At 43.3% G+C, this 138,810-nt stretch overlaps 12 protein-coding genes and 3 non-coding genes across 39 annotated transcripts; 3 read left to right on the top strand and 12 right to left on the bottom strand.

The window, feature by feature from the left end:
* Positions 1 to 196: 196 nt before the first annotated feature.
* adpgk (ADP-dependent glucokinase) lies at positions 197 to 6,097 on the top strand. Of its 4 annotated transcripts, none has more exons than XM_028958391.1 (8): positions 197 to 651; positions 1,244 to 1,461; positions 1,550 to 1,775; positions 2,306 to 2,368; positions 2,525 to 2,645; positions 2,823 to 3,019; positions 3,161 to 3,259; positions 3,558 to 6,097. In XM_028958391.1, exons 2-8 carry the CDS (start codon positions 1,256 to 1,258, stop codon positions 4,116 to 4,118), a joined length of 1,473 nt encoding a protein of 490 aa, XP_028814224.1. In that variant the 5' UTR covers positions 197 to 651; positions 1,244 to 1,255; the 3' UTR covers positions 4,119 to 6,097. The 4 variants fall into 4 exon arrangements, with proteins under 4 accessions (XP_028814224.1, XP_028814223.1, XP_028814225.1 ...); XM_028958390.1 differs by having other exon boundaries at positions 198 to 1,061; XM_028958392.1 differs by having other exon boundaries at positions 199 to 1,061; positions 3,561 to 6,097.
* Positions 6,098 to 6,208: 111 nt separating this feature from the next.
* bbs4 (Bardet-Biedl syndrome 4) lies at positions 6,209 to 15,302 on the bottom strand. Its single transcript, XM_028958389.1, has 16 exons — positions 15,222 to 15,302; positions 14,691 to 14,742; positions 12,776 to 12,855; positions 11,953 to 12,016; positions 11,639 to 11,750; positions 11,178 to 11,250; positions 11,039 to 11,092; positions 9,551 to 9,678; positions 8,378 to 8,432; positions 8,220 to 8,288; positions 7,978 to 8,130; positions 7,732 to 7,903; positions 7,550 to 7,619; positions 7,319 to 7,460; positions 7,026 to 7,236; positions 6,209 to 6,786 (listed from the first exon to the last, which is right to left on the bottom strand). The coding sequence occupies exons 1-16, from the start codon at positions 15,243 to 15,245 to the stop codon at positions 6,653 to 6,655; spliced, it is 1,593 nt and encodes a 530-aa protein (XP_028814222.1). The 5' UTR covers positions 15,246 to 15,302; the 3' UTR covers positions 6,209 to 6,652.
* An 874-nt stretch (positions 15,303 to 16,176) lies between these two features.
* Positions 16,177 to 18,680, bottom strand: LOC114766997 (40S ribosomal protein S17). Its single transcript, XM_028958417.1, has 5 exons — positions 18,577 to 18,680; positions 17,804 to 17,955; positions 17,491 to 17,596; positions 17,017 to 17,082; positions 16,177 to 16,438 (listed from the first exon to the last, which is right to left on the bottom strand). Exons 1-5 carry the CDS (start codon positions 18,577 to 18,579, stop codon positions 16,361 to 16,363), a joined length of 405 nt encoding a protein of 134 aa, XP_028814250.1. The 5' UTR covers positions 18,580 to 18,680; the 3' UTR covers positions 16,177 to 16,360.
* On the bottom strand, positions 16,774 to 16,900 carry LOC114767536 (small nucleolar RNA SNORA71). Its single transcript, XR_003742959.1, has one exon. It is a non-coding gene; the product is annotated as a small nucleolar RNA SNORA71 (small nucleolar RNA).
* LOC114767537 (small nucleolar RNA SNORA71) lies at positions 17,158 to 17,282 on the bottom strand. Its single transcript, XR_003742960.1, has one exon. It is a non-coding gene; the product is annotated as a small nucleolar RNA SNORA71 (small nucleolar RNA).
* A 5,370-nt stretch (positions 18,681 to 24,050) lies between the features above and the next one.
* On the bottom strand, positions 24,051 to 41,165 carry csnk1g1 (casein kinase 1, gamma 1). Of its 4 annotated transcripts, XM_028958511.1 has the most exons (13): positions 40,886 to 41,165; positions 39,972 to 40,012; positions 39,555 to 39,624; positions 30,637 to 30,788; positions 30,323 to 30,557; positions 30,091 to 30,176; positions 29,919 to 30,003; positions 29,679 to 29,827; positions 29,412 to 29,519; positions 26,361 to 26,471; positions 25,806 to 25,912; positions 25,008 to 25,031; positions 24,051 to 24,243 (listed from the first exon to the last, which is right to left on the bottom strand). In XM_028958511.1, exons 1-13 carry the CDS (start codon positions 41,064 to 41,066, stop codon positions 24,189 to 24,191), a joined length of 1,404 nt encoding a protein of 467 aa, XP_028814344.1. In that variant the 5' UTR covers positions 41,067 to 41,165; the 3' UTR covers positions 24,051 to 24,188. The 4 variants fall into 4 exon arrangements, 3 of the variants coding, with proteins under 3 accessions (XP_028814344.1, XP_028814345.1, XP_028814343.1); XM_028958512.1 differs by lacking the exon at positions 25,008 to 25,031; XR_003742885.1 differs by having other exon boundaries at positions 24,134 to 24,243; positions 25,008 to 25,912.
* On the bottom strand, positions 39,768 to 39,875 carry LOC114767551 (small nucleolar RNA SNORA47). Its single transcript, XR_003742972.1, has one exon. It is a non-coding gene; the product is annotated as a small nucleolar RNA SNORA47 (small nucleolar RNA).
* A 5,907-nt stretch (positions 41,166 to 47,072) lies between the features above and the next one.
* Positions 47,073 to 48,592, bottom strand: pclaf (PCNA clamp associated factor). Its single transcript, XM_028958952.1, has 4 exons — positions 48,237 to 48,592; positions 47,618 to 47,701; positions 47,364 to 47,535; positions 47,073 to 47,253 (listed from the first exon to the last, which is right to left on the bottom strand). Exons 1-4 carry the CDS (start codon positions 48,280 to 48,282, stop codon positions 47,217 to 47,219), a joined length of 339 nt encoding a protein of 112 aa, XP_028814785.1. The 5' UTR covers positions 48,283 to 48,592; the 3' UTR covers positions 47,073 to 47,216.
* Positions 48,593 to 50,175: 1,583 nt separating this feature from the next.
* Positions 50,176 to 52,176, top strand: ppib (peptidylprolyl isomerase B (cyclophilin B)). The gene is made up of 5 exons (XM_028957912.1): positions 50,176 to 50,406; positions 50,708 to 50,821; positions 50,922 to 51,015; positions 51,160 to 51,344; positions 51,535 to 52,176. Exons 1-5 carry the CDS (start codon positions 50,272 to 50,274, stop codon positions 51,655 to 51,657), a joined length of 651 nt encoding a protein of 216 aa, XP_028813745.1. The 5' UTR covers positions 50,176 to 50,271; the 3' UTR covers positions 51,658 to 52,176.
* A 253-nt stretch (positions 52,177 to 52,429) lies between these two features.
* snx22 (sorting nexin 22) lies at positions 52,430 to 57,591 on the bottom strand. Its single transcript, XM_028958517.1, has 7 exons — positions 57,379 to 57,591; positions 53,700 to 53,783; positions 53,412 to 53,516; positions 53,241 to 53,335; positions 53,136 to 53,153; positions 52,945 to 53,012; positions 52,430 to 52,812 (listed from the first exon to the last, which is right to left on the bottom strand). Exons 1-7 carry the CDS (start codon positions 57,460 to 57,462, stop codon positions 52,640 to 52,642), a joined length of 627 nt encoding a protein of 208 aa, XP_028814350.1. The 5' UTR covers positions 57,463 to 57,591; the 3' UTR covers positions 52,430 to 52,639.
* Positions 57,592 to 58,777: 1,186 nt separating this feature from the next.
* On the bottom strand, positions 58,778 to 68,456 carry snx1a (sorting nexin 1a). 2 transcript variants are annotated; one of them, XM_028957635.1, is made up of 15 exons: positions 68,297 to 68,456; positions 66,409 to 67,138; positions 65,602 to 65,738; positions 65,430 to 65,496; positions 64,498 to 64,541; positions 64,254 to 64,395; positions 64,031 to 64,109; positions 62,744 to 62,819; positions 62,356 to 62,469; positions 62,102 to 62,195; positions 61,487 to 61,692; positions 60,859 to 61,002; positions 60,473 to 60,553; positions 60,323 to 60,394; positions 58,778 to 60,238 (listed from the first exon to the last, which is right to left on the bottom strand). In XM_028957635.1, exons 1-15 carry the CDS (start codon positions 68,417 to 68,419, stop codon positions 60,188 to 60,190), a joined length of 2,160 nt encoding a protein of 719 aa, XP_028813468.1. In that variant the 5' UTR covers positions 68,420 to 68,456; the 3' UTR covers positions 58,778 to 60,187. The 2 variants fall into 2 exon arrangements, with proteins under 2 accessions (XP_028813468.1, XP_028813470.1); XM_028957637.1 differs by lacking the exon at positions 68,297 to 68,456 and adding an exon at positions 67,799 to 68,098.
* sv2 (synaptic vesicle glycoprotein 2) lies at positions 67,798 to 74,482 on the top strand. The gene is made up of 13 exons (XM_028957638.1): positions 67,798 to 69,346; positions 69,524 to 69,598; positions 69,739 to 69,900; positions 69,993 to 70,155; positions 70,240 to 70,361; positions 71,199 to 71,362; positions 71,443 to 71,523; positions 71,830 to 71,925; positions 72,339 to 72,427; positions 72,517 to 72,641; positions 72,728 to 72,823; positions 73,567 to 73,726; positions 74,181 to 74,482. Exons 1-13 carry the CDS (start codon positions 69,244 to 69,246, stop codon positions 74,362 to 74,364), a joined length of 1,620 nt encoding a protein of 539 aa, XP_028813471.1. The 5' UTR covers positions 67,798 to 69,243; the 3' UTR covers positions 74,365 to 74,482.
* Positions 74,483 to 75,331: 849 nt separating this feature from the next.
* Positions 75,332 to 80,955, bottom strand: cpeb1a (cytoplasmic polyadenylation element binding protein 1a). Its single transcript, XM_028957639.1, has 11 exons — positions 80,519 to 80,955; positions 80,242 to 80,433; positions 79,376 to 79,602; positions 77,865 to 78,117; positions 77,675 to 77,788; positions 77,494 to 77,583; positions 76,862 to 76,998; positions 76,560 to 76,758; positions 76,275 to 76,369; positions 75,990 to 76,070; positions 75,332 to 75,897 (listed from the first exon to the last, which is right to left on the bottom strand). The coding sequence occupies exons 1-11, from the start codon at positions 80,553 to 80,555 to the stop codon at positions 75,784 to 75,786; spliced, it is 1,539 nt and encodes a 512-aa protein (XP_028813472.1). The 5' UTR covers positions 80,556 to 80,955; the 3' UTR covers positions 75,332 to 75,783.
* Positions 80,956 to 82,098: 1,143 nt separating this feature from the next.
* Positions 82,099 to 113,765, bottom strand: ap3b2 (adaptor related protein complex 3 subunit beta 2). Of its 16 annotated transcripts, none has more exons than XM_028958150.1 (29): positions 113,552 to 113,765; positions 100,785 to 100,860; positions 99,262 to 99,336; positions 99,037 to 99,132; positions 98,039 to 98,199; positions 97,893 to 97,959; positions 97,317 to 97,499; positions 96,431 to 96,607; positions 96,235 to 96,332; positions 95,599 to 95,653; positions 95,020 to 95,091; positions 94,872 to 94,934; positions 94,654 to 94,786; positions 94,449 to 94,558; positions 93,665 to 93,841; positions 93,005 to 93,191; positions 92,804 to 92,922; positions 91,916 to 91,975; positions 89,514 to 89,628; positions 89,152 to 89,344; positions 88,686 to 88,860; positions 88,508 to 88,595; positions 88,306 to 88,415; positions 87,750 to 87,978; positions 87,525 to 87,609; positions 85,888 to 85,985; positions 85,239 to 85,262; positions 84,295 to 84,433; positions 82,099 to 84,104 (listed from the first exon to the last, which is right to left on the bottom strand). In XM_028958150.1, the coding sequence occupies exons 1-29, from the start codon at positions 113,662 to 113,664 to the stop codon at positions 83,918 to 83,920; spliced, it is 3,465 nt and encodes a 1,154-aa protein (XP_028813983.1). In that variant the 5' UTR covers positions 113,665 to 113,765; the 3' UTR covers positions 82,099 to 83,917. The 16 variants fall into 16 exon arrangements, with proteins under 16 accessions (XP_028813983.1, XP_028813975.1, XP_028813974.1 ...); XM_028958142.1 differs by lacking the exons at positions 91,916 to 91,975; positions 113,552 to 113,765 and adding exons at positions 90,430 to 90,468; positions 106,398 to 106,908 and having other exon boundaries at positions 92,792 to 92,922; XM_028958141.1 differs by lacking the exon at positions 113,552 to 113,765 and adding an exon at positions 106,398 to 106,908.
* A 4,623-nt stretch (positions 113,766 to 118,388) lies between these two features.
* On the bottom strand, positions 118,389 to 124,308 carry rbpms2a (RNA binding protein, mRNA processing factor 2a). Of its 3 annotated transcripts, none has more exons than XM_028958166.1 (8): positions 123,822 to 124,308; positions 121,864 to 121,941; positions 121,693 to 121,731; positions 121,473 to 121,535; positions 120,882 to 121,032; positions 120,118 to 120,266; positions 118,502 to 118,575; positions 118,389 to 118,408 (listed from the first exon to the last, which is right to left on the bottom strand). In XM_028958166.1, exons 1-7 carry the CDS (start codon positions 123,873 to 123,875, stop codon positions 118,510 to 118,512), a joined length of 600 nt encoding a protein of 199 aa, XP_028813999.1. In that variant the 5' UTR covers positions 123,876 to 124,308; the 3' UTR covers positions 118,389 to 118,408; positions 118,502 to 118,509. The 3 variants fall into 3 exon arrangements, with proteins under 3 accessions (XP_028813999.1, XP_028814000.1, XP_028813997.1); XM_028958167.1 differs by lacking the exon at positions 123,822 to 124,308 and adding an exon at positions 122,792 to 122,848; XM_028958164.1 differs by lacking the exon at positions 123,822 to 124,308 and adding an exon at positions 122,054 to 122,785.
* Between the last annotated feature and the right edge of the window lie 14,502 nt (positions 124,309 to 138,810).

Raw genomic sequence — 138,810 nt, 5'->3', positions numbered from 1 at the left:
ATGCAGTTAGTTCCATAGCAACACACATTTTAACAGAGTGTTAACGTTTAATACGAACTGGGTCAAACAGTAGCCAGAAGAAAACGGGTTGTGAAGCTCTAAAACCATCAGCCGCGGGTAGATGGTCCCACCCCAACATCCGCACAACTTGCAGCCCCAGCAGTTACTGCTGTCTGTCTGTTTGCCTGCCCTCCTGTCTGCCTGCCTGTCTGTCTGTCTGTCTGTTTGCCTGACCGCCCACCTGTCTGTCTGACTCCCTTCCCGCCCGCCTGTCTGCCTGCCTATCCGCCTACTCACCCGCCTGTCTGTCTGCCTGCCTACCAGCCTGTCTGCTTGCCGGGCACTCCGCCTGTCTGTCTGCCCATCGGCCTACCCACCCGCCTGTCTATCTGACCGCCTGTCTGCTTGCCTGACTGACCGCCTGTCTGTCTGCCCATCCACCTACTCACCTGCCTGTCTGTCTGTCTGTCTGTCTGCTTGCCTGCCTACCAGCCTGTCTGCATGCCTGACCGCCTGTCTTTCTGCCCATCAGCCTACCCACCCGCCTGTCTGCATGTCTGCCTAATTGCCCTCCTGTACCAACCTGCCTGTCTGTGATCTAGACGTGGCGGGAGCAGCAGGCAGGGCGGCCGCAGCGCATTCCAGCTTCCGGTTTGTGTTTCTTCTGCTGTTGACGCAGAAACAGGATTTAGCTGCTGACTGTGGGGTGCGGGAACTCGCTAGCTTGCATGCTAACCCGTGTAGACTCGGGACTGGCGAAGTGTCGCTCCTCCGGGACACTGTCACTCATTTCAAACCTGATTTTTCAGAGAGTTCCGTCGCGCCCGTCCGCTGCCAGGCCCAGGTTGGATTCAGCAGGGCGGCTTTAGAGGAAGTTTGCCGGCTTGTGTTAGCCGGGTTAGCCCGCTAGCTTCCGTGAGAACGCTGGAGAACTCGGCTCCGTCGTGAAGTCCGGCATGAATTCGCTGCTTTTCCAGGCTTATTAAAAACCGGCGGGTTGGGAGAGGCGGCCATTCATTCGACTCTGTCGTTTCACGAACTGTAAAATCCTGCAGGTTGGGGTAAGTGCGCTTCCCCTGTTCTTCTGACGTGTCCTAAACGAGCTCACTGAACGACACCGATTTCTAGACTAAAGTTTCGCCAGAGCGACTCGGGATTGGAGGGTTGTTAACCTGCAGTATCTCGGTCCAGTAATGTGGAAACGCCCTTCCCGGTCCCCCTGTAACGCCGCGCTTCTCCACAGCCACCCCGGGACATGTGGAGGAAGGCCGGATGCGTGGCTCTCCTGGCCCTGGCCGTGGGGTACTTCTACCACGCCGACCCGGGGCTGCCGCAGCGGCTGCTGCGGTACGTGTCCCCCCAGGACAGCCCCAGCACCCCCAGTCTGGAGCGGGCCGTCTCCGGCGCCTGGGAGACCCTCATCACCGCCCCTGCCCGCCGGTGGAACAGAGTCGCCGTAGGGTGCGTTATTCCAGACGCAGGCCAGGGCAGCCACTCGGTGGTATTATTGTATAATTATTGTGTTGTTGTTGTTGTTGCCACACCCCAGGGTGAATGCCTGTGTGGATGTGGTGGTGTCAGGGGTGGGGCTGCTTCAGGCGCTTGCTGCTGACCCCGGGGCTGGCCAGAACCACGAGGTGTTGCACAGTAAAGAAGACCTGAAGGAGACTTTCATCCATTTTATGGAGAGGGGCGCGGCCGCCGAGCGGTTCTTCTCGGACGGGGACGTGTTCCAGAGGATCGCGCGGGCCGCAGCCGAGTATCCGGGCGCCCAGGTACACCGAGGAGGAGCCTCCAGCTCGTAATGCATTGGAGGCCGGTGTTCATGCACATTGTGCATTCTGGGTTCCGAATGATTTTATTAGCAAAGATTAATGAAATTATTTCTGTATGTGACACTTTTTATACTTGAAAAATGTCGAAACCATAAAAGAATACTCTAGGCAGGTAAAGTGTGGACATCACTGAATTGACTGTGTGTGTGTGTGTGTGTGTGTGTGTGTCCGTGTCCATATTCAGTTTGGCGGAGAAACAGAGCCGTCTCGCCTGAAGATGATGAAGCAGTTTTAATTTTAAATAAAGACAGGACCCTGAGGGTTGAGTTTCTGTGTCAAATTTAATTCTACGCCATCCAAAGTAATTAATCAGTGCCGTTCCGAGACACGTCCCAGTAAGATGCGTGTTGGATCAGGCACAGAATACTATTGCTGGTTTGATTTGGCAAAAAGCTGTATAATCAAAAACTGTTTATCATTAGTCAGGGAAATTAGTTTATAAATGCTATTAAATACGTTTTCTTTTATAGCTCTATGTTGGAGGCAATGCGGCTCTGATTGGTCAGAAACTAGCTACTTACCCTCAGCTGGTGGTGAGTTGACTTCTTTTTCTTTAAATGTCGCTGAATGCTTCTGGTGCTTTGTGTAGATATGGAACTGAAGATGTGACCATGTGACCATTACCTGTTAAATGTTAGAACCACGCTGATTTCTGCAGGTTTGGTGTAACGTGTAGATGTTTGTCTCAGGTTCTCCTGTGTGGTCCTGTAGGACCCAAGCTCCATGAGTTGCTGGATGATCAGATTGTAGTTCCTCCTGAGTCCCTCCAGGAAACCGACGAGTTTCACCTTATTCTTGAGTATAAAGCAGGTATGTTGTGTAGTTGTGGCTGTTTACTTTCTTCATATTTTTAATAGGATCTGGTCACCCAGGTGCACTACTGTTGCATTTTCATAGTTGTGCAGTGTAAATCTTACATGCTATATTTTTGCATTCTGCTTTTGCTTATATTAACTGAGGATAATTGTTTTTTTGCTGAATTTGTAGGGGAGCGATGGGGAGCAACACAGGCACCTCAGGCCAACCGTTTCATTTTCTCTCATGATGTGTCAAATGGGGGGATGAGAACATTGGAGATGTTCATAGCCAGTCTTGAAGAGTTCCAGCCAGATCTTGTTGTCCTATCAGGCCTTCACATGATGGAGGGAATGGGGAAGCAGATGTGGGAGGAGAGACTTAAAGAGGTTATTCTTTTCTTCAACTAAATGCTTCTGCTGCTGTTTCTTTCAGCTGCTCTGTTACCCTGTGTTCTAGAAACATGTTAGTGGCATGTTACGAGACATGCCCCCTCCCCTTATCTTTCCCCCTATTTAAATTTTTTTTAGGCAGTGGTGGCCATCTCTGATGTCCGTAATGAGGTTCCAATCCACCTGGAGCTGGCCAGCATGACCGACAAAGAGTACATGAGCAGCATCATGCAGGAGGTAAATGTATAGGTTTAACAGATGCCTGTATATGTGTAGGTACCAAGGCCACAGTGCTTAGGGATTAACTGTCGTTTGCAGGGCTGTAGCCTGACCGCTACATATTTCACAGTCCTTACTGGTGGTTAGAAATTAGTTCTACAACTGCCTTTGCTGTGTGTCTTGTCTAGAAGTGGGGGTGTGCAACGTGACTCTCAAATGGAATCTGGAATTATTCTAATAATGGTTGGTTGGTTGCAGAAAGTTCTTGTATGTGAAGATGTCCATTTTGTGACCTACAGCTGGTGTGCTCTGTTAGCAGGTCATCCCCATTGTGAACTCCATCGGGCTGAACGAACAAGAGCTGCTGTTCCTCTCCCAGGCCGGATCTGGCCCACACGCGGAGCTGGAGACATGGAATGGCGTGCCAGATGTCGGCCGCGTCACTGATATCCTGTTATGGGTGCTGGAGCAGCACGGTCGCACCGAACCCTCGTCCGAGGCTGACCTCTCACGCATCCACTTCCACACTCTAGCCTACCACATCCTGGCGACCGTGGAGGGTTACTGGGGCAACCAGGCTGCGGCGGTGGCTGCGGGTGCTCGGGTGGCCAGCAGCCAGGCGTGCGGTCTTCAGGCCGTCGACGTCAGCAAGGTGGGGCTCAAGGCTCCCCTGCAGTTTTTCAGCTCCTTCTCTGAACCCAGAGAGCGTTTGACTCTCAATCCCAACCAGCCGGTCACTGTCTGGCACAGGGGTAACGTGACCTTTCTCTTGACGCCGGTCTTAGTTTGCAAACAGCCGTTGCGGACAGTAGGGCTGGGAGATGCCATCTCAGCAGAGGGACTCCTGTATTCAGAGATCATGCCTCAGCAGCCTTAATAAATTCTCACTCTCTACTCTCCCTCTAGATGTGCAGTTAAAGGCACACTTTTCTTTCTTATGATACTGTTGCCGAGTATCGTTCTTATAGTCGTCCATTCGGTGGCTGTCCTGTATTGCACTGGGCACAAATTTTAAGCCATGTTTTTGTCAACATTTCAAAAAATTGTGCCATTTTTAACCTGACATCTGTAAAAAGATGATCTCCTCCACCTTGTATATAATAGTAATAACCTAAAAAAGGGTTTGGAGGAGCACTTGTACTACACAAAGGGGAATTATAAGCTGCTATATGGTGACTAGGTGGTTTAGTTTTTTTTTTTTCTCTCATCATATTTCAATAGTTTAATTTATCATGAAATGAAACATCACATTAACAAATCATTGGCACTGGAAAGTTACCTCATCCTGTTTTAATTGGGAGCCTGACTAATAAAAGGCTGTGTGGGAGAACAGACTTATCTTGTGGCTGAAAAATATGGGATGCACTGCCAACTTCTTTATTACTCCATATCGTTCTTTATAGAAAGATAAGTGTTCTAACTGAAGTCTTAAGAACAGAATACAGAAACAGAATTTTTAAAGAACTATGGAACACTTTTGTTTTAATTCATGTTCTGGTGTTACTGTATTTGCCATTAAATACACACCATATAGACCAGCTGGAAATTCATTTAAATCTAGACAGTCGATTCTTTGGTTAGCAGATAATGGTGAGATCTTTGTTGACGTGATATGAAATTGTTGGTTTTGTGCTGAAATCTCTGACTGGATATCTAGATATCTACTGTCCATGTGCCCCCTTCTTTCTTTTTTTGCATTCTTTCTGTTGGGGTTAAAGATTCTGAGATTCTTTCAGCTACATTTTTTGAAGAACTGCTCAGTGAGCAGCTTTCTATGTTCTGGTGGCTTTTTAGTGTGTTGTAAAAGGTAATCCAGTTGTTTTTTTTTTGTTTGTTTTTTTTTAAGTTTTTATTTGTTTAGCTTTAAAATAAATAATCATAATTTATAATACATCTGTAGTTAGACATTAAATAATGCAGTAGGATGTCTTAGATCTTGAGGTCTTAATGAATTGGCTCAATCAACCATTTATTATTGTCCTGATTTGAGGTAAATATTTTAAGGGGTGTGTACACATTTAAAGATTATAAATGGACTATAACACTATAAGTGTTGCTTTCTGATGTTTTTTGTTTGAGCCACTTAATAATCTTATAAAAACGTTCCAAAGAGACTCTCTCAAGTAGACTCTCAGTAGATCAGTTCACGCCCTGCCTTAATGGTCTGTAGTTGATGGTTATTATATGGAGCTTATGAACAAAGAGATAAACAAGTGTCATGCATGAGTAAATTTATTTCTGAGTAATGTTGTCCAGATGGATGCGGTGCTTCTTTATTCATACTCCAACTACATTTTAAATATGACCAGAACAGATTAAATAACTACTTTTATTTCACAATTTTATTTTTTTCATTCTTACCTTTAGGGTGCAGTTTAGAATCTAAATAGATATTATTATGGTGATGAACATGGATATTTTAGTTTGAGTAGAAATGTTCAGTGACTATAGCAGTTTTGATGGCAAAATGTCTTTTTTGAAATCACTTGAGTTTCTGTTGGCTCAGATGCAGTTTATTTTTTTGTTGCTGCTATTGCAAGACTATGGCAGGAGGAGATTATGCTGGACACTCCATGTTAGTTTAATTTCATCTTATTCTGTAGAGAATTGCTGATAATCAAAAGTAGCCCACATTGGTTTTGCTTTAGATTAAGGAACTGGAAAAGTAATACACTTTATTATGAGCTGGTTGCTTCTATGGCGAAACATAAATTACTGTTATGTTTTAATTGTTGAAGAGTAAGTTACTTTATGCAAAGTCTTAACAAGTAACTGGATAGTTTGTGTTATAAATATTCATGAATAAATGGAAAGTTGCTTTCAGAGGGGGTCTAATAAAATTATTTTTCTTTTTTACTGGGTTGAGTCATTTGTCTCATATGAAAAATGCTCATTAAGAATAATGGAAGCCTTTTTATTGTGAAATATGTGCAACAAAGCAGGGGAAAAATATGAAAACCACCCAGGCAAAAGCATATATGTAAATTTTATTATGTACAATAGATATATTGTATGTATAAATGTTGAGAATCTATCATGACCAAAACAATATACTGTACAAAAGCCATGTAAGCGATCACTACTTATCATGACATTCTGAAAGTTAGTCTCTATGGCTGCCTGTAAGATGCTGTTACATTCTGTACGTTTAAGGAATGTTTATAAAGGGACACATAAGGGAAGTGAACAGGTCCTAATAAAATCACTTACAAAAAATACCATGTAAAAAGCTTCAATAAACATTCAATTCCAGCTCAGCACCAGCACGTCACAATGCAGTCACAGTGGTTTGACGTTACTACATGAACAAGTGATGTTCTCTGTGCAACTGATTCATAACGTTCGCGGAAGCAACTGTTGAAGCTAGACGAAGACTGATGGCCACAGAGCTCTCATGTAAGGATGCCGCAACTACTCAGTCAGCGCTTTGGTCTTGGATTTCTTCTTCTCTTTGGGAGGTGGGGACTCAGACTGCTCAGCAGACTCCTCGTCCCCTGGGGGTTCTGACGGGGGTGAGGGAGCGTTGTCAACGTTAGGCTCCGGCTCTAGGAGTAAAGAGGACGGCCTCGTCATTGCTGCTGAGGCTGATGATGAAGACGCTGCAGTGCAGTCTTCCCATTTAAATCACAATGCGTCACTATAGCTGAATCACACAATGCCCCAAACTCACTGCAGACATCTAAAAATTCACACTGTGAATAATGCATGATAGTGCTGCAAACACATCCTACACGGTAATCTCATAGCAGACCCAACACACACAAACCCATCCATACGAACACACCTGCAGCAAGCTGGATGCTCTTGCTGTAGCCGGCTGCTGAGGACATGGCTTGGCCAAGCGCCTGATTGGTGCCCAGGGGCTGCTGAGAGGAAGCCATCTTGGCGGCAGCGCCTGACCGTTGACTGGACTTTGCATCTTTGGCTGGCTTGGCCCACATCAGGTTCTCTCCAGCCTGAAGGGCGGCACCCAGCTTCTGTGCCATTTCAATCAGCTAAATGACAGAAACAGATATATGATCTTTCTGTATTTACTAGAACAGTATGGAACATATTCATTTAGCGGCAACTGTGTACCTCAGGGTCAAACTCAGTACTGCAGCTCTCCGTGAGGCTATGGACCTTCCTCTCCATCTCCTGGTACTGCAGCAGGGCCATTTTTTTGTCCCCTTGGTTATACAACAGCACTGCATAGTTGAGGTTAACTAGGGGGTTGGACCTGTAAGGGGCGTCAGTAGGAAGATCAACCATAAGTCATGCGGTCACTTCATTTTCTTTCAACCTGTTGTCTGTTGGTTGAGAACATACTCATCCAGCTGGGCAGCTTGTTCGTAGGACCTGAGAGCATTCTCCACGTCATCGAGGTTCGTCAGAGCAACTATTTGAACAAAAGACGAATGCAGCGATCGGAAAAGACGAACCAACTGGACCACCGCAGAAACCCTGTTAGAGGTTTTTGGGGAGACATTTGGAGCTTCAGAGAACCTTACCAGCTAGCAGCATGTAGAGCTCGCCCATCTTGGGCTGCAAGTTGATGGCGGCACTGAGGAAGTGGAACGCGGAGGCGTACTGCTGCATGGTCAGGTGCACCAAGCCCAGGTTGTAGAGGATCTTCCAGTCGAACGGGGACAGGTAGTTTGCCCTCTTCAGACAGCTGATGGCCTGTGTAACAATGTGGAAGACGTGATGACCACCAATGATCCGAAGTCAGGCAGGCGTGACAAGAAGAGACTCACCGCCACATACTTCTTCTTCCCGAAGAAGCACATGCCAATGTTGTTCCAGAGCGGCGGACTCTCTGGCACCGCATAAGCTGCCACGCGGTATTTATTCATGGCCACGTCGTAATCGCCATGCGTCTGCATCATACTGCCAGCTGCCAGGATGGCCTACACACACATACACACACAGCTCAAGGCATCAGAGTATCTAAAAGGATTCTTACGTATTTCATTCAAATAAAGAACATTTCCACCACCTTAAAGTTGTTGGGGTCGTAGGTCAGGGCGTTACCAAGGTGTTCAAAAGCTCTCTGGTATTTTCCATGCTTAGGAGCAACAGAGAGGCACAAGTTTAGCATAAAACTTCTCAAGTTTGTTAAGATACAAGAATACAAAGAGGGGCGGGAAGGCCCACCTGCATATAAAGCAGTCCAAGAGTGGTGAGAAGATCCGTATTCTCAGGTGACCACCTGAACAGAAGATGGGATGGAGCAGTCAAATCCCTTTCAAACAGCGTTCCAGTAGTTCCTAATTTCTCAGCACTGACTCAGGAGCCAATTCAGCCCCCCTTGGCGCTTTGTTACTTATTCATGGTGACTCGGGGGAGGAACGCTCTCGTCCTATGAAAACGAGTGGAAATGTGCAAACCACAGCGGCACCTGCTGCAGGTTCCCACCAGCAACCCTCATTAAAGCGAGTCCCCACTGTTCACCCCTGTTTTATTCATTCACTCGCTCCGCATGGGGCTCGGCAGTAATGAACCTCCCTGCAAAACTTCACAGCTTTAAGGTATTTGCTCACTCGTCCTGGATGTTTGTGCAAGGGCGGAAACTAAAAGTCCTTCCATGTCATCGCTGAGTCAGTCAACTTTTTGCGAAAACTTCCAGAAATTGAACAAACACTGATGACTGTTGAAGAGCGCAACTGCGAGCCGAAGGGAAGGGAATGTGTGTTTCTGCAGGGAAAGAGCGAGTGCCAGAGTCTCAGGAGACAAAGTTAAACTGGTCACAGTTAGACTGTAAATGTGATTAATTATCACAGACACAATGTTTTCATCCCAGCAGGCCATGCTGGCTTCAGGCTATAATCTGAGATCTGGCAGAAATACCCACCCACCACCAACTCACAGCGTGTGACCCTACAAAGTTACGCACTTTCTTTACTTTTGCCGGGATGTCTCAGCCACAGTTCAGGCTAATGATGAATTAGACATCACAAAATAATTTTAATTGATTTATGCATATTTCATATTTCAAAACTCTCATCTAATGACACTAATAAGATATTTTGTGGTATTTTACATTTTTGTCAGTTAATGATTCATGCCATAACCCAGTTGTCAGTGTCATGTAATTGTCTTATTTACCACATGCTACTATGTCACCACTATAATGTAAATGTGAACTTTAAACCAGACACTAGAAATTGGACCTTATGTGGCTATATATGATCAGGTTCCAATCGGATGTGCACTCTGAACAAAATATCGGGCCTAATGGTTTATAGCAGCATCAGAGTCAAAACTGATGAGTATACAATGACCTATGCGACCTAGGAGACCCACAAGGAGAAATGCATTCAGACTCACTCTACAGCACTCTTATACACTTCAATGGCCTTTTCAGTGTTTCCCTCCAGCATGTAGATTTTTCCCAGCATCATGAAGGTCAGGTCATGCCTGTTCAGCTGTAGGGCCAGGTTTAACTGTTCTTCTGCCTGAAGGCACAAATTTATCAATTATACAGTGCATCCAGAAAATATTCACAGCGCATCACATTTTCCACATTTACACACTTATTCCAAAATTGATCAAATTTTTCAGTTTTTTAATTTTGTAATTCTGAACAACACCCCATTATGACAACGTGAAAACAGTGTACTTGAGGCTTTGGCAAATTTATCAAAAAAAAAAAAAAAAAAACTTTGAAAGCACATGTACATGTACATAAGTATTCACAGCCTTTGGCATGAATCTCAAAATTGAGCTCAGGTGCCTCCTGTTTCCCCTGATCATCCTGTCTATATAAGGTCCAAAGTGGACAGTTCAGGTCAAGAGCACAAAAAAAAAAAAAAAAAAGCATGAAGTCAAAGGAATTGTCTGTAGGCACAATTCTGCAGAAGGTTACAGAAAAAGTTCTGCTGCTTTGAAGGTCCTAATGAGCACAGTGGCCTCAGTCATCCTTAAGTGGAGAAACTCAAAACCACAATGACTCTTCCTAGAGCTGGCCGGTCACCTAAACTGAGCAATCAGGGCAGAAGGGGTTTAGTCAGGGAGGAGACCCATCAATCAGTCCTGTATGGTAGATTGAACTCTTCAATGTGAATGCCAGGTGTTACGTTTGGAGGAAACCAGGCACCGCTCATCACCAGGCCAAAACCAGCCCTACAGTGAAGCATGATGGTGGCAGCATCATGCTGTGGGGATGTTTTTCAGCTGCAGGAACTGGGAGACTAGTCAGGATAGAGGGAAAAATGACTGCAAATGTACAGAGGCATCCTGGATGAAAACCTGCTTCAGAGCGCTCCTGAACTCAGACTGGGGCGACTGTTTGTCTTTCAGCAGGACAACGGCCCCAGACACACAGCCAAGATATCAAAGGAGCAGCTTCAAGACAACTCTGTGAATGTCCTTGAGTTGCCCTGTGAATGTCCTTGAGAGTCCAGACTTGAATACGATTGAACATCTCTGGAGAGATCTTAAAATGTCTGTGCACCGACGATTCCCATCCAACCTGATGGAGCTTGAGAAGTGCTGCAAAGAGGAATAGGTGAACCAAACGTGTAGAATCATATTCGAAAAAGACTTGAGGCTGAACTTGCTGCAAAAGGTGCATCAACAAAATGTTGAGCAAAGGCTGCGAATCCTTATGTACATGTGATTTCTGTTTTTTACTTTTAATAAATTAACCTCAAGTAAAAACATGCACTTAATCAATTTTAGAATAAAGCTGTAACATAAAACCACACAACTCCGAACATAATGTGGAAAATGGGATGTGCTGTGAATACTTTCCGAATGCACTGTATGGTTTGAGCATGTATTTTTTAAGTGATTAATTGTTGTTGCTATACGCACACTTTTGAAATCTTTTGTGTAAATGTAACACACGCCAAGATTATGGTTGATTTCCTGCAAACAGAGGAGAATCGTATTAATAAACCCACATAATGCAAGCCAGTAGAATGTTTTTTAAAAAGCAGGAAAGATGTCTTACCCAGTCTTTCTGATTGAGTCTGCCTGCTTCATTGTAAACCTCAATAGCTGCCTTGTGCTTCCCCAGGAGGAAACTTAAGAAAAACATGTAAAGCATAAATTATACACGCCATTTTTGGGCACAAAAGCTGAGAAAGTCTATTAGCATATTCATCGATTGATCTATTATTAATGTGACATTTGAGGAAGAAATGGAACAAATTCAATATACTGCGTAAAAAAAAAAAATACATGTTTTAATGTGTGTCTACACTCATCGTATCCAATTAATGCTCCACATTCAGACAGACTACTACACATTAAAGCCTCAAAACCACAGTGAAGCCTGGCAGGAGGTAAAAACATGCCACCAAATAAAGCACTCGGTCCTCCATCAAAACATACAGCCAAAGCCAATCTGATCTACAGCAGGCTGCCGCTACACTGATCAAAACCCCCAGTGCTCCCCGTGGTTGGGCTCACAGGGATCTGGCCACTTGTTTTAGGTTGTCGGAGCTGGTGGGATTGAGGATGGCACAGCTCTGAAACAGCTCCAGGGACTGCTGGATCTTTCCCTCCAGACGCAGAATTAAAGCTGCAGCAGGGGGATAAAAGAGCATTGCTGCTGTTAGCGTGTGTGTGTGTGTGTGTGTGTGTGTGTGTGTGTGTGTGTGTCAGAGGCGGGCATGTTGTTCATTTGATTGAGCCTCATGTGATGAAGGCAGAAAAAGTAGCTAATGAATTTCTTTAAATTCCAAAACAGACAAAAGTCACCGTGCCGAAATAAAACGACTGACCTTGGACATAAATTGCATATTCACACATGCCCTGTGTCTCCTGCAGCTGCTCTTTAATGATTGCCTGTGGAAGAGAAACATAAAAAAGGCATTTAAATAGCATAAAATATTCCACTTTTAACCTTGTCATATCTGAAAAAGAAAGAAACCCTTTCATAAACGGCTTGAGTTGTGTTGCTTTCAATAACAAAGATTCAATTACTGAATGATCCAATTAAACCATTACATTGCTTAATTAAACACGTGTTTTCATCCAGACACCCTGAACATAGAGTCAATATGCAACATAGGGGTAGGTCTCTTGCTCAGGGTTGCAGCAGTAGTTACGAGGCTTCAAACGTGTCTCTGTGGTTCAGCACTGTGTGGCACTGGTTGTTAGTGCAGCACTACACCAGATCTTGTATTCTTGCTCCAGCCCCCCCCCCCCCCCCCCCCCCCCCCACACACACACACAAAGAGTTGAATATGAAAGTAAAAGGATCCGACAAAGCCAATATCAAAAGTCAGGGTCTTATAGAAATATATTTACTGTGACAATGGAGATGAACATAAAAAAATCATGTACTTTTCACCCTGCATTTAATCTCTGCCCCTCTCTTAATTTCCTGCGATGGTATTATCATTCTGTTCTCCTTGACCATGATGCTGTGACCATACTGAGAGCATTGAGCCTTAAAGGTGTAGAGTTGAAATCGTAGTCTGCTATGCTCAAACTGATGTTCCTTTAATTATCAAGAAAACGAATACAAAGAAAATCTTAAAAAGATATGCCTAAAAAAACCATCCAAACATGAACACAAGCTTAATAATATCTCACATCTACCTTGCAGGTTTCATAGTCTTTGCGAATGTAGTGTAGATGGATCAACCAGTTTCTCCTCTCCAGTATGGGTAATTCTGGTGCTACAAAACAAGAAAAATCAGGCATAAACATTCCAGACACAGTTTTCATTAAAACTGTAGAAAGTGCATTAGATAATATATTTGCACAAATTATCATTGACTTATAATAATATGATGTGTAATAATAATAGTGCTTATATGATACTTATATAATACACTTTTTTTCATTGGGAAAAAATACAGAGGTTTGAAGCATTTAAAACAAACTCTAGACTGAATCAGATTTTCTTGTCTTGTCAGTCCCTTTTCATCTCAAAAGGATTGTGCAATAGTTGCTGTCAGAGTTGCAACCACAGAGTCTCCCTGATGGCCCTCACCAGAGAAGACTTTTTTTTATTTTACACATTCTTCAGACTGAGTCAACAGTTTGCTATGGTATTCATACCATCAAACATTCTCCTCAGTGTCATGTATGCCACCAAAACCCCTGAAAATGAACCTTTACATTATCTAGAATTTATTTAAGAGTTGCAAGTTGAAGACGAAGATGCTAAATTGGCCCTGTGTAAAGCTTGTGTACAGGTATTGGGTATCAATGGCATATACATAGTGTCACAAAATATTGGTTATTAGAAATGTTTTATTATTATTTAGTTTGGGCATTGATATAATAAAATCCAAATGCTCAACCACCCTATCCATTCCGTTTCCCTTCCATTTCATCACTAGTTTAAAAAGGTAGCAGCTAGAGACCACACATTTACAACGGTGTTTTCTTACGACATTTAGTACTGATACGCCTCCACAGTAAATAAGCCCTGGCTGACAGTCTATTTGATTGAAGACGTAGAATTACACAAGTTACATAAGTACAGTTATTGACTCTGCACGGGCAGAGAAGAACTGCATACATTTTGCAAACTAGTGCATATCCTTCTCTGGTGTCATCTGTTTAATATTCAGACAAGACACCTACAGAGAAATCAAACAGCTGCTTTGGGTTTTATTGTCTTTTTTTAAAACAGTGAAATCAGAATAAAATCACTGCTCAGAATGGGTGAAAGGTGCAAGATATATAATTTCATTGTTTGAGAATGCTCCTGTATTTCCACAAATCCCAGAGCAGCAACCACATGGAACTATTTGCAATGTGCAAAATACTCGAACACAGTCACAATCCAATAAATAAATGTATGGAGGATAACTATAATCTCATTTTAACTATATTAGGCAGAGTATATAATACTAGTCAGTGATAATGATGTTTTATTATGCAGTTACCTTACATAACCTTTAGAGGACGCTAGCATAAGAATCGAGGTGAGAATAGACAAAAGAGCATTAAAAACTTGGCAGTCTCATAATACAAGCAACCTACAAATGACATTATCAGGCAGAAATGTAAAGCTTTCCTATTCTGCTAGTCAAAAACTGCAGAAAACCCTGCTGAGATCCAGCCCCAAAAATGTCACGGCAGGGGGCCCGACTGAGGGGCTGAACAAAGGACGCATCCAGAGCTGATGGGCGAGACCGTCTCCCTCGCACGCCTGCCTTCAAAATCTGATTTCAAGCTGTTCTATTTCTGGACAGACTTCTACTCACTGTAATCCCCTCACCGGCAAACAGGGCAAGGCAAACGCACACCACGTGTTCGAGCGACACCCATAGGACAAAAAGTTCCACACAGGGCCTACTGATCCCTGGATGCATAAAATGTCCACCGTACAAACTTTAGGCCTTTTCAGATCATCTTATTTGACATTTGGTATTTCTGAGATTGTGTAGAAAAAGGAAGAAAAGAGGCGCTGCATTGTATTAGACAGTGATGTGCAGTGCAGGATTCCCAGATTATTTTCATTTGGCCTCATCAGGCAGGGGGATTAGGATTGGCGTACCTTTTCTCGGACGGGGTTTTTTCGTTTCCGAAGCAGGTGGAAGTTGGGGCTCCTGGAATATAAGAAACATACGAAGCACTGCGGTTACGGAATGTCAGCAGACATGATCAGAACTCAGTTCACAGTAATTTGTAGCTGTAATTCTGCAGATGAGATTTAATTTTTTGGCAAGGAGATGGAATAAATATTTTAATTCCATATGTTTAAATGTAATTTATCTAAATATTTATTTGATTGATTAATTTCAGAGTACATAAATTACCACGATGCTACGGAAGAAGAGATTATTAGCACATTTATTATCATAAAAAATGGACTATGGGTCATATGTTAACGTAATATATGCACTTTATAAAAATCTGTCATATCCAAATACAAAGTATTTCTTGATCTCCACAGAACAGCAGTATTTTGAACGCGTTGCGTAATGGGAGCGTGAAGCGCGTCTCTACGCTCCGCGTGTAAGTTCCGTGGTCCGTGGAACGTTGAGGTAAATGGCGCGCAGAGTAAAAAAGGCGTTTAAAGGCTCACCGTGTCAAGATTATCATCAGCCATGTTCCCAACAGGAGACCTGAGGAACGGAGCCCGACTTCCGGCACTGCCGTCACGATGGCAACGGAGACGCTTCAACCGGAAGTGATTGCCCCATCAGGCGTTTCTAATGTTTACATAATGTAATGCACGCATACATTTACATTTACATTTACGACATTTATCAGACGCCCTTATCCAGAGCGACTTACAATCAGTATTTACAAGACAGTCCCCCTGGAGCAACTTAGGGTTAAGTGTCTTGCTCAGGGACACAATGGTAGTAAGTGGGATTTGAGCCTGGGTCTTCTGGTTTATAGGCGAGTGTGTTACCCACTAGGCTACTACCACGCATAACGGTAAAGCGGTAACCAGGTCGGGAGATCGAATTGAGCGAGTATAAGACATTATATTAGTAATACTTTAATTTATTTCGCCAAAATTTTGCTTTACACACAAAACAACGATGAAAAGAACCATTTAATTATTTATTTTGCACATAACAGTCCTGTGTTGTTACACCATGGTCCTGGAAGAAAGTGGCCTACTTTTATTACATATCAAATAATCAGAAAACTTTTTTGCTTTTTACACAAATGTATGACACCTTATAAATAAACTAGGTTTGCATATGGACGTGGCTGTAACACAGACAATGCCCCTTAGACCATCAAGGTTCATAAATATAAGACTAAAGCTCTACAAATTGTAGCCTCAAGTATACCTGAAAAGCCAAAAAGGTCATCATAGCGGTGGGTCTGTATGGAGAATAGTTCCTGCCTCTGAACAAACACAAAAAACTATGCCGAAGGAGCCTGGGAGGTGTGTAAATGCTTTAAAACCAAATCTGTGAAGGCCATATTTAGTCAGAAACATGCTCAAGTATTACAATCTGTGTGCCTAGTACTGAATACAGCTATTTAATAGGAATCCAAATGTAAATATATCAAAAGACTTTTAAAGAAGAAAGACTATTTATTGAGTAAAGTAAGACATGCTAACATCCAATTCTGCACATGACCCGTGATGAGAAAAAAAATTGTTTATTTCGAACAACCGAAGGGTAGATGATTCAAGCACCAGTTCTCCATAGTATATTTTTGTATTTTTTTTTTTATTAAGAGATATATTACAAACATTTAGACACCCCTTGGCGTCTTGAAGTTCATCCCAACAGTGGGCTGGGTGACCTGCAGGTTGGACAGACTTCCGAAATCCTGGAAAATACAAAAAAATGCAGTAAATTTAAACGTTCATGCATACACGATGCTCCCTTAAAAACTTCACACTCACGTAGCAGCAAGGAAACACGTGTTACATGAAAGACCAAGTTCACCATGAGTAACATGATTTTTTTTTTTTTTTTGTGTTAATTACACAGCAAATACAAGGCTGGACGATATCTGGCTACCAAAGTTACAGTTACTAAAAAACCACAGATTTGCTTTAAAATACAGTTCAGAAAATAAGTAAAACCAAAAAATATATACACTTTCACAGAAGGACATGAACATGGCTAAGCAAAGAAAACCCAGCATCACACGTCACATTCTGTCTGAAAGATCCAGGGTCTGGCTGAAAACGAGTATCCAGCAGACACGGGAAAGACTTTCAGTTTAGTCTTCCTGATTTATCAATGACCAGGCAACCACCATGCCACAATCACTTTCGATACAGGGTCTTCCCACGGCCACACACCAGAAGACATCGGCGTTCGGCCACAGATGCACACACATTATCTAGGACAACGTAGTGGAGCTATGGTTGCACAGACTCTTCCGCAGAGGAAACTTACCAGCAGCTTAAGCATCTCCTTCGTATCAGGATCGACCTCAATGATCTCCTGGTCCAGCGCAGAAACCTGGTTTAAAAAGAGACTCGTATGAGGAACCCCAACATGACCACTCACAGCAAATCTACTATAAGAACATATTTGTGTCTGAAAATTACAGGGTTTAACGTGGAACTGAAGGTCCAGCAAACACGGGATTTTCATTTATAATCTACCTGCTTTATCAATGACCAGGCAACATTGATGCCATAATCACTTTCGATACAGGAGATACCTTCAAACGCAACAGCACGACAGGCCAGAGACCCACAAATCTGGGGCAGATCTATACCCTCGGAACACATTTATTCACTAAATGTCAAACCAAGCCATTATGGGGGCATGGTTACGTTCCGACAGAAGAAATGCTCCTTAAAAATGGCCGCGACAGCAGCAAAGACAGAATATTCATACGGGAGCGGCGTGCATTCAACAGACCTCGGGCACGTAGTTGTCCCTCCGCTCACGCTCCTCCTCCTGCAGCTTGATGGAGATGCCACGGACTGGTCCCCTCTGGATGCGCTTCATCAGGTGGGTCACATACCTGGGGACGGAGGCGGAAGATGTAAAAAGCAGGGGACACCTGCTCATACCTTTACATTTACAGCATTTATCAGACACCCTTATCCAGGGCGTAGTTACAGGGACAGTCCCCCACCGGAGCAACTCGGGGTTACGCGTCTTGGGACACGATGGTACTAAGTGGGGTTTGAACCTGGCTCTTCTGGTTCACTAGGCTACCACCACTCACCCCGCGATCTTGTTGCGCAGCTTCTTGCTGGGAATGATGGCGATCTCCTCGCAGACCCTCTTGTTGGTGTGGAAGTCGTTGCCCAGGCGGGTGTAGTACTTCTCGATGATGACCCTGGCGGCCTTCTTCACCGTTTTAGTCCTGACTCGACCCTGGCGAAACAAACGAGACGATGACACGGGGAATATTAAAATATTATAAAAAAAAAAAAAAAAAAGAGGGGGTTCCGCGTGTCCGAAAGATAGAGGGGTTCTAGAGGGAGAAGGTGCCCGACTTTCAGCTTCGCTTTCCCTGCGTTGTCGGCGATGCGGACAGGAACAGACCGGGGAGGAAATAAGCGTGGACGCCGCGGACGCTTCGCGTTAGCGGGCAGGTTAGCCTCGCCGCTACCGGACCGAAAAGAACCCGAACGGCGCGACACTTTCCCTCAGAACCGCACACGCCGCAGCTAAAGCGGCGGCAGCGGATCTCGCGGAACGCCGGACGGCCGAATAATAATTCCATTATCGGACGAGGTCTCCGGGAAAACGGCCAGGTTGAAGAAGCGTCTCCGGCGGTTTTTATCAGAACGCAGCGGCTGCGCGAAGCTAACCGGCTAACGCCGCGTCCAGCCGCCAGTAGTTCGAGCCCAGGCGCCATCGGGCCCCAATACCGCCGCAGAGCGGCCGGGAAAGGCCCGTTCTGTGGCACGCCGGGCCCGGCCTGGAGCATTTCAACCGCGGGACGGCGGGATTGCGGCGGATGTCGGACGTGCCGCTGCTCTCAGCACCCACCATGTTGGATCAGGATGGCAGAAAAGAAAGGGCCGAGGGGAGGAGGGCGGAAGTTTAAGGCGCCCGGTGACGAGGCGAGCCGAGGGAGGGTGTCGCCCCCTGCTGGCGGAGAAGTATTAGCGCCCCCCCGCCCCAGACGCGGGCTGGGAGATCATTTCGATCTTTTTCGATTTCGTATATCAAGTATATTGTGAAGAGTTTGCTGACACGCTTGGCTGCAGAATGGATAAATGATGTTGGTTTATTATTTAAAAAAAAGCAGGCGTGGGGCAGAACCTTTTTTTTTGTTAAATCGGCCTAGTGAAGAGGGTGGGCTGGATGGATGGATATCCAGTGGAATGCAACATCATCCCAAAGAATTAATGTCTTAAAATTAAAAAAGGGGTGATTATTTTATCCTCATAACCCTGTTCTTTGCCCGAACGTCACGAAATTTCAAAGTCAATTTAAAGGCCTGGCAGCGGCTGACAGAAACGACCAGCCCCTAGTCCACGGAGGCGGCCCCGTAATAGGAAGGTTGCCGGTTCGAATCTCGATCCGCCAAGGTGCCACCGAGGCCCCCCACATGCTGCTCCCCAGGTGCCTGTCATGGGTGCCCACTGCTCACCAAGGGTGGTGGTTAAAAGCAGGTGACACATTTCGTTGTGTCACCGTGTGCTGTGCTGCAGCGTTTCACAATCACTTCACTTTCAAATAAACGACCATTTGCAATAAAGGTTAAGAGATTTTATTTGACATAAAAAAGGGGTGCAACCTTGGGTTCCCTTCGTGTGAGAAAGGGAATAAAAAGTGAAATGTATGTAAGGTCACATGTGACATTTCACACAGCTGTACAGTAGGCATTCAGGACAGAAAAGAGTTTTTGGACCCTTCCTCTCCATAACTTGTGGGAAGAAAAGAGGGATTATCGGGAAAAATAAAGACGGGTTCTTCACAATTGGAGCCCTTAACCAGGTTAAAGCGTTCAAATACATTTTAGAAGTAACATTCATGTTTCAACACAATAATATTGATAATACAGTTGAAGACTTAAAATCTTACTTTTAAACCTTAGAACCAATAACAGAACAAGTGGAGAGTGGTTTTTATTGTTTTTTTTCCCCTAGCACTGTACAGGTCGACTTTCCACAACTTTGAGGAACTTGGGGGGGAAGAAAAGATCAAATATGGCCATGTTCAGATTCTGTAAATCAGTAAAACAAGACATTCAAAACCATCACGTATTTTACACAATTTACAAATGGAAATATCATTGTAATATTGCAGTCGTCTCTTTTTTTTTTTGTTTTTGTCCTTTTAACTCTACTTAAGAAACTTTACAGTATAAGCGACTAACAACCCGGTGATTGAAGCATGGCTTTACACGTTCACCAGATGTCTGGACTTCCTGGGACCTTCCCAAGGTGACGCTGATGCACAACTACAGAAGGCAAGAGGAGCCGGGGGTACAGATACCTGCAAACACTTTCTACTCCAAGCAAGACAGCGTTGCCCTTTAAACACCACGGTTTCTACACCAGCAGCCAATTGAATATGGCCGATAGCTGTGGTACAAGTGCAACTGGCAAAATCATATGGCCATATACAGATGTACAGCTTGTACAAACAGATCATTAGGAGCATCACACGTAGGTGGAAGGTCGCACCTTTGAAATGAAAGAGGACCAGCGCCAAATGAAACATGGATTATAAATAGCAATGCCTACCGTGAAGCAGTAAAGCAGAAATCAGAACGTGGAAGAACACGGGCAGAGGGGCGGTGAGTTTATGATATCAGTTGACAGGAGTAATATTCATGTATTGGAATTCATTTGCTATATGGAATGTCAAAACTTAAACAAACAGTGCATTAAAAGTTTGTAGAGATTGGCAACGTATCATAAAATGGTTTATTCAAGCATTCAGCAATCAAAGTCAACACATCACAAAACCAGTCTATGATGGCACAAACTTCATTGAGACCATGGGGCCATAATCAGGCTGGTTCTGATATTGGGGTGGGGGGTTGAGGCTGACAAAAAGGCAAGGTCAGTAAGCTGGCACCGGGATCGGCGATGGGAAACGGAATGAAGGCTGCTTTCTGAGGTAAACGTCTTTACAGGGCTGAATGTTCTGTAGTAGCTGGTAGAAATCTATAGCCTGAGCGAGGGCTAACAAAGCCATGAGCAGAAAGGAGAAGACACTTCAGGTCCAGAAGACTTCCCATTTCTCTGGACAGTCATGTTACTGGAACCAGAATCTCAGCAAACAAGTAAAAGGCTTTATATTAAAAAAAAAAAAAAAAAAAAAGCCAATAGTCTTAAACAAATGACGGCCGATGGGGGGAAGATCTGCTAAAATAAGCAATGCAACCCAAGGCAGTTAAAACATATCCCAATAGACTCCAATTTCCAACATTACACAAAAAAAGAAAAATTGCTTAAATATAGGAAAATGACAAATTTTACAGTCCAAAATACAGTGAAAAGAGGGAGAGGGGGAGAGAAAAAAAAAAAGAAAAAAAAAAAAGTACAGTAAGTTCACACCCTTTATTCCACTACTGAAAATCAGAAGAGCTTGTTCATTCTTTCAACACACATTTTACTTACGCACACACACACCCCCCCAGTTAGTTTGGTATAAGAAACCAGTAAATAAACAGAAAAACACATCAACTTCCGTGTTTTTTCTCCTCTCTATTCAAGTAAACTTTAAATAAATCATGCTGCAAAGTGACTGACTCAAGTAAAAAAAGTAAAAAAAAAAGAAAAAACATGCAGCAGTTAAGCACAGAAATCACAGTCATATTTAGCCATTTTCACTGCTCGCATCAACGGTCAGATGGAAAGAGGGAGAAAATAAGCTTACAGTATATTTGCCAGAATCAGGCTCAAGGATAACCACCCCACCAGGAGGCAGATTAGTGTTAAATTTGATGGGCATTTAAAAATAAAAACAACACACATTTAGGAAATGAAAATAATAACAATAATAAAAAAGATCATTAATGACATTCCAACGATTACATTTCCATTTTGGCGTCTCAAAAAAAAACAATATCTGATTAAAACATTACAATTTCACACAATTAATATTTATTTACAACGGGAAAAAAACAAACAAAAAAAAAACACTAGTTTTGCTTTGAACAAGCGAGTACTGGCAGGGCAGTGTTAAGAACATCATTCATATCAGCAATTCAACAGCAAATCAACTGCTTAGTCTGCTTTAAGGAACACTAAGAGTAACGCCACCTTCAATATCAGAGACCGAGGAAAACACGACAAACTTCCCTTTTTTTCCCCATTTCAAAACGCTCTCGACCTCCGCTAACATTCTCATGTGAAATTGAAAAAAATTCATACGGAAGGCGTGGAGAAAGACCGCCACACCCTAACGTGATCCTGCCAGACGTCGACGGGACCCATTCTTCCTGTGCACACGTGGAGTTGTAACAGAAGCGTGATGAAATGTGATGAGAGGAGTGACTCGCGTCTCATTTCTCCAGAGCAGTGGGACTCGGCCGGGGAGGGGGGGGGGGGGCGTCCATCTGCATCAGCTGTGTCTCAGCGACGTGTAGACACCATGTCTTATTGGCTGGTGTGTCATTGCAGCACAGAAAGGCCTACTCTCATAGGCTCCTCTGAAAGGTGGTCTGATTAAGGCATTAAACAGTAAGGCCGGCAGGGGGAGAACTGTTGCCTAGTAACGTGCATGTGGGGGTTTTTTCCCTGCTATTCCCGTCTCCACAGGCCATACTGTACATTCTCACTCACACATGCACAGCACTCACTGGTGACATCGGGACAATCATTCTGTGTATTATTTCTTTTTTTTTTTAATGCAATGTGTATACGAACACGTCTACGTTTAATAAAAAAAATGTCACTGTGGTTTCTTTGGAAAAATTGCACTCAGTGATAGAGACTGAAACTCAAACATGTATTCAGTAGTACTGGACAGGGCTGTCACTCCATGAACTCATCAGAAGAAGCTGTGGGGGTACCGACCATGCAAACTAATCTGACACTCTTAATATATAGCTCCAAGTAATATGGCTTTCAGTTACCGTAACATTCTACATGCCACAAATAGCTTAGGATAAATAGTTGTATATGATCTCGTTTTTTTCAGGACAGGAACAAGCACTCTAGTAGTTCTCTACAGAATGATGGTGGACGACATTCTCGTTTATATAACATGACAATGGACAATGCTCCACTTCCCCATTCTTAAAATCCTAACTACGCTCGAGTATTGGTGGCGGCATGATTGTCAGGATGCGTCGCGAGCCAAAGGAAAGCGGTGAGATTTTCATCATTACCTACGAGTGCCGACACAAATGCATACCAACGCCCACTGGCCGACCCATTCCACGAGGGAGGCACCAACAGACCACAAGCGGCTCATCACCCCTCTGATGATGATGGCGGCTGTCGGCACTTCACCCCATTACGACCCTCCATCGGGCTGGAAGGTGAGTGTAACCGGAGGGCAGTTAACCTCACAGAGCAGCAGTCCAATACGCATCTTAACAGTGTCCGAAAACCAGCTGTCCTCCGCACAGCACACAGACAGCTGTGGGACAGCTGAGGAGACACTAAGGCCATACAAAGAGACAGAGCAAGAACGAGGGAGGGCGAGAGAGACAGAGTTGGCGCAAGAGACTGTTCAGCCTTCTTAGAACAAGCTAAAGTTAAGCAGTTATATCGATAATTACTTTACATACCCAACTCAGGAGTAAATGCTGTATCTCAACAATCAGAAGACAGGGATGGACAACAGCTGGAACGTGTTCACTGCCTTTAGATACAGATAAACCAACATAGTCCAAATATCGAGAGAGAGAGAGAGAGAGAGAGAGAGAGAGAGAATGCCTGTAACTTGTTAAGAGCTGGTGAGAGGATGGCAGTGCTGGAACACCCTTCCCAAACACAACAGCAGACCATCCTGCATCACTGACACCACTAAAGAAGTAGCCAAAGCACCTGTTTTGGAGGAGGGGGGCGGAACATGGGTGTGATGGAAAGGACAACTGTGGAAAAACCGAGCACTGCACTAGAGCGCGCTAGCAGAGTTCAGGTTCACCCTCTTCCGCGCCAGATGAAGGTGCAGCAGTGCTGCTCCGTGGCCTGCAGTGCAGTTCCGGCAGGGTGGGGGCAAATAGGAGGCGCCTCTCAGACAGATGTAGGGGAGAGAAACACGACAAGGAGCCAAAACAGGTGTAGCAGAGAGCAAACCGGAGCAGTCCAATAAAGAGCCGGTCAGCAAATTATCTCCATTTGTGGTTGAAACAAAGGAAGGAACTGGAAAAGCAGCCATTTGACTGAGTGGAGAGTTAGATGGGCCATACCCGCCTCAGATCCACTATGTCCTAAGCGTTGGGGTTCAAGGGTCAAGCTTGAGTTTTATTGGAAGTGACAAAAAAAAAAAAAAAAAAATAAGGAATGTTATGGAGAGAAAAAAAAAAAAAAAAAAGACAGAACACAGGCAGGCTCCATAAGAGTGCGGTGCTGTAGGTCCTTCAAAGGTGACTCAGAAGGTCATCTCGCCCAAGTGCTTCCCCTTGACTGGTCTTCACAGAAGCAGCTGACTGAGACAGTGGGAACAGGACGGGAGAGGGGCGCGAGACCTCACTTGTGTCGTGGAGTGTTCTTCTTCCGTTTTCGCTTGAAGAAGCAACAACACCTGTGAACAGAGGAAAAGGGGCAGAGAGAGAGAGAGATCAGATTTAAATGTCTCCGACACCCACGTTCACAGTGAGGAACACCACATGCTGCATTCACACTGCTGCTCTCCCTCACAAAGCACTAAACACACTAGCATCGTTATTCACTAGCGTTCGCCACAGAGGATACACGCTCGGGGTTACGGTGTTCCAGCGTAGGCCACAACATCCAGAACAGTTAAAATAAGGTGCATGTGTGACAAAATGACAACGTCTGAGGGGGGAAGGGTGGGAGGGTGGATGGGTGGTGATGGAGGAGAGAACAGATCCAGACTTCAGGCTGGAAAAGCCCTGCTCTACGGAGCGTTAGCTCTGTAATAAAAATATCCCTTGGTCTTATCTCTCAGGAATCTGAAAACATGGCTCTGCTGCGCTGGCACAACATTAAAATCCTCAAACTGCTGTCTGGGAATGATAAAGCAGAAAATGAAAATCCATTTTTTATTTTTATTTTTTGTCCCTCCACAGGTGAATTGCATAATCAAACGCATTATGATATAACATAATATCCCATCTGTTCCAAAGAGGGTCATGTGTTAAAAGCACTGGACTGCGGCTGCTTTTTAACAAACAACTTTGGAGGACAGAGAGTGATTCCCAGAAACAACTGGGGGGTGGGGGAGACGAACAAATAAATGAATAAATCTTCGAAAGAGTGGGAGGGAAATGTCTGGTCTGTTCCACTCGCTTGTTTGGATGGATGAGTATGGAGAGAGAGACTCACCACAGGTTGAGCATTTTCACGCAGCTACAGAGAGTGTGAAGAGAAAAGATACAGAGATTAATACTGCAGACAGACACAAGGGGACAGGACAGTCCTCAGGCCAGACAGAAAACACATAACACGGTACAGGAGGAGAGGGGGAGAAGAAGAAAAAGAAAAAGAAAGATGGAGGGTAGGAGAGGAATCAATAGAGTAATGGGTTGACATCAGAGAAGAAGAAAGGAAGTCTCCCAAGCACTGACCTGCATCAGCGGCACAACCTACCAGCCATTAATTAAGACAGCCGTTCATTTGATCATAAATAAACACAATTCATAATCTATTTATTTGGCTTAATTATCTGCAATGCTGCATTTAAATTTCATGGTTTCACAGGATGAATTCAACAGTTCACAGTCCCGTCTCCATCTGACATTTCCATCTGCACGTCCAGAGCGGTCAGATTGGCTCTGCATCTCTCATGTTGGGATGTGGCCCTTGGATTTGACTGGCTGACCACCTCTCCCAGAGGCCTCTCAGGCTTTACATGCACACATTTTCACCAGACAATAACTGCTCCAGGACCCAGTGAAAACGCAGCTCACAATTATGTAGGAAAAGAAGGGGGTAGGGGAAGACTAAAGGTGACTATGGATAAAATTGGGAGACTGGTCAAGATAGTCTAAAATAAAAATAATAAAAAACAACATGACAGGAGAGAGTTATGATGCAGACTAAGCATCATAATAGTGTTGTAATAGTAAAATAAGAGAGAGAGACAGACAGAAACAAGGAGACCACAAACTGATTAATACATACTTGGCTTCATCCACCACTTCCACCTCCGCCTGTGCTGTGATTGGTGCGCTGGAGTGGGCTGCCTGTGGGTCGTCGGCATTCAGCTCTCCATTGGTCGAGCTCACCACCTGAGGAAGAGGGCGGGCCGGCCGTTAGCGCGAGTTTATGAGAGATCAGGGAACATGTCTGCCCAGGGCCTCGCAGCCATTAGCCTCTCCGTCTAATTCGAACTGGAGCTATGGCAGCACGGCGTGTTCAGCGCCACGTCCTACGGCCTGTGAATCAGACATGAGTCAGCCTGGGAGCTTGTTGAGTTTTTGTGTGGCCTCCCGCAGTTAGACCACTGATGCACTGATTAAAGCCGTAGCTTAGTTCATGACACGCTACAGGACGGCAGGATTCTCCGCCAAGGCCACTCCAGCGTGTTTCAGCCAATGTTTCTAGAAAGCTGTACTAAACTGAGCAGACATGACAGGCGTTCTTTTTGACAAGTGAATGGCGGCAGCGTGGTTGTCTGGAGAAGGCGAGGGGGGTAGCAGGGTGCCAGCGCGAGGGCAGCGGGGCGGGCTGCTGTACCTGCACAGAGCCCCCATGCCTGTCGGCCGCCAGGTGGGAGCTCAGGTACGAAGAGTTGGTCTGTCGGTGGGGCTGAACATCCCATGCTCCTCTGCGGTCGGAGGCTGCAGTCTGGCGGCGGGCGAAGAAGCGAGGCATCAGTGGGCGGCGAGAGAGTGAGGAAGAGTAAGAGAGGGAAGAGGAGCGATGACAGAAGAAGGGGGAAGGACAGTGCCAGGGGCCATGCAACGCACAGCGGAGAACAGGAATAAAGCAGAGGACAGGCGAGGCAGAGCGGAGGAGTGTTAGTGGATGAGAGACCAGAGTAAGTGGGCAGTTACAGTGCAGCACAAACACAGACACACAAACACAGGAAGAGAGCAAAAATTAACCAAAATGAGCTAAAAAGGCAAAGGCTGGCTGCAAGTGAGAGCGGCATTTTCCGGCCATCCTCTCACACACTCAAAACACTGACAAACACTGAGTTTTATTGACTGGATTGAAATAGTTATCGAATTACACTTTTTTTTTTTTTTTTTTCTCCAGAAATAAAGAAAGATACGTTCTTTGCCATTTCACCATTTTTAAAGAAATAAACTAGGAAGCTTTCAAATGATATGGCTCTTGCATGTGTGCGGTTTCATGAATATTGCGAATTCATGAACGTCATAATTAGGCAGGTCATGATTAATCAAACCGATCACAGCCAAAGCAGTGTAGCGTCAACTAAACATTTCTTATTGTATATTCTATACTGCTGTATCGCTTAACTGAAGGGGTAAGAAATTTGGCCATTTTGGATATTAGATGCTACAGGTGCGGATCTTCACTGGCCAAGGAACAATAATAATAATAAAAAAAAAAACATTATTTGATTAAAACAGGCTTTTAAACTAATTTAAAATGCAAGAGTTCAATTCTTGGCCGATTAACTGGACTCCATTGACAGTCATTTTTATTTTTAAATTCATTATTTAACACACACACACTTTTGTGTATTGGTTAGCAACCACTTGTCGGCTTCCTTGTCCCAAAATGTTTCTATGAAGAACATCACACTTTGTTCAATAGACAGGCAACGCATTAAACCTGTGGCTGTTGTCAGAAACCTTGGCCTGCCATCTGAACAATAGCATTCATTTGACCCTGGCGTCAATCTGCATTTTCCTATCTTTTATTCCACAATTATTACTTTTATCGCAAACATTCATTTGTGCAAACAAATTGTGCAACTTTGTGCCAAGATAGATATGTGGCCTTTGGAGACATTTTTTGTTCTCTAAACCCATTTTTTGCAAATGCTGTTATCAACAAGGGCTTTAATTTGGGTTATGGTTTGGTCTGTGTCTTCATGGAGATCCTGTCAGACCATGCAGATTAGCACAGATTAAATATTTTGCGGTCTACCACTTTACCCCCATAATGCCTGACAGAAAATTATGCTTAAAATGGTTTGCACATATTCTGACTTGTAAAGGCTATGGTCTTAAACATTTGATTAACAGTTTCAATAAATTGTCGACTATTTTTTTTTGTCTATTGCTCCTGTTCCACCAGCACAAGATGCAAATACGTGAAATTCACCCCTGGTCTTAAATCTTGCCATTATTTAAAATATTGTTACACTGAGCAATATACAATCTTTGCGTTTAGGTTAAGGTCATCCAAAACCGTAAAGAAAATGCCGGCTGACAAAACCACAGGCTTTGTCAAGCCACAAAACGGTTCTATAAGAAAAAGAGCCACTCCCTGCATCTTCACTCTACTACATCATTTGTTTTATAGCTTCCTTCAGCCTGGCCCGCAGTCTCTTCAGACAGCAGACATTTCTTTCCCAGAGAGACCGTACAGGCAGCCAGGGGGGGAAGGGCCAACACTTTCTCAGGGCCCTCATTCTTTACTGTCATTTTATCAGACGGCCGCCATCTAGCACGCAGTGCATCTTGGGGCAGCAGTGTCCATCTAGCACATAGTGAATCAGATGATTATAGAGCTGCAGCAGGAGATTGGGGTCTTAGCCTGTAAGATGTTTAAATGGACTTTGAGGGATTTTTTTTGGATGAGCCCCTGTCCTTTTGCTCTTGAAACAAATGATACATGCTCAGGCACCTATGTTTGCAGGGCTGGGTAATATTTTAAAATAGTATATATATATAAACTATATATTATGATATAACAAATACAAGTGAACACATTTTGAATAATAATTTTAGGTAAACATCTTACTTTTACTGCAGCAACATTACATGAATTTGTTCTGAGCAACGTCATTTCGAAAAATCTTTAACCAGATATTTCCTGGCCATATCACCCAGCCCGACAGATATGGACGGGATGCACAGGTCTTAATGAGTTAATCCTGCAGACCTCCTTTCCTCCTCTATTTTTTCTTTCTGAGAGAACCAGTGGAGTGGGAGTCCAGGTGGGGAACGCGCTGATTAAAGATTAGTCTGGTCGTGCTCAACACACGGGCAGCCACACGACAATCAAGTAGCACCACTCCAACTCAGCCAATCACAGGCATGAGACGGCAGAGTGGAGCTGCCAGCAGAGACGACTGGACTTCTTCCAAGGGAGAAACACATTTGTTTCCCTGTGGCCCTCCATCAACAAATGCTAAACAGACACTGGCCAGCATGGAAGACACGACCTTCCCCCTCGAAGGGAGATGGAAATCTGGCGAAGAACACAAATCTAAAAAAGGATCAGCATAGCCAATATCAACAAAACATAATGAGAAACAAATGAATAAATAAGTGAAAAAATAAATATTGCCAATGACTTTCAAAAGAGATTTTGTGCTTTCTTCTTATTATTAAACAAACAAACAAGTAAATAGATGCAACCGTGTAGCTCCTTCTGGAGGTGGTGCAGGGCCAGGGCTGTGTGGGTGCTCCCACAACAGAGTTGCTCTTTACTGAGTCACTGCAGCTTAAGGTCCTTTACTTCCACCACATCTGAACACTCACTCCATCTCAGATAAGCTACTCTCAAGCAGTATGATACAACCAGTCCACAGGGGTTGGGAAAAAGAATGTGTCTCAGCTGCCATGACCCCCTGGTGGACCTTACCTGATTCCTAAGTGGCTGGTGTTGTGAGGGTCGCTCCCTGTTCGCATGGCTTTCTCTTGTGATGGCCGACGCACCGGAATCCACATGGACAGACCCGACTGGTGTCGGCTACATGGGTAACAGAAACAAAAACCTGACTCAACAAAAACCACACCTGCTCATCCTTGGAATCAGCATGTATTAAATATTGTTAGAATTAGAGCCGCCCTCAGCACCAGAGTGCTCTGGGTTCAGATCACAAGCCAGAAAAAGAGGCAGGGAACTCACAATCTGTCTGCCAACCCAGTCATAGGTGTAGTCAAAGGTATATCCTTTACGCTCAAAGAGTTCAGTAAAGAGCGTGCGCAGATACTCATAGTCTGGCTTCTCAAAGAAGTCCAGCCGCCGAACGTAGCGTAGGTAAGTGGCCATTTCTTCTGCAGAGACAAAAGAAAACATGCCGAGCTCCATTTCATCATTTCAGGAATTCCACAAGGACGTAAGACGCGCAAAGCCCCATCAACTTACCTGGAAAGTTCTCACAGAGCACCTCTATGGGAGTGTTGCGTTTCGTATCTCCGATCTTCTGGTATCGCTCTTTCAAAGTGTCCGCCTGTGGCATGGGAAGAGAGGGTCAGATTTTTCCCTCCTTGTATTCAGCTGCTGAATCATATGGCTGCATCACAGTGGTCTCACAAACCTTGAGCCCTTGCCATGGTAGACTGCCCCGGAGAAAATACATGAACATGTGGCCTAAGGCTTCAAGGTCGTCACGCCGACTTTGTTCTAGAAAGCAGAGGACAGGGACGACACATAAGGAACTGCGATACCATCCGCCCATCACAGGAGCAGACAGTTAATGGCACTTCAGTCTGTTTGGTGCCACGTCGGGCTACTATTCCCTGATCAAAGGGACACCACTGCCACTGTACCTTTGCCAAGGTGAGTGTTGATTGACATGTATCGTGCTGTTCCCGTGAGGCTCTTGTGTTCTCGGTATGGAATGTGTTTTTTGGTTTCAGGGTCAATGTACTCTTTAGCCAGGCCAAAGTCTATGATGTGGATTATGTGCTCCTTCTTGTTCCCTTGACGACCAATCAGAAAGTTTTCTGGCTTCACGTCTCTGTAGATGAGGTTTTTGGAGTGGACGTACTCCATCCGAGTGATCTGGAGCAGACAATGACTTTAAAAAAAGGCCTTTAAAAAAAAAAAAAAAAAAAAGCTACAAATATGTGTGCGCGCTTACCAGCTGAATAGCAATCATTAAGACAGTCTTAAGAGAGAAGGTCCGGTCACACAGGTCGAACAGGTCCTCCAGACTGGGGCCCAGCAGCTCAAGGACCATGGCATTATATTTACCACATGGGCCAAAGTAGTATACCTGTGGAAGGCCCTCTGCTGTAAAGTAGAAAACAAGAGAGTGGGGGATTGTGAACAGAAATTAAAGGATTTAGGAAATAGGATTAAAAAATGAAATTAGGATTAAGTCGCATAAATCATTAGCAAATAATTAAACATGATAAAAATAAGTCAGAGGGAAATGAAATAGGCCACGTAGTTCTTGTCCCAGTGTGGTGCAGGAGTCTCCAGGTCACAGCAAATAAATAAAAGATTATGGTTTTGTTTCTACCACAGCGATAAAGGCCTAATCAGTGTCTAAATAAAACATCTTAAAAGGGTTCATTTTTACAAGTCAAGAACAAGCACTCAACCACCATATACATGCAGTCCCTTTTGCAGATATGAAGTAGATGATCAATATGATTTATAGTGACTCAATTACCGTAGGAGTATAAGACACAGAGTGACCTTGAGGCCATGATTTTTAAAAATGAAAGACATTTTGTTTCGTTTTTCTCCTGCACAGTGATGCACTGTGTGCGTGTTTTATGCAAATACTGTTCTTGCCCTCGTGTTTTCGCCCTTATGGAAACAACACGTGCTTTTAATGAAAGTCAACTTGCAGCTCCTGCTCAGTCAGTTGGCTTGATCATACATCTCACTTCTGCATGACCTGCTAGACCTGAGCTGCCTGGGACTCATATGTTCAGGTATTATGGACTGAACCAGCAATCAGCCATCAGTTACCCACAAATCTCTGCAGAAGCAATAAAAACCACACGTGAACTTTAATATGGGCCAATTTCAACCTGGCAAATTAACAAGTGAAATAGTCCAACGAACATGAGGGACAGATTTTAGTGCTTAGGGATAAACCATGATGAGTTCCTACAAGTTATGGCCTTACCGGCCAAACCAAGTGAGCCACAAAAATGATGAAGTTCACACACTGATATAGCTGTGGCCTGCATAGGATGACTAAATGATTTGCAGTGAAACAGTTTCAGGACTTGCTGAAGAAGAGGAACACTGAATGAAAGCAGATGAGCGGGCAGTGCAAGGCCCCATGGGAAACGCACTACACACATTCCTCCCATGAACCCAAAACAGCCCAGACGTCTTGGCAGGGCCACCAAAAAGTCACTGGGCATGACGGACTGAAAACTCTGGAATGATTCAATCTGCGGGATTACAACCTGAACTGCGCACTGAAGCCTGACATCCTGGAACTATGCTCCTGCAACAAGATTTACACAAGAGGGAGCGAGAGCCGGTGAGACAGAGACGGTGATGATGGTTGTGCTGTGATCAGCAGTGCTGCAGCTTACATTATGGGTGAGGATCTGGGGTGAGCTCACAGCAGGGATCTAATGTGTCATGTGCTGATTCAACACAAAGTGCCGCAAATATTGTCCATTTTTGAAAAACGTAAAAATAGGACAACAGGACACGTCACAGTCATTCACTATTAACAATAGATATTCGGTTGGAGTTAAAGTAGCCTTTAAACCAAAATGTCACAACGAGCGAATCAGAATAAAATATCCAATAAAATTACATTTATCATCATTAGGATTTATTGCACTTAATTCTATTTTTGTCATTGTGTTATTTTATTCTCTCTCACAAACAGCAGTAGGAATAAGCCTCCATGAGTCACAGCATGCTGAGAAATAAATCTCAAGCTGTAAGATCGAGGCTGGCTGAATCCTCAAGAGAAGCTGGGTGGGCGGGGCCGCACTCGTGCGAGGTAGAGTGATGCCACATCGCCCGCCACCTGTTCCACCATCTCCACTGCGCTGCCGAGGTCTGCTTCAATCCGAGCAGAGACAAACTGCGAAGACGCGGAAACATCAGCACGGCTTCACACATCCCCGAGTGTGGATGTACACACACACAGCCCACAGAGTGTGTGAGTGGCGGGGTGAAAGTGTCACACTGCCATGTGTATTAAATATGGCACTGCCTGCCATGGATAAGGTTTACACGTCTTGTGTGAATTTGCAGTGTTTTAATTAAACAGACTGTTTGTACTGGATTGCTCATTAAGTGAATTAAGTCTGCTTTACGTCATTTAAAAAAAATGATACGAATAAATTTTAAAATGACGATTTTACACTCAGAGTGAAACTTGCAGTTGGAGGTTTTGATTGAAAGTAGTTTAAAATGTGCAGGAGTTTTGGGAGGGGGCGGTGATGCTACCCTCAGGAGAGGGTGCGAGATGATAATGGACTAACGCCTACTGCTGCATGAAAAGAGAGCCATGATAAAGTGTTGAATCAGAGCATTAAACTACACATACCACTTTAAATAAGACACACAAACACAACATGGCAAGATACATCACACAGCATGACCTAGCACACACACACACTACATAAAACAATAGACTACAGGCTTTTGCCCTTCAATCACAGTCAAGTATTGATAAGGAATATACTTGGACATGCCAATATTGGCTTTTTTTTTTTTTAGGTAATATTCTAGCAATTTGAGATGGTGAATATCTGGTTTGCATGAGCACCTCCTCATGCACCAAACAGTCCTGAAGAGGCGGTCAGGTATCCAGGTACTTTTGCCAGCAACTACGGAGCAGTGGTGGCCTAGCGGGGCAGTGGTGGCCTAGCGGTTAAGGAAGGGTGGTAGTAGCCTAGTGGGTAACACACTCGTCTATGAACCAGGAGACCCAGATTCAAATCCCACTTACTACCATTGTGTCCCTGAACAAGACATTTAACCCTAAGTTGCTTCAGGGGGACTGTCCCCTATAACTACTGATTGTAAGTCGCTCTGGATAAGGGCATCTGATAAATGCTGTAAATATAAATTAAGCGGCCCCGTAATCAGAAGGTTGCTGGTTCAAATCCCGATCCTCCAAGGTACCACTGAGCAAAACACTGTCCCCACACACTGCTCCCCGGGCGCCTGTCATGGCTGCCCATTGCTCACTCAGGGTGATTGGTTAAATGCAGAGGGCACACATCACTTCAAACGCAAGCAGAGTTGTGGCGGACAATGAGGTATGCAATAACCTACACACTTGTGCAACCTACAGACAACTGTACATTTTCATCTTTTCATTTTTACAAACATAACTGTTGCTATGAAAAAAATGCTTGGAATTAAATAAGGCCACTCACAAGTCAAATCTTAATACAATCAAGGACCAGTATGCAGTTTGTACCCACAATAAAAGTTGCAGTGGAGCTCTGAGGAACATTCCAGTTCCACCTCCTTTAAAAGGGAATCTCCCAGCAAAGCTGGTGCTGTGGTGGAGGAATCACATGCACGCTGAGAATGAGGTAATAAATATCAGATAATATTACACCCAGGCAAAAATGGAGGGAGGGAGGGAAAGAAAGAGAGATCAGACCAGAGAGGATGGCCAACCCCCTCCCTCCAGCATTTACAAATAAACCTTTTAAATGTCTGGCCTGGGAAAAAAAAAAAGACAGAGGGACAGAAAGAGATGCTGGCTTTAGCAGTCCACACATAAAGCCACAGCAGAGCGTGTTTTTAGAAAGCGGACGCTGATGTCTTATGATATCTGAGCACTGCTGACAAGTGTGGCATACTACACGCCCAGACTTCAGGCATTGAGCACACTGCCATTGCTTTTCAAAGTTATTATTTTGCAAGCATTTTATAAAAAGCAAGAATCAAATCGGAGTCACACAATGGAGCAGCAGCAAACTGTTAATCCAGTTCAGGTTTTTTAACAACTGAAATGTTGCTTTAAAGAAGTGCGAGTTGAAATTATGCAGCATCATGCTCACTTCTCCATGCCGTCCCTGGTCATTGGGCACAATGCAGGGACTCCAAGCACTAACAAACCTCCTGCACGGGCAGGTTAGGGTCACTAATAGTGGTAGTCTCCACTCGCCTATGAACCAGAAGACCCAGGTTCGGACCCCACTTACTACCATTGTGTCCTTGAGCAAGACACTTAACCCTAAGTTGCTCCAGGGGTGGGGGACTGTCCCTGTAACTACTGATTGTAAGTCGTCTGGTAAATGCGGCAAATGTAAATGTAATTTCCCCTAGCTGAATGCTTTTCAAGGTGTGGGGGAAATAGTCTCACTCTGTGGAAATTCACAGCAACTTTGCACATACAAAGCTGGCACGACAACCTCCATTGCATGTTTACCTGTTGCTTTTTTTCCATAGGGGCTCGCACACAAGAACTGGTGTCAGTCACATTTTTTACATGGCCAAATTTCCTCTAAAATGTCAAAATATGTTGCCCACTGCATCTTTGAAAAAAAATTCTGGCGAATTATTGAACACCATGCTACATTTTCACTAACTGTACACAACACGTCATTATCCCTCCAAACGCCCGTCAACAGCACAGGACACCCTCGAGCATGTGGCATGTTGCATTCAGATGTGCTGCTTCAACTCATGAACATGGGTCTGACTTTGAAGAAAATCTATCACCACCATGATCTGCTGACTTGGGCCGCCCCCCCAGGGGCACACTAGGGTTAACAAAGTACAAATAACCCTGAAAACCTCCTACACTGAAACAACAGGAGAAGAGATTTGGGGTCTGAACAAACACGGCGTGGAGGCACGCAGCATATCTGTTCAGAGCCAAGCGCTTGTATCAAATCAGATGCTTGTAAACGCTCCTCCAAAAGCCTTTCGGGGGAGAGCCGGTGCCAAACTGAGATCAACCACAGCGTAGAAGCGAGGCCAGTCAGCCGATTTGCTTGTGACACCTTGACACAGACAGCATGGAGACTGCCCGCCTCCCCACGCCTTGGGGTGGCAAAGGACAAGAGAGAGCCTTCGCCTCATTGAGGAGTGTGTGTGTGTGTGTGTGTGTGTGTGTGTGTGTGTGTGTGTGTGTATGTGTGAGTGAGAGAGAGTGGAGGAGTGAGCGAGAGAATTATGGATATCCAATTCAGTTGACTGTGCAAAATAAGGGGGTGGAGAAAGGAAAGAGAAAAGGGTTGTCCCTTGATGTTTGGAGGCACCATATTACTCACACACACCGGCGGTGATATTGCAGTGGTGAGGAACAGTGGGGAAAGTGGGACACTCTACTGGAGAGGTCCGGAAAGAATAGACTGCTCGGTGTGGAGAGGTGACGTGTTTATGTAATCATTCACTCAAAATGAAGTGGGATATAAAAGTATGCAGCGAAACGTCACATTTTCCAGATGAATGGACAGAAAGAGAGACCCCCCCTCCACATGAATCCACCTTCTCTGCATGCAGGTCTGCCATGGTCTGGGTCTGTGATTTATGAACGAGAGCGAGCTGCAGCCTGCTTCATCCCTACATATCACAGCCTAGCACACATACATCCACTGATAGGGCAAGCTAGTTATTAAAATGGACTAGTTACCTAAGGGTCACTGCTCAGTGAGGGCGATCAGTTAAATGCAGAGACCAAATTTTGCGGTGTGCACAGTGTGCTGTGCATCACAATGACAAAAACAAAACAATCGCTTATGGGTGAGAAAGGGCAAATGAGCCATGATAATGCAAAACACCAAGCACACGGATTTCATGCAGCTCATGATGATACACATTTTAAAAAGTAAGTGATTCTCTAAGCAGCTGAGAGAATCATCGGTGTCACTCTCCCCTCCCTCCAAGACATCTACAGCACACGCCTCACCAAGAAAGCCCTCGGCATAGCAGCTGATCCCACCCATCCAATGCAAACCTTCTTCAGCCTGCTGCCATCAGCGAGGAGACTGCGGAGTCTCCAGGCCAGGACCAGCAGACTGAAGGACAGCTTCACCCATCAGGCTGTCAGGAAACAACTCCCTCCCGGCTCTGCCCCCACTCCCCTCTTCTGCTCCACAAACTTTCTGAACCCTAACACACACAAACTGACCATGCACCAGTCACTCTGTGCAGCTTTGGTCTGCCAACCACCTCACTTGTCACTTTGTCACTTTAAACTAACCTCTGTTGCACTACATGGTTTTGCACTCTCCACCATGTGCCCTTATTTGTATATGGTGTTTTTAAAATTGTATATTGTGTTTTTTTTTTAATTTGTATTTATACCTTTGTATTCAATGTTACTGTTTTGTATTTAATGTTACTTGTATGGGTCTGAGAGTAACGTAATTTCAATTCTCTGCATGTCCTGTACATGCGGCAGAATTGACAATAAAGCTGACTTTTTGACTGAAGTGGGATTTGAACCTGGGTCTTCTGGTTCATAGGCCAGTTTCTTACCACCCTTCTGTCCATACTCTGTGTTCATTTAGACTATTTCTGGACAATTTTAGGGCAGATACAGACGTTTCTGTCTGAATCGTTTGATAAGGGCAACATACACAAGTTTGTTTCTCAAGTTTGTTTGTCAGATCTACTCTGCCCTCCACCCAGTTTTCTCAGGTGTTCAGACCAAAGACTATTGTCTGTTCCTAGGTCACATTACAAGCTCAGAGGTGACAGGACATTTGCAGTGGCCACCCCACATCTATGGAATGATGTACCAATCAGTGTCAGACAGGTGCCATCAATCGCTGTGTTTAAAAACTCACTTTTACACCCTGGCTTTTATCTCAGTGTGAGGTGGTTCTTATATGGTGTTCTGTGGTGGCCTAGTGGGGGAAGCGGTGGCCTTGTGGTTAATGAAGCGACCCTGTGATCAGTTTGCTCAGTGGCACCTTGGCGCTTTGGGCTACAAGTCCCCACACACTGCTCCCCGGGCACCTGTGATGGCAGCCCACTGTTCACTAAGGGTGATGGTTAAATGCAGAGGACACATTTCGTTGTGTCACCATGTGCTGTGCTGTGCATCACAATGACAATCTTTATTCTGTTTTCATTTTATTCTTAATGAACTCGTTGTCGATGTCTGTCCTGTTATTTTTTTAACATTATTTTATATTATACAGCACTTTGGTCAGATCCTTTGTTGAGTTAAAGTGCTTTATAAATAAATATGGTATAATATGGTATGGTAAGCACTTAATTTAAATTAGACATCAGTAAAATGATATCAGCATAACCAGAGAATTTAATCACAGGAGTTACCACCCCTGCCACTGACTGTCATTTAAACTGATATATTACCCACCTTCCAGTGTGTCACTATGGTGACTTGTAGACAAGTATGTACATGTGTATTACATTCAAACCTATCTGAAACAAATAAAGACTGTACTTTTTTTATATACATGGTCACCATATATCACATGGGTCACCATGAGGGTCCTGGAAAACTGACCATGGTTCCTTAAGTATTTGATATTAAGACTTTGCGATCACGCTCCCACTGAGACGTACAAAGCAAAAAAGGCATTTCCCTCCGAAGAGCTCACACCTGCTGCTCATGGCATAAAGCGGTGGTTGCTAACGGCACAAACATCTGATGAGGCGGTGCCCTTATGCCATTTGTTTCTCATTTTTCGCTTTGATGCATGTTGAGCAATGATCAAGCACTGCATAAATAATTTCTAAACTGGGTCAAAATGCTGTGATCCCATTTTGGAAATCATAGAGGAGAGGAGCCTTTTTAAAATAACTAGCTGCCCAAGAAGGTTTCTCTTTTTAATAACAGCATGATCCCCCTTTTTGGGGAAAAAAAAAAAAAACGTGAAGAGCTGTATTCCTGGCTCCTGAATGGCATGTAAACAGAGCAAGGCTCTGAAAACAGCTGTGGCATGCTGCATTTTGACGTTGCCACTGCAGATTCTGCAGAGCGCAAATGCCATCCAGTAGGGGGGCTCATCCTGTATGTCACACTTACACTACAGGAAGTAACAGATGGGTCTTCCTGTGCGAGACTCAACTTCCTGCTCATATCAGCTGAAACAGACAGACAAAAAAAAATAGCAGATATCCAAAAAGATAACAATCAAGGGTGAGCAGCACCGCTTTTGTTGTACACGTCGCTGAAGGCCCCTAATGGATGCTGATGTGGCAGGCCGCCATCTCACCAGAGCCGCCACAGAATGCTGAAAAACCTGGCGTCCCCTGGGATATCTAATCATGTGCTTCATCAACACCACAAGAAGGCGGCAGTTTTGGGCACCTGTGCTGGCAAGCCCATGAAGCCAAGAAATATGCATGTGTGAAAATAGAAGAGAAAAAAGGAGGAAAAAAGAAAAGATGATGCAACTAACATTTAAATTTAGTTCACCTTGTTAGTGTCATTCATGGTATTGGGCCCCAAAACAGTGATGCAACTAACATTTCCATTCAAAAAAAAAAACATTTCCATTAAAAAAAATGTATTCTAGTTTTTGCTGTGGCGCATTTTGAAACAAGTAAAAAAATCCCATCAACCAAAACACAGCCAGCAGTGCATGAAACCAGAACACAAGAAAAAAATATATACATATTTACATGCAGTTGGTCCAAAATGTGTTTGCAGGACACATGCAGATGCAGAATCTTTGCTAACAGTATCAGTTCTTTGGAAAGACTACTAGACTAGCCTTTAAAAGGGTGACTTTGTGACATACAAGAGGGACTAATATGTAACCATCACAACAATTTATTCATTTAATTACATATGTATTAAACCCCAGTGAATGTCCAAAGTTTCTGCAAAGTTGTTCAATCAGCATTGCCTCTAATGAGTTACACCAATCACAGCAGATAGCAGCTGCTGTCACTACCATACTGTGATCTTCACACATGATCTGTTCTAGAACCCAGCAGTTACAAAAAAAAAAAAAAAAAAAGTCATTTACATTTCCTAATAGTTTCATGATTGCTGTAGCTCCTAGCTTTATAAAAAATGCATTTATTTTACCATCACAAACACAAACCAAAGCTTATTTCTAATGCATATGGAGACAGCTCTAGCTGTGATGAAGGATTATAAATAAGCTCTCTTACCAGTGCTGCCGAGAGTTTTGTAAAAGCGATACTCCAGATGTAGCTGTGGTGCCCTGGACTTGATGGGTTCCTTGAAAACAGAGGAGGGCAATGTTATTTAGCACCCAGAACACTTTATAGATCAAAAGAGTCTATGTAGAAATGTATACTGGTGATGCCCACAACAACCGTTTTACAGGTCAGATCTGTGTGAACAGACACAATATCAACTGAAAAAGATGAGCGCAGCTGACTGCTGTGTCAGTTCTTCTCATTTGGGAGGCTTTAACCAGTTTAGGCAGTATTCATTTTGTAGAACTACCAAACCTTCTCAGTCCTCCTTCAACAAAAATACAAAGCTAAACACTCCTTTATAGAACTGTGCATGCTCCACACCAAAAACCCTAAAACTATTAACACTAAAATAAAACAACTTACCAGCTTTATTGCTACATACTCATTGGTGTAGAGATTTTTACCTGGGGCAGACAGAAAAAAAAAAAAAAGAGTAAATATCAAATTTTCATCACTCCTTTTGAAGTTCAAGTTCAAAAGTCTTTAACCTCATCTTAGAGTTCATCTCACTAGAGTTCATCAATAGAAAAGGTCAGTTATGACCACTGGGATCGAAAAAAGTTAAATACAAAGTCACTGTCTGCGTTGCCATTTTAGCCCATCTAAAGCAACTTTCATCAGTCAGGAGAAAGTATATCGCTGTGGAATGGGCGGCAGTGCATTATCAAATAAAACTGAGGATCCTGATGTGATCCTGCTGGACCTCTCAGGCCCCGCACCCACATCCCCTCCATACCTCCCATTTGTATGCCTAGAGCAGATCTGTAACATACACCTGAGGGTCTAGTGACTGACATTAAACCTCAACCTGCTCATCCCCTAAACACCGGTTTACAAGATCCACAGACTCTAATCCTCAAATTTTGGGTTGATCATTACCAGAGGGGCGCTCAACTTAAAGGCTAAATAAATCACTACAGTGGTTACGTTACCCTAGTGTGTAATAGAAGCAAACGGTTTCTAGGAACAAGTTAAAAAGTTAGAGGACATGTTATCTCTGGTTTTTCAGTGCCAAGTAGCCATGGCTGGATGAGGTAATCATTCTAAGGGCTTATATGTGACTTAATACACCTGTAATAGTCTGAAAAAATGAAAAAAAAAAGATACATATTGAGCCGCTGTCAAGGGGTCACAAATATCTTTTTCTGAAACCTTCATGACAACATTTATAATAACTGATATGTAGGTATCTCAACTTAAGTCATTTATAAGTTTGGGTCCAATACCACCTAAAAAGGTATGACATGAGTGTTAAAAGTTTTCAATTCGTTCCTTACCCAGCTTCAGTTCTCCAAAATTCCCACAGCCGATTTTCTTGCCCACACGGAAATTTGGTCCAACCATGAGCACGCCGGATGAGGTGGAGGAGCTGGAGGGCCGGGTGTGGCCGCTGCGGCCCTGTCCGGGCTTGGTGCTGCGTGCCGGCCTTTCTGCCTCCTTCTCCCGCGAGTGCTCCATGGCTCAGGGCCGGGCTAGCCTCAGCTCAGCTGGGCACTATGTGCATGGGAGGGGGGCCGGGCCACCCCACGTTGCGTCTGCCACGGTCCTACGGCTCAATGTGACCTCCACATTTGGGACAACAACAAAAAAAAAAAAATGCAGGCGATCTGGTGGAGGAAAAAGAGAGGTCTTCGGTTAGTCATCTCAGTTATTCTGGTTCTGGTGTCACAGTAAAAGCACAAATTCCACAACACGGCTGATCACATTTCAGAGCAGAAAGTATTCAAGAGGAAGACAAACCTAAGGGCAGGGTCAGACCACAAATTGTCCACAAAGAGCTGGAAGCTCTTTATCATTTTCAGAATTAAAGAAGCTGGTTGTCTGAAGAACCTTCTCATCTATGTCAGAATGCCATAATTAGTAGCTGGCCTAAAAGTTACCCCAAAACCCTGGATATGAACCAGTCCTTTGCCGATTAGGTTGGACAACCCTGGATTATCATTTATCTCCATAGTCATTATCTATGCAAAAAAAAAACTCATATTTCACAGAGGTGGGCAGATAGTTTTTTATCATGGATAACGCTAAAGCACAGACAGGAACGGATCACAGAATATTTATTAATCTTTTCATATCAGGACTAATGCTTCTGAAGGGCACCAGCACTGGTAGCTAATTCACTTCCTTTTACTCAGACTGGAGTAACAGAATCAAACACAGTGTTGGTTTCAGGCCCATGCATGTATGAAAAAAACATTGCCCATTGTAGCAAATCAAAGCGTCCACACAGGTGAACTCTTGTATTTGAGAACATCATGTGACCATGTAGAATATTTATGGAATGAGTCATGATGCATCGATATCGAGGCTTTGATAATCGTAATTGAAATGAATCGTGAGACCAGTGAAGGTTCACATCTCTAGTAGCAACATATTGTATAGGATTGCAGTAATATTAAGCTAATGTTTTCAATGTGATTTAAATCATGCAGTGCATGATTTGTCAATCATCCCTATTGACCTTCAACTGGCCTCCTGGGTGACAGAATTGACAACTCAAACAAAAAAGGATGGGTGGCAAGTTAGTTCCTCCTGCCAAAGACACAAATAGCTAGCAAGCAGCGCTTCCTTGTTTGTGGCTACTGATTTCTGTAAATATTTAGCAACCTCATCTGTTGGAATGTCAGAATGCGGCTTTAATGAACCAATAAGGCAGGAATAACTGGCAGGGCGTGGATTTTACTGCCAACACCTTTTATGCCAGTCAGGTATGGTTAACCTAAGCCTACTTACACACACACAAACAACTGCTGCAGGAAAAGTAAAGGCTTTTGAAACAATTTAATTTAAACATGAGCATGCTTGGCAGCAGGAGGTGTATGTAGCTTGGGACCAGGGGTGAACTTGGTGGGTTTAAAAAGAAGGGTGTTCAAAATATTTTTTATATTGTTTTTTCCAGTGATCTTACTCCATCTTGAGCAATCAGGAGATGGTGGGGGTCTCTAGCCAAGGTCACACTGCCGGCTGCCCACATGGCCGCTTCCTAAGGGCCAAGCTTGGTCTGCTCATAACAGTCAGTCTGCAGCAGACTGCAATAGGCCTGAATGTAGCACAGTCGGTGATGGGTGGGGGCGGCCCTCACGCACATGCGCTTCTCCCAAGGGGTTCTCCCAGCAAATTCAATAATTAAACCAATTTGGTTCCAGACAAATTGGTTTGTCAGTGGAGCAGTGACTTCAAAGGCTGGAAAAGAAGCTTTTCTCTCCTGAACAATAACACAAAACGGAAAAGCGCAGACGTTGTTAAGATGAGAAAATACAAACATATCAGGGAGGTCATGCACCCGTAATTTAATAATAAAAGATACAATAATATAAAGAACTAAAGCAATGTAAGTCACGATAACGCTCCATCCTGACATGAGCCTACATGGTAAAGTAGATATTACACAACCAATAAAGATTCCTGATACAAAACGGAAAAAAAAAAAGCCGGCCACTGCCCTTGTCAAGTGACAACTGCTGGACCATTGAGGAAGAGATAATACAAAGGAACAATTGAGGTGATTTTTCAAATCCGTTTGTTACAATGGTGCATTTGAAGTATTGGAAGCTCAGATTGTCGTGAGCAAGAGGCGGGGCATTTTATTGCAATTGTAGTCGCATACGGAAACAGTCTCGCATCTCTTGCTAACCTGTACAGTGGGAATGTGCTAATAATTCATGGAAGACATTCAATGTCTTCAGATCGCCCCTCATTTCCCACCATTGTCTGAGCTGTTTTCCTGCTCACAATGGCAGGAGAGGGCCCTGGTTGGCCAATATGAAGATCTTTCAATTCACATTCTCGTTTTTTCTTTTCCCTTCACTGAATGGAAAGGGACTTATAAGGCCTGTTTCCTATGGGTGGCTTCCTGCAACATGATCAAAGGTCCCCCTGTAAGACACAAAGCAGTCTAATTCATCACCGGGGCTTCCCCGTCCAACTATCACAATAATATTTTTCCAATGCATTTATTTTTTTTCTACTGACTGTTTTATTATTGCTTGTCGGTTCTAAAGAGGAAAGGTTTGGGGGGGTTAGGTGGACTGCCAGCAATCAATCCTACAACTAACATGCTGCACAGGGAGGCCGGAGCAATCCTGTCACTGTGTACAGACACGTTATGAGACACAGACACTCGATCCGAGAGAAGTCATGAATTATTGAAGCCTTAAAAGGTTTAGCCTGGACTCAGATTTGAGTGGGGCACAGGTCATTTCAATGGCAGTCCTCTAGTCCTCATTACCAGGTCAGAGGAGCAAACATCCTCACAGCAAAAGGGATTAAAATATGAATTATAGACATGTTAATCTAACGTTAATATAACATGATATATAACATACTGCCTCTAGCAATACATGATGCAGTGATGCACTGAACACTTGCATAGCATAAAACAAACAAATTGTTTTCTAAAATATTTTTCTTTAATAAAAAAACCTAACACTTTTACAATTAGACACATCTCAGGATTTTATGTACAATGTCTCTCATAGCTCAGAATAAGAATCAACAGAAATGTGATATTGATATTTGAGCATATTGTGGGAGTTTCTGTGATTCCCACCTCTTATATAAACCAGGAGATGTCTGTACATGCGGACTAAAAAAGTAGCCGTTAGGTTTAAATAAATGCTCAGTACACAATAACAATCTTGTCAATGTATTTCATCTGTATTTCATCTATCTTGCCTCAAGGCACAGCTCGGAAGGCACGGCAAGGTTGTTTCAAGCTGGGCACACCGAATAAACCCCCAGCGAGTATTTTATTAGGAGTTTTCACCATCTAAAATGCGGCAGAGCCGCAACAAACCTGCAAGGGTTTGTTCTCATTAACACCTAGCAGGAAAACGGAGGCCCGGCGGAGATCCAAACCATCATCCACACAAAAAGAATAAAAAGCGGCACTGAGGCCATCCGTTTGGCGAACAGTTTCAACTAATGTTCATTTCTCAAACCCGCTGTTCCTCAGTAAAAAACATCCACGACAGTAGACACACACAGACAGGCGGTGGTGGCCAAGCGGGTGTAGAAGCGGAACCGTAATCGGAAGGTTGCCAGTCCGAATCCCGATCCGCCAAGGTGCCACTGGCGGAGCACCGTCCCCACACGCTGCTCCCCGGGCGCCTGTCATGGCTGCCCACTGCTCACCGAGGGTGATGGTTAAAAGCAGAGGACACATTTCATTGCGTCACCGTGTGCTGTGCTGCAGTGTTTCACAATGACAATCACTTCACCTTCACACACATCAATATAAGCGTTGTAAAACATAAATGACCGTGACAATCTGTACAAGTTACACTAGGACAACATGGACTGATAAGTGGTTGTACCAAAACAGCACCACGTCATGATCACTGTGCTCAACATCTCTCCATCAGCACCCATATTTGTTTGATTCTGTGTGTGTGTGTGTGTGTGTGTGTGTGTGTGTGTTCCACACCTATGGGCTCACTCCTGCAGGTTCAGCTCACACACACATTCATCCAGCTCATGCATGCACGACTGTAGCTACAGCGGACGGTAAGACAGGTCGATGGCGGCGTCTTCTCCATCGGAAGGTGTAAAACAGGCCCCGACTGGAACTGACTGGGCAGATGAAACACTGACGAGCGTCAACTATCAGTCACAGGCGCTCAAACGCGGCCCTCTCAACTCAAGAGGTCGGCTTGTTTTGCCCTGAACATCAGGAAACAACCGCGACACTAAAAATAAGGGCCGACGAGTCTAATATTCAAGCAGCGGAATGATTTTACTAAAAACTGAGGATATTTCACAGCATTATTAAGATGACTGTTCGCATGTCGGTCTGTAGAAATGGCCTATGCGCATCATCCTGAAGAAACACGTTTATACGAACAAAGTAAATTTTACACTTTACTTACAAAGGGCCACGCGTTTATAGTCAAAGATCTAATTGATGCTGCATTAATTCATGGACTGAACCTACAGGCTTTTACATTAACAGCAGCACGTATGAATTTACATCATTCCGTAAGTTCCACGCATAACTAATGTCTTAATAGTTGCTTTTGAAGAGGATGGGGAAAAAAAAACGAACATCCACGTATCTTGTCAAGCTGTCTTATCGACCTGGTCAACAACAAACAGCTATCTACCCAGATATTAACACAATAAAAGATTTATAGATGATTAGAACGTCGCCATGCAGTAAAGTGGCTGACATTAACGTTAGAAGAAAAAAAAAAAAAACACCCGTCATATCCAACCCCGGGACAAACGGCAGAAACAGGCTGGCCGGGAACTCCGCAGCAACACGGGGCCTAAAACAATAAAGCCGCCGCGTAAAGCGCATCCCGGCCGGCCGCGGAGCGGCGGTCGGCGGCGCTGGGGACGCCAGCTAGCGGCTGCCGGATTAGCGTCTCCCCCGGGCGGGCGAGGGGAGCTTAGCCGAGGTTAGCCACTCACCCCCCTCACGCAAACGCGGCGTCTCGGCTCGTCTCGGCTCGGCTCGGCGTGGCTCGCTCCGCGGTGACCCGCCGCCCGGCACGCTCCGTTCGGACGGCTGATTCGCAGCCAGCGGCGAGGAAGGCAAACGGCTTCCCAAGTGCCAAGATGTGGGAAAGAATAAAAAAAAAAAAATGACAAAACAAAAATGCCCCGGCGTTCCTCAATCGTCCCGCTGCCACTGTGTGAAATTGTCCCCGCAGTCCCGGAAGTGTTGGTCGTCCACCACCCGTCTGAGCGGAGGGGGGAGAGAGAAAGCACGTCCGGGGCAAAGAGGGCGACTCGCCGCCGACGATTTATTACGCTGGACCGACACTAGAAATATATCGCGGCGACGCACCCGTCCAGCACAGGGACACGCCTTGGTTATAATGGTATATTCATAAATACGACATGCATCCATTTGGACCAAATCGTTTTTATAACCTCCTAGAAAAGAAAAAAAAAATCATCAGACCAGGAAATATTTTCACATGCCAAACTTTTGAACAGAATACAGAAACGTTTGATATAATCTGATATTACCGTAAATAACCTGGTTAATTTGATTCGTGAGCTTTTAAAAGGCATAAATGTTATTGGTTTTGATGTATTGGTGCCCTCTAAAGGGCCAAACTAGTCAACACTAAACAGGGCTGCCATGTGTGTCACTTTTATCAGAATATTGCAAGCACTTGTAGCATTATGTTACGATTTTTACTAGAACGAACCTTCCTCTGCATGAAGAATTGGTCGTCACTGTCTAACCAAAACATAGAATCACAATTTTAAAATAGATATATAAATCCCCCCCCCCCCCCCCAAAAAAAAAAGCACAGCAAGAACAGCACTGGTCTCATAAGAATTATGTTCATGCGTGTCAGACACACTATAAACACGGTCCATTGTGGTGCTCAAACAAGTCCTTAGCGGCACTTTTAGTCTCTGATGGGGTCATCCCTTTTGCTCATTTTTAAAGTCTTAAAAATCACAAGCCACACACACTACGGTCAAAACAAAAAGAAGGCTTTAAAATTTATTTAAAAACATGAATTTATTAATCTGTACAAAATTCAAAGAACAAAATGTTGTATGTACAAAAATATACACTAAAAATTTTACTAAAGCTCTACCATGGCTTTAAAAATTCAAATGGGCACAAACAAACTGAACAGGAACTCAATCTTCATCATCTTCATCAGGCAACGGTCTTGACCTTATCATTGAAAAGAAAGGGAGGCGTTAAGCACCAAAACTGTCCACGGTAAAATGGTTACATACAGAAATAAAAGCACGAAAAAGATGAACATTGACCCCCAAACGTACTTTCTGGGGGCTTTGGACAAACCACTGCCACCAGCTTCTTCGTCAGAGAGCGGGTGCGTGTTCTCTTTCTCCGGCTTCCTCGGGGGGCCACCAAAGAAGTCCCCAATGCCCTTCTGCCACGAAGGGGTGGGCCGCGGACACACCGGATTCCCCCCAGCATACTTGTTCTTGGCTAAGGAAACATGGAACTTTGTAAACTCTTTTTTTTTGGGGGAAGGGGGAGGAGACCAAAACAAATAAAATATCATACTCACAAGGTGTACTGGACTGGGAGCTGCTGGGTGCGTTTGCGGAACTTGAAGCGCCAAGCGACTTCCTGGGCGCAGATGCAGCAACAGCTACAAAAAGAAATAAAGTATTAAAAAAAAAAAAAAAAAAACACAGTCGGTAAACAGAAGTTCAGAAAACCAGCGGAGCGCGCTGCCTGATTCTCGTTTTGACTTTAATGGAAAGGCTACATGGCGCCAAAACCCATTATGAGCCGCCACCACGCAACCAGCGACAAACAGAAGTGGCGCCAATTTCCACCAACGTCGCGATCACTCCACAAAACGCCACATTTCCAGATCACCAAATCGCTCGCGTTGTCTCGGTAAGAATTAAAGTTTTGCAGCGTTGTAAATCACTGCAGCAAGTAGCGGTTTCTTATGCAAATTAACTAAAACTAGTCCACATACACCAGCGATATCCTTTTTTTTTTTAAATAAAAGATGCTTCTTTAAAATAATTTTCAGACTTTGTGTGAGCTGGAACGGTGAACGGGCACCAACTAGTTCGGGTTAAATAATTATTTCCCTTCAATTCAGAAAACAAACCAAAAAAAAAAAAAGCAGCGAAACAAAGGCACTTCTAATTATTACAAAGCAGACTTACCTTTCCTGTAGGTACCAGGTACACTATCAGCCTTTGTTCGTACCATTTTGGAAATACTTTCTGCTCGTCTCCTCACCTCGTTTATGACCAGTGCTCAGGGTTTTCCCGCTCAGGTTTAAACCCCGTCTACGTCAGCAGCGGCGTACGTGATGACGCCAGCGCGTTTTATTTCAAACGCTCCTCCCATTTATAGCGACCATTGTTGCCATGATGTCGCGGCCCTTTTTTTTGCTAGTTGGCTTTTCCTCCAGAGGAGGGGTAGGTGTAGAAGAATTACAGAAAAAAATATATAAAATCAATAGTATTATACGCAAAGTTTATGGCAGTTTTTGTGTCATACACACATTTCTTGTAATTCATGGTCATCAACAGAAAAATGTAGTAAGAGCATTCAGTGCTGGAATGGCACTCGCAAATCTGTACTCTAACAGTAAAAGATCCGAATTACATTCAGCAAATCACTAGATATTCTGTAGTTTGCACATCACGAAGGTGACATTATTAATTAAATATAGATAACAGCTATAAAAATGGAGGGTCTATCCAGGATAAAAGTACCATCCTGCAGTTTCAGTATTTCTGTACACAAAGACGGCAAGAGGGCAGTCCTAAGAAACAGGGCAGTGTTTAAAACACAAGTATAGCATACAGCTTGCCCTTTTAATTAGTCTCAATTTAAACAACTTTTTCTCACATTTAACATCGTCAACATCTTTTAATGTGAAACAATTTTGTGCTGTTGATATAATGATGGAGTTGTGAGAAGCAGTTTTGTGTAAAAGCACCCAGAGAAATGAATTCAATCCTGCCACCTGAGTTCTCACCAACCTCCACGGTTTTGTAACGTCCACCCCAAACATTTTTCTGGCACGAATACCTGTGCCAAGAGTGGTGAAACATGGCACAGTAGCATAGTAGGTAAGATACTTGCCTATGAACCAGAAGACCCAAAGCCCCAGGTTAAAACCCCAATTACTACCACTGTGTCCCTGAGCAAGACACTCACCTCTGAGTGTCTCCAGGGGGACTGTCCCTGTAACTACTGGTTGTAAGTTGCTCTGGATAAGGGTGTCTAATAAATGCTCTAAATTGCTCAACTTGATAGACTACTACAATCTACAATCATTTATTGTTTTGCAGCATCACTACAATTGCTAACTTACATTTCTACCCAATACACATTTTAAGATGTGAAATTAAAGTAGTCTTTTAGATACACCAAGGCTAAAGAGGCACAGAGCAATGGGTGGTGGTGGCCCTGTTATATGTTGCTATATTAATGTTTGCATTAAGTTACATGTATTTGTGTTTATTGCTTGTCTTCTTTGCTGTCATTTGTGTTATATTTTTGTAGATATCAAATGACAGAAAATTAACAGTATTCTAAACATTAAGAAAGGGGAAGCAAACATCTTCATTATACAGAACTATAAATAATGCACAATGGTAATGCATTTCCACAAAAACATGACAAAAAGAACCATATAAGAAAACACAAACAACAGAAAACAAAAAATATATATTTTATATTTTAAAAACATGGTCAAACAAACATATAGACAAATTTAAATATATGAAGGATTTTGGTGTCATAAACACCAGCACAGTTTAGACAGACAGACATACAGACAGACAGATAGACAAACAGACAGACAGACAGATAGATAGATAGATAGATAGATAGATAGATAGATAGATAGATAGATAGATAGATAGATAGATAGATAGATAGATAGATAGATAGATAGATAGATAGATAGATAGATAGATACCCATGTTACACTGTATCTGCCGGGAGTATCTGCCATTGGGAGGAACCCAGCTGTTACTTACGCGTTTCACGCTGTAATTGGGTGGCTGTTTTCCACTATCGCCATGTAGCCCAATCACAGCGGAAAGCGTCGTCCCGTCCGTCCAATAGGATTCCGGTTCCTGGTGCGTCTGTTCCCTCCCCGGAACACCCCGGCCCCCTCGCCACTGTCCGCTGCTATAACTACGAGTGCGGCGCCACGGCTGCACTTTTTTCTTCTCGTTTATGGTGCGGGTCTGTGAGAGAAAAATGAAGGTGCTGCTGGCCGTCACGATCATCTTCGGATCGGTGCTTTTCCTGGTCTTCCCGAGCGGCTCGAGTGCGGACGAGAAGAAGAAAGGCCCCAAAGTCACGGCCAAGGTATCCAGGCTGCTGCGCAGCTTCTAGTCACCCGGTGGACAAGTTTGCTCTTTAAAGTCGGGTTTTTGCTAGTTTCACCCTTGCATTTAGTGATATTCTATTTTAAAAATTAAACCGCGCCGGAACGATTTGGTGCCCAAATTCCATATCCCCCCCAACTTCCGGTTAATCTGTGCATACGTGTATCCCACATTTCTGCACAAGCCGCAGCGTGGAATTGCCGTGAAATGCCGCTGTGGGCCACGTAGGCGCGGGCGGCTGCGGCCCGCCGGTTTTCACGCGTCAACTTGTGTCCCCGCAGGTTTATTTCGACATGAAAATCGGCGACGACGACGTGGGCCGCATTGTCGTGGGGCTCTTCGGCAAGACCGTTCCCAAGACCGTGGAGAACTTCGTCACCCTGGCCACAGGAGAGGTGAGCAGGCCGGCCTTGTTGGCGTTTTTATTGCTGCTGTTGGTGTGTGTATCCACTCTGAGGAATGATGTTCAGATTAATCCTGTGTGTCTCTTAACAGAAAGGGTTTGGCTACAAGGGCAGCAAGTTTCATCGTGTGATCAAAGACTTCATGATCCAGGGTGGAGATTTCACTAGAGGAGATGGCACTGGAGGTAAGACAGACAATTGCTGTCATGGTTTCATGTATCTCAGTTGTTGCAAATCTAGATAAAACGTGTATTCTAAAGGTAGGGTTGCATGCAATCAAAAACATTTCTTTGCTTAGAAACGGAATATCCTGTGTTTTTCCCATGAAGGAAAGAGCATTTATGGAGACCGCTTCCCTGATGAGAACTTCAAGCTGAAGCACTATGGACCAGGCTGGCTGAGTATGGCCAATGCTGGGAAGGACACAAATGGTTCTCAGTTCTTCATCACAACAGTCAAGACTCCTTGGCTGGATGGGAAGCATGTCGTTTTTGGGAAAATCCTTGAGGGAATGGTAAGTTCTAATTGTGTTTCACCCAATAGTTACTGATTTAAGTGTTAGAAACGCACTCATCCACTCATCTTACTGTAACCCAGAAATTCTACAGTCCCACCTTTTTTAATTAAATTTTCCACAAGAAAAAAAAAATGTAGTGACTTCATAGTCTTGCTTGAAATTTGCGTTGCTGCATCTTTCTTTTCAGGACGTGGTGAAGAAAATCGAGGCAAACAAGACTGATGGCAGGGACAAACCGCTTAAGGACGTCACCATCCATGAGTGTGGCAAGATCGATGTAGAGAAACCTTTCGCTATAGCGAAGGAGTAAAGTTCCTCAGGGTGGGGGACAACAGAACATTTAGGGTTTTGGGGATTTGACCTGTGTGTGTGTGTGTGTTTGCCGCTACTGTGGTCCATTTTATTAGGGACTCTTTACAGAGTCCGTCCGATCGGTGGTTCCACGTGTGCTTCTGCTCTTGTCCACCTGGAAGCACACCTTGGTGCCACTATTTTCAATCTGATTATTGTATAAGGGGGCCTTCAGTGTTAATCGAGCAAAATGTCCCCAGTAGCTCTGGACCTCTGTGGCCTCTGTCCAGCTGGTACAACCGCCCTGCTTGTCTATTTAGTTGCCACACGAGTTTGGAATCAATGTTCAGTTGTCATTTAGGGATGAGTGGTGTTTTTAAGCCTACATTTTCCGTATGTTCTTGCTATTGGCTTAGTGTGGCTCCAAAAAAGGAGGCATGGTCCACTTGACACTAAGTCTATTCCATGTGGTGGTCTGGCAGGCACCTGAATTTTGTAAACAAATCTTCAATAAAAGATCCAGGTTTTGTTAACACTCTGGAATGGTTTTTTTTTCCTCTCGTGTAAACAATATTCACGTTTTCAGCTTTCTACATACCAAAAAAAAAATGGTTCGTATATAAAGATGCAAACACGGGCTTATTTCATCTGCCTGGTATTTCTCTCATCTGCATACATGTCTACAAACCTAAAGAATGAGTACGTTTAGGAACAAGAAACCTTAGAACCACACATGGCTTGAAAATTAGAATCATATTGCATATAGTAATTAGCTGATTTGAACCACCACATAAGCAATAGATTTTATTTTGCTGGAACATTAGCAAATGTTGGCACTCGTTCCTCTTCCTCCCCCCCAAGCACTATCCTGATTGTATAACTTTATTTATAGATTAACTGTGTACTGAATCGAGCCTTTGACTGATTTATGCATTTTACATTGAACATGCTGCCTTTTTAGCATGGTTTTAGATTTCACAGAAAATGTCCTGACATTATACTCAAGCCTTCTGGGTCTCGGGCAGCTTCCGTGGGCTACTACAGCTTATGGTGACGGTAGGAGCGTTGGGTGTTGGGTCCAGGCTGCTAGCTTTGGTGCATTCTGTGAAACTAACTCTGATGTCCCTGGGGTACAATCCTTGAAGCACTCCATCCACAACAATGTCTGGGAGTCCTGAAAAACATCAGTGTAGCAGGATATTTAGTAAAAATTATTATTTTTTTTTGTATGAGGACGTACTCCACAAACATAAGGGGGTGGTGTGCTGATTGGGAAAGCAACACTACATAACTAGGATGGGGGTACCTGATGTTTTTTCAAGCTGATAGGGGTCTGTTGCGAAGGCCACGACACACTGGTGCAGCAGTTGACAGCTAAGGGTCAAAATGTATAGGATGAAGGTAAGTCACATGACTAGTATTAAACATTACCAATGTTTATGGATGCTGTATGTATTTCAGTGATTGCAATGTATGAAAGATAAAGTTGTTGCTTACCTGCACTCATCATTTTCACTGAACACAAAGAAATATTAATTTATGAGTTTTATTAATTTAATCAGCTCAAATTTAAAACTGGGCCTTGTTGAAGCGATTACCTACCCAATGCTGTCGGCCTTGTTTGCTGAATGGAAATGTTTAATTTTCAGGAAATCCAGAAGTTCCTGAGGAATGCTTTCGTTCTCATGCAACATTACCTGTGGATAATGTGAGCAAGAATTAGCAAACGTGAATTTGTGGGATGGAAATTCACGTGAATAAAACAAGAAAGACCTGAATGTAGTACTCCAACTCTTGTCTCCTCAGTTCAAGGGACTTGGTTCTCAGGTTAGGGTTTCGCTTGCTTGGGAAGTCAGGAGGATGTAGAATCTTCTTTAGCTATTTTATCAACAGAAGAGTCTCCTGTTATACAGCCCTTGATTAAGGCTACATGCTGTTTTAATGGTGCAAGGCATGCAGGCCTTTTTAAATTTTAATTTCCTGCACACAGCATCAATCATTGTGGCATAATGCAATATTTGATTTAAAATCAATCATTTTCACTCACTGCAACAGTCTTACCTTTTTATGGAGCATCTGGAATTCACTTTGGCGCCTAAGAACAAAGTGCTTCCTTCCGTTAAATAAAATTTCCATTCTGAAGAGCTGAAATTCAGAAAGACGGTTATAGGTGAACGTCTAAATACAAACAATTTACCAAATAATCTGACCCCATCCCTGTCTTAATATAATACAATTGATTAGCATAATGGCAGTAGAATGTCTAGGCTGGGATAAGTGGGGCCAGGTCTCATGAGCGGTTGGGTCGGCGGAGTCTTCTTCCTCTTTCGACTGCTCGCGTTAGGGGTCGCCGCAGCGGGTCAACCGCTCTGTAGGTCAGAACAAACGTTTTATGCCAGATGGCCTTCCTGACCCAACTCTCCCCATTCACCCGGGCTTGGGACCAGGGCATAGAAGTACACCGTCACATGCATCCACTGTGGCTGGGTTTCGGCTGGTAATTGAGTAAAAATATTAAAACAATTGGATGAGACACCACCAGGTGGCACCCTCAGGTTGCAGAGGTGAGCAGGACATCACGATCTTTCGACATCACGATCAATGATGGTATATTTACATTTAACATATTACATTTACATATTTGTAGATCTATTTGCAGAGATCGTAGATATTTTTGTTCTGCAAGGTCTAGGTTTAGCTGCAGGGCATGGGTGTGTCTGCTTGTAAAAATGCCTCAATGGGAATTACACTCAGGCCTTTGTTGGCGTAAATGAAGCATTCATGTGTTCAAAAGCGAATCTATACAAATAATGTTAGTTTTCCAGTTTTATCTGTATATTATGTAATTTCACTTCATATCACTTCCAGTGAATATTTCACTCTTTCTTGTTTCTCTGAGGAATGTAGACAGTCAATATTTAGCCTCAGTCTCTCTGAGTTTCCACAGCATCCTGATACTGCACACATCCTATTTGTCTCTGGTTTTTCTGGTCACCAGAGGAACTTACAGGTTTTACTCAGTTCCACTAAAGCAGTATCGTTTTGGTCCTTTGCTTGGACTAGAGGGTTGAAAAAAGATTAGCACCCAAATAGAGCACATGGTGGTTCACATGACGCTGCATGCTGACTTTCATCTTTATTGGTTAATCACATTACTTTCGCCAAGTCTCCAAACTGACTTCCAGATGCAGAGAAGCTAGTCTCTTCCAATGCATTTTCTTCCAATGATTAACATATCCTCATAAAAAACACTCACACACACACCTCTCACTATCTATACCTGCTGATTCCTTATCAGGATTGCAGCCACCCAAGCCCATTCATGGAAACTAGGCACGGACAAGGGGACTCCCCCAGGGCCAATTCATCTAGCATACGAACGTTTCTAAGCCGAGAAACCTGCACGAACACAGGGAGAGCATGTAAACTCCGCGCACATTATGTCCAAGTTCGGATTCAAACTCACGACCTTGGAGGTGTGGGGCCATGTCGCTATCCACCCAAATCTTTTTTTCTGGGGTATATTTTGCATCCGTGAAGCAATCCTTGTCCCAATACATACAATTTTTAATGACTAATTCTAACTTTGCAAATTAAAAGTCAAATTACTATGAAATATCTGGACATAGCAGGGGCCGGGCTGGTGAGCATGCAGGTTTTCATTTCAACTCTTAGAGGACTGATTTTCTGGGTTTGAGGAGCTGATCTCAAAAGCCTGCATATACACCAGCCCTGTGTTTGGTCATTTAATTCATAAAAAAAAACAACGTAATGTGGTCAGAATCATTTAGTGTACTTGTAGTAACATTGACCCTGTCTAAGCAAACATCAGAAAAGGGAAAGTAGCATAAAGATTTTTTTCCAGTGTGTATATGACACTTTGAGCAGGGCTGACAATGAAGAGGGAGAAACTTCATCAGGGCGTTAGTCCCAATCCCTGGGTTCTTTGTGCTGGGGGCCATAAGACGTATCTGGAGAGTCCTCCATTCAACCCTCTCCAGCCAATGATCACTCGGCATCACAGAGTGCTCATTGTTGTTGATGTGTAAAGGTCTAGATATTTCCGCTGGGATGAAACTCCCGGCAGCCTGCCTTAGGAGAAGTCTGCAGGGTGTTTTGGGAACACCCACAGAAATGGGACACTGGCATCCGAGTCCACATAGACACCTCCCAACTCCATTCATAGGCAGGAAACTGAAATGCATCCTCAAAACCAGCTTAATGGGTAAAGTATGACGGCCAAATCTTCTCACAGTGTCACACTTTCTAGCCAGCGTCCTGCATGCTTCTTCCTTACCTTTTTTTTTTAATCCGACCAACCTACCACTAATGAGATTTGCAATGGTGTTTAAATCTCACCTGGGAGTTGATTTAGGAACCTACTGGTGCTCAGTGAATGTAGAAAATCACTGCTATTGTTGTAACTTCCATTTTTTAAAAACAATGTCAAAATGTCCCTAAATGAACCCCAATGTCACGTCATACTTGTGCACGTGGGGTGGTAGTATCCTAGTGGGTAACACCCAGGCTCAATCCCACTCACTACCATTGTGTCCCTGAGCAAGACACTTAACCCTAAGTTGCTCCAGGGGGGGACTGTCCCTGTAACTACTGATTGTAAGTCGCTCTGGATAAGGGCGTCTGATAAACGCTGTAAATGTAAAATGTAACATGGACTTGTCCTATAAACATTTTTGGTTGTTATATAGATGATAACAACCTCCTGTCAAAGACCAAGGTGACAGCATGGCACCACCGGCACTCCTCACTTCATCCGCATGTGAAACCGTGAACGTGGGGAACTTGTCCCCACAGGCATTGAGGGCACCGCATTCCTGACTGACAGCTCCAGTCCGACCAGCAATCGACTCAGCAGTTGCTCGCCAGTTGTCCACGTCGAGGGGAAGATTTGTCCCCCCTTCCGGCGCCGTGACAGCTATCATGCACGGTGCGACAGTGCAAGCTCCTCTCCCGTCCTGCAAGGAACCCACTACTAGATCCTGTGGCCGGGAGACACCCAGCCAACAGTCATATGCAGCATAACAAACAGGAATCCAGCCCGTTGAAAGGCCCACTGTTGTCATATTAGATTTGCACAACAGAAGCCTCCATTCTTCCCAGGAAGGGAATTATAACATTCACAGGAAGTCAGGAAGAACATACTCTTCGTATTAACGGCACACAAGTACTTGTTGCAGCATGTTGGTCTGGTCTTGGTGTGTCGGGTAATGCACGTAAATATTTCTTTATCCTATAATGGCTTGTTTAAAAGGAACCGGCTTGCCTCAGAGGAGCAGAAATAGACCGCTCCACGTTCATCTTGGCCGGATCAGGAGCTGTGGCAGCGGACCAGCACAGAGACAGGTGGCTGGGGCGGGGGGGGGTCCCCACTTTCCATTCATATCACAAGTCCACTTGTGTCTCACCGGCACAGGGCAGCACAATGAAGCGAGCAACAACAAAAATCGCTGCCTAAGCCCTTTTTCCCCCTGGGGGGGCATGGTTCATTAACACGAGCACTTAAGTAACGCTTGACTTTGTGTCGTCCTTCACTTCATTGGACGTCACTGTCCTCATGGGATCTGGACAAATGTTGTCGTTTGAAACCATTTTTATCGCACTATACTCTCTACATCAGGCAAATTTAGTTAGTTAGTTTGGCTGGCCTCACTGTACATTTTGAGTGTACGTAAGCAAACAGCTTAACTTTTTACAGCCATTAACGTTGGAATCAACTTACTTTCCTCATCTTGCCCGAGTCGTCCTCTTCCTTTTCGACTGAGGGAATGGACACTTCAATCACTGGACCCAGATACTCCAACATCGCGCCTCAGTACGTCGTGTGTGAATTAAAGAGAAAAATATATATGTAATTTTTTCCCGCCTGTCTCTACATGCTGACACAGAGCCTAGCCGGTGTTGACAGTAAAAACACACAAAAAAAAAAAAAAACGAGACCGGAGGTTCGCGGTGCTGCACACGTTCCCGTTTTCCAGCGGCAGTCCCGAGGCCCCTCCCACAAATACATCAAAACCACGCCCACAAACAGGGCATTCCGTCCTGCAAATAAGCCCAAGCCCCGCCCATTACCCGTTCAGTCCCTCCCATAAACAAACCACTCCCTCAAGAAATGTCTGACGTTCACCTCGCACAAATACACAGCAACAGCACGAGAAAGGCACCAATCACCACTTCCTTGACATTATTTAAAAAAGATACTGGAAAATGGGTTTTTTGTGAACTTGAGGGACAATTTGTTTTAAATAAAGTAAGAACTGCCACATTTGATTATATTAATTGTTCAGGGAGCATCATGCCATAGTTAACACTGTTAGACGACTAATGAACAAATATTCCATTAATGACATTTGCTTATTGCTAATTCTTAATTAGTCAATGTAAATAATATATGTATTTTGTACTTATATAATAATGTATATGTACTTATAATATACGTTTTCTATTAATTCTATGTCCAAATGTTTTTCTATTGACTAGCAAAAATACATATTTTAATCAATCATGTTGATTCTTGTTAAACCTGCAGGGCATTGCGCAAGACTTGATATGAGTAACAGGTAATAAGATTAACGTCCCATTTTGAAGAACAGAAGTATTGTGCTACTCCACAAAAATTCCATCGCCCCCACTATGTATATTACGTGTTTTTTAATAATCTCCGTTTTTGTAAATACAGAAATTCACCAAATAAACAGGACTAAACAACAGCAACGTTCATAAAGGCACATGACAACTGCACAAACAGGGAATGAAGTGAAAATGTCCACATTCTGGTAAAAACTGAGTACACAGACATAAGTGACTTCTTTGCACATGCATACAAAATAAAACTGAAAGCAGGAACATCTCAAGGATCAGTTCCTTTGAAAGTGTGAGGAGGAAGGACGCTGCAGGTGACACATGAGGTAATGTCCACAATAAAAAAATGTAAACGTCATATTAATGGATTCCCACAGGCTGCACTTCTAATGCTATATAAACAAGAACTATGCTTTCATGTAAAATATTATAAAGGATCATGTAATTATGCTTTTAGTTTCTGACAAAAGAGGATAAAATTCCACACAATATGAGAGACATCAAGAAAAAAAAAAAAAAAAGACTCCACAATAAATGTATAAAGGAACTTTATTTGTGGTCATTTCTGGCAGTTAAAGCAACTATTATCTGATATCTTTGATAACCCTTTGCAAAAAGTGTTAATAAAAGGTCACCTTCCATAGAGCAAAAGTGAATAGAGAATTATACTCAAAAATGGCGCTGCAGACTAATGCAACGTCAAGCTGATGTGTCTCAAAACAGCAGCACACACTGCTGTAAAAGTGAAGTAATGGCTGAGATTTTCAGTCTTCTTATGTATATAACCACTTCTCTAAAGATGGCATAGCATTTACTAATTAAAAAAATTACTCACTGAGTGCTGGCATTATGTTTACATTTATAATAAATGTTTTCAAATCATTACTAAAATTAGGAAGCCAGAGCAGAAAAACATGGATGCTGAACTAAAAGAACATTTGTGACTCTTAAACAGCTGGCTGTGTTGTTATCAGTTTCTGACTTATAATAACCCTGTCTATCAGTAACACTGCAACTGCTGTTTTTAAGTGCTGCAGCATGCTATCGCTGATCTCCAAGAAACCGTATTACCATACCCATGCCATCTGTTCACAAACAGGGTAAAAAGATCCTGCCGTATGAGTTGCAGAGGGCAAAACTCTGGATCTTATAGACTTAATACATTTATCAGAATGACAGTAAGCCTGCTGAAGTGTCCCAGCCTAGCTGAAAACACTGAAATTAATGCATTAAGGACCTGGTGTTATATACCTGGTAGAAGTGGACAAGCCTCCAGACACTGAGCCGAAATATGCAGACAAGTATTTAAAGAACAGCCAGTCTGTCTTCAAGCAAATACATGAAATTAATATGAAAAAAAAAAAAAAAAAAAAAAAAAAAAAAAAACAGTCGCTACAGCATGTGAGAAATTTCAACGTGAAGATAAACAGGTTCCTCAAATATAAAGAAGTTTAAAACTATTTCGATTTCAACCATTTCACAATGAATAAAAAGAAAAAAAATGAAACAGTGGATCTTCAGAAACACTGTTCGTTGTTTAATTGGCAACTCTCATCAATATAGGTCCCTTGAAAAAAGAAAAAGGGGGACAGAGGGGGTACACGGCGCCCCCTGTTGTAAACGAGCCAAATCTCAAAGTGCAACACAATTGCATACACATAATATAGAGAAGTCCCGCCACCATGTATTCATACCATCTACAGATAAATTCTACTTTTTTTTTTTTTCATTAGGAAAATATATGTGAAGGTTAAATGTAAAATATACAATTATTAACACAAAGTAAAGAGCTGTGTGTTTGGGGTGATTAAAAAAAATCTATTAGATTGTATCTCTTTCCCTTTGTATCTCTTTATGCATTTCATACTCTCATCTTTGTTTATAGGCAAGAGGTAAAGTGTATATTTTTTAAAAAGGCAGCCTTCCCCCCCCAAGGCGTGAACATTCGATCATGCGATGGCCTTTGCTTCCGGTAGGAATGCTTCCCAGTACTTTATCAGCTGCAGAGAGGGAAGAGAGAACACGTTGACCACGTTCCAGATCAACTTTGCGTCAAAAGTCCTGAAAATGGGGCACAATCTCACCTGCTGCTGTGACTGCAGCAGAGACTCCAGATATTTAATGATCTGCTTCTTGAAATCTCTGGCCTTTTCTTTCTGTCAGAGGCAAGAAAATAAAGGTGGGACAGAGCCTAACAAAATGTTTGGGCAGGTCAGATGCAGTTGATTTCATACCTCAAACCTGATCACTTCCTTCCGCACAGTGGCTGAGACTCTCTCAAATTCTCTCTCGTACTGCGTTACCTTGCCCTCCCACTGTTTTACAGTGAAGGGGGATAAAAAAAAAATGGAGTAACCAATAAGGAGAGAAAGCAAGTCTGGGCATGGCACCCAGCTGTGCGTATATAAGTTATAAAGAAGGTGTAAAGCAGAGACTGTACACACAGCTGTAGCTTCTTTACACCCCACACAAACACAGCGGGGGACGAGTAAAGGCATTCAGAACAAGGAATACCACAAACACTACAACAAAGGCTGAGAACAATGCAATCGCTAGTCTAACCACAACTGCCAAAAACTTCTAAGGCCGTGCCGTGACAGGCCAGAACAGCGTGCAGCACCTCAGCGATCTCATCTTTGGCCTGCTGGAGTTTGTCAGGCTTGTTGGCCCACAGCAGCTTGGCCTCCGCCTCCCTCTTCTTCTGCAGCGTGGTCTGAGCGTCCTGCCACCGCTGCCAGCTCTTCATACGCTGGTCGAAGGAGCCCTGCAACACAACAACAAGCAGATGCTCAACCACCAAATTACACGAGTTAGACTTACAGCACAAAATATCGAGGCATAATACCTCATCAATTTAAATCATGTTTGTATACTGTAATACTCTGTGTATCATATTTAACTGGACGTCAAGATCCAGGAGGGAAAAATGTTTTTTGAAAATATACCGTGCATCTGGAAAGTATTTACAAAGTATCCCACAATTTATGTCACAGTTCATTCAAAATTTTATTAAATGCCTTTTAATCAAATGCATTTGTTCTACACAAAACACCGCATAAATTCAACATGAAAAAAGGTTTATTGGGGGTTTGGCTAATTTATCAAAAATAAAAAACTGAAAAGAGCATTTGCTCAATACTTTGTTGACGTAGGGTTAAAAAAAATTATTTGATCAAGTTTGGAATAAAGCTGTAACATAACATAAATGTGGAAAAAACTATGCGCTGTGAACAAAAATGCATCTGTACCCTGACTGCTCCGAGCAGTCGGATGTAGTCAGCCAGCAGCTCAGTAAAAACGAAGAAATCGTTCCCGGCCTGTTCCTGGTGCAGCTGCTCAATCTTGTCCTCCAGCTCAGCCAGCTGAGACAGGGCGCGGGACAGGGCTGTGTTGTCCTCTGAGCTGCCCAGCATGGCCACGCTCTTTGCAAACACTGCAGTGTTCACCGACAACTCTGAAACACACACACACACACACACACACACACACAAAGGTATACCTCCACCACTCCCTTTGTAAAGTGAAATTCACAGATCATGTTTCCCAAGTAAAATAATGCATCAATATGACCAAAATCCCACGAAAAAGCACATAAAGAAAGTAAAACTAGGTGGTAGTAGCCTAGTGGGTAACACACTCGCCTGTGAACCAGAAGACCCAGGTTCAAATCCCGCTTACTACCATTGTGTCCCTGAGCAAGACACTTAACCCTAAGTTGCTCCAGAGCGTCTGATAAATGCTGTAAATGTAAATGTAAACCGATATACTACAGCTAACAGTGCATGAAGCACACTGGTTGGTTGAACCCCTGCCGCCAGCTCAGTTTTTTCAGCAGACATGGCTAAAAGGGTTCAGGCACTCACCCTTTCTGTGGCTGACCAGTGAGTCCACCACAGCATGGAGCTTCCTAAGTTGCTGGTCTTCACTCTCTACCTCCTGCAGTTTCTCCTCAAACCACTGCAGGAGCAGAAAGAAAGGAGGATGAGGACTTCACCATTGAACCAAGCACACATTACTGAGCATGAGAAATACTTATAGACAGGAAGTGGTCGTATGAATCTCACTGCTTATTAAAAGGCTGACACATTAAAATATTATTTGGGCTTTGGGTACGTACAACATCGGACTCGTTCATCTTGATGGTCATTTTGCTGACCGCATCTGTGGCCTTGTTAATCATCTTCAGAAAACCAGCACCACTCAGGGCCTGAGTGTTGACTGCCCTGGGTAGCTGAGAGACACAGTAAATAACATAAAACCAAATGCCCCGAGGCCAGTCTTTTGTGAGGTACATCATGTTTAGTTTGAGATTTGTTTTATTTCCTGCAAAAAATATGCACACAAAAAAAATATATTCTATACGGTGTTATATAGCCTCCTTGTTCAACATTTTTCTCTCTCACAGCTATTTTACTGCAATGCCTGAAACAGAATACATGTGCAAACATATCAGGTTAAACACTATCCATTCCTTTCTGGGTAACCACACCCTCACCAGATCTCACCTCTTCCCTCTCCAGGAACTCTCTGACATCTGGGTCCTGCAACAGGGATGGGTGGCACACCACCCTCTGAAGATACCTGAGGAACAAGCAGCACAAACAAAAGCTTCTCTACAACTGATAGTCAAAGATGAAGTCTCTCAAATGCAGACATGAAATTAGGGAAATCACTTTGTCTCTCAAGTTTGGGCCCATTTATCCACTTCACTTATCCACTTCAATCACAGGACATGAGCATAATGAAATGGTTAAGAATGAAAATGATGCTATACGAACTTTAGTCATCCAATTTCTAACTCACCTTCTAATACCAATGGAAGATGTATTTATGCAAATTACCCATAAAAATGATTTTTTGCACAAATGGAGTCAGTTTTCTACATTTACCTTTATGGACTTAAAATCAGCAGATACAGGGACTGTACCCCTGTAGCAACTGTTAGGTGTCTTAATCAGCGATACAATGGCAGTATGTGGGGTTTGAATCTATGACTTTGTGGTCTTCTTGTTAATAGATGAGTGTGTTTCCCATTGAGCTACAACCACCGAGAGTGGTATGTGAGTGACACCATGCATTCAAGGTGTGCTGGGGGCCTTTTGTTTAATGAATCACCCATCTAAGAGTTAACAGAGTTTAGGGTTTAAAAGACCGGAGGACGAGGATTTCACCATTGAACCAAGCACACATTGATGAGAAGTACTACAGATGAGAAGTACTAGGAAGTGAAGTGGTGAGACAGGAAGTGGTCATATGAATCTCACTGCTTAATATTATTTGGGCTTGTTTAATGAAATCACCCATCTAAGAGTTAACAGAGGTTTAGGTTTTAAAAGACATTCCGAAACTGGATGGCACTCCTTGTTAAGTCTTTATGTTCACATTTACATTAAAATATGGTGATGAATGATCAATACAGAGTTATAGAGAAAAATTATTAAATATAAAATTTATTTGCATTTGAAACACCACTCAGTAGATTCCAAATTAAATAACTGCAGTCTGACTATTTTCATTGCAGGCCACTACTTTTGCCACAGAATCACTACTTCAGGCCCAGTGCCAGACCAGGCACCTTCCATGCCAACACATGCCCTCCTTCAGCAAACAAGACACTCACAGTGCCACCTTGTGGTGAGATACAAGAACAGCTCAGTGTCATGTAACTATTGCCATACGAAGACAAATAAAATGGAAAAAGACACTTGACAACACTTTTTTAGAGAATGGCAACCATATACTGGCCTTTTAACTGAGTATAGTACCAGGCCTTAAGACCAGTAGCAACTTACCTTTCTAGGGATGCTCGCCGCCTTTCCACAAACTCACCAGACGATGGATCATCTTTTCCTACTTTGACTTTGGTCATACCTGTCAAAAGTTAAGAGACGTCCCAATCAACCCACACTGTCTTATTTCAACTGTTTTTTCAATCTGGTCATCTGGGTGGCTCATTGAATAATATGCACCCAGAGACTTGATTAAAAGGATTTGGGACTCAAAAGTCAGTCTTACCCAAGAGGCTTTTCTCTGGTGGAGGTGGCACGATGTAGCCGTTCTGCGAATGTTTCTCCGAGAGCTTCTCATAAAGACCCAGGAAATCACTGAAACGTCTCCTGACCGTAAACGTCTTACTCCTGAACATGGGCAGCGTGGTCTACAAGAGACACACAACAAAGTAAACCCTTGCAGGGAACAGAAGTGTGTGTGTGTGTGATTATCATTAAGCACTCTCTGAGGAATATGAATGGGGTGATACCTGTGTAGAAACCTTGTATGCCATGTAGGCATTCATACCATCACCTGTAAACAACAGGCAAAATGAGAATGTTAACAGAATTACAGGGAAAACAATGAATGAATTTAAAAAAAGTGCAGGGTTATTGAGTTGACTTCTCATAAAGGCCATCAACTGTGCCCTTGTACTTTGTTAAACGTACCAACCATTCATAATTGAGGACCAAGACCAAGGTACAGGAATTCAGGTAGTTGTGTAGTGTATGGTTGGTTGGCTGTTGGTAGTAGCCTGGTGGGTAACACACTCGACTATGAGACCAAAGACCCAGGTTCAAACCCCACTTACAACTATTGTGTCCCTGAGCAAGACACTTAACCCTAAGTTGCTGTCCCTGTAACTACTGGTTGTAAGTCGCTCTGGATAAATGCTGTAAATGTATTCTATGTATTTTTGCTGGTCTAATATCTCATGCTGTGACAATGCTAATTTCCCACTTGTAGGATTAATAACGGATTATCATATCTTAATAAAATGTTTACGCATTTTGAAAAAAAAAAAGAAAGCAAGCTGTGAAGAATCTGCAACAGGGGTGGGTGGGGGGTCTACAGAAATAAAGTACAGTACAAGTGGCCACTTGCAGTTCAACAACTAATGTAAAGCAAAAGCTGATTCACATTCACTTTTCACCGCTACAGGGTTGTCGGGGGAGAGAAAACAGGAAATGAGAAATAGCTGCCATCAGGAGAAAGAGAGGAAGCTAAAGACTGAAATGTACTGTGACAGCTGGGGAGACGCTGAGGTCTCGTTCTCACTGACCCTGCCCTTTCTCCAGTACTGGTCATGTTCTGAAGCAGTCATTACACCAGTCACGGAAACTTTACACGATGCTTTGGTACAATGTTCCCTCAGTGCTTGGATTGTTTCTATATTTGGTGATTAACTATGAAGCTCACCAACTTTCTCTGGATTGGTGATTGAGATATTGAGCTCAAACTTGTCCTCACTTTCTTCCTCCTCCAGCTGTGAAGTTGCAGACAGCAGAGAGTCAGAACAACGTTACTTCAGGCTGCAGCATGAGGAAAGGTACACATGAACATTGAAAAAAAAAAAGTGCTGTTGTCCCACCTCTTCTAAGGTTTTGGCCTGAGCTTTAGAAGAACCGGCAGCAGCTGAAAGGGAGGAAGCAGGTTCTGAGGGCTTGGTGGTGTCCAACGTCTTTCGATTATTGTGGGGACTGTCCAGGGACAGCTCAACAGTGGCCTCTAAGAGACAGACGAAGAAAACAAATTAAAAGGGAGATCTAAAGAGAGAAGTCTCATAATCAATGTCATACTTCTCTCCGTTTCAGAAGAGCGAAAAAAAAAAAAAAAGCCAATTTAACGTAATTTAGCACCATAGCAACAGACATAACTAGATCTCAATAACGTGATATGTTTCTCTAAACTGGAACCTGAGCCCATGTGTAAAAGCAGCAAGGATCACCAGAAAAGAACAGAAGCAAACAAACCACGAAAAAAAAAAACTTGAGGATAAACATCTACACAGTTCTCAGAGCCAAAAAAAAATCCCCCATCAGCAGAACCAGCGTCAGGTCAGCGCGTCGGGTCAGTGAGGCACACTTCTGGTCCCGCTTTCTACTTCCTGAGGGAAAGCTGCACAGAGCTGACACAGGAATTTGCAGACCAGACTATGTTACAACTAACATTTCTAAATCCAAAATGGCATTTCCGAGCTTTCAGTGCTGTAGGCTTAACATCAAATTGAAAGATTTTTAATACATAACTAATATGTGTGTAATGCAATAGATTAAATCAATTGTAAATCAATTGTCAAAATATAAGACAATGCAAAAAATGTGAATATATAAAAATGTGAGCTACTGTAAATTCAAGTGTGTGTGTGTGTGTGTGTGTTGGGGGGGGGGGGGGGTACCTGCAAAAATGTCTTGCTCCTCTTCATCAGAGTGAACGCCATTGGCCTTGGAATTGGCAGTAACAATAGAGTTGGCACTGATGTTCGATTTCGCCGATTTGCTGGTGGTTGTGGCCACAGACTCTTCAGAGAAGAGGTCAGCCGGGGCATTTCGGCCAGGTCCGGTGTCCGCTGCAGCTTTCGCGTCCATGAATAAGTCAGGCGAGGAGTCACCGAAGAGGTCCATTTGGGGCTTGGTCTTGGCCTTGGTTTTGGGCAGCTCACTGAACAGGTCTTCAGGCGAGTCTTCGAACAGGTCTTTCTTCGGTTTGCTGGAGGCCACACTCAGTGGCTCATCCTTTGGCCGCTCTTCGCTCCTCAGCTCAGCTGGCTGTTCCGTTTTTGTCTTAGCGGGGATATCGATCTCTGGCTGGCTGAGCAGATCGTCCACCGGCAGATTGTCCTTGGCACTAGTGACCGGGTTTATAACGATGTCAATCAAGGAGGCATTTTTGCCATCATCTTTCGGCTCCATGCCTGTTCCATGCAAAGGGTCGAAGATGTCACATGGCACGTCAGATGGCAACTTGCTTGACTGTTTGGCTGGATTGGAGGTGGACTCCTGTTTGCTAATATTTGATAAAGGGTCACCGAAGACAGCGCTTGGTGGTTCACCTAACAAGTCATTCGGCAGGTCGCTGAGGACATCGCTTGCAGAAAAGGTAGAATCAGCCATGGCCTCCAATGGGTTCTAAGGAATCGGGCCAATGGACAAAAACAACACACACACACACACACTGGTTTTACAAACAGTTCAATAGCAGAAAACACTGACGAATCATGCAGAAAAACTCGCAGAACGCGGTTCAAGCAAAAAAAAAAAAAAAAAAAAAAAAAAATGCTGTCTTAACACCTCTGAAGCTTGACAATGGCCAAGAGGTCACATCTGAGGCTCACATGACTGGCGGCTGAGCTGGCTTTATTTTACGAGGAGCAACACACGGGCCAGGCCAGAACTTTGGCCGCTGCATTCAGTGGTGTACGTAGCGCGTAAACACATGTCGTATACTTACATGCGCAAAGAAAAATACGCAGTGAATCAAATAAATAAATAAAAAAGTTTTTTTGCTCTGTACGGGCGACGTGAACATGCTCATCAACACCAAATCAAAACCAGCAACATGTGCGCTGCGTGGTCCATTTTTTTCGACTTTGTTCCCGTTTCTGCAGAAGGGAGGCATCCAGACACGCAGGAAAAGTCGTTGCAACACCGATTTAGTCACCGACGTTCCGGCAGCGACCACGCAGCGAATCTACAAAACGATTCGCGTCTACTGGCGATCATCAGAATCAAGGATGAAGATAAAAAAAAAAAAAAAAAAAAAAGACAAAAAGTACGACGAGCTCTCACCTGGCCCTCGCCCATCTTAACAGTACAGCCTGACGACAGAGCATCCATGTTTCGCTCGGAGGAAAACGTGTGGAAACCCCGCGCCCCTGTCCAGGACGGTCACGGGTGCAGACGGGCCTGGCCGCGGGCTGAGGCGAACCGGAGGGGGGGTGAAAAGCGCGCCCGTCGCCGCTACGAATCACACGCGACACCCGAGGCGGAACCGTCGCCTCCTGCGCCGGCGGCTCGGCGTGCGGGTCTCGGGGAAGTCCGCGCCGCTAGCCGGCTAACCGTGTGGGCGTGTGTCACTTTAAAGCCCTTCTCGCCCTTCTTTAGTCAGACGCCGCGCCACCGAACCGCGTGTACGGCTCCGGAGGCGGACGTGCAAAGCCGTGCGGCCGAGAGGGGTTCGGCGAGCGAGGGAAGGAGTTTTCGAAGTTCATCCCGCGCAGCTGCCCGTTTGGCCTGTTCGGTTCGCGAGTGCGGGGCGGCGGGGGGAGAGAAAGGCTTCCGACTCACAGTGCCCAGGAAAATATCTGCGCCCTCGTCGCTGTCCTCGTCCCGCAGAGCGGGCTCCGACTCCTGATCCTCCGCGTCGGGGAAGGGAGGAGGACTCCGCTCCGAACTGGCCGCCATCTTCATTCATATACCGCAGACGGACACGACAGCAGCAAAATAAAAAAAAAAAAAAAAAAACTTTGTCAAGACGAGGGCATGAAAAAAAAAACCTTACCGGGAAAATCGCCGTAACGCCCCCCACTGGCAAACACGTGAAGTGTCTTTCGCGCAAATGTTGGATTTCTCAAAACAAACTCATTTATTGCGCCATTATGCGAGTCTCAAGGAAACTGCTCACTGTTTGCGTATAATAAAGTCCGTTTTAAATGTATAGTTTGTATAAAATGGCTGAATACGGTTAGCAACAAGGAAGCTAGAGAAGAGTTCAGCGTAGACAGAATCCAGTATCCTCTTCAAAATAAAAGTCTCAAAGAAAGTTTAGCCATATTTCCATTCTGCTGTATGGAATATAATGTCGTATAAAGATTTTCATAACTCCCTTACAATACGATAACATATTAGAGTAGCATTAAATAACTACAATCCATGTACACACGTATGCTACATTTTAGACATGCTATACTTTGCAGATACAAATTAACCTATGACCACATGGAACGGACAACATGGGTATTATCGTTCAGGATAAAAATATCTGGTTTTATACAATAATGTGTTTTTTTTTAATAAAAACAGATGGTTTATTGCCTGTTTTGCAGTAAGACGTATTATACTTTCTTGGCCTTTTACTTTGATACATGTAGAAGTTCACGTGATCCGGATGTAAACATTATTACTTGTACGAAATATGTAGTTTTCGCTGTGTTTTCTGTGCAATTTCATTTTAATTTCAATCAAGAAAAATCCATAAGACTCTGTCACCAGTTCGCCTTCGGTCGCCTTACTTGATGTCTCGCCGAAACCACGGAGAGACTTGCGCAGATGCATCTCGACAGCCGCTTCTCTCCTCGAGTTGCGATTACTCCGTACTACACTCGGATGACGGAGAAGGTTGTTTTTCATTCTAATATATAGGCATGACCATTTCAAACCGTGGCTTTTTCTCAATTTGTCTGAATGCAGCTACATGAAATGTATCTTGATTTTGTAATTAAAACATCCCCAATAATGTGGCAGGTTGGGCTGGTGAATCTTGCCAATCCTGATGAATTGTTTCTCCTTGTTTAGAATGCTGCACAGGAGAGCACCAAGCAACCAATGGCCATAAAAAATGCTCCTATTCAGAGGCACTTGAAGAAGCAGGTACTCCGCATTATGCTGTCAAGTGTCAGTCTGTATAAATGATCTACGCTGATGTTGTTAGTGAACAATAATTCCAAGGAACTGAAGAAGAATAGAAATAGTAATATAACACAAATGTATTGCTTTCCTTTTTCTAATAGGCTTTGGGTTGTTCCACGGCCTTCTTTTGGTGGCATGTGGATGGGCAAATGCCAGCGATGCCGTGGAGATATTGTGCATGTCGTTCTTACTGCCAACAGCCCGGTGTGATTTGCAGCTCACCTCTTCAGACATGGGGATGCTCACTGCCAGTGTATTTCTTGGTGATTTTGTTGTGTCCTTTCCTCTTAAACCGAATGTAAGCTCAGTCAGATTTCCAGAATAAATGCATCTGATGTCTTTGTTATTCCTGAAGGAATGATGGTGGGCGGATATGCATGGGGCTGCCTTGCTGATCGGAGAGGTCGCCAGAAGGTCCTTGTTGTCTCCATGGCAGTAAATGGAGTGTTTGGTGCCTTGGCCAGCCTGGCCCCCAGCTTCTGGATGTTCCTGCTTCTGCGGTTTATCAGTGGTATTGGGTGAGTAGAAGGGCCTGTAAAGTAATGTTTGATCTGTTCCGCTCTAAAAGGACTAGTGTTGTCTTCTGTGTTTGTCTCTTCCAGGGTTGGGGGCTCAATGCCAGTCATTTTTTCATACTTTTCGGAGTTTCAGCCACACCTTAAGAGGGGTGCTATGATCAGTGCTTTGGCTACTTTCTGGATGGCAGGAAACATTCTGGCAGCAGGTATAATTCCTTGCATTTTATCAAAACTGTACAAACATGTCAGATACGTTCAGTTTTAGTGCCACTGTAATTAGGCCACATTTTGAAACCACAATTTTTTATTGAAATGGAGGAATAAAACACTGCAAATACTCTGAATGATTCTAATTATAGAATCATATAACTGCAAGAAAATATGGTTAGACGTTGTTTGAGACTTTGAAGAGGACACAGGATTCTGTCCACCTTCACTGGCTGTTAAACGGATCATCCTCTGCTGACATAAAATGCCACACATTTGCATCCCAAAATGTGTGGGAGGTTCAAGAGTGGGACTTTTCATAAGTTTGAGTGCAATATGAGAGCACCACTGCTGGGTTGTACTAACAATCTCAAAGCACAAATAAAATTCGTTCTGAACATTATACAAAAATAAATAAAAAATGTATGAACATTTTTGGATTGTTTTTTATAGCTTAAAAGATTTGGTTCACAGGCCATGAACAGTGAAGTCACACTGAGTGGGTTTCCTCTTTACTTCTTTTTTTTTTAATGCAGTCAGTAAATTGAAGACAATTGGTTGTTACTTGGATCTGATTAACCAGCAGGATATATTTTTCAACGTTTATTCATTTATTCTCAGGGGCACAGTGGTAAATGGGAGTTGAACCTGTGTCTGGCCATCTTCTAGTTCGATATGTTTATTACCCTAATGTTACCATTTTATTATCATTGAAATTGGCCAAAAAGTTTAATATAACATTTGAAGCTTGTGTATAATGATTTAATTGTGAATGTTCTGTGAATGTTCTGATTCGGCATAAAAGTAAAAAGCATTTGTGTTCTTGTTACCCACAGGTTTGGCCTGGCTCATCATACCCAACACATCCACCAGATTTCAGCTGGGCTCGCTTGACTTCCAGAGCTGGAGGCTGTTTGTGGTGCTCTGTTCGGTCCCAAGCCTGTCTTCAGCTCTTATATTCAAACTTGTGATGCCAGAGAGCCCCAAGTTTCTTATGGAGGTGCAATAAATATATATTGAGTATTATACCAGCAATGATATGAACAGATCAGATTTGACTCAGTTGCTTTTCTTTTGCAGACAGGATGTGAGGCAGAGGCACTCAGAGTGTTTCAAAAGATGTTTGAGCTCAACCATAGAGGCAGTCTGAAGTGCTTCCCGGTACAAGCTGTAAAATTACTTTGCCAAATTGTTACACTTATCTACAGTTTGCTTGCACTAAATCATGTCTACACTAAATGCTCTCTGCTTATCATTCCTGCATTGTCTGGAATGCTGCAAAACTCAAACCTGCATTTCACTGATGATAACAAATTTAATTAAATGCATAAAATGGTTATGCACAAGGTTGGATTGGGCATGATATCTTCTGAAAAGGGATAAAATGCAGTTTAACCAAAAGTCCAGAGTAACAAGTCTGACATGCGTCGAACTGTAAAGAAACATCCGGTCTGGTGATATCCTCAGGTTAGGGGTCTGCTCACCACATCATCACAACAGGAATCACACAGTGGCATGCTGGTCCGTGGCAAGGCTCAACCTCTACTTGACCTTTTCAAAAAGGTAAAAGGTAAAGATATATAGCAGTAGTTCTCAAACTTTTTATAATGTGAACCACCAAAAAAAAGTAGTGCAGATCTTTTAAACTATGGGGCAGTTTTATTCCTAGAATTAATATTATTTATTAGTGACTGTCATCCACTGTCAATACTGCAAACATGCTGCAAATGAGGATATTACCTGTCCTATATTGAGGACACTAAAAACAGCTACACTGCATTTAAACCCACAGCAGTATTGTTAGAAGATCCACAGTTGGGGAACCAAGGCTATAAAACGTAAAGTTTTACGTACTTAGTTGAAATTTTTATTTAACATTGGGAATAAAATTGTTTAGGTTATTTTTTATCTTTATTGTGTTTTGAACAATTTAATTACGACATGTATATGTATATATTCTTCTTTTTTTTTTTCAGGGAGTAGAACCAATATTGCAGATCTTTTCTGGGCCTTTGTCCTCCAGAAGCGCAGTGATGACCATCATATTTTACTGTATTTCATTTGGGTGGGTGATTCATTAGAAAATGCAGATGATCTAGAAAGTGTCATTGAAACCCATTTAACAGACCGTGTGATGGATGTGTTTGTGGACAGCTATTATGGGCTATGGATGTGGTTCCCTGAACTGTTCAAACGGGCAGAGGAGGGAGGTTCACCTTGTGCAAATATTTCTATACACACCCAAGAAAATGGGAGCTGCTATCCTGTTAAAACTGCTGGTCAGTACAAAATTGAAGATTAACATCTCACAGGTCATTGAATGAAGGAATTTGGTTAACTGGCGTCTCTGGACCTTATTTTGTAGTATACATGGAAGGATTCATCACTGCTGCATCAAACCTACCTGGGAATATCTTGACAATTCTGCTGATGGATATAGTGGGAGGAAAGATTCTGCTCTGTGAGTACATGCCTGGTGTGATTATGATGTTCCTTCAATGGTTTAAAGGTCCCATAACATACAATTTTCACTATGTGAGATTAATTAACATTATTACGAGTTCCCCTAACCTGTCTGTGGTCCTGCAGTGGCTAGAAATGGTGATAGGTGTATAGAGTCCTTTGGCCATTCCGCTTCGCCGTTCAGAGTGCGGCAGCTCAGACGGTCGGACCTGGAATTTGTCCCCTTATGTGGCATATAAGGGGAAAGGTTACCTCCTGTTTCCCAAGCTTTGTCTGCCAAGAGAATTTTCCTCCACCCCCCCTACAACATTATCTCCATTGACAGTCATGGCTTGAAAACGTGCGAAGTATTACAGTTGCTCAGTGATTGGATTTAAAAATCAGCACAAATGTATTTTTCTTTTTTAGTTCCATCTCGTGAGACTCACTATGTTTTTTTTTTCTTGAAAAACACTGACATGACATCCTGGTTGCACCAAACATTGGTTGGTAAATGGTGTTGATGACATCATTTCCACTAATGCCTGCTCATTTCTATAGGCCTCTGTCCTCTCATTTGCATTTAAAGCTACAGAAACGGCACCTCCTGGGGAAATCATATTGTGTGACTCGCTAAAAGTGGCTGTAATTCTGCACCACAGCTGAATTTCGGAAAGATAATTCAGATATAATATTAGGGGACCACAAATACTTGTATTGCACTTTTTGAATTTAACCAGTCTTTTTTTTTTTTCCTTGCAGTTATCAGTCTACTGGTGTCCAGCATCAGTGTGTTCTTCATCTGGGTGGTGAGGACAAAAACCCACAGTGTGGTCATGTCCTGTGTTTTTAGTGGGGTGTCGGTCATTTGCTGGAACGCCCTGGATGTTCTAAGCACAGAACTTTATCCCACACATCTGCGGTAAGAGCCACATCCAGTTGCACAAAAGGAACAAATCAATTTACAATAATGTCTTAAGTTTGATTTTGAGATTATATCTAGAGGCCTGAAGGCTTCCTTGCAATCCATCTGGCCTTTAGATCCCTTCATAGATTCTTTATGGGATTCAGGCGTAGTATCTTATTGATATGAGTGGCCGAGCCAATGTCCTATTGGCTTGGGACAGTGGGGGCCTAATGTTTAAGGAAGCAGACTCATAATGTGAAGGTTGTGGGGTCAAATCCTGAACCACCAAGGTGCCACTGAGGTCCCCTTGAGCAAGGTACAATCGCCACACACTGCCCCCTGCTCTTGATGGGCGATGTATTAAATGCAGAGTGCACAATGTGCTGCACGGCAGTATGTAACACATTCACCTTTTTTGGCAAAATACACATTCCTCTTCCAGATAACCAAAATATAACACATTTTTCAGGTCCTCTGCATTGGGCTTCTTCAGTGGTGTTGCAAGGATAGCTGCAATCACAGGAAACGTTATTTTCGGACAGCTGGTGGACACAAACTGTGCAGTGCCTGTACTGCTGGTTTCAGCATTCCTGCTGACAGGTGGCCTGGTGACCTTACGACTGCCCCGGACCAAACAAACTCAGCTAGGCTGACTTTCACAAATTTTGACATTATAAAAAGCAGGCTAAAGGGAACAAAAAGGCCACATTTGCACCTTGAACATATTCTGCTTAATTTTTAAGAAATAAAAGTGACAAAGTAATGCTTCAACACCTTTATTGTGCAATCAGAACATCCTCCACATCCGTAGTTAACCGCAGCAACGTTGGCAGACCAATGAGGTAGAGACTTCCAAACTCTAAAAAGCAGCTGGGCTAGGCAACAAGCTCAGCACAACAAACTTGATAAAGAAAAGATGACACTTGGTCTTTGGCACACAACTCCAGTTATACAGGGAGGGGGAGGCAAAGCTGCGTTAGGTCTACAGAAGCTAGTAGTGTAATAGCTCCGAAGGAAGTTAGTTCTACATTCAACAGGAAAACAAGCAACGCCAAGGAAAAAGGGTCATGCCCAAGGTAACTATGCCTGCCCTTCTGCTGAAGTACAAAAAGAAAAAAAGAAAAAGGTGATTAAAAACCAGTCACCCCTTTCTGAAGTGCAAATTAAAAAGTGCATCAGTTTGATTTAAAACTATGTACAGAGCACAAATCTCAGGTCTGTTCTTTCCAGTTGATAGTTGGTCGAAAGCTCACCATTTGGTGCTCAATACAATCTGAGTGCGTTCTTAAATCAAATGAAATCTGGCAAGATTCCACCTGACTGGAGTTCTCACTGCGCTTTCACAAGTTAAACAATGTTTCTACCATTTTGTGTTTTTAAAAGAAATCCTTGCTTACAGCCCCAGACTGTTAATTGGAGAAATTATGACGGGAGTAAATTAAAAAGCTACCAGGTCCGTTTTCACATTTCCATGCCATGACTTAAAACTGCATGTAAAAATGGGTAAAAAGTTGTGTAAAAATGTCAGAAATGCAACTAGTTAAATGAATCAAAAAAAAAAAAAAAAAAAAAAAAAAAAAAAAAAAAAAAAAAAAGCAGACCTGTCAGACAGAGGGCTAGCGTACTGGCAAGGAGTGAAAATCCAAAAAGGCACTGACTGGCATCAACAGATAAAGGCAATAACTTGCATGATGAGGACCCAATATGCAAGATATGTAAAAAGGGGGCCTGGGGGGGGGGGGAAGCAAAAAAAAAAAAAAAAAAATTACGAAGACAATGACAGAGCTTCGTAACCCTAGTATAATTCTTACAGTTGTGGCCATAAGTCTGGGAACTGCGCAAATAGGTTACAAAAATCACCTAACCCTTCACTGTGCATAGTGCCATTGTGAACAAGTAAACAGCAAAAAGATAGCAGTGCAATAGTGAACTTTCAATAGTGATCCCTCCTGTGCCCTGCTCTGGGTGTGGTGGTGAGGCGAGCGTGTCCCCGGATCAGGGAGCAAAGCACCTCTTCCTTCACTCTTCTTGGCTCAAGGCCTGTGGGTGCGCATGACATTCCAGCCGGCAGCCTAGTTGGGATCCATGGTGTTCTTCTGATTTCGCATCAAGGGGCGATGGCTGCTCATCACTTCTGGAGAATGCTGCCAATGCCAGCAGGACCTGCAGTAATACTTGAAACAAGCCTGTTGGAAGAGGAAGGGACCAAATGTGACAACTATGAGCAGGCAAAAAACATGGTATAGAGGCTTAAATAAGAAGAAAAATAAAAGGTCACCAAGTCTCTGCAAAAGAAAGTCCCTGACTGGCGGTTGCACACTTGGCAGTTGGAGTCCTCAAGGTAAGGATCAATTTGAACCTGAGGGGAAAATAATCTTTTCAAAAGCTTACCAAAACCTTAAGGTCTAACAGTCCAAATTTTAGTTTGGTAAAGAAAAATCTGAAATGGGTCAAGCTTCGCTCAGACAATCCAATGGTCTACCATAAGTATAAAACAAAGTGAGAGTGTTGTAAATCGTGCCTCAAAATATACACAGTATGGCTAGCTCAGAGCTGGCTTTACCTTCTTGGTAAACTTGGGTGTCTTGATCTCAACAAATGCTGCACTGACTGCCTTCAGATAGCTCCGCTGGTTGTTGAAAGTCACACGTCCAGATCCTATCACAAAAGTTAAGAGGTTCGATGAGCATTAGCAGGTCAAGTTAAAAGGCAAAATAGAGGGAAACCTTTTCTACTGCTTATATATACACATTTCTATTTACCAATCATTTGAATGCACCATGATATTACTTTACACAACATACTATGTTATGAATACATTTTTACACAGAAACACTATTAGGCTCACCAATTGGATACTTGTGCTTGTCTGTGTCAATGCCAGCATACATCACACCACCAAACAAGTCATTCATGATTATGGCCAGCGCCTCTGCATTAAGCATGCCATGTAGCGCACCCACAAAGACTGTCTTGCTGGGCACAAGGCGCTGAGATGGGCAGCGCACGTAATTGCTGTCAGAGATCACCCATGGAATAACCTGCACCTGTAGAAAGAACAAGATTTTTTTTTTTTTTTTGTATTTATGTACAGAGGGAGGGTGGCTGGGTTAGCATGCTGTGAACTGGGGTGGGGAAGAGACTACTGACATCCTTGCAGCGCATTCTCCTGCTGGACATTTTGTAGTAGTACTCGCCGTACTCATCAGGGTGGAGCATGTCCTGGATGCAGGCCTGCAGCAGCGCCTTCACAGATTTCTCACACTCGAAGACCAGATACACATACCCTGTAGGAGCAGGAGGACCACAAATTATAGCAAACTATAGCCACCCAAACCCACAAATCATAAATGAAATTAAAGGGGGCTTGCAGCTTTTGTAGGTGTGGTTATCTGCTAAACGTTAAGCTTGATCTGCTAAATGCTTGCTGTACAGTTATATCTTGAAACTTTGTTGCTCCGCCCTTTTTTTTTTTTTTTTCCCACTAAAATATTTGTCAACTAAACATTCACATTTACATGTAATTACAAACAATAACCTTACTTATAATGCACTGTTAATATGGCCTAGATTACATTTAGGGAATTTTTACACACGGCTGGACCGAACATGCGAGGAGCTCCATGAGCACACAGCCATGTGTCAAGTTGAAGCAAGAAATAGTACCACAATCTGGACATCCTTCACCAGTGTCTCCATTCCATCTGTGCGTGGTTCCCTTCACCTTATGTGCTCTGATAAAAAGGAAAACCCTACCGTTGCATTACCTTTAGGCAGATTACCTTTAGGAGGGCAGCGGGGATGCTTGCCATCCTTACCGGGCCACTCCACACTCAATGGGCCATACATACTAAAAGTGTTTATAAGGCTTGCTGCAGAGAAAAGGAAGCATTATTAGGCATGCTCCCAAAATAAATAATTAATAATAATAGTAATTAAGTAATCATTTTTGCCAAGGCTTACCTTCAGTGACATCCCATGGTACGCCACCCAGAAACACTTTGCAGGAGTAAAGCGGATTCTTGTAATTCTTGGGAGGCAACTGCCCACTCCAGGTACACGCAGCTTCATTAACCGCTAAAAGGGTGGAAAATGATTAATGCAATATTAGTCTGAAGGCATGATCCAGCTGCCAACTAATGCCTCAACATACCAGCAGCCTGTCTGTGAAGCCGGGCCTCTCTCTCGATGCTGAAGGGGCCATCGGACATATCCAGGGCATCCCAATTAGGCCACACAACAGCCTGTGGCCAGCGTTTCGAGAGGGAGCCACCAGGAAGGGCTGGAGATGGGGGGGTGAGTGGGGAGCAGTCCTGGTCCAGACGGGAGCTCAGGCTCAGTTTCAGGGCATCTTTATGCATACCGGGCACCAGGTAGGGCAGTGGGGGAGAAATTCGCAAGGACGACTGAAAAAGATGTACAGCAGTAAGCAAGTCCTATTAATTGGAATGATAAGTTTCACTAGGTATGTATTTTTACCACCTCACACTGTGCTGCTTATATGCTGATAATACATCATATTGCTGCTACTCTTTTGTGCTTTTTAAATTGTGCTAGATTTCTTGCACACTGCGAATTATCAAAGCTTTGCAATATTGTCTGAGTACTTGTACATGTTGATGAAAAATTTCACATTGACTTTAATATACGTATAGTCTGAAATACTGGCTACTGGCTGAAAAACAAAACTTGTTTGGATTGGAAAAGCCAAAACTCAATTCAGGACCAGAAGACAATGATGTACTTTACCAATTTACCCAGTTCCTCAAAGTATTGAAAATAGTACTCCTTTTTTTCCCAATTTTTGCGAGCAAGCAGTGTGTATTGCCAGCTTGCCGCACTATGTTGAGACACCAGGGCATAAGTAGCCCACTGAACAGTAACGAGAAAAGGGCAGCAGCCATTAACCAATCCCGAAGAACAAGCTGGAGTGCACAGGAGTGAATAATCATCTCACAACATGGATCCTGGACAACCTCACCAACCCACCACAGAATGTGGGAACACAGGACAGGGTGGTCTACAGTACGGGAGTCCCACAGGGGACGATTCTGGCATCTACACTACAGACTTCACTTACAAGTCCACCAATGGAGTCAAACAGAAATTCTCTAATGGCAACAGTCAATAATGTATAGGGAGAAGAAGACTGACAGAACTACCTTTCTCCACTGAAACCACTGACAAGAGAATGGTGGCTAAGCGGTAACTCTTGTTGGACAACATCTCCTACCCTATTTAGGAGACCCTGACTGCACTGCGCAGCTCCTTCAATGTGGGACCGATTCAAAAGGTCTTTTCTGCAACCACTGGTCAGACTCTACCACAACTGACCACACATACATCGACTATGTACATTCATTTAATAAACCATTTCCATTTTTTTATGTGCAATACGTGGAGAAATATATCCACTATGTACATATGTACTTATGTATACAGATATTCACAGTACTGGTTTTTAACTCACATCCACTTTTTTTTTTTTATACCAACTATTTTTATAGTATATTTAACTTCATTTATATTAAATAGTTAGCATATTGTCTATGCTATTAGTTTTGCTGCTCTAATCATGTACGGTGCTCCTTCTGCCATGTCACAATGTAAACATCCTTCTTGTGGGATAAAAGATCCCATCTTAACTAATTATAATAAACTCACCAGCAGGTCACACACATGGTCAGAGCCAGAGCTAAAACCACTGGTCTCAGAGTCCACCGGGCTGCTGGAGCGAGAATCGAGCAGGGAGCGGGTCTCCATGGCAGGGTTCATTCGGGCCAGTCCAGGGAACCTCTCCAGGAGCTCTGCTGTACCCAGGGGCTCCTGCGCCTGGAAACCCTGAGGCTTTCCCAGCAGGGTGTCAAGAGGGCTGCCGAGTGACCCCAGCTCTAGTAAAACAAGAGCAAGCACCGTTAGTGAAATGTTTCCATGTATTCATACAAAACGTGTACCGAACGAGCAGTATGGACCCTTTACGTGACTTCACGTTATACGTGAGCAAGTGATTATGTGTATGTAAGGGCCTACGCAAGGGTCTACGAAAGTAGATGAGGCCACGTAAAACGAGATCTGTTTGGATGCTAGTGGTGTTCAAGTGTTCAATAATAAGACATGGGTCAGAACAAAGGGTAAAGGGGTGTGGGACTTCATTAAAGCATTTACTCATGTTCTCCGTTCCCCAATTGGTTGAACAGGCACAGAATCCGACGGATGTACTAGCAAACAGTTTCAGAAAAGTAGTGAAATTAAATTTCACAACAGGTAACTAACATGGGAATAAAGGAATATTCGACAAAACCAGCTGATATTGGTCATTTGTATACTAGATATGGATCAGACAAGGCTGAGCTCAGTCCTTCCAGAACAGTCAGTCCCACAGCACACAGCGCTGCCAAACTGCATCTGTGCGCTGATGAAAACCCACACAGAATCAGCAAAACCCATTAAAGAATACCAAGAATTATTTTTTATTTTTTTTACCATTTCTAAAGGATTATACCACCACCACCACAAACAACGATACTCACGGGTGGGAGAGCAGGCCTGGACATGGCTCTCTGCGTCCTGGCTACTCCACGGGCGTTCCCATTCGGACATGGTGAGGGACTGCAGGCCCAGGCCCAGGTCGGTGACACTGGGCAGGCCACTGGAAGGGTCCTGGGTCCGGGGGGAGAAAGGCATCCTGCTGCCCACGGCTACCGGATCGGAGTCCTGCAGGTCTGCGGGTTCGGAGAAAGCGGCATTTAGGCGAGGAAAGAGCCAGAAAACGAACCAGGGCAGCGCCCCCTCCAGGTTTCTACCAACCTGCCACTGTGCCTACCGAGCCCGCCATGCAAGACATGTGACCCGGGTGCACTCACACGCCCATGCTGCTGACATCACACCGTGCAAATCGCAGCCGTGACACTACTAGCTCTCCCTGGGCTAAAATTCCGCAAAAAAAAACAAAGAAAATCCTCAGCAGGCTGGGGCGAGAAAAAAAAAAAAAAAATCCCAGCGGTCAATCTCCCGCGTCGCACAGCCACATGCCGAACCGAGCGCGGTGCCGTCTGCGCTGCCTGCTTCCCACTCGCTCCCGTCAGCTGGCCAGCCTCCAGCCTCCAGCCCTGACTCAGCAGCTCTGCTCGGAGCAGGGGAGGGGGGCAGAAGCAGCATCTCCTCTAATCACTGTGATTCAGCTCGTCTGAAAGCCATTGTTTTTCCACACTTCGTTCCCGACCAGTCACATGCGGCATGGTGGACGAGGCCCAAACAATCCAAACCACCACGAGGCGACAACCGCATGACAGTCCCTGCCGGAGCAACCCTTACTACACTCCTCTAGGATTAACGATGCAATAAATGCAACCTATTCTATTTTTGTACATTGTTTATGCATATATGTAATGCATGCATATATGCACATGCATTTTGTGTACAATCATGTTTAATGCAACATCACAAGAAGCATTAGCATATATGCATGCATATGCGTCAGTAAAAATGTGGAGCGCATTGACTAGTTTTCAGGAAAAACTTCTGATTCGGGAATCGTGGAGAGAATTTTAATTGTACACCAGAGAGATCGTGGTCTTGGTATTAAACGTCTGGCCTCCGTACAGAAAGCAGCATGAATCAGCAGCGCCCAGCGTCCAAGAGCAGAAGCCGCTGACGCAGACACTTTCGCGCCAGGTACACAACTTCACCTACACGCCGGACCAACACGTTCCGGTCGAGTCGAGTCGGGCCTTTTACCGGAGAGGCGGTGCTGGCGGCTCCTCTTGGTGACCGGCGTGGTGCACACGCCGGTGAGGTCCAGCGAGTTGCCCAGCATGGTGTTCATCCTGCGGAAGATGTCTTTATTGCTGCAGGTGGACAGGGCCGGTGTGTCGGAGTGCCAGCAGTCGGAGAGCCGCAGGTCTTCTTTCTGGTTGCAGCGACATTTGGGAGAACATGGTTGGGGGGTCACCAGGCGCATGGAACCCGATTTAAACCCCAAAACATGAGATGCCAGGGTACAGTTTAAACGAATTCCCCACCAAACCACCAAAAAACGGCCCCTTCTATTTGCGAAAATAAAACAAAAGCAATACTAACTCACCAACGAAAACGCCATTTTCACCACACAGTGAACACAAAAGGCCTGAAATAACAGCCAGGGCGCCTCGCCTTAACATTTAAAACCTCATATTAGCCTCCATGATTAGAAAAATGTGCGCGACACACTAATTAAACGGGGCGTGGCCTGGCGCAACCACGCCCCCAAAGCAACAAACTTAACTTCCGTCCTATTTTGTCACTGGCAACGGTATTTATATCGATATATTTACATATAACGTCGATCATGTTTAGCACACTGAGGAAATGAGTGGTTTAAGATGAACAATAAGTAAACACATAAAGAGTTGCCTCATGTACTCTCATTTTATTGATACATTTTATAATAAAACAAAGCAGTCAACCAAACACAGTGTTTCACAATCACACAGAATATATGGTAGACCATCAGGCATGGTCACATGAAAGACTCTTTAGAGCCCCTGGGGCAGCAGTGTCCAAATACCTGCATGGTTAGTCCAACCATGCCATGGGGACGAAATTGTGAACGGAATCATTACAAAATGAATGGAGGTTTATATAAAGTAGTTTTTAATGCATTGTAATAATATTTTCATCCCCAGTGAGAGCAATGTACATTCAGATACAAGGACCTTCTTCTCTCCCAGCAACTGATGCTACATAATTACAGGCTTGATGTTTCTGAAATGTTAATCGTCTGTAGAAGGATATTTTCTTCTCAAAAAGTCAAGAAAATCGGAAAATTGAGCACGCCAATCTCAAAAGCAACACTTAGTAGGGTAAAACAGAATAAGTGTGTGAAGGTACTAGTTGTTTATCAGTACCATGTTCCATGTTGAAATCTGCAATAAATATCACTTTCATAATGCTTTATATCTAAGATGAATCTTTTGTAGTTTTAGAGTACATTGTTTTGGTGTCGCACAACCCCACACATACTGAGTACTAAATGCTACAGGGTGCTCTTCGAAAGTACAGATTCTCACGTTTACACCCTCCAAATGTATTTTGTCATGTATGTGAAATAAATTAAAGAGACTGATCCACCGTACCCATGTAGTCAGGTTTCTATGTAAATGAGAAATACATAGTAGGTAACAGACATCAAAAGAGGTGTGGTCACCAGGGTTTATCAAAAGATGAACAACTATTTAGACCTACATATAACATTGAAACAGTGTGAGATCTGCATCTTGATGTAATACCCTGTTTGTGCCTGCTTAAATGATTTCTCATAACGGTGCATTTCAATGCTGATTGAAGTTAAAATGTAGGGGACCGTTTTTCACTAATCAGTGGCACCTCCATGCTTGTAAAGATGTATTTCAGGGCTTGCTGGAACAGTCATCTATGGAACTGGTGAGTTGTTGCCTTTGATTGTCTTCATTCACCTACTGTTCCTGTTCTTAAATGTGTCTATTCGTTATTTTGGGTTAAAGTAGCTACGGATGAAATTGAACATTACTATTGTCACTTAAATAGAGGCAGTTCCACGATTCTGAAGCATAGTTACATCAATAAGGTCCATGTAAACAGGTTAATTTAAATAAATCCGATTCAGTGAAATTCAAATATTGTGGGTTTGCTCACGTTTACCTCTCTGTTTTTTGTGGATGATCCCACTTGTACCACGATCACTTGCCAAAAATAATTCGGTAATTTTTGTCAAATTCTTTTTTCCCACTAATCGAGTTTGTTTATTTCAGTAGAATAAAAACGACCTGCCTTGTTACTCGTTCACCATAATACATAGGTTATAGAGTACTTTACTACCCTAAAATGACAAAACTACTGATGCATTGTTTGAATGCTCATTCAGAATTAAGATTTCTTTATCATAAATTCTTTCTGAAAGGTTATTTTCCTGTAACCCGGGAAGCATGTAAACTATATAACCTAAAACGTCTGGAAAATTTAATTACAATTAGAAGCTCACCCAAATAAATTACATGAACACAATACAGGATATTGCTGGAATATATAATAATTTACTAAGCAAACCTCAGCAGGGCATCCTCTTTGATCTTGAATAGGGTTGCATTTTTTATTTTACATGAACGAAATGACTGAGGGTATCTCACAGCTAAAGGAAACTTAACAGGCATGGGTTAAGATGGATACCAGCAACAGTCCAGCGCTAAGGTGCTACTGGGTTAGGGCCTGTAGAATATCCTTCACCAGCATTGTGCCAATCACCATCTTTTCACAATTAACAGTCAGCTGGGCTGCACGCTCTTCCTTCGTCGCCACAGTAACCAACACTAAAATCCCACTGGACACCGTCTTTCCTGCAAACCTGTAAATTGGATTTGAGGGAGGAGGAACAGGAGGACTAAGTTCAGAAAAAAGAGCATCAAAGGATGGAAATGCAGAAAAGAAGAGAGTAGAGTAAAAATAAAAATATTTTTCAAACTTTTATTCCAAAGTTTATGTGCTACTGTTTACAATTTCATTTGTCTTTGTCTCTATACAACACATGGATGACAAAAAAGTGCTGGAAATATAACCCTGATATTTCTTACCTGCATTCCTTATCAGAGCCGCAGGGCACCCTGCTGACGTTGGCTGCAGATGTGACCCTTTGCACAATGCCGTGTTCATTCTGACACTTCTCTCCCAGGGTCAGCTTTTCTGAGATCTCATTCATGCCCATTAGTTGGCCTGTGTAGGAACAAAGAACCAGCAGATAGTCAAACCCGTCCTTAGCATTTTGGGGGCTGGACAGTGTCTAATAAGTGTTGGTAGACTTGCTAGTCATTCTATGACCACACAGGTTTATATGAGACACTTGAGCAAAGTCATCAGCTACCACTAAAAAGCCACATTCACCAAAGTCATAATTTTATTTTGTGTGATTGCTCTAAACATTATACTACCAGTGTTTCTAATGAACTATAAAATGAAGACATAGGAGATTGCAAATAAAACAAAAATGAATGATCCCATTAGTAGTTTACATTCCAGAAAGGTCTTTTGCATATTGGAGTTCATTTGCACTCTAGCTCAGAATAATGATTACAGCACGGTGGCATAAATGAAAAAGGAATGCATTAAAATTACATTAACGTGGCAGATGTGCAACAGATTTATTTCTGAATGCTTAAATTTGCTGGGTACAGTACATCATATGGCTCAACAACCTAATAAAAAGACTGAATACTGAAAAGAATAATGTTTTAATGGTTAAAATGCAGGGTTTATGACATGTTTGCATCCTCTTTGGGCATTCCTGGTGCGACTCCCATGTGCCAGGGTGGGTATTTATATCTGGATTACTGGACTTGCAGACATTCCCATTCCCGATTTTTCTTGTAATTGGGAAATGCAAAGTCATAGTCACTGTTGCCAAAGCACTAGAAACTGCAAAAGGAGGGCAGGGGATCAGCTGAAAGCAGGGAGACTTGAATAGGGGGAATTAAGGCAGGTGGCAACAGAAGGCAGGAAAAACTCTATCGAAGGAACTTACCCAGGCTCAACTGTAAAAGCTTCTCTATTGGTCCCAGTATAAATAGTATTCAGAAGAAGAAATGAAAAGTATGTCACATTTTAGCACAGACATCAGTTTGAGGTTTGAGCAGATAACCTCATCCAGGATTTGTGATTATAATCAAGAAAAGTGGGAATGGCAAAGCATCATCTTTGTGCTATTCCATCTATTCCATCTGAATTCAAATACTTTCATCTCACACCAGCTTTGAAAATTGGGCAGAGCATGAAGATTTATACGAGAAATATGTCAAATAAGTATTTGACTGAGATTTATAAACATTATTGTACTAACAAGGTTGCTGAAATTGACCTATGACCTACATTGCATTGTGGCCTTACATCATGGTCCCATGACTGAACCTTGTTGAAGTTTTCAGGCATTTGAGGGACAAAATGTATCAATCATGATCAACGATGAACAATTAATTGTTCTTGATATATTAATAAAGAGTATTGCCTCATGCCTTGTCTCGTGCTGGCTCAATCAGTCTTGGTTGTCTGTTACAGATTTCAATTTCTGACTGGTTTGTATCCAAAATGAGAGGACATTTCAAAATTTGCTGACATAGGTCTTCAACACTTCAGCTAGACAATGCTGTAACTAGGGTTCAGTTTTTTTTTCTCACCTTGTTCCTTTTTAAATTCATTTTCTGTCATGAAGACTGGCATCATTAGCTCCCCAACGGGCGGCTGAATTGACACAAAAAACTTCCTGATGTGAGTACTGTAAAAAAACAGGAAAATAGCAGACACACAGGCAAATGGTTCACCACTGTTATTCACATAAAACATCACTTGCATTAGAATTAAATTAATACAATTGTATTCCTAAGGAACATCATATTGTCAAGAAAAATGACTGATCAGATGTAGGGCTGCAACAACGAATCGATTAAATCGATAAAAATCGATTACTAAAAGAGTTGGCAACGAATTTCCTAATCGATTCGTTATGTCGCGTGACGCGGAGACATTTGATTATTTTAAAAAAAAAATGTATTTGAGCACGGAGCGGAGTGAGTCTTTCTCGCGCACAGATACTAGCAGAGTCTGGCGCCTCATAGACAGCACAAAGCAAAAAAAAAAAAACTGAGCGGAGGTAGAGGACAGGTACATGGCGGCGGCAGACAAATCTGCGCAAAAATATGTAAAAGCGACATGGCACGGCACGGGACCACCACGGCAATGATCCAGCACCTGAAACGCAAACATGGAGTGTTTGAGGAGGAAGAAGGGGGTTCAGCAGCAGGGGAAGTCGCTACAGAATCCTACTTTTGTAGGTGTGGAGGGGGGATGAAACAGCGTTCGGACTGTTCTCTGCGTCTCCGTGTGGACGACTCGCCTATTGTGTCCCTGAGCAAGACACTTAACCCTAAGTTGCTCCAGGGGGAGGCTGTCCCTGTAACTACTGATTGTCGCTCTGGATAAGGGCGTCTGATAAATGCTGTAAATATAAATGTTTACCCGTCATCCAGCTTGACAAGCATGACAAGTTAGCGTTAGCGCGTTAATAACAGTAGTAAAGCAGGGGTGCTATAGTTACTTTGCATTAAAAGACTAAAGACATGTTTTTATTCACTAGCCTTTTTTGGACCATTCATTTTTCAATCTGTTGTCATGAATAGCTACACTGCAAAAAAAGCTTTTCTTACCTAGTAATTTTGTCTCGTTTCCAGTCCAAATATCTAAAAAATCTTAAATCAAGATTACTAGACAAGAAAAATGGCATGAGAAAATTAAGTGATGCTTAAAACTTCTGTTTGAGATTATATCTCATTAAGATTAGTTTTCTTACCCCATTGGCAGATAATTTTGCCTGTTTTAAGCAAACAATCACTTAATTTTGAGATGTTTTTTCAGAAAACAAGACAATTTCTTATGCTATTTCATGTGTCTAGTAAATATATCTTGATTTTAGTTTTTTTAGTTTAGTTTTTTTAGAGATTTTATTAAAAAAAAAGTCTATATTTGGCAGATGTAAAGCATACATGTGTATGTTTTTTGTGTTAGTCCATTATTATTTTATTTTATTATTATTATAACAGCTCAAGGAGCAGCATGTTTGTGCACTTTCTAAAGATTTTGGTTCTGTATTTGAATAAAGGGTTGGAAATGAATGCATTTCTTGTTTTTTTATCTGATTCAACGATTAATCAAAAAATAATCGACAGATTAGTTGATTATTAAAATAATCGTTAGTTGCAGCCCCAATCAGATGTGTTCCATGAACATAATGGAGTTAGTACAAGGCTTTTATCCTCACCAGAGCTGAAAGTTGGCCGCTTGTGTGGAATCACAGAAATCAATGCCCATAACAACAGTAACCATCTCACCAGGAGGTAGCAACTCTGAAAATTGACAAAGGGAACAGAGACGAACAAGACGAATTAATGAAGAAACGAATCACCCTCGCAGTGATAAATGTCCTCTGTCGCTGAAGAAAATACAGGAAAATGTTGGGAGCCTGCAAAGGACCCCAATGTCTCACCGATCTCTGGGAACTCTTTGATCCTCATGCCAGACTGCAGTTTGGGGTCCTCCACATGCAGGTTCTTGGTCTCTGCGTTGGTGTTGTTGGTGAACATTATCTGGACGGCCACCATGTGTGCATCTGGGCTGAAGGGCTGCCGGCTGAAGCAGTACTCCACACCCAGGCCTTCTCCCGTGATGCGATGCAGCAGCTCGTAGGTTTTCACCGAGCCGGATGGGGCGATGGTCTGAACGGATACAATGGGACCCCACCGATGTGAGGATTTCCAGCAATTTCATCTTGTCATTTAATTCTTCTTGATATATTAATAAATATTATTACTATTAGAGCTGGCAAAGTAAACTTGAATGGATAGTTTTTTTTAGCCATATAGTAAAACTATATAGTAAATGCTTTCCATTTCCGTAATTAGCTATTACATTTTTCAGAGGATCAAAGTATCTGATTGATTTAAAAAGCTAAATATTGCATTACGGTTCCAAGCGCCAGCGAATTAACGCCAATGCTAACGCGGAAATGCTTTATCTGCTTCGGTTATTCATCAGCAACTTACTGTTGGGGCCATGACAGTATCTGTCAGGGACAAGCCCTCCAGGTCTGTCACAAGGCTACTGGACAGGAAGTTGTTAACAGGGGTGACTTGAGGAGATGGAGTCGGCTCAACTGAGGGAAAGAATGTAGTGTCACCGACGGCAAAATCTTAAAGGAACGATAAATCACTATGAAGAACATGAACGCAGACTGGCTTTACATACAGTCATCCAAATCAAGAAGAGACATTTCCTTCTTCTCTTTTTTGGATTCTTTTTTAGCTTGTTTAGGTGGTGGTTTTGTTACAGGAGCCTGACAAAACAGGACAATGATTAACGATTAATGAATCATTGTATTCAAGGCTGGGTTAGTACTTTGGTGTTCCTGTTTTAGCAGCCTCACCTTCTTTTTCTTCTTGGCGTCCGTGTCAGATTCAGATTCTGACTCAGATTCAGATTCAGACCTGCTGCTCTCAGACTCGCTTTCCTCCTCTTCCTCTGACTCAGATTCAGAGCCACTCCTCCGCCCCTTGACCTTCTGCGCCCGGTTTTTCTCCTCTGCCCCGCTGCTCTCTTCGCTTTGGGGGAAACATTACAGCATTAAATCATCATGTAAAAGTGTGAAGTGAATTGTTGACACTGTACTGAACTATAGGAATGTTCATCAAATATCAAATGCTGGTGGAGCATGCAGTAGCTGTGCGCCTCCTCTTAATCTGCACAGTAGCCTGTGAAGGAACTATAACATCTTGCCAGACGTTGCTTTCTTATGCCAACGCCTGCAGCTTGTTCGTAAGGAACAGCTGTCAGATGCCAGCCTTTGCACTTCCAGGATTAAAAATCTGAAACGACTAAAAATAAAGAAGAACCTTTCCGGGCTCTCCACTGCTGGCGCCTTCACTTTGCCCCTGTCTGTTTTCTTCTTTTTTTTCCTCTTGTCTTCCTCATCCTCCTTGTCCTCTTGCTCAGACTCAGACTCCTCTCGACTCTCCTCGCTCTCCGACCCCGAACCACTTTCCTCGCTCTCGCTGCCGCTCCCTGAGCCACTGGCCGAGTCTGACTCTGTGAGGGACAGCAGCGTGAGAGGCAACATCACTTCACTTCCCTCCACCCAGTATTCAATGCAGTAAGGACTGTTTAATCAAGCAGCAAATCCGTGTCAAAAACACCCTCGTATAGTTCTGTTTGCTGAGGACATGGAATGACAGCCAGCACTGGTTGCTCTGGTTACCACTGTCTGCCGACTCCGTCGGGCCCGACTCTTCTTCTGAGTCAGAGTAGAAGGGCTTCTCCACCTTCTTCTCCTTCCTCTTCTCACGGCTGCTGCACTTCGTCCACTCAGGAACCTGGATGGGATGGGAAATGGGAGTCAGATTTTGAGGCTTAGCCATATAATGGACTGAGCCAGAAATTACAGCACAGAACTGTGTGAGACAGAGGAAGGCGCTCTGTGGTCACGAAAGCTTCCAGTTCTAGGCAAGGGCAGATCTGCAAATGGCTCATTAATATGCATTTTTTCTTTTAGCAGACGGCAGAAAGGAATCCATTCATGACCATAGAGAAGTCTCATTAAAGACAAGATGCCCTTAAAAAGTAGCCAGAGCTAGTGACAAGTGGCACCACATTCCAAAAAATATTCAGCATTATGTAGAGTGCATTGAGAAGAGACACGCAGGCCTATTGTACTCGTAGGCCTATTGTACACAGCATCTTACTTAAATATCAATATTATTTTATAGTAATGATGTCCACTATCAATACTCCACTATCAATAGTCAAGTGAGGACATTAACTCCTACCATATCAAGGAAGTTAAGAATAAGATTCATAACTACATTAAAACACACATCAGATGTGAATATTAAAAGTAATCCACTAATTGTAGCACAAATACCACGCTTCGAGAACCAGAGATAGGATTATTACCATTTTTGGGTGAAATAGTCTGTAATTCTGAGTGTTGTATCATGTCTACTGATACTTTTTAAGGAATCACATCTTTAACAGTTGAAAGGAAGGTGCTGAGGAGGGTTTATGCTGAACTAGGCACAGTACAGCAACTACGCAGGGTGTAAAGGAAGCACGGTGGCTTTGGCGCTACGGTTTGAGGCTCAAAGAGGCGGGCTCTTTGTCACTGACTGACTCACGCTGGTTAAAGTTGTGACTCTTTCGAGCAGCCTAATAACCTGGCGGACAGGAAAAGAAAAGAATGCGATGAAGGTGAGATGAGGAGAGAGATAAACAAAAAAGTCAGAAGTACAGACAAGGCATGCACATCATTCCTGAGTTTTCTCTCGCAAGATTCTGTAGTGCCTCACACCCGAAAGAACTACAACTACTACAACTAATATCAGCACTAGTCAGCTCTTAGCTTTATTGTAGAAGCCAGCACAGCATAGCCTGGGCTGCTGCTGCCCTTTTTCAACTTTCTGGGCATTCACATTTAGCCCCAGGATGTAGAGCAAACTGAACAACAGCGGTGCCACACAAATGAATGAATCCGGAACTCAGATGGAAGAGGGACGGCGGAAGCGAAGGGCATTTCAAAGCAGAAGCAGGTTCAGCGCACAGCACAACACACAGAGGAAAAAAACACACACCTAAGCTTCCGAAAAAAAACGTTTTCTGACAGTATGCAGATTCCCACTGGGATTTTTAACATTTATTCACACCAGAAGTTAAACCTTTACTGCTTTATCTGTTGCTTTTCATAGAAATAGCTTTCCAGCCATGCAAAGTAAAAAGAAATTTACTGCTAGCATCCAAATAAATCAGGGATTAAAAGCAGTTAATAAAAATAAAAGCAATAAAATACTGGGAAGCACATAATCAAAAAACTGGAACATAAATGATTTAAAATGTGAAAACATGTCAAGAATGAAAAAAATATAAATTCTAGATAGCTGGTAATTTTAAAATATTATATATATATTTAGATATAATTTATTATTATTATTATTATTATAATTTAGATTTACAGACTGGTGCCTAATATCACTTTAAATCAGATCTTGTGTCAGCAGATCCCTGCATTTATTAGAACTAAAGGGTAAAATCTGTTTTGAGAATAACCTACACAGATGTACAATGATCATATATTATGTGGGGCTTGATCATATGAACATATATCTGATAATCTGTCTGGTTTTACTACATGGACGAAAAACACCCTCATTCCCACATACTGCACACCTGGTGGGCTCAGGCTATACTGTACAGGTAACTATATTTAAAATAAGGTTATTTGCCATTGTTCTATGTATCATTCTAACCAGATTAGCCATGAAATGCTAGAAAGCAATGTAAAAATAAAATTTTTAGAATGATGTTCTATCTATCATTCTACCAGTTATTGATTAGATGAGAGCCTTGGGATACTAGAAAGCAATGTAAAAATGTAATTTTTAGAATGAAGTTCTATCCATCATTCTACCAGTTATTGATTAGATGAGAGCAATGTAAAAATTAAAAAAGGTTTTTAATCCCTGCATTGAATGACTGCAGAAGTGGTCAGCTGATAAGTGCAATTGGTTAACGCAACTAAATGCAACTCTAACTCCAACACTTGAGAAACCCTACAGTGGTAGTAAAGAGGGCAGAGCAAGAGAGGACACACTGCACTCCCAAGGGCACCTCTCGCCAGTCTCCTAGCAAGCCGATCCGCCCCTCACTGGTGGTTATGACATCCTCTAGCTGTGGACCGGGGTACAGAGAGACAGGCGGTCAGACAGAAGCACCAGGGACAGGACGCGTGGGAAGACAAACAACACACCTGTCACCTCGCTTGTAAATCTGCATTGGTCGTGAATTGAAGAACACACAAAACCCAGAGGGCAATGAAACATGAATAAACCAAAAAATAAATAAAAGACCAGGGCAGAAATCAAATCTACATTTGATCTTTGCCCTCAACATGTTATATGAACATGAACAAATGGCACATGAAGTGATAGGCAGGTAGCTGCGGGGTCTGTTGTGTGTTTGTAATGATGAATCGCTACAACATGGATCCTATCTCACGTGCCATTGTTCCAACAGGTGAACACCAGGCCATGGGTGGGTGGCTCTGTGGGCGCTGCTCTGTGGGGGAGCAGCAGAGGGGCTGGAATGGGGTGGGATGCGGCCAGTGGCTTGTGGCCTCAGCCATAGAGACACTTAATGCTTCTTCAGCTCTCATAAGCACAACAGGCCTAATGAGGCATCTGATACCAGTGCTTTAACATTTCAACATGTGACCATGAACAGAACTTTTCCCCTGATGCAGCGTTTTAAAGAGGAGTGGGCAGCCATTTAAATGCAATTCCTAACGGCCAACAGGGGATGAGCATCTTCATGGACATGATGTGACTGATGAGAGTGAGTGTTGGTTAAATGGAAGCAATAATTTGGCCATGAAGCTCCTGCGCTTTGGCGGCTCCTCTGTGACGCTGCTCTCCTGAAGCAACAGCGCCCCCAGGCCCTCTGCCCAGAGGCCCTGTCTCTTTGTGTTACTGTTCCCACTGCACGCACAGAATCCTTCACCTCCACGTTGCGCACGGAGGGGTCTGGGGCGGTCTCTGGCCAGTCGGGCAGCTCCTGGTAGCCGCCGGCTTTGGCGTTCAGCAGGTGGGACAGGGATCCCAGCTGGAAATGGTCTCTGTCTGCATGGTAAAAGGTATTTACATTAGGCCTAGGATAAAGTATATTGTCTTGCCTTCTGCGAGGACCTTGCCTCCCCTGTACCTTTAAACGGAGACTCCAACACAGGCGCAGGCTTCAGGGCCAAGAACAGCTTCTTGGCGTATTTGCTCAGGGCACCACTCTTGTCTGTGGGCACAATCAGCTGGCGGATGAAACGTGCCCGGTCACGGATATCGTAATTCTGGTCGTACTTAGCCAGGTTCAGTACATACTGAGTCAGCAGTTTAGTCTGTAGAGAAGAGAAGAGGTTGCTGCAGTTTCCTGTGACAGTCCTGACAGTAAAACGGCCATTTAACCGTTATCTGCTGATAAAACGTCACACATTTCTCATGTCTCACCATGAAACTGGCCTGGCACAAAACAAGAGAACCTTGTAAACTATAGAAAGTACCAGTACCCAATGCAAAAATGTACATAATGTAAATTAATTCTATCATTAAATGTCTATTTATTAATTACTGTAGAGTTCGTAGAGCATTTATACAATTTGTTTGTTACTTGTTATAAATTACAATTAAAATAAATTTGAACAAAATGGTGAACATTTATCACAGGACATTAAAATGACCTTTTATGTGGTCGTGATAATCACCTGTCTTAAGTGAGAAAGCACAAAGTTTGAGTCTGAAACTGTTAAAATCCATGAACACGTCTTGGCATCAGCTAACATGTAACTCATCGCGTCTGACAACGGTGTCTCACCTGTTTGGAGTTGGTCAGGTACAGTTTGGCTGCCAAGTTGATGATCTGCAGTTTGACAATGTCCTCCTCATTGGTGAAAGTCTTGGCCATCTTCCTTAAAACGTCTGGAGCAATCTTGGGCACGTGCTCACAGTACTCCCCGATCAGCCACAGGATGCTGGCTCGTGCCATGGGAACCTTTCAGCAGCAAAATCAGCATCACAAGCTTGTTTTACTTAAAGGCCGCGTGTTGAAAATCGGAACAAAATTTGTATTTCTTTTAACAATACAGGAAATACAGAGTACAGTGTAACCGTTGTAGCCAGAAGTGAAACTAACTAAAGTAACTCTGAAATAGTTATAATAATATTGACTCGAAGGTGGCAACTATTTCGTTTGATTTGAGAAAAACTGTTGATATCTAGACATGTGCTACAAGAAGTGGAGGATGGTCTCTCCAGCTCCAAGCAAAAGTCTACAGATGGAGAACAATATTGTATTGCTGTTCAGAGAAGAGCACAGGATAACTCATTCTCTACACATTTACAGCATGGATGCCCTTATCCAGAGCAACTTACAATCTCTGGTTACAGGGTCAGTCCCCGTGGAGTCCCTATGGGGGGAGCACGCGTTTTGCTCAGGGACACAGTGGTAGTAAGTTGGGTTCGAACCTGGTTCATAGGTGAGTGTGTTATCCACTAGGCAACTACCATACATAATGCCCCTGTTTAATGAAAATGAGGAAATTCTGTCCTAAATGGTTACTGATCGCATCAGTGTACAAATGAACTGTGGATGTTGTCACCTGGATGTTGTCTGTCAGCTTGGCCATGTGCTTTATGATGTCGCTGTGCTGCTCCGGCTGCATCTGCAGAAGCTTTTTAATCACCACCACTGACTCTGCCACCACCAGCTCTGTAGGATTTACACATCACAGCTTACCACACTAAGACGTGACCGATGACTACATGGAGAAGCAGTGACGGAACACCTGTGAGGCGGGGACTCACCATCCCGGTTGGACAGCAGCTGGACCAGTCCGTTCAGGCAGGTGTCTCTGACCTCGCCAATGTTTGTGGCGCAGCGGCCGATGGCCTGGATGGTGGCCGCAACAAAATCTTTGTCCATGCTTTTGATATAGGTCTAGGTGCCAAAAAGGAAACGAATGAAACAAGAAAACAATGCAATCCTGCTTCTTTAATCAATTGTTCCAGCTGTTCTGTCATACCTGAAACTCTCGGAGGATTGTAGATATATTTGTCTCATTCGCCAAATTTGTCAACACCTCAAGCTGCAATGAGATCAGCATGAAGTCAGTGACAATAACAATGTTGTGGTCAGTTCTGAAAGTATCTCTGCATTCTTGCCTAACTCACCTTGAGGATTTTGATTTGTGTAGGGTCTGTAGAACGGATGTAGAAACTCTTCAGGTAAGGCTCAAACATGCCCTGCATGAGCAACAGAACACGCAGCATTAGAATTCATCACATGCCAATCACTGAAAGACTCAAAGAAATTCTTCCATTTTAAAAAAGATTTCTCATGTCTATCAAAAGTTATATAAAAACATTTCCTCAAAACCTGCCAAATATGCCACATAGCTACAGTTTAGAACACAGCATTCTTTTCAATTATGCCACAGTTCGCTCTGAAAATTGTGCTCTGACTGTCTGAGTGACATGATGTCTTAAAACAATCAGAAAGCACCTCTTTTAATATTATTCAGCTATTTATTGAGTTATTTTTCCTGTCACGCTGTAACGTAAAAAGCATCTGAGCCCTAATGGATGATGCTACTTGTGCTAGATTGTAGAACTAAATTTAGATTTGAACTAAATCTTCGAAATCTACAAATATACGAATTTAGACTTAACAGTTTCTCTGCAAAGCTTTTGTTCATTGCTACAATAATTATTCATATGAGTTGTGTTCATGAATGTGGTGCAATATTTTACCCTTCTCTTGATGGTCATGGTCGCCACATTCTGTAAGACAACATATTGGACCTCACTGTGGAGAAAGTGAAAGTTTGTCATTGTGAAACACTGCAGCGCAGCACAGCACACGTTGACACAACAAAATGTGTCCTCTGCTTTTAACCCTTGGTGAGCAGTGGGCAGCCATGACAGGCGCCCAGTGGGCAGTTTGTGGCAGCCAGACCGGCAACCTTCTGATTACAGGGCCGCTTCCTTAACCGCTTGGCCACCACTGCCCCAGAGAGTGGGACACTGATGAATGCACACAACAATACAGAGAAAAAACATACAGAGACACAAGAGAAAAACTAGAGCAGGGCAGAATTTAAGCATCGCTAGACCTGCTGCCCCACCTCCAAGACAAAACTATTCCAAAGTGACATTTCCATGGCGCTGAATGGTGACCTCATCATGAGCAACACAATGAGGACAAACTTCAGCAATGGACTCTGAGCTATTGAAAGCAACTTTTGTGGTTCAGAAGATCCCAGTGTTCACTGGCTTTGTATACTATAATACTATTATATAAAATGGCTAGATCTTCACAGCCCAGGGTCTTTTAGTGAACAAATTCCCTCTTTACTTACAAATCAAAGCATTTCAATGACGACTTACCTGTGGCTTCTCATCAGTCGTACCAGAGCCTTGGCAATGACACCAACCTCTGCTTTAGGTGCCAAGTGAAAGTAGAGCTGAGCCACAGCCATTACAACCTAATAAAGAAATTGGGGGAAAGGACAGAATTTCATAAAAAAAAAAAACTGAAATTCCACGTTCTTCGCATGGGCAGTGATAAAATTGCAAAACTCACTGCTGCATTGCGGCTCTGCAGTAAGGGCTTGGTGTTCCTCAGCAGAAGCCTGTGGTCGGGATCCATAACGTAGGGCTTCCTCTTAGCCAGGGCAGCAGCCTCGGCCTTCTCCTCCTTCCCCTCCTCGTCATCGGAGCCGTAGAAGGCCTTCTCTCCGCTCTCCTCTAACAGCGACTCCTAATGAAGCAGGGGATTAGATTTGATTAGATCAGATTCTTTTTAATGAACACACAAACTGGCTGCAGGAAATTGGAGAAGGTAAAAATACATTTAGCATCACAAGTACATCAGAATGCTACACACCACAACTTGAAACAGGATGTGCAGCTCATGTAGCAAATTAAAAAACTATTTATTTATGACCTTGAGTTCCGTGAGGCATTCTAGGAATGTGAATATGTCACAATCTCACTACTCTGACCACATTTAATAATGGGACATGCATCTGCTTACTACCTGTCTGTGCCTTGAATGAGGTTGCTTAGCAACAATGTCAAAGGATGCAAATGTCTTTAATTACAGAAGCTAAAGCTAAAAGTCAGGAACATTTTTCATCTACTGTACTACTGTGGGGGAGGGGGAGTACTGAGCATCAGAATCAAAAACGGGTGGTAGTAGCCTAGTGGGTTAGATACCCGTCTATGAACCCGAAGACCACAAAGTCACAGGTTCGAACCCCAGTTACTACCATTGACACTGAGCAAGACACTTAACCCTGAGTGTCTCCAGGGGGACTGTCCCTGTAACTACTGATTTTAAGGCACTCGGGATAATTTATATATACATTTCTATACATTTCCATGCTGTTAATGTATATAAATGACCCCAGCTTGACCAGAATCAGTGGGCTTATTTCAGTCTTTATTTAGCTTTTATCAAGACTCACATTGACGTTGGGATTGAGGAACTGGGTCCTTGCGTAGCGTGTGAGCATGTTGATGATGACTACTTGCCCCCACTCCTCCACATCGATCAGCAGGTTGCATAGCTTGCGGTAGTTCTTATGGATCAGGTCAATGCGTTCAGGACATACCTCCTCAAATGCCATCACCACACTGCCCGCCACCAGCTGCAGTGGCAGAGAGACATGGGGAATAACAAGAGAAGTCAAGTCTGATGACACATTCTGATTGGTTGAGAGGTGTTCTAGGATGATTAGCTACTGCATTATAATAGAACAAATGACACCTAGGTGGTGCCTAGCAACAACACTAAAAACTAATTTTCTCCACTGAAGCAAGGCTTTCACTAGTTTTTTCTTTTTACTTTACATCAAATCTGCCACAAACAAATGTAGATGTACATACAGTACATTCATAGTTTTGAAGCCTTCAGTGAGAATCTACCAATGTAAATGCTCATGACAATAAAGAAAACACATTGAATGAGAAGGTGTCTCCAAACTTTTGGCCTCTACTGTAACACTGTGATGGCGACATCTCAATAAACTGATGAATCTCACCGTTGTTTTATCAGCAAGAAGTTTTTCTATAACCTCAATCAGCTGGTCTTTCTGTTCCGGGTCCAAGCTGACAAGACACAGAAAGAGACTTAAGCAGAAACTCGACAGAACTGACCCGTGTTTTGTACAAGCAAGACACCTGGTACCTGTAGAGTTTGGGGATGGCATGTGCGGCGGTCTTGCGGACGTAAGGGGACATATCAGATGCAGCCTCCTTAATAGCCAGCATCATAATGGGGACGATGATGGTGACTCTGATGCTGGACAGCACACGCAGCGCGCTCGCCCGAATCAGTTGGTTTGGGTCCTGACACGGGTAACAAATATCAAGCAATTTCACATTAATAATCTGTTCCACGTGAGGTTACTGAGATCTACAACACATTGAATGCTGTTTTTGCAGGAGGTCATTTAAAACACTCTTATTATATGATTTCCTGTGATATTTTCCACAGTTCTTATTTCTGTAAAGGCCATCTGAGGGTGTTATATCAAATGTGCTGACATATTGGTGGGGAACATATTGGTGGGAAATAAGCCAGTATTGACCAGGCAGAGAGCAAAATGCTCTCATCTTCACTGGACGTTTGGCAGACTGTGACAAACAGAAAAATTTCCGCGTGGGTCCTGATCCCGGTTCTGACACACGCATAACAAAATGTCACATCTTAATGCTTGAATTACCTTGCTCTATGTAATCAAAACAGAGCAGAGCATTTTAAACTTTAATATATATCCAATTCCCCCTTGAAATCTCTAGGAGGTTTTTAGCAGGTTCAGACAACATTTCTGGGTCTCTGTTTAATGTAGTTACTGCATTAATAAAGTGTACTTACTGAATAATTAAGAGGAGCTGACTGAGGTGCTGATTTCTGTGGTGTTACAGGGTTCAGGTACACCTACTTTACACATACACAAGCATAGAATATCCAGGCCCTACCCTGAGGTGCATTAAATTGCGGTTCTCAAGCGTCAAGTAGTCTGAGGTGGAGTGGACCTCCACCTAAAACTGGCCGCTTGTGCTGGGCAGGATACCCAAATCCAACTCTACACACAAACTGTACCTACACGTTAGGTGTTTCAAATGAAGTGAGTTCTGCATGTCATACATTTGAATTACCCCCCCCCCCATATAAAGACTGACCTTTAACCCTCGTTGAAAGGTGGAGATAGAGAGCAGAGCCAGGTCTTGCTGTTCCTCAGCATATCGCACCAGGTACACGTAGACCAGCTTCTTCACCTTGAGGCAATACATGACAACTGGTAAAGGCACAGCAGGGGGTAGAGGAACCACGATTTCCAGAACCTCCCTGAGGTTGGTTAGAGTGAGGATCATTGACAGCCTTACGGAAAAGGCCCAGGAGCCTACCTCAATGTTCTTACATGCCACATTCTTCACCACGGCTGGGAAGAGGTCTGAAGCGTTCTTTCCTCTGGCAATCATCTGTGGCAGACAACCACAAAACACACCTAAGACCGTTTTCTTCCAAAAAACCCTGAAGATGGAACATTACTGACAAGAAGAGATGAGAACAAAGGCTTCGGCCTATTCAGATAGGTTAATTTCCATCAGCATGTTAAATGTCATCAGGGTGCAGGAGCAGTCAGAATTTAAATGGCCCGTTAGTACTGACCTACACGTCATTACATGTCTTTTTTCATATTATAAAACGAAGCAGAGCTTGTTTTTTTCATATATATAACGGTGAAGAGTGAATATTGAGGTAATGGGTGTTCTCAGAGCTTCATGGGCAGTAGGCCAGAGATTGTGAAATAAAACGTGACATCTTTTATTTATGTCTCCAGGCCCTTTGACAGAAAACGGGGCCACCAGTTAATGGGGCTGTCGGCTATTTAGCCAGAGGTGTGCTGATGAATGGCGACGGCGAGGTCTGGTCCTGCAGCTGGTTCCTGGGGTCCTACCGACCTTCGCACCCAGCTTGTAATGGAAAGTTAAAAAGGCCCCTGGCCCCTCACCACCCGCTTCCTACAGTCATAAATATTTCAGCCACTGGCTCCCTTCTACAATGCTCCGAAACCGACACCAATAATGAATATTTAACACCTGACTGTGCATATTCTCTGTCTCTGCCCCTCTTATCTATCTCTTATTCTCTTTCTTACAGCTGTCACATTATACAAGACATGGTAGAAACCCCTCTGCTCTAGAGACCCCTTGGCACTGCTCTAAAGAAGTCGCCCTTCTGAGATCACTGGCACGCTTCTCACGGTCTTATTCATGAGAGATGTTGCATCACTGCACTTATTGTGCAATATCACGCATGGTCCAAAACAGAACCTTTTTCATAAGCAAATCTCAAAAATGTCAAACGATAGAGAATGACTTGGCATTTCCTACAGACATGACATTTCTCCCTCAGCCCCTCCTTGTAAGGACTTTCCTTTCTGGCTCCAGGAAAGTGTGCAGCTCAAGCCGTTCTCCCTGTGACAGCAGGGATGTGTGATTTAGGGATTCTGTGAGGGCCAGTCTTATTGAGCGCCATTTGACTTGCCTGCGCTTCAAGCTTCAAAGAATAAAATGGCAGTTTAGATTTAGATTTAGAGAGAGAAAACGTAGCCATTGTCAGTGTATTGTCAGTGTATTGTCAGTGGCACCAATGATGCTACCAACAAGCAAAATTCAAAACCGACATTCTAATTGTCAAATGCTGGATAACAAATAGCAAATAAAACCTAAAAACTAACAGCAAAATACTGGATCTTTTAGTTTAATCTATATTTGCTTATGTCTTGTTTTATCTATATTTTCTTATCTCTGATTCTCTGAACTTAGGATCCATCAGCTCCATTTTTTATTCCATGTCATTACTGCTTTAATAAAATTGAGTTAATAAATAATAAAGAGTGTTAAGGCATTTAAAAGATACTCACTGCCACAATCCTCTTCATTGCCTCCAGCTTCAGGGAGTCTTTGTTGCTGTCCAGCATCTCCTTTAAGTCATCATGTCTAGAAGGAGTCAAAAACTCAAATTATGGTTTTGCTAAAAAGTTCCACTTAGAATCTCTCCCCTGCGGCCACAGACAAAGGAGACCAGGTTAATGTAAAAACTGTCTTTTGATATTAAAAATCAGTTATGATGTGTGAATGGTTTTCTTAGAATTATCACTCATATGGAAACAGATCATTTATGACATGCACACAGAGGCATTCGAATTTAATAGTGAAGAGTCCAAGTTTTATTCCACGGAGACTCTAGCATGCTATATTCATTGAGATCTTTGATGAATGATGCCTGGCTGCTACTTGTCTAATCTCTTTAGTGCAGTTTGAGACCAGCCCTGAGCGTCCTGTAATGAGCCATAACAAGCTCTGATGAAAGCCATGAAAATGATGCAGTCACCGTCATGTTGAACATAAAGAAAATGCTACTGAAAAGTCCATTCTCACTCCCAATTTTACTCTTTGTCAGGATATACAATGTCTACTTAGATAACTGTCACAGTGCAGGCACAATGCAGAATCCTGCCAGTAACTAGTGAATGAGGAGGCATCATTTGCTCATAACCATCAGCGTTAATTAGCTGATGCGTCCAGCAATAAGGCATCTTGCAGCAGCAGGGTGACCTCATCTGTCCATCATGCACCTAGTCATCCTGAATGTGGACAGCATGACATTATAAACCTGCATGTACGCCGCTCTGAGTCACAGCCGCTAATTGCAGCACAGGGATTTTCAGGCCGTCATGTTGTTTTGGGTGAAGCAGTACGAGTCGTCCTTCCTGACAGCACATTTGTCACACAGCTAATCACACCAACTAACAAATCACAATCTCCCAGTGACTGAAAGTGAGGGGAGGATACAGTGACCATGTACTACATTTGTGCTTTAATAAGCATTCCTGATTCATCCCTAGTTTGTAGGAGTAGGCTGCTGGTGGATTCTACATTCATACACCAGCCTGTTGCAACTTCAAACAGCATATATTAAAGACATTGCAGATTTGTTAAATATACAAAATGGAGCATCACACAGGGTCCACATTGGACAAGGCATCGATACAGCATGAGACAACAAGGAACCGGCACAGCAGATGGGAGCATGAGTTATTCCAGGCCCATGAAATGCATTGTGCCTTGATGCCATCCTTACACATCCCTTAATGAGCATGTAGCATGTTACCATGGCAGCTGCTTCTGTCTTCTATTTTTTAAACAGGTGTTGGTGACGTTCTGTCCAACACATAAATGTGTATGCAATTCAATGCTTGGTAATGATAAAGCCTTTATCTCCTAGTTCATCAGGTCTTCATAGGGTCTTTACACAGAGAGACCTGGGACACCAGTCAACATATCGGGTGATTTTATGCTGGACATGCATAAAGTGCCTTTATTCTCGGGCTCCGTTCTGTAAAGTAAAATTCCCTTAGAAATCCATGACTATTTGAAGAAAGATAACTTGCACAAAGCCCTTTGTCTGTCCAAACAAACGGTGAACAGGCTTGCAGATTCCTGTGCAACTTTTTTGAAGAGAAGAGCTTTAATGAGCTCTTGGATTATTTAAAGGCACAAAGAGGCAGATTGATTCACAGCAGCAGCCTCATTTGCTAAGAGCTCCAAAAATGTCTGCAGGGGATGGTTTTTCTGCAATCTTGGCCAGGAACATTTGTTCATCTGTCATGCACTAGTGTTGTGATGGGGGCCAAATGCCTGCCATGAGTGTGGGCGGCTGGTGCACCACTCAGAGGAAACCTGAAATGACATTTTCTCTGCCCAGATTCACCAATCACAGACAGGGACCATCCTCACGCTCAGCTGTGGCCCACAGGGCGCTCCACGAATCTGTGCTCTGATGTCCACAAGAGCAGCTTGAATTTTATGAGGCAATAATGAATAGTGCAAATCATTCACACACACACACACACACACACACACAAAAAAATCCTTCGCACAGTAAGTCAAAACAGCCAACCATTGGTAATTAGAATGAATCATTTCAGATATGATTCATTTCTTTCAAAACAGTATTAGGCAAGTTGCATCCATAAGGACACTGTTGCGTTAGTATTTTGCTGCGTAGCCAAGCGGAGATAATGGCAAGAAGAAGAAAGGGAAAGCTATGCAACATTTTACACAGGCTATTTAGCAGCTAGTTGCACAGCACGTTGGCCAAAGCTACATTTGTATTCCTGGGCTGCATGTTCTAACAAGTTCTAACATATAAAGGAAGCCTGTGAAAGGATAACTATTTATGGAGACCACATCAAAAATCAAATAAACAAAATTTACATAGCATATGAGATATAGCACCTTTCTCTCATGCCACACACGTTATGGTGTGATAACTCCTTTACAACATTATCCTAAATACATAATAATACATACTTCATATTTTAATCATTTTATTACAACACCGCAGCAAGCTTTCAACAGGCTTAGTCTTAAATAAATGTTCATAGTTGGTTGTTGTTTTTCACGTCCTATCTTTGTGTCTAAGTGGTATGGTTTGGTCACTAATATTTCTATATAATTTATCATTTTTCCATCTTACCTGCACCTATTATTGTTTATATCTATAATGCAGCGTAAACCAGTGGGATGAGCTGGAAAAACATAACCTGAAAATGTTATGTTCTTACAACCAATCCCAAAGCCTAATGGGAATGCTACCCAAGTATCCTCTGAGACAGAGCAGAGAATCCGAGGAATTGCTGGCTGTACCTGTGTTGTAATTAGCGCTGTGAAGGCCTTTTGGATCTTTGGGAGACAGGGCAGTGATGCACTAAGATCAGACAGAATTCCTGATGCCCAGAAATGGATCTGGCTCAGCTGTCAGACGGCTACCTGAGAGGCCTGTGAGGATCAGTAAGTGCAGCAATTGGGAGCAGGAAATTCCTGGTCGCTGTGAATGGGTCATGTATGCTTAAAGGCTTAATTGAGGTTTATGCTGAAATTTTGATCGCAAGAATTTCTGTTCATACTCCAAGAGTTTCTGTAGAGCCAGTCATTGGTCACAAGTAATGCAATGCCTTAATAGGTGCAGCCATAGCAATTTAACGATTTAATTATTACTGTGAGCCCCATGCTGAGACTATGTATGAACATCATTCAGAAATTAAAATCTGCCAGAACATCCTTGTTCTGAATGCATTAATAATGCAGAGCACAACCTGCAATGTATGTATGCACGAAATGAATAGGTATACTCATCTATTGCAGGGTACACTGAAAGAGGAACAGACTAATTAAAAACTCTCTGTAACACTGTCACTCTGCTATTGTGGGAATTAAACGGCTATATATCTCAGCATAGCTCCAGGTTATGCTGACTTGTTTCCAAGGCAACAAAGAATGCAATAAAGTGGAGTGATTTTCCTGCCTGCTCCGACGGCTTTGCACAGCTGTTGTTGCTGTAACAGCAGAGCGACTCGGGAGATGCAGGAAGAGCGACTCCGACATGGCTTCATGAAGAACTCCCCAGGTGATGACCATTAGAAGGCTGCTGATCCAATTCTGAGACGATATGAGCTTGCTTTGTCAATCAAGTCTCTCGTGGCAAAGCCATAACACAAATCGCCGGGGCGACAAAGACACAGATTACAACTGAGACGCCAGGTCATTTGGAGGGTGGTGCAATGTGTCTAGTCCACATATTGCTTTTGTAATTGTATAACCTGCATCATTTGTGGTTGGTTTCTGTACTGTATGGCCTATGGGGCCCCACAACAATTTGAGCTTCTAGTACCCTGATTCTGCAAAAAGCGGTGTGGATGTTGAGCTCCAGCAGTAGAGGAGCAGGCACACTTAACTGGGCTACTGGGGGCTCATTAATCCCCATCAGCCTGATACGAAGAAACACTTACTTCTAACCATATTTACCTTGCAGCTATGTAACTGCTTTTAGGTCCCAACGTGGCATATAAGATTAAAGTTCTACTTTGCTGACTAATTGTCATTTTGTGTGGATGTAAAAGTACAACTCCTGTAAGAAGGGCCTGGAATCGGTGTTATCATTGTCCCTTGCAAGGAAGCTTGTTTCGGTGACAACAGAGGGTTGATGGGACCAGCTCTCATTGGAGAACAGGAATGAGGAAGCCTCTTTATAAGAACAGCTTTGAGTTTTGTTTCGGAAAGATCTGCTCGCTCCTCACACGCTGGATCTCAGATCCAAAGGGCCCTTTCACAAATAGGTGGCAGGGGCCGACGCAGGGTGGTTAGAGGTGCCAATTAAACACAAGCACCCTATTTTTCCTTTGAGGAACACAGTTGGACAAAGTGCATATGAAATAACCAGAGATCAGAAGCACTGGAGATGATCTGATCTTCAACTAGAAACTGGATCTGACACACATCAGGCCCAGCAGGGCCAATCTAGGCAGTCTTCTGTCATCTTCACCACTCCGAGCAGAAAAGTATGTGTCCTTCTTTTAAACCCATGGTGTATGAGTCTGACTGAGAAGCCGATCCATGCCCCAGTGGGAAGCTTACGCCATCAGCGGGTTGAAGGTTTTGCTTTATTGTGCCTCCCTCCCCTATATATTTTTCAGCAGCCCAGCCATAGGTCCTTAGACAATAAACCACATGCCAACGTGAGGTTGTAGCTCTATGCCTTGTGAAATTAATCAAGTTACAGGTAACAAAATCACCCATTTGAATAATTTCAGTGTCTAATTAATAAGCTGAAGATACATTTTGTGCAACAAGAGGGAACAAGTCTCCCAAATAAATACACCCTAATTAGAAAATTAGGAATTAAAAAGTTCCCGGTCGGCAAAATATATTTTCATCAGCGTGACATTTAACGTTTAATCATGTTGATGTCTTGACTCATTTATTAACTCTGCTCAAATGCACACCGAGAAAACAACTCCCATAACGTCTCAATGCCCCAGTCTAGTATAAAAAGATTGCATTTGTAGGATTATGCAAGAGTTTTTTTTAAACATTCTCTAAATAAGCTGAATCCATCGCAGATGCGCATTAAAACCTCGCTTATCTCCTTGCCCACAGCAACCGCATCCCGTAGTAAACATTGGGCCAACATTCTGCCAGTGTGAATACACTCGAATGCATTCCCATACGTGCTGCAACTGTGTTCGGCTCCGTCTAGCATGTGATTTAAAGGTGACTGAGCGCTTTTTTCCATTTCAAACTGACATGCATTCTAGAAAGGGACCTGATAAGTGCCCAGCAAATAGCCTCACTCTCCCTCAAGAGAGGAAAACATTGCTGAGAGGAGTGAGCCGAAGACAAAAACACCACCAAACCCCGGAAGCTCTTGGCTTTTTGCATTTTCTGGCATATGGCTAGAAAAGCTAGAGGCGGTTTTAAAGCGGTTTTGAATTCGCAGAGATCGGAGAGAGAGAGAGAGAGTCGACTCCCTTCCACTGAAATGCTGCCTTGGGTTACAGGCATCCCGTGTCCTTATCTATACTCTGCTGCGTATGAGCTCTCAGGCTCACTTCGTCAGCACGAGGAGGGTTAGTGATGGTTTTCAGCTCCATTACCCAGCATGTGCTGGAGGCAACAGGGACGTGAGGGCCTACCGCAGAGGTTGGGTCTGGGCGCTGGTGACCCCTTCCTCCAGAGGCGCCCGTTCCTCAGAGTCCCCTCCACCCGTCCCAGCCACCTTCAGGTTGCGGAGCTCCTCGGGCTGCACGGCGCTGTACCAGTTCTGCTGGATGCTATCGGGGGTCAGTACAGGGCTCCTGGCCTCCTCCTGGGCCTGGGCCTGCACCGTCTTCACGATATTCACCGCATTCACCGGCAGCTGTAGCAGCTTCTGCATGGGTGTCATCCTTACAGCAAGTGGCGCCGCCGGCTCTCCAGCGCAACCACCTGTGGGAAAACCTCTCCGAAACCAGGAAAACCCAGCGGTATTCCACTGTGGGTTCTGACTCTCGTCCTGAGGAAGGCAGATGCCCCTGGTCTTCGTCGTTTGATGGAGGACCACTGAGGGCGTTCCACTTGCCTCCCCTCTGCCGGGAGAACGTGTTCGGTCTGCTCGCCGGCGGCTTGGCTGTCTCCAGCTCGTCCGCAGCCCTGTGTGATAGCTCAGCCCACTCACACAGCCACGTTAGCAGCTCCCCTCCCCTCCCCTCCTCTTCTCTCTCTCTCTCTCTCTCTCTCTCTCTCCCTCCACCACCTCTCCGTCCCCGGCGCTCACTGTGCTCTCTCTCCATTCACAGTTCCCTCGGCTCAACCTCTCCTCCCTCGTTTCTCACTTCGCTCTCACCATCATTGCTTTCATTTCAAACCCACCTCTCCCCGCACCGTAAAGCCCAACATGACTCAGCTGTCACGGGATCGCTGAAGTGATGCCGCTCGGCTCCAACCCTATTAATAAACAGAGAAGAGCCCGGCGAATTACCACCCGGAGCGGTGCAGTTACTGCCTTAACGTATACAGTCACACGCCGCACGTTCCGGCCCCATCGACCTGTTTGGCGAAGAGCACCGCCCGCAGCGGCGCCCGTGATAAATGCGATTTCAGGGAGTGGTGCGCAGAGGACGAGGCACTAAATTTCCACACCGACCGCGCGCATCGGTATTCATCTGTTGCGGCGTCACAGCCCCGAGCTCATTAATTCCATGCGTGTGGCATTTTGGTGCATTTCGCTTCTGAGGCCGTCCTGCCAGGCCTGGTTAAAGCAGACATGGCACAGGGATGCCCTACGCCGGTGACAACGCGCATCAACACACACATGAAGGCACGAGCGCACACTTGCACCATGGGGCGTGCCCAAGAGTCCCGTCAAAAAGAAAACGCGCTCCCTGCAGGTGAAAGAAATGAAAATAGTGACCCAGCGACACCAGTGCGGCGTGAAATGTTGCACGCTGGGGGAAGCTGCGCGGCAGCAGCACCGGCTACCTTTAGCACATGATTAACTTGCTCACAATCCTCTTCTTTTTACGTTTCATACCGATTTGAACGTTTAGAGATCAAATTTACACAAGCGGTGCGTAATCCGGTCACCACATCTAATACTTCTGTTCTTACCAGATCCTACGAAGCGTGCATAGTATAGTGTTTCATGTCACTCATCCTTTATTAAACACAGCCACGGTTCGGCAGAGACGGTGTCACGGGCCGAGGGGGGAGTATAGTAAGCTGTCTTTATCGCGGCTCATCATCAGGAATGTTGCCAGGGCAACAGCATGGGAAGGGATCCTCCTCTGGTTTGTTTACCGACGAACCAGAAGGACAGCTACTCTTCACCGTCTGTGCACCTGGCAAGCACAAAGCGTCACAAATGTCAGGCCACCGCGTGTGGTCAGATGAAAACTTCAGTAGGCAGGCGATTGGTTTACGGTCGCGGTGTGTCGGCGTGCGTCAAGCCCGGCAAAGCTCATTTCCTCTTTCATTTGTATCTGCCACGCTTGTCATTCACGGCCAAACAATTCACGCAAACACCTGATTACCTGAACGCCGCGAGGACAAAGATGGGGTTCATTATGACCATCGATGGACGCAATCCACAGAATGTCCTTACGGAATATTCGTGGATACAAGCTGGCACAGGCAGTGCACTTGGCAAAATGTTACCTGAAGTGAATGCTTTGTCATCACAAAGCAACATGAGAAAAGCAACAAAGGATAAAGATAGTTAATAGCCAACGTAATATGCAGTGTGGCATTTCTCACTTGCTCGGCGCATTTGAACAACAGCCGCCATCCTCTTCTATCAAAATGTTTGCAGGCTATTTTAACACTCTTGGCAAACTAGTTTGAGTCTTCCTCCTCCGCCCGGCACCTTGACTGGTTGTATGTTCTATGAGATTATAAATTTTCCCATGAGAACCACGACATTCAGAAAGAACAGACGCAGAACCTCCACAAATCGGGTTTCCAGCATGAGCACAGCAAGAACACACAGTGTTCCTATCGCAGTAAGATGGCCTTGGTCTACAGATCTTCAGCTTTTTTCTGTTTGGACTCCATGTTGACTTTTGCATAATGCATTTTGGCAATTGTACAATGTTTGGAATAGCAAAGCTCATCCCAGGTTCCTAAGGCGGCATCATGCCTGCTTGATGTATGGTTGCGTGTGGACCACTGGCTCCCCCTTCTGCTGAAACAGAGTACTGCAGCACCTTAATCCTCCTCTGAACAGGCCGAACGTTTCAGCACTGCACCTAACCAGCACCCAACACTACATCCGGAGTGTGTTTACATTTTAAGACATGCTACAAAGGGTGCACAGTTTCCACAGGCCGCATTACATTATAGGGGAGGTCATGAGATCATTATACACTACTGCTAAGATGTTTAGGGTAATTTAGGAATGTCCTTGTTTTTAAAAAAAAAAAAAAAATGAAAAGGCCTTTGGATAGAAACCTTACAAAAAGAATAAATGTAATTGATAACATTTGAAATAATGTTTCTCCACTCTACTGGTGTGAATTTGCCCTGTTTTATTGCTTCTTTAATCAACACAACATTTTTCAGCTATAGTAAAATTACTTCTAACAATAATGGAGCTTTTAGAGTAACAGTCCTGGGTTAATGAATGCAGCATTCTATTAGAACAAAAGACTAATTGCTGATGCAGATATTCCATCTTTAACAAACATTTCCAGTTTCTAGAGAAATTTACAGCATCAACAATGTCTGGGCTCGAGTTCTCATCCATCTGAACCATTTTATTTTACATTTTGATTAGAAATCCATTTTTGAAATCCATCTCAAAATGAAAGTTGTCAGAAACACTAGACAGGGAAATTTAGAAATGATCATTATCCAAAAGATAAGAAAACTCATCCAACATGTTCACTCAGTGATATCATGGCCTAGATGCACCAGATAAAATCAGCAGATACAATTTCCTAGGTAGACAGCCCTTATATAAGCAGATATGACCAGCACAAACACACAGACCCAGGAAAAAGCAACAGATCTTTCCATGCAGTATCTGAAAAAGAGGAAAAAATACAGTGTACATAACCGCCTTAATGGCACAATTACTGTCTGGGCACGCAGGTTAAATGGCATGGGGGTTCCTAAAAATCAAAGTCTATTCTCTGCAGCTCAAAGAAAGTTTAAGGGTTGTGGTAAGATGACGTGGTTGAAGTGAAGTGCTATAATCAACTTCTCCTCCATCGTGGCGTAACGATCCTAGCTGGGCACAAATGCAGGCCCCGCCCCTTCATGGTCTCCCTCCTTTAAAGGAGTACCTGCACCAGTGTTCCGGGTCCGGTATTTAGGTTCTGTCCACCACTGTGTGCGCGTGTGGGTTGTGTGCATGTGGTCGGTGGGTCAGTTGAGTCAGCGGTTTTACCGTGGGCTGGCAGGGCCGTCAGGCAGACCCCGAGCAGTCCTCGCCCACAGGTCTTGCTGGCGTCAGTGTGACTCTGGAGTCTGGTAGGTGGAAGTGGAGTGTGTGCGTGTTAGTTCCTCGTGTGAGTGAGCTTTTCCATTCCCCGTTTCTCACTCCTTTCCTGCTAGCAGATTCCTATGCTTCTTTGTAACCTATTAGACTGTTTTTGTTTGTTAAAGCACCTACGCCTGGGTCCTCCCCTTCCTTTGCATTGTTTCTATTGGTGTCAAGGTCAAAGTTCAACTAAAATTTACTTACAAAATTAACAGTGTGTGCAGAAGCACTATATGCCAATAATTTATTATTTCTATTTCATTTTCTGACATCCCTTGTTTTATACCGGCAAATGCTGACTTTAACCCTTTAGTGCTGGATACGGTGTATGGACAGTCCAGCTCCAACATCTGAACAAACAGGTTTGATTTCAGGACCAGCAACTTGTCACATTCAACTAACATCGACTGCTTCAACATTTTTAGAGGCACTGACCTCTGACTGGCTGATTCATGCTACGCCACTATTATTTAACATATTGGCACAGTAATTATGAACCTTTCAATAGGTAACTGAAATTTAATTACACCTTTTCCTCCAGTAACTGTAAATGATAAAAAAAAATTTATTAATAAATTACGTAGTGCCATTAGAGGTAACTCATTATCCCTCAATACTGCTGGTATACACATTTACATTTTTACATTTACAGCATTTATCAGACGCCCTTATCCAGAGCGACTTACAATTAGTATTTACAGGGACAGTCTCCCTGGAGCAACTCAGGGTTAAGTGTCTTGCTCAGGGACACAATGGTAGTAAGTGGGATTTGAACCTGGGTCTTCTGGTTCGAAGGCGAGTGTGTTACCCACTAGGCTACTACCACCCACATTGGCACTATACAATCAAGAGCATGTCGATCAAGGATGGACACTTCTGAAAGGTATATGAGCAGTACTCAAGTTCCATTCCATCCCTTGTGCTACTTTATCAATGAATGCATAGATCTATTTAAAGCCCCATGGTTTCAGCAATGCGGAAAATGCGGACGAAATAGCGAAATCCAACAAATAAAATGGAATCAGTTGTAAAACACAGAATTGTGTATAATTTGCATTTCTGGCCGCTGCAGCTCACTACGCGTGTTTCCTATTGAGGCGGGATGTTCGCACACACCAACGCGACGTAAACTCAAGGTCAGCTATGGTGAAGAGGACGTCAGTGTCGAATCCAGACCACTTGCCCGGTCGGTTCCACACAAACTCGGCAAACTCTTGGTCATGCAAACAAATCAGCTGATTCAAAATGTGATTTTAATATCATGGCCTCAGTTCATAATGCAGGTGGACAACATTTTTTTGTACTCCAGTCTCCCCAATCTTGATTTATTTGATACGTTTTTATGTTGAGGTCAAGCGTGAAGCACTTTTATTTTACATGTGTAATATTGTGAAGTAGTTCTTTGCCTGAAATGCAGATATTATTTACAGTTAAATGGTTTATAAAAGCAAAGTGTTTAAAGCCCAAGCACTTAGTTGAACAGTAATTAAATATGATTTGTCATACTGCACTTGCTCTTTTTTCCCACCCACTCCATAATCACACAGTTTTTAGGTGAATAAACACGTTTATAACAGAAAACATGGAATTCAGAAGAATTAAAATGCTAAGGATGCCATCCATCCATCCATCCAGGCGGCGGTGTTTCTTAAAACTAGTTTGTATTAATTTACCTGAATTTACCTGCGTAGCAAAGCCTATGAAGTATTAATAGTAATAATAATGATACATTAATTACCTATGAGGCCACCATGACGCACCCTCCCCTTCCCAATACAGCCAAGCTGGACAAACCTAGCGGCTAACAATAAAAAATAAATCACACGCACTACATCAAAGGACGTTTGACTTCGTCATAGTAATATTATTCCTAACAACATATCGTTTCTAGCAACATATTATTTTTTCAATTCAACTGATTACCGTAAATCCAAACCACACTCAGCTACCACTGAATCCCTGAACATGACACTATGTTGCTCCAGAAGGACTTATACCTAATATCAGGATCAGAATCATACAAGAATTTGGTTCTGGCCATAGGGCACCAACAAGTGCAAATACTAAAATAAGATTAATAATGTTCCCGAAAACAATAGGGCTACGCACCCTCTGGTATTAGTGAACGGAAACAACTTTCAGTAATAAAATATGACTTATTTCAGTACACCCAGAGAACCAGCACACACACTCTATTTATTCCCACCTATAGACAATTCAGAGTTGGGTATTCACCTACTGCAGGAGGAAACCGGAGAACTTGGAGGAAACCCGCACAAACACGGGGAGAGCATGTTACGCCACACACATATGGTCCGAGTCGGGATTCGAACTGACAACCTTGGAGGTCTGATGACCCAATGCATTACCAACAGTGAATAAATTGATCAATCAATCAATAAATGCATTATATCAGAATGTAGTAAGAAGGTTGCCGGTTCGAATTCCGATCCGCCATGGTGCCACTGAGGTGCCACCGTCCCACACACTGAGGTGCCACCGTCCCCACACACTGAGGTGCCACCGTCCCACACACTGAGGTGCCACCGTCCCCACACACTGCTCCCCGGGCGCCTGTCACGACTGCCCACTGCTCACCAAGGGTGATGGTTAAAGGCAGAGGACACATTTCGTTGTGTCAGCGTGTGCTGTGCTGCAGTGTTTCACAATGACAATCACTTCACTTTATCACTTCAGTTATGCAATGTGTAATACTTAGCAATACTAATGAGTGGCCAGTAACTTTTGCGTATAATTTTATATTTATTTATGTCTTCATTTCACCACATGAAGTAGGTTTAATTCTCTTTAAATGTATATCATTCTATACTGTACATACTGTATCCTGTGCATCACACGCAACTGCAATGACACGATATCAGCTGTGATCCTATAAATTCGCGTATTTGATGCATGCAGCACGACGTTCCGTGTATAATCTGTTATTGTGACGATTCTCGCTGCATTCGCGTCCCGTCGTGCTGTGATCGTGGACAGACCGCGGCGGCGCGCTGTCCACACGGCGGTGGTCCTGAAACGCTTCCTGTCCCGAAGCCCACGAAGCCAGCGGAGTCCCGGAGGCGACATGGCGACGTCGCGTCCACCAAATCACGCCTCGGCCTCCACGGAGGACGCGACGACAAAGTACTGCGCGCCGCGACGGCCTCGTGTTTCGTGGTAAATATACAAATTCGCGCATCCGTGCTCACTTCCCACAGCACCCACATCGGCGGTTCGAGTCTCCATTGTGGCGTCCGCCGCGCACCTCCCCCATACTCCCGCTCGGCCGTGAGCCCACGTCCCCCCCCCGGTCCCGAGCTGCCCCCTCACCGCTTGTAGTCGGAGGAGAAGATGCCGCCGCTGGCCGGGTCGTGTCCGTACTCGGGCTCCCCGACGCTGGAGGAGCCGCCCTTCTCGTCGCCGAAGCCGGAGCCCGAAGACATCGCTGGCTGCCTGGCGCACGGAGAGCGGAACGGCGGAGATTTGGAGGGTCGCGGCGCGGGGGGGAAACAGCGCCGCCGCCGGCCGCGGCTCCGCGCCTCGGTATCCCGGCAGCGCCTGCGGGGCGATGCGCGGGTCACGTGATTGGATCACAGTGGGCGCTTTAATGGGAGAAATGTTATTATGACGCTCGTAATAAGACGCGTTGCTGTTCCTGCGGTGGTCTGTTTTCATACATTAATAGCAACACAAGAGATGTTTGTCTCATATGTCAAAACAAAAAGACAAGAGGTTATTAGAATTCTCTTTCAGTCTCCTTTTCTGCAAAGAATCTTCATCTTCTTCAATGTAGATATTATCTTCATAGGTCCAGAAGTATATTGTCACACAGTTAAACCTCTGAGTCTTCAGTGTTTTAATTGGAGGAGGCCAACCAACAGAAAAACTCAAATTAAAGCGCTGGAAATTAGAAAAGACAAGCAGATGTAGTTACTACAACCTTTAGTATATAACTTGTAGTATTAAATGGTTGCATATTACATATTTCAGTGTCTGCACAGCGTCTGTAGTAGATCCCCCTCAAACATTTCGCATTGTTGTCTGTGAAGATTCCCAGTCATCCAGCTGAATTTGTCTGCTCATAGACTTCAGTTCAGCACTCTACACCATCATTCCTCAGCACCTGACAGACCTCAGGAACAGCATCTCCAGCACCACCACAATGAGCACTGATCTTCATGAAACAATGGCATTATGTGTGTAGAGCTATTGTTCTCTAAGCAGCAATACAATATAGCTCTCCATCTCTGACCTTTTGCTTGTTGGAGATCATTTAATAGTTAACAAAGTAGGGAGAGACCAAGAGACCTAGTAGCACATCTCTAGCTATGATTTTTTTTTTGTATCTAATTAAATGTAATTAATATTAATAATTTTTTTTGTATCTAATTAAATGTAATTAATATTAATAATGTTCTCATCAAGAACATCTTTAACATCTCACAGAGCACCGCCGTTGCTCCAACATGTCTCAAGGCCACCACCATCATGTCTGTGCTGAAGAAGTCTTCAGTGTTGTGTCTCAGTGTCTACCGTCCCATTGCACTTACACCTGCTGCCCTCCAGCCTGGACAGACTGCAATTCACCTATTGTCCGAACCGCTCCACGGACGATGCCATCGGCACCACCCTGCATCTGACCCTCGCTCACCTGGACAATAGGACACATACGCACGAATGATGTTCATAGACTTCACTTCAGCACTCAACACCATCATTCCTCAGTACCTGACAGACCTCAGTCTCTCTGGATCAGAAACAGCATCTCCAGCACCACCACACTGAGCACTGGACACCCTGCTGACACACGACTGTGCAGCGCTGCACAGCTCCAACCAGCTCATCAAGTTCACAGATGACATGCCCGTGGTGGGTCAGCGTACAGATAGGAGAACCAATGACTGACGGACTGGTGTAAGGTCCACAACCTGTTTCTGGACAAAACGAAGGAGATGATGCTGACTTCAGAAGACAATGGAGGGACCACTCTCCACTGAACTGCACACGTTGCACACGTTGCTGTTGCACACGTGTACTTTATGTATGTATGTAACATTGTTCAAATGTTACATGTAGCACCCGGAGAAAAATAGTACCGTCTAACATGTATGTAGCTGAAATGACTATAAAGCTCACTTGAACTTGAACACTATTTGTGTATTTCACACTGAACAATTTCAGAATTCCTGTTGGGAAAATAAAATAACATTTTAATTAGATTTATCAATAAATATTTAATTATATTTAATTTATGGCACTCTTAGGTTACATTTCATGGGGATTCTACCCCCACCCACATGTACAAGCACATGTTTGTATGCTGGCACATGTTTCATGTGTCTAGTGCACTTTCTGTAGTGCTGTTGTCTATGTCTTCTCATATCTTCTCAATTTTGTCTCTTGTGTGTATTTGCAAGATGATGACAATAAAGTTGTCTTAGGCGCATACAGCCAGGATTACATGTTAAAATATACTGGCACCCAAAATATCATGTTTAAAGGTCTTTACTATTTAAAAATAATTGCGTAAAGGCCATGAATCAATAAATTACAATAAAGTGGTAATGTTGCTGTTGAACACTAGATGGCAGACACACCAAAGACAAGAGGTTATTAGAATTCTCTTTCAGTCTCCTTTTCTGCAAAGAATCTTCATCTTCCTCAATGTAGATATTATCTTCATAGACCCAGAAGTATATTGTCACACAGTTAAACCTCTATAGTCTTCTGTTGCCAACCAACAGAAAGCCTCAAATTAAAGTGCTGGAGATCAGAAAAGACAAGCAAATGACAACCAATATGAAGTAAATTGCACAGACCAGGTGCTTGTTTATCGTTTAGTTACTACAAAGCCCTCACAACCTTTAGTATATAACCTGTAGTATTAAATGGGTGCATATTATTATTATCACTTTATTATTATTACTTTCCTGTGTGCACACAATATTTCAGTGGCTGCACAGTGACTGTAGTAGATCTCCCTCAAACATTTCACATTGTTGTTTTTTCTTTACTGTGGCAAACCGTTCTTGGTGTGTTAAGTTAAATCAGAATATAAGTGTTCGTGTTTTACTTTATAAGCAGCCATTTTGAAAAGTGACATCAGAACACACCACACAACAAGTGCAGGGGAGTGTGATCAAATGAAAGACCAGACAAAAGGAACTCTGTCGTCAGCCCCAGTGACATCAATTAGTGCCATGTGATTTAATGCGCCCTGACAGCGGGCAGGGAGACCCTCCCAGCACTTCATTACCAGCTGCTCCATTCAGGGCGGCCCATTAACAGAACTCCTCAATGGGCCTCATGCCAACCTGCTTCACTGGAGCCGGCATTGCTGATCTTCACAGAGGCAAACACTGACTGAAGCCTTCTCAAGCCAATCACGCGCTCAGTGCAGAGGATAAAAATGAAACCATTACTCTTTGCTTAAGTTGATATGAAATCTAAATTGATCATTTTTAATAAATCTGGGAAAAAAAAGAAAATATAGTTATATGACTAACAATCTGGGATCTGTTGTCAAATGTAAGGTTGTCTACATAGATGGCAAGTTGCAATCTAAGTTATATGCTTAGAAGGTGATGTTCTACTCTGATAAAGTAATAATAAATTTACCACATCCTTGTTTGTATTGAAGTTCAGGATCATTCCTAGATATGCTTTTAAAAAAAAAAAAAAAAAAAAAAAAAAAAAAATTTTTTTAAAACAGCCACTGTAGCCACATTGTATTTATGAAATAAAGTTGATTAAAATCAAATTGGGGTAGTGACTTCACTTCCAAAGTTAATTTAACCATGTGCTGATTTCTGCATCCAGGTTGAGTTAATCTGAAAGCGGAACACCAGTAAGAAAAAGTCCAAATAGTTTGTCTAAAGATACATACTGAAAGCTGTTCAGAATGAAGCACAAGATCGCTTTAAAGCAGTTGCACAGACAAGCAGTCTGCTGTTGGATTTTAATTAGGAAATCTAGAGCATATTAAATTGGACATTTTAAAAAGGAACGGACTGAAAAAGGTAGAAAATGCTGCAAGCAGTGTACAGTAGGCCAGCAGTTTAAGGAATATTTAGTCATTAACCAGCTGCACAAAAAACTGAGAAGAATGTTTGAGTGAATTAGATTCTTCATACAAACACAAATTCAGATCAATCTTTATTATCCAGTTTCACATTCTGAAATCAGCTTTTTTTTTTTTTTTTTTTTTAAACAGCAATCTCATGTTAGCAGTCCATTTAGACTAGCAGTTCTGCAACGTTCAGAGAATCAGTATTCAACACCAAGCAAAAAACAAAAAAAAAAAATTGCACATATCTATTTGAAAGGGCATAGACAAACATCCATGTAGAGAAAAGGGAAGACTAAACATTACAGATTAGTTATTTAATTGCACAAAAAAATGCATAAATATTCATTATTACACAAATGTACAAAAATACTTGTACTTTTTTTGTTCAAATATACTCTAAACAGACAAGGAGAGCAGTATTTTGGCAAATCAGGTTGATGGAAGATGCATTCAAAAAGTCAAGAGGAGCTGGCCCACCAACACAGCCACCCATTATGAACAGGTTAACCAAAAAAAAAAAAAAAAAAAAAAAAAAAACCCAGTGCATGTCAGTTCTGAAATTAAATACAAAGAAATAAATCAGGCCTCTACCTTGCAAGTATCATACATGTAAGCAACTCAAGCTAAATATCTTCACAGAAGCAAGACTAAGATACTGAAAACACAGGGTCAGCCGAGACCTCTTACTACGGCAACACAAGCACTAAATAGACAGACCTTTGCATTCTAACTCATGCCATATATAAGTCAACATGCATAATAATTGTTACCCCCCCCCCTCCCCACACACACAGAGCAGCCAGTTAACTTCAGCGCAGAACAAGTCCACTTCTGCAGCGAATTCGCTTGCACGAGGGTTTGAAATGCAGAGACTGTACCGTAAAAGGTTTGCCAAAGAGGCCTCAGCTTCAAATTGTTATCCTCTAGATGTTCTCAAAGTCCTTTACAGAAGGGTTCAAGGGGAGGGGAGAGAAAAATATATACATAAATGCATCTTTGTCCATTAAATAAACCTGTTTAAATTAATGTCGAGTCGGATACACCTCACTCCACATGGAGAAGAGAAAAAAAAAAAAAAAAAAAAAAAAAAAAAAAAATCTTCATACACTGAACAGCATCTGAGGAAAGACAAAAAGGAGTTAATTTCCTCAGACTGAACTCGTAGTCTAGCAAATTAGAAAAAAAAAAAAAAATTGTTAGGAGATACTTACTAAATAAGTTAACAAAACTGACGGGATTTCCATCCGGGCTGTGAGGTTTCGGATGGAGATGGGTACCAACGCATCTAAGTGGGTGAGGAACATCACCAATTAGAAAAAGACAAGCCACAAAAGCCAAAAGCCACAATCATGTTAATCATGCAAGAGTCAGCGCTAAAGAAATGAAACTGCTTGTGCAAGATCGCAGTCAGTCGGACCACTATTTTATTTAAATTTGATTCTAGAGCCAAAGTGTAATAAATTGCAGTACATGAACCCATACATGCTAAATACTGCATTTCAGGACCTAGGAACACTGGACAATGAGCTTGGCATTTCCACACCACACAGCCATGTCCGTACCTCCCCCTTCAACAAAATGTCCCACATTCTTGAAGCCCGCTGTGCTTGAGAAATTGGCAACAATTAACTTCGGCCTGTGAAGGGAAGGGACTATTTTTCAGGCAGTTTTTCTATGTACTGCACATACACTACAGACCAGGGGAAGCAAGGCTTCTGTTTAACTCAACAGAAAGCAGTTCTCCATAGTCATGATTGGCTAATCAAAATGGAGAGCATGAACGTGCATTAAAATGCCCCAAAATTGACACCGGAAGCTTAACACTTGTTAATTCAATTTCACCTGCCCAAACCACCGCTCCTTCTACAGCACCTACAACTCTGCACCAGCCGGCGACCTTGGCGATGGAACTGAATTCACCAAGCAGTCAGAATCACACCTAAACATTTTAGACACAGGCCCCAGAGGATAAGGGCTTTTTGCAATGTTTTAACCATCAGGGACTGCCACTGCTGGATGGAAGAATAGCTGAGAAAAGGGGGGGAAGCTGTGGAATCTTCCAGGCATGGCCCACACATTAACAAGGTTATAGATTTTGATTATTTGTTTGTACAAACACCTGCAGGAATGCACCCCGGAATGAGTGTGGGGGGGGACTTACAAGTAAAATTGCGATAAAAACCACCATTATTGCTTGCTTGACAGTTGCCATGGAAACCAAAACCAGGTGGTTAAAATCGATAGCCTCATTCCTACAAGCAAATGTCGAAGGTGAAAGAGGGAATCATATTGATCACAGAAATGTTGCCATCAGCCAAGACAGAACCGCCTAATTCAGGACCATTCTTGCCCAAAAACTGCCTATCAAAGAGTTCCACTACAGAAAACATCTTTGTACGTGTGGTTGACGTAGGTTATCTGCAGCATACCAAGAACATTTCTAAATTGTGCATTGGGTGACGGCAGATCATTCTCATCTGCCTCTTGCAGCGCAAGTGCTGAAAACAGTGGAGTACTTGGCTAAAGTTTAACTGGACTTTATAGGCAACAGATTCACTCACTCAACAAATGCATAATCCAACCTGAGAGCCAATTAAAAACAGATTTACTGTGGTGATCTCTTAGCAACCATTCCACATGCAAGAATGTTTTCAGCGAACCTTAAAAGCAGCCAGTCTCTTGCAGTACCTTGACCATTACCAGGTCAGTCCAGAAAAAGTGTCACAGTAATGCAGCACTGTTGCAAAAAAACAAGTCCACAGGCATGGTGCACGCGCAAGGCAAAGTGTGATTGAGAAACAGGGACACACACCGGTTGGTCCCTCACCTGGGCGTGGAGGGCAGCTGCTGCCGCCGCTGCCGCAGGGTAGGTAAAAGCTGCATGGGGGAGCCCAGGGGTCAGCTCAGTGGTGTAGAGTGGGTATGGGGCCCAGGCCTCGGGAGACGCAGGGATAAGTGCTGCCCCAGTCAGGTCATCTGCAAGAACACCATCCGCTTAATCATTAGTAGCTCTCCTGATTATGTAATGTCAATGTTCAGTCGTGCCCCCCCCCCCCCAAAATGAATTGATCAGATCACATTTTGATCCCAGCTTGTAAGCCCTTTCTAGATAAAAATAAATGCTTGGAAGAACAGCTGTAAGAACAGAGGGCAAAGAGGTGGGAACTTGGAAAAGGGCAAACCACCATTTTACACACGTGCATTGAGACGCAGTTCCAGTGCATGGGTAACAACTTGATTTTACTGCAATCAAGTTGTCAATGCTACCTGTTTTTTTTTTTTTTTTGGGTACCTATACTCCAAGCAGCTGTGACTACTAAAAGTTTATAAACCCTGTTCCAGGAGAACCCTCTTACGACGTTTCCATTCCAAAGTGCCACATGCATTACTACGCGGTTAATGATCACCAGACCCTAAACTAGTAGTGGTCGAAACTAAAGCAGCCATCGGGACCTCCGGGAACAGGTTTGGGAACCCCTACGTCTACAAAGTCACTGTTTGTGGCAACCAGCAAAACAGGACAGCTGATGTTCCTCTGTGCTGTGATGTTCTGGGTGCTCGTGAGTGTTCTAGGTGCAGCTTTACACTTACATGGGTCCCGTGCAATGAAGTGAGCTCCTAGAGCTGGGTGGATATTTGTGGGGTTCGGTGTGGCCATCAGCTTACTCTTTGCCATCTTCGTGTTTGCTTTAGCGAACTCTAAGCGCAGGGTCTGAGGGCTCTCTGGGTCAAAACGTATCCCCTATGGAGAGATGGGACACCATGAAGGGGAACAGGTGGGCAAAAGCAGTCCCAGAAAGACCTTGGGTTTATGGTCCCAATAACGTGTTAACATGCAGGTGAACTGGGTGATGCTGGCTATGCTTGGGTACTGACTACCCTTTATTATGACATACCCAACGAGATTCCAGGGCATCTTTATGGGGGTTAACTGGCATAAAGTGAGCGCAGGCAGCAATAGCCCAAAATAGCAATCAATAATGTAAAAGCAGAGGCTATGCATGGGACCGACAAGTTCACCCAGGTTATTTGGGGTAAACTAAAATGGACCTTGACTCAGAAGGTTGAGCTTGGATTCAAAACTTTTTAGACTTCCTTAATATTGAAAACCATCTTGGCCTCAGGGCTGATCAATAATTCAAGGTTTGCTTCACATCTGCTTACTGACGGCTGAGTGCTTACATTTAGTGCATTTTTCGCTGCTTCAGCGCCAGACCGGCTGTCAAAGGTAACAAACCCAACAGGCTGGAAGAGAAGAGAACAAAAGCCAGGAAAAAGAAAAGATCATGACACTCATAAAACAAAGTTAAAATGTCACAGTCGTAGGTTAAGGATAAAATATTAGAACGCAATAATTGAGCAGTCAAATGCACAAATTCCAAATGACCTCTTGAACTCTTACCTGCTTTGAGGTCAACTTGATAAGAGAGCCTTCATAGCCCTGAAAGAGGGGAATAAATAATGAGGAATGTATATTAAACTCCATAAGTATTTATTACAGAAACAATCTAACTACCCAGAATACGTTCGATATTAGAACCATAGTAGAATTGTGTGTTTATGGCCACCCTACCTTGAATGGTCTGAACAGCAGATAGAGTTCACGAGGCTTGATGTCAACTGGCAGGCCACTAACAAATAGTGTTCGTACCTATGGGGGTCAAAAATTTTTTTATTTTTAATCTGCCCGCTGACATTATACATGAATAGGTCAGCATGTCACTTCAAACCCTGTAATCGAGTCGAATCAGGACTACATTTACCCTCCGTGCAATTTTCAGTTTGCCATCCCACTGTTCTCCCATTTTGACCCCTCCACCATCACCTGGCATTAAAACCTTTGGCCTCAATCAAGGTCGGCCAACAAAAAGCATGTTAGCATGTGCACAGATTGTGTAACAAGTGCAAGCCTAACAGTGAAAGTAAAACGTGTTAAAATGTTTGTCACTGGGTGCAAGAGTCCCTTCAAGAGAGCGATTATATTAAAAGAATGCCAAGCAAACTAGCATATTTATATTAAAATAAAATTATAAAAAAAGTATTGACTGGACATATGAAAGCTTAGATCTGTGAAGGTCAGTGATTAATTACACCCCTACTTTGAGCTCGCGGCGCCCCAAGATACACTCCTTTTAAAATGAGCATCAAAGTAAAGACCACAGAAGTGCTGTAAGCCAAGCTTACGCTCGCATCAGCCAGCTGCAGCCGCAGCATACTTACGATGCACAAACGCAGGAATAAAGTATTGTTTATCCTGCTGTCTTTTAAGGTGTCAAGACTTATTTTCAGCAAACAGACTGCCGGGGAACACAAGTGGACAAAAATGTGGGTAAGATTTAGACCTAATACAGTGACCAGACTACCGATAGCGCATACAATATACAATAACACTAATAAATAGGCCAAATTTAAACATGCTAATTCGATAAGGTTCACTTAAAACCTGACAAGTATAAGATTGGGTGGATTATACACAATTAAACCTAACTTGACAGACTGACCTGTTCCTCAGAGGAAACAAAACTAAATGGCGGTTTATCCATCCAGGGCCTTTATATGGAGGAAAGTGACTTGGTCCATAGTGACCCTACCACACTGTCCCCTAACAAAAAAAAAAAATTTTTTTTTTTTAAGCCCATCCCCACACAGCCCACCTTGCTGTGCAGACAAGCCGAGGGACCTGAAGTTATCGGGATTAAAACTCGAGTCTTACATCCCGTGTCTCCAGGTCAATGATTACGTACGGCGAGGTCGACAGAAGCCATCCCAGATTTTTTTTTTTTTTTTTTACGAGGGTTTCAATAAAAAGGCGTTCAAAGGTCCGCGGTGTAGTATTCGGTCTTCAGGTGGTCCTGCTCCTTCACTCGGCCAAAAAATAAAAAGCCACCTCATACAAACAAAACAAGGTGGGGGGGAAATAAAGAAAATCGTGCAGGAAAGACGCTTAACACACATTTTAGCCTTCATAAGAGCCGCCGAGGGAGGTGTGGGTGTGACCACTCCACTTTAAACACAGTTAACACTTCAAAAAAAAATTTAAACGCAAATAAATAAAAACCTTATCAGAATTATAAAAGCAAGGCCGCTGAGCTCAAGTCAAATGAATAAGTCACGTCGGAGCTCGGCGCGAATTAAAAAGGAAGCGCAGCAGATAAACTTAAAGGGGGAGGAAAAGTGCGATTATATCGCGGTTTACCTTCTAGTGGCTGAACAAAGTAGAATAAAGTCGAGGCGTTCCGGAGGTCCAGCCGAACCCGAACCCCCCAAAACGACGCGCGTCCCCCCCCCCCCCAGTTTAAGGCACGATTTCACCCACCAAAAGGCAGCGAGAACTCGGCGACAAAAGTGAACTTTCTCCGCGCACCCGGGCAGATTTTATCCGCGTTTCCGGGCATCGCGCCGACGGCGCCTATTAAACAGTGAAACGTAAAGAAATCCAACTCCCTCAAAAAAGGAGTTTAGGTAAAAAAAAAAAAAAAAAAAAAAACAAGTTCCCAACAAAAGTTTCGTTGAAGAAGAAGATCCCCTTACCTCCTCTTCTAATGATACATTGTTGTTCGGCTCAGAATCAGATTTGAGACTCATTGTTACACTTTATCGCTTCTTTGTAAGAGGAAAAAAAAAAAAAAAAACTTTTGTTTTCCCTGTTGGTGGATTTTTTTCCCTGAAGTGCGTTAAAGTTGCAGAAGAAATCTTGGTGCCGTTTTGGTGAGACTTCAGAAAAGGGTGCCCAGGTGAAGCCGTGCTTTAAGCCAAGTATCCAAGGAGGTACCACAAAATAAAATGCAAAACCTAAAGGTGATGTAGTGGATAGGTGCACTGTGAAGGTGAGAGAAGGGAAAAAAAGAAGTGGAGTTTGTTTCCCCCCCCTTGCTCACATCAAGCTCGCTTAAAGTTTAAAATTAAATAAGGAAAGAAATGGAGAACCAGGTTGAGATTTAAAGTTGAGGGTCTACGCCGCGGTCCCTCTTCCTCTGCCTTCCCATTTGCTGATCAATTACATTAAATGGGGCGGCCAGCGAGTCGCACTCAGTTTCAGATGGAGCTCAGCTGGTGCGAAGCCCCGCCCACCGGCAGCCCGCGTCACGTGCCCCGGGCGGGACCCGTAGGCCAATCACAGAGCGAGAAAATTTCCTTCGCCTTTCCCTCTCCATCGCATGTGAATACAGTTTACATGTTTCTGGCGTCAAATCAAAATTTTCTATACTCAGACCCTTGGATGCACGTACAGTGCTTGTTCTTTTTATTTGTTTTAATGTATTGCAGTATCCGCGTGATTGGGGTTATATTTTCAGACGTCTAATTGCTAATGTTTGACAGAGTTTCTGAGGACATACTGCATGTGGTCATCAAACTTTGACCTCTGAAAATAATAAAAAATAATAAAAATTTACAGTGACGTTGTCTTTTTTTGTGTGACATGAATCATCTGATGGGATCATTTAAAAAAAAACATATTCAGCCATGATTGTGCTACGTATAGAACACAGAGGGCCACCACACTCTTCATATTCCACACCTCAACAGGCCAAGATGTGAAACCGAACAGGAAATCTGCTCTAGATTTGCTCTAGCAGCAGCACGGTGGCCTGAAGGCCAAAAGGCGGAGAGGAAGTACTGGCCCTGCCTCAGAGGGTCCCTTTTTCCGGCCACCCGTCTGCCCCCTTGACGATTCCTCCACTATCGCGTCCATCTCTGACGCAGAGCACGAACCCTCTCGGTAAACCCCACTCATTCAACAATTAAGCAAAATACCCTGAAAATAGGGTGTATAGGGAGTTATTTGGAAAGGGAGTGGTGGCATTTAGGATACTGAGCAGACACAGACCACCTCATGTCTGAGAGCCCCGTTAACCTGGGTTTGCGTTAGTCCACTGTTTCCTGACTTTGTGTGTGAATACAATCGGTGAAAGGCTGGGCTCTCAGAAGGGAGGCTCTGGAAATATTTGGCTCTTTTGTAATCATTAACCCACTGCTGTTTCTTACAACCCCACTAAATATAGGCACACTCCATCGTCTTCTGCCTTTTTTCATCGTATTCTTGGCACGCTGACAGGAAGGAATCCATTCTGAACAGCTGTGGTTCTCAAGAAAAAAAAAACATTAGTGTTAAAGATGTAATGAAGGAACAATCCAGATATATTGCCGTTCTTATTGCAATTATAAAATATAACATGGCTGTGTAATACTAAAATATAAATAATATAAATATTATTACATTACCTTGTATTGTATTATATTATATTATGTTATCCCACCACAATGCCTGTACATCATTTCATATGTTTTATTTGAGATCATATCATCAGAATTGTGCAAATCAACTGGCTTTTTCTTGTAAAGGATTCATGAATTAAATGGACCTAATATATCATAATACAGGCAAATGTATTGCACAGTAGATTCAATATCTGTCTCTCTGTAGTTACTTTGATAAAGATATTAGTTTTTACTTTAAACAGGTACTGCTGAGTGATAGAGTGTGTGTGTGGAGGGTGTCAGTCGCTTGCACAAATCTTAGCAGGGGGCTGGGGCAAGACGGCCGCTAAACAAAGCTGAGTGATAAAGATGTCTCCTACTGCCATCGCTCTGTCAGGCACTCAGAAAACAGAAATAGCCTGCTCACCTCGTCACATTCCCCAGGCCTGACAAAGATAAGACCAGCAGTGCTATGCTCTGCATTTTGCATATACTAGGAAACACTTAAAAAAAAAGATGGCACGTGGGCCATAATTTTTTGTTCTGAAATTCTTAAAGACGAAAAAGAGGGCCTAACAAGATGCAGATTCACATTAGATGCACGACACCAAATCACCCCAGATTGTTTGACAGAGACATCAAAGGACATGTGTTTAACGTCACTTTATTTACCTTGCAAACAGTTCATAACCATAACACTGTAAATGCAGACGTGTGGCCGGCTGAAAATCTGCAAAATAGATGGACTCGCTGGCGGATTCAAGCCAAGCTGAAATAAAAGGCTTCTGCTCCCATGAGAGTCAGAATCGGGTCAGGAGAGCCTTCCATTGAAAGAACATGATCATTTTGACAAACATGTTGAAAAATAGATTTCTTTTTAAATCTGAAAAAATGAACATATATTTTCATCCGAAATTAGCTGCACTAATTGTGTGGTTTCTAAATGAAACTATAAATATATTAAGCAGTATCTTAAAAATATTTACATTTAGTGTACCATTCCCTTTATTTCATTGCATTAAAAGTTTCTGAGACATTTTTACAGAAAAGCCTGCCTTCCATAAATATTGTACTGTTACCTGCCCCACTCCTGCGGTTTGCCTGTCCAGTCAGCTGGCACTTTACCACTTACATGTTGGTTCTGAAATAAAATATTAAATGGGCTTTATTGCTATTTCATGTCTGTGTGGGCAGAGTCTAGATGAAAATACTTTAGCAATGAAGTGCACTCATTCCTAAAGCTGCTGTAAGTTCATGCTGGTTAAGCTTCAGTCCAGTTTTAGAAAAATATTTCAATATTTAAATATTTTCATCAAGTAAATTTTATGCAATTAAATGATACATGTGGTCAAATAATTACTTATTTCTTTCTGATGCCATTTTGAATTCCAAATAATTTTTGGTCAGAGAATAAAAGTATGCTCTATTTTGCAGACCATGTTTTATTTAACATTTTCATGCTGTGCATATTGCCGTTCCATAAGAGTAAAGGGATTTATTTACGATTATTCACCTTGTGTGCATTACATCACTCTGGCGCACAGCAGTGAACATTCTTAAATGCCCTAAAAGTGTATTCTGTACTCCATTAATGAACTCCAGACTGCAGAGTGCGAGTTCCTCCGGAGTTGAACCGGGGGAGTACGCAGTGTAAAGTATTCCCTGTAAATGAGCGAGCACCCGGAAAGGCAACCCCTTTCTGCTCGCTGTCTGACCCCACGGTGCTTGGCAACTGTCATCCTCCCATCTCCATCCACTGACTCATGTGCTGTGAGCAGAGGACTCGTAGTGAACAAGTAACTAGGAGTCTCTGTGTCTTTAGACTGCTGGCCAGATACGCACTAACTGGGTCTATACACAGCTCATGGTTTATAATAACCGCAGAGCAATGAGTCCTTTTAAGGTGATTTCTCTCTTTTTTCCCCCCTAACAGGCACTTCGCTCAGTGCAGAGGCTGCCAAAGTTGCAGTAAGACATTTTTAGTGACCTTCCACCCCAGCCTGTCATTAGGATGTTCCGCAGCCCACTCTGTGTACCCACAAACACATCGGTAATAGCCAGGCTCTCTTTGGTGACATAAAAACCACAAGGATTTAACTCTCGTGGTGTTACCCGGAGGATCATTTGGACGTCACAAGAAACGTATGTCTGAAATTGTGTTGTTATGCTTAACAAAGGGACATTAAAAGAACTACTTTAATCTGATGACACCGATTGACCCCGACTGTGTGCATTTGTGGGCGCTGAACATACATGCTTTCCACATTCCATAAAAAAAAAAAAATGCATGAATACAATAGGAATTTTCAAGACGTCACAGTCAGGAAACAATGAGCGATGTAAACATAAATGGCTGAAGAAAGTACGGCCTTTTATGGTGCTGTGTTCTAAAAACTGTCGTCCTTTATTTTTGGCTGCATTAAGGGAAGAGTTTTAATCACAGATACCAGAGGACATGGCACCTCCAAAGCGTGAGCAGAGTCTGTGAAATGAGAGAGAAGAGGCATAGACACATACATGCTAGGCTGAAAAATCAATGGAATCAATTAAGTTTATCAAGATGGAAGATCTCCTGATGACAGAAGTCTGTGTGGTCCAATGCTTTTGTTGCTTTTATTAGCCTGACAATCTGAAGGGGCCGCTTTTAGAGTTTTATGCTTTCTGCCCTTTTTAGGGAGGGAAAGAACTTAAGGACATCAAAGAAAAGCACAATGAGCACAAATGTCACTTCCAGCTATTGTGGCATCACTGAGAGGGAGTGTGGGATCTGAACCCAGAGAATAGAGCAAGACCTCTCAGCATGCAGTAATGAAGACACACACTGCGCACCCTGTTTACACCACATTTTCACTGATGTGGAACGATAAAGATGTTAAACTTTGAAATTGCAGATCTGAGTCTTGAACAATTCCACACATCTGTGGTGGATCTTCTCTGTCAATACACGCTCCAGGTTTAAAATGTATAAAAGGACTATTCTTTCACTCCAGCAATCTTTTACATTTGATAAATATGTAAAAAAAAAGAGATGCCATTCTGTGAAATGTCTGTGTTAAAAGTAGCCTTGTGTGTGTATAAGCCAGGAGTGTTTTAAGTGTTTTGTGGAGAGATCTGTGTGTGGCGTTGATATGCTTGACACCCCATTCTCTTCCTAAAAAGGGTCCGTCTGTCACTCCCGCCTTCATCTGCAGCTCATAGGAGACAAGAGCTGCACTCCGACATGCCAACAGCCCAAATAAAGGCCACCTCACACCATCATGTTTGTGCATTTAATCAGGAGAGTTAATAGTGGTATGCAGCTCCAGACACACATACTCTTAACCCTTTATACATACGGTGCTCATATGGTGCAAATGTTGGACTGAGATTGTACGTTTTGGCCCTTGAGGAGTGTGAGCCCCGAGGCGCAGGTAGGTGCAGAAGAATGCCTCAGACTGAGCCTGAAGGCTGGTCTGGGGAGCAGCGGTGCGGCGGCTCACCCGAGGCAGGCTTTTAGCGGTCCTCCAAGGGTCTGTCTTCCATCTCACTGCCTCTCTTCCACACAGTCGATCCTTCTGCTTCATTACTCCTGCTGAAGTTAAGAAGCACTTCCCTCACATGTTTGGCCACTTTTTTTTTTCACAGGGAGGCAACAACGAATAAATGGAATGCAAATTAAAAATAAATATGGCTTACTTTGGGAGTGGGCAGGGAAGGGGGGAGGTTGCAGGAAAGGGCGGGGGGTTAAATTAAACGTATCTATAGCTTGCAAAATGGTGGGATGAGAGAAGCAGGTTCTGTCTGACGGTTGGGATAAACAAATGGCTGGAGAATGAAACCAAATTTCATAATGAAAATGTTGACTCTTAATTTTTAGCTTTTATCCAACAGGATTTACAAAGAGCATGGAATCCAGTTATATCAACATACAGGATGTCCAGAACAAGTTGTATAAACCACGGCGAACACACAAGATACCACTGAATGTTTGAATAAGTGCTACAAATCAAGAACTAATCACGTGAGATATATTCACCTCATATATTCAATTTAAATATCAATCATGAAGGGACATTTTTACTTTTATAGTGCATCATTCAAGTTACAATAAAGCCATTTTGAAGCATCTTGTCTGTTGTTGTCCCTGTTTAAGTTTAGTTTTAATTTTATGGTCAATTTCCTAAAACTCATTTTATAGAATTTTTTATAGAATTATAAACGCACTGTGGTGTATCTGTGTGAAACCACATTTCAGACACTGTATATGGTGTTTTCTGCTGTATTGACAGCAAACTCCTTGAATCTTGAAACGTTTGATATGTCTGGAGCAAACTGGGACAGCAAGACACTTCTGTGAATAAAGAGCTGTCATGCACCGACAGGAACCTCCAAGGCACCATAGCATGAAGTGACTCTTGAAGGGAGGAAGGACTTAATGAATGGATGGACGTCTTTTCATCCTGTTTATTAAAACCCACAAGTTAATTCTGGGAAGCACCTGCACTCTGTCTGCCTCGCAAGAAGAATTTGGTCAAAACAGTGAGCAGTGAACCGCTGGCTGCCCATTGTGGTCCTGACCATCTGACTATCATCGTCACATGATCACAGCTTTGCAAAGGAAATATTAAACTTCCAAGCACAGTGGGAACACACACTGCTTCAGTGAGATGAAACAGAAAAAAAAAAGAATGCAGGGACATTATAGATTTGCATTTTTTAATTGAAAACTATTTTGTAAAAATGAGGCTTGTGGAATCATACATAATCATTGTTTCTCCTTTATTGGCCCTCTTGTAAATGAAGCGGCTAGCTGATTGAGCATGTGATTGGCTCAATACTCCGCAAAAGGTTGCTGCTTTTTGACCCTCATCTGAAGGAGTCGATGGCTGCTGCTGTCAGTAATAATAAGCCTCACAGCCAAATCAACTAGATGTCTGGATGGCAGTCTGGCACCCTGTGTTGTATACCCTCTGTACGTTAACCTGCCAGAGATGCCGTCTGATGGGGGGTGCACTAATGTTCTAAAACCCTAGACTTGCCATCCCCCACTGGAGACTAAAGAAAGTTAGCTGAAAGTAGCGCCTGCCCATGTCTTATTAATGCTCACTCTCCATCTTGTGTTCGTTCAGGAGGAAAAGTTGCAGCAACCCCCCCCCCCCCCCCCCCCCCCCCCCCCCCCCGCCTTAGCAGCTCCATAAATAATGAGCCCAGAAGCCACAGTTGGTGCCAGGCACTTTCTGCTTCACATCAGCAATGCCACCAGGGCGTTAAATCATTCAAGGCCCATAACTTTTGAGAATATCCCTCAAATTTACAAAAGTTGCTTCCTTCCATTCGTCATGCAATAATACTAGCATGGCAACCATGCAACTGTTATGACTGCATACTGTAAAAACAACATGCAAGAGGCCATGTTTTAAAACTGGGGAGAACAGGGAGGATTTCGTACAAAAAAAAAAACAAGGCTATTTCTAATTTGAGAGAAATCGTCCATTGTTCTGTACCCAAAATAATACAGTCTACAGTCCAGTCTTTGGTTCCTTTTATTCTTACACGCCTTCCATGTTCAGAAGTACCTTTTCCTAACCGCATGTACAGATGCCGACAGACCGTACTGCGTTTTTCAAGATGACCCATTTCAGACAGACTCCCAGGAGAGGAGAGTGTCTGAAGATGATGATGATGACACTGGGCAAAACATCTCATTCCTTCTTCATCCAACAAACTCCAATGGTAAGTCACTGAGCGTAAATCCGGATTCGCGGCACTCAGTCACTCAGTACTGCCAATCTACTTTTCGACCCAACCGTTGGCATCACACGTCTGAAGAAATGCTTCTCTTCAAGGGGAGGATGTTGGCGCCCGTCATGTCAGAGGCATTGTTACCCGAAGGTTGTTACTGCTGCCTCGCTGCGTTGGGGTCTGGGATTGATTTCCACTATTCCCCCTGTGAAGGTTTGTGATGTTTGTGTTGCTTCCATCCCACTGAAGACTCAGTAAAGAGGCAAAGAATCAAAGAGTGGTATTAGCCTAGAACCAGAAGACCACAAAGTCACAGGTTCAAACCCCATTTACTATTGTTGCGCCTCTTATCGAGACACTAAACCCTGAGTTTCCTAGGGGGACTGTCCCTCACTACTGATTGCAAGTCACTCTGGAAAAGGATGTCAGCTAAATGCCATAAAATGTAAATGTAAAATGTTAATGTCTTTGGAGGAAAAGTATGAAGACTGGACTATGTCCTAAGAGTGACTTTGAATCTAATTAAATGTTAATATATTTTTGAAGCCTTAGACAACAGAACCCTTGGCCCTGTGGAAAAATACAGCTGTCGCTGTGGGACATGAGCTGGTAACAGCCGTTTCTTATACCTTCCTAATCAATGTCCTCTTTTTGTGAAGCCTTCTACCAGTCCACACGTGTCTGGTGCAAAATGCCACAGATCCAGCAGTGGCAGGCAGGTAGACGAGCACTGAGAACGAGCACTGGGCTTTCATTCGTGCCGGTCTCATTGTCCCAAAGGCCACCTCGCACCACGCTCCTCCGCTCTTACGCCTCAGCGAAGACGTCCAATTGCATCAGCGTCACCGCATCGCTGGAGCACTCGGCTTGTGTTCCCTGTGTCCTCCGTGCAGAAGTCAAACATCTATTTTCAAGTCTGTGGAAAAAAAACTTTAGAGTCTCCGCACTGGCAGAAGAGGCAGGATCCCCACCCTGACTTCCTGCGGACTGTTTGTGTTGATAGCATCAGACTGTGGCTCGGTTATTGAACACATAATGGCAGAAATTGCTTATAATTGCTTGTTCAGACTGCTCTTATCTTGGTTTTGAACATTTCTGTCTGATCTTCATTTGTTCATCAAACCAGGCATGAGCCTCCCCCTGTAACGATGGTATGAAAATTGGCTTGCTGTGCAGAGAAGATCCCACAGGAAATGAATATCTAAGATGAGATCTCTTCAGTAGTTTCTCAATAGACTGTCAATAGCGTCTCCTAGACGTCAGTGACAGCAGAAGGAAACCGACACTTTTCCTCATGTCTCCTTCTACTTCTACTTTCCTCTGAGAGAAAAAGAGACATCTACACGTCACATGTACGGCACATGACGTTAATTTCTAAATGAACCCACATCTATTTAGACTTCTTTTTCATCTTTAGCCTTTAAAACTTTGTTTCTCTCTTTATCTTAAAAAATGTCTCATTTTAATCTCAAGTTATTTCTCCTTGGCAATTCCTAAGTCAGTTAAGCTAAAAATGATCAACCTGTGAGCAATGGAATATTCTTAGGCCCCCTCAGAACAACAAATCCTCCCACAGGACAATGTCATGAAAAGCAGAAAAGCAAGATGGCTCTACGGTATAAAGGAAGCAATATTTTTGTGATAAACGAACGCACTACCCTAGGTACGGTCTGCAGATGAGGCCAGTTGGAAGAAAAGACGGCCACGTGGTCTCAGTGACTCTGAGACTTCAGAAAGCCTGGTGGTGGGGTAATCCTCCAGCGCTGAGAGCACCGTGGGCCTGTACCTTCTCTTCTTCTCCCTCGCCCCCTCTCTCTCCGACTTAAGCGCCATAAATCTGGTTCAGCGAGCGTCAGAACAGTCTGTCCTCGCTGGAGTCTGTTTACATTCTGAGGAGAGGAGGACAGCTCTCTGGCGTGAGAGCGAACACTCAGGATCCAGGAGAGAGAAGCGTGCGATATTTTAACAACAGCCCTGACTGTTAGTCTTATGTGTGAAGCTTTCCTTGGAATATATATCCTTGCAAAAATAGAAAAGAACAATCAGGCAAACAACAAACTATTAATTTTCTCCCCTTAAACTTTAAATAGGCATCGTTTTCTTTGTAAATCTGCCAGAAACGTTAAATCCCAAGGCTAATCCCAGAACCGAAACACTGTCACACACAGAAACACAAAGTGATCACGTCACAGTCAGGATCCACTTTAATCCTGTCAGAGTCGAAGATACAGACAAGAGTCTGAACTGGGGGGGTCTGATAACAGATCTCTCACTGAAATAGGACCCCCCCCCTCGTGATAATTTATACCCCATCCCCCTCACACAAACACAGGAAAATAGGAAATTCCAGAAGAGCTGGAGCAGCCAGCCAATCACACGTGACGTCAGAGTCCCCACAGAGGAGCGAGGCCGATCCCAGGCCCACACACTTCCTGCTCTGCTCCGCTGGCCCTGATTGCACACAAACACTCTTTGCCGCACTGTAAAAACAACAACACCCCAGCGGGAACGCGCTCCGACCCCCCTAGCATCAGACGAAGTGCCTCAAACTGGTCAAGTTTTCAACTTTCAAAATGAGATAAACACACGCTCACCGTGTTGTGTCCTCCATCTTTTTAGGGTCCCGTATCCTGTTCAGGTCTGTGTGCTGCTTGTGAGGGGTGGGGCTCCAAAAATCAAAAGGGCAGCACGTTCCCAGCAATTTTTTTAAAAAGAGCAATCTGAAGCGAAGGCCTGGGAAAAGGGAGGATGGGGGGATTCTCCTCTTCCATCAATGGACGGAAAAATGAAGTAGGGGGTGAGAGAGGATAAGGGCTGACAAATAAAAATAAATAGCTCAATCTTGACTGAGCGTCCTGCCTCAGACTGGACAGGCCCTAACAGATTTAAGGACAGGCCGTTTAGGGTCTTCCATGATGGCTGTGATGACATTAGCATGTGCGTCCTGGTCGCTAAATATAGGAGTCTGAGAACGCGGGGGGTGAATGGAAACACGGGTAACCTTGTTTATTGAGCCCCATTCTCACGCCGTTGTGCGGCATGGTGGAAAAAGCAGGTCGCTAAAGGGGAGCCTTCGGACCCGGAGCTTCCCATGATGTGAAACAGTTGAGCCTTAACCTCACAACCCATACATGTCCCTTTTCTGTTAGCCCACTGAGATCAAGAGGGCTTTGCCTGGGTCTTTCCTGCCTCAGGGTGTTCCTCCACTTCCTGCAACGTAGTGGCAGAGGTAATGGAATCATAGGATACATCATGGGAAACTGCATAATGCGGGTTAACCTGAGGAAGCAAGTCACTTTCTGACAGAAAATGGGCATGTGTACATTATTAATAGTCTCACATCTGATTTTGTGCTCAGAAATAGAAATAAATATATTGAGGACAGATCCCATGTGATTCCAAATCTTCCCACACACCCCAATTTATCCCTGATGGTGCTCATGGGGTTCCTATTTAAGAACTCACAAACTCTAAGCATGTAAAATCAAACAGTATTTTTTTTCTTCTTCTTTGGATTGACCGCTGTTTTTCTGACACAAAATGACTCAGACGTCATGATCCTTAGGCAAAACAGTAAAAACTGTCTGATAGGATTCAGTATAAGGCATAGACAGCGTAATGCATGTCAGGTTTGTGTATTCTAACAATAATGGATAAAGATTAGTGAAGTGAATTTCAACCAGATGCTCCATTCGCACTTCACCTCTGGACCCTGAAATTCTATGTATCACACTGAAATAAGAAGGCTCCGCCCCTTTCTTAACAGGGGCACACGAAGCACCATGTACCTGCCAGTGGGTGTGGTTAATCACATTGGTATGGGGTCTGCTTGCCATGCTATTTTGAGCCTCCAAAGAGATTGGAGATCTTATCAGGGAAATATATGAAAGCACCTTCCAGGCGGGGTGGGCAGATCCCAACACCATATATAGCCATGTGCATTATCGTGTTGCCATGTCCACCAGATCTCCCTGTTTCTTCAGCAAAGGCTCAAAGTCATGAACAAACACTGGCGCACAGATGCAGATAACTCATCTGAATAATAAACTCATAAGGAAAACTGTATTTTGGAATACTTCCTGTATTTTGGAATAATAAAACAGTAATAAAATTGCTCAACAAAATTTAGATTTTATCCAAATTGCAGAATTTATAAAATATATTTAAAAATAAAGATAAGTCTAGGTACTAATTATTCTGATATGATTTTGATGATTGGACTACACAAAGATCCTGCCCCCCTCCAAAAGTGACCTTTAAAGATCTACTCCTGTTTTTCCAAGGTCCCACTCGTGCGCAGAAGAGCCAATAGCAGCACAGAGTATCAGGTTTCTGGGAGTGGAGCAAAATGCCAATTTTGCTCAACTTGATAACGTTAATGTAGTTAAGTGCAAGTGAATCTGAATTTAGATAACAGGTTCTCAGTCCAGTCCTCACGACCCAGAGCCAGTCATTGATAGAAATCAGGAGCTCAGCCAGTGAAATGTTTTTTGCTCTGTCTCGGCTCTCGACTCACCTCAGGCAGGAGGTTTTCTCTCTGTGCACCTCAAACTTTATGTGTGTTTGGGCCTCAGACTGAACAAGATGGAGTTTTAGGAATTCAAGGTTTTATATCAGGCAGGTTTACATCACAATAGTGACATCAGTTTCACTAATTCACTATATTCTGCACAAAGTTCTTCATGCTTTTTATTAAGGCCCTCTGAAGTTATAGAACACCCATGTGAACCTTCCTTTTGAAATAAATAAAAGTTATTTATAAAAGTTCATGTATGAGGCAACTAACCAAGATTTTACAACCTCCGTGCAGCTATTAAGACACAGTAAACCTCTCCAGTTCTGAGGGGCAATGCACTCAGGGTCATTTGTGAACGTTAGTCACTGGAAAGTTGAAGTCCCCTCTTTATAAGAAAGGTCTCATCAGACAATCAATCAGAAAGAATCCAAACACATCACCTCTGTTTAGATCCCCGTGCTCTTGTGTTCTCAGAGGCAACCGTGGTTCCTGTTATCTGGATCTTGTCAGGAACCTGTCTGTGATGCAGTACAGGTCCACCTGTGAATGTCTTTGTTCTAAACAGTCCCTGCACCCATCCTTCCTGGACCCCAACGTTTTGCTGCCCATTGTAAAAGAAGGTCTGCAGTAGTTTTGGAAATTTAAAAAAATGTATTGCAAAACAAAGCACTACAAAAATTCTTTCTCTATTGCTCACTTGCCAGCTTGGCACTTCTACCTTTTCCTGTGTATGATTATGTTATGTATGTGTCTGGGAGGATATCTGTATTCTTCACAGTTATATTTATGGACCAATTCCTAATCTATGACAAGCACAACCTTTAAAAAATGTCCCCCCTCATACCTTCCAAGTGGTATTTTCCTTTATCTGGTTCCTGTTTCAGTGCAGGATTTCTGTTGGCTCAGAGCGTGGCTGTCACTTAAAAACTTATGTGATTTAAGATTGAGAAACAAGTATGTTTCTTATTCAGGGAAAACATTACTTTTGCATGTTTTGACCTTATTACTTATTGCTTTGTTAGGTTTTCTTTTCTTTAGTTTATATTCTTATTTTTATTTGCACTATTACTACTGATCTGTTCTTATTTTCTCTCATTGCTTTGAGCATCCCTTCCAGACAAATTTTTTTATCTTATCTTATTTGAAATGGCTAAGTAAAAATTTTTGGTGTATATTTTACTATACGAATAGCTTTTTCTTTTTCTCTAGAAACTGATTCTATCTAACATATATTTATATGATTTGGTATAGCACTCAGTAAAATACAGCCCATGCACAGGAAAGGGCTGGGCCACGTGCATTTCCATGTATGGGATTCTGGTGCCATGCTGAGAAGAAGCAGGGGGAGGTCAGTCTCTTTTTGCAGGAAACAACAGACCCTCCACTTTAACTGAAATCCAGTGACCCCCCTAAAGAAGCGAGGCGGTCACCCGCAGAAGCTCCATTTAGGAGGGTAGGAACACACTCAACAGAACTAACTCTGCAGGGGCAGCCAGCGGAACTAATCTCATCAAAAATGAAAGGGGTGACTGTGAACCCCGAGAGGGCAGCTGAGAGCTACGGAGTGACTAGAAATGGGAACTGTTGAAGCAGTGCACCTGTAACTTCATCACTCTGTACGCCGTTTTTATTTAGCTAAATATACATTTACTGTTCTGCAGTTCAGAATGTTTCCGGTTGGAACGGAGGAATGTAGCTTCTCGCTGCTGAGAAATGAGCCAATCAGATGTGTGTGGCAGAAGGGATTTATTGTCCACAGGAGATGACTGTAGCCGCACTTCACTCTGTTTACCAGTAGTTCACTTTTTCATATGTGTGTGTGCCCAGCTGAGACCCCCTCCCTCTGAATTACCAAAACACACACACACACACACACATACACAAATCAAGGCCATCTCTAGAACACAAATGTAGATAAACTCTCTGTCTCTCCACCTCCCTCTGCCGCCTCCTCCATCCATGCAAGTAAAAACTCGCTCTGATTCACCAGCATCCTGCTGTACCAAAAACCCCATGATCTAATAAGCCAATTAAAGTTTTAGCAAGATGAAAGCTCAAAGCTGTGGAGGAGTCAGAGGAGATGGCAGGTGTCTTCATGAAACAGACATCTGAAGGCCCAGGGCAAGACTTGAAGTTGTGCAGGTTTTAGAAGGTATTGAACAATGTGACCAACCAGAAGCTTTCGCTCGAAGTGCACAGTGCACCCATTGCTTCTTTTAATGGTTTCAGCACTAAACATTTATTTCCATGTGTCTGTAGTATATTAAACAGTAAGTTTTTGAACCAATGTTTGTGAGGCATCAAAAATAAGCTGACATTAAAACAGCCAAGCTGTCACAACCAGTATGTGCTTTCAGCTCACGGTTCAACATCCACCGCGTCCAACACCTTGATGAGTAGTCACGACCCACTCAGGAAGTCCACGGGCTTACACCCCATCCTGTATGATACACTCTCACAATAATACATCACATACCAGTCCAGACAAACTGGACACCCGACGCTCTTTACATCAGGGGGGATCTGTGCCGTTGGGACCTGGGAAGGTAATGTGTTGAGGGACCTTCAACCCGGAAGTGCGAGAGAGGGAACGGCAAGGGCACACTGTGGAATACAGACCATAGATACAGACCATAATATTCAGGTGAGGGGGAGCGTGTTGTGGGGGGCGGAGCTTGCACGGATGTGACAGGACCATAATGTTTGCAAGTTTGGATTCTTTCGCTCTGTGTTTCATTGCTGTGAAATGTTAGCTGAAATGATATAAGATAAGATAAGATTTAAACAATTTACAATTTAACAAAATGTACCAAAGTGTGTTTGTTTGTCTGTGTGTGTGTGGTCAGCTGTGAGGTCTTTGTTATAGAGTCTGACCCAAAGGGAACAAAATAAAATCTATGGGCCTTGTGTACAGGGCCTTCTTTGGACTGAAGAATGACACAAATAATGGTTTGAAAAGCGATTGTCATTGTGAAACAATGCAGCACAGCACACGGTGACACAACAAAATGTCTCTTCCGCTTTTTAACCAACACCCTTGGTAAGCAGTGGGCAGCCAGGGGAGCAGTGTGTGGGGACGGTGGG

The sequence above is a fragment of the Denticeps clupeoides genome, chromosome 17, assembly GCF_900700375.1.
Source record: "Denticeps clupeoides chromosome 17, fDenClu1.1, whole genome shotgun sequence".
NCBI classification, from domain to species: domain Eukaryota; kingdom Metazoa; phylum Chordata; class Actinopteri; order Clupeiformes; family Denticipitidae; genus Denticeps; species Denticeps clupeoides.
Note: the sequence above shows the minus strand (reverse complement) of the source record. Positions and strands in the feature narration are given on the sequence as shown.

Bases quoted from the DNA above. Each gene is read 5' to 3' on its own strand.
- ap3b2 (XM_028958141.1), bottom strand. From the start codon at position 106,648: ATGACACCCATGCAGAAGCTGCTACAGCTGCCGGTGAATGCGGTGAAT. The intron at 98,200-99,036 runs GTCAGTCTTTAT...TACCCGTGTCAG, and splicing joins CCTTTCAACGAGGGTTAAAG to GACCCAAACCAACTGATTCG. The intron at 91,976-92,803 runs GTGAAGGATTCT...CCCGGTCCACAG, and splicing joins CCTCCGTGCGCAACGTGGAG to CTAGAGGATGTCATAACCAC.
- snx22 (XM_028958517.1), bottom strand. From the start codon at position 57,462: ATGTTGGAGTATCTGGGTCCAGTGATTGAAGTGTCCATTCCCTCAGTC. The intron at 53,784-57,378 runs GTAAGTTGATTC...TCTGAATTTCAG, and splicing joins ACTCGGGCAAGATGAGGAAA to CTCTTCAGAATGGAAATTTT. The intron at 53,517-53,699 runs GTAAGACTGTTG...TTGATAAAATAG, and splicing joins TCCAGATGCTCCATAAAAAG to CTAAAGAAGATTCTACATCC.
- bbs4 (XM_028958389.1), bottom strand. From the start codon at position 15,245: ATGGCTGATGATAATCTTGACACG. The intron at 14,743-15,221 runs GTGAGCCTTTAA...CTTATATTCCAG, and splicing joins CTGATGATAATCTTGACACG to GAGCCCCAACTTCCACCTGC. The intron at 8,131-8,219 runs GTGGTGGAAATG...ATGTGTGTGTAG, and splicing joins ACGACCCCAACAACTTTAAG to GCCATCCTGGCAGCTGGCAG.
- LOC114766997 (XM_028958417.1), bottom strand. The intron at 17,597-17,803 runs GTGAGTGGTGGT...CTCCGTCCCCAG, and splicing joins CTGCGCAACAAGATCGCGGG to GTATGTGACCCACCTGATGA. The intron at 16,439-17,016 runs GTAAGTTTCCTC...TGTATTTTCCAG, and splicing joins AGGAGATGCTTAAGCTGCTG to GATTTCGGAAGTCTGTCCAA.
- sv2 (XM_028957638.1), top strand. From the start codon at position 69,244: ATGTCTCGCCGAAACCACGGAGAGACTTGCGCAGATGCATCTCGACAG. The intron at 70,362-71,198 runs GTATAATTCCTT...TGTTACCCACAG, and splicing joins AGGAAACATTCTGGCAGCAG to GTTTGGCCTGGCTCATCATA. The intron at 72,824-73,566 runs GTGAGTACATGC...TTTTCCTTGCAG, and splicing joins GGGAGGAAAGATTCTGCTCT to TTATCAGTCTACTGGTGTCC.
- cpeb1a (XM_028957639.1), bottom strand. From the start codon at position 80,555: ATGTCTTGCATGGCGGGCTCGGTAGGCACAGTGGCAG. The intron at 77,584-77,674 runs GTAAGCCTTGGC...TTTTCTCTGCAG, and splicing joins ACCATGGGATGTCACTGAAG to CAAGCCTTATAAACACTTTT. The intron at 76,071-76,274 runs GTAAAGCCAGCT...TTTTCCCCTCAG, and splicing joins CACCCAAGTTTACCAAGAAG to GTTCAAATTGATCCTTACCT.
- ppib (XM_028957912.1), top strand. From the start codon at position 50,272: ATGGTGCGGGTCTGTGAGAGAAAAATGAAGGTGCTGCTGGCCGTCACG. The intron at 51,016-51,159 runs GTAAGACAGACA...TTTCCCATGAAG, and splicing joins TAGAGGAGATGGCACTGGAG to GAAAGAGCATTTATGGAGAC. The intron at 51,345-51,534 runs GTAAGTTCTAAT...CTTTCTTTTCAG, and splicing joins GGAAAATCCTTGAGGGAATG to GACGTGGTGAAGAAAATCGA.
- adpgk (XM_028958391.1), top strand. From the start codon at position 1,256: ATGTGGAGGAAGGCCGGATGCGTGGCTCTCCTGGCCCTGGCCGTGGGG. The intron at 2,369-2,524 runs GTGAGTTGACTT...TGTTTGTCTCAG, and splicing joins CTACTTACCCTCAGCTGGTG to GTTCTCCTGTGTGGTCCTGT. The intron at 3,260-3,557 runs GTAAATGTATAG...GTGCTCTGTTAG, and splicing joins TGAGCAGCATCATGCAGGAG to CAGGTCATCCCCATTGTGAA.
- csnk1g1 (XM_028958510.1), bottom strand. From the start codon at position 41,066: ATGGAGCACTCGCGGGAGAAGGAGGCAGAAAGGCCGGCACGCAGCACC. The intron at 30,558-30,636 runs GTAAGCGCGCAC...TGTCTGCTCCAG, and splicing joins TAATGATTGCTATTCAGCTG to ATCACTCGGATGGAGTACGT. The intron at 30,004-30,090 runs GTTTGTGAGACC...CCCATGCCACAG, and splicing joins TACCATGGCAAGGGCTCAAG to GCGGACACTTTGAAAGAGCG.
- snx1a (XM_028957635.1), bottom strand. From the start codon at position 68,419: ATGAAGATGGCGGCCAGTTCGGAGCGGAGTCCTCCTCCCTTCCCCGAC. The intron at 61,003-61,486 runs GTACAGATGCAT...GTTGTGTTGCAG, and splicing joins GACTGCTCGGAGCAGTCAGG to GGCTCCTTCGACCAGCGTAT. The intron at 60,239-60,322 runs GTGAGATTGTGC...CCCTCTCTGCAG, and splicing joins TGCTGCAGTCACAGCAGCAG to CTGATAAAGTACTGGGAAGC.
- rbpms2a (XM_028958164.1), bottom strand. From the start codon at position 122,122: ATGCCAGGTGATGGTGGAGGGGTCAAAATGGGAGAACAGTGGGATGGC. The intron at 121,536-121,692 runs GTAAGAGTTCAA...CTTCTCTTCCAG, and splicing joins TCAAGTTGACCTCAAAGCAG to CCTGTTGGGTTTGTTACCTT. The intron at 121,033-121,472 runs GTAAGCACTCAG...ATCTCTCCATAG, and splicing joins CAGCGAAAAATGCACTAAAT to GGGATACGTTTTGACCCAGA.
- pclaf (XM_028958952.1), bottom strand. From the start codon at position 48,282: ATGGTACGAACAAAGGCTGATAGTGTACCTGGTACCTACAGGAAAG. The intron at 47,702-48,236 runs GTAAGTCTGCTT...TTCTTTTTGTAG, and splicing joins ACCTGGTACCTACAGGAAAG to CTGTTGCTGCATCTGCGCCC. The intron at 47,536-47,617 runs GTGAGTATGATA...ATGTTTCCTTAG, and splicing joins CTCCCAGTCCAGTACACCTT to CCAAGAACAAGTATGCTGGG.